General features: G+C 46.0%; 1 protein-coding gene, 1 long non-coding RNA gene and 15 other non-coding genes across 17 annotated transcripts; 6 read left to right on the top strand and 11 right to left on the bottom strand.

The window, feature by feature from the left end:
* Positions 1 to 36813: 36813 nt before the first annotated feature.
* trnag-ucc (transfer RNA glycine (anticodon UCC)) lies at positions 36814 to 36885 on the bottom strand. Its single transcript has one exon. It is a non-coding gene; the product is annotated as a tRNA-Gly (tRNA).
* A 537-nt stretch (positions 36886 to 37422) lies between these two features.
* Positions 37423 to 37809, top strand: LOC137318779 (histone H2A type 1-C-like). The gene is made up of 2 exons (XM_067981429.1): positions 37423 to 37551; positions 37594 to 37809. The coding sequence occupies exons 1-2, from the start codon at positions 37423 to 37425 to the stop codon at positions 37807 to 37809; spliced, it is 345 nt and encodes a 114-aa protein (XP_067837530.1).
* Positions 37810 to 55615: 17806 nt separating this feature from the next.
* trnag-gcc (transfer RNA glycine (anticodon GCC)) lies at positions 55616 to 55686 on the bottom strand. Its single transcript has one exon. It is a non-coding gene; the product is annotated as a tRNA-Gly (tRNA).
* Positions 55687 to 59141: 3455 nt separating this feature from the next.
* Positions 59142 to 59223, bottom strand: trnas-gcu (transfer RNA serine (anticodon GCU)). The gene has a single exon. It is a non-coding gene; the product is annotated as a tRNA-Ser (tRNA).
* Positions 59224 to 62698: 3475 nt separating this feature from the next.
* On the bottom strand, positions 62699 to 62772 carry trnat-ugu (transfer RNA threonine (anticodon UGU)). The gene has a single exon. It is a non-coding gene; the product is annotated as a tRNA-Thr (tRNA).
* A 13640-nt stretch (positions 62773 to 76412) lies between these two features.
* trnav-aac (transfer RNA valine (anticodon AAC)) lies at positions 76413 to 76485 on the bottom strand. Its single transcript has one exon. It is a non-coding gene; the product is annotated as a tRNA-Val (tRNA).
* A 7776-nt stretch (positions 76486 to 84261) lies between these two features.
* LOC137318787 (uncharacterized) lies at positions 84262 to 85747 on the top strand. Its single transcript, XR_010961983.1, has 4 exons — positions 84262 to 84387; positions 84544 to 84616; positions 85384 to 85497; positions 85572 to 85747. It is a non-coding gene; the product is annotated as an uncharacterized lncRNA (long non-coding RNA).
* Positions 85748 to 93574: 7827 nt separating this feature from the next.
* Positions 93575 to 93648, bottom strand: trnan-guu (transfer RNA asparagine (anticodon GUU)). Its single transcript has one exon. It is a non-coding gene; the product is annotated as a tRNA-Asn (tRNA).
* A 6116-nt stretch (positions 93649 to 99764) lies between these two features.
* trnas-uga (transfer RNA serine (anticodon UGA)) lies at positions 99765 to 99846 on the top strand. The gene has a single exon. It is a non-coding gene; the product is annotated as a tRNA-Ser (tRNA).
* A 4168-nt stretch (positions 99847 to 104014) lies between these two features.
* On the bottom strand, positions 104015 to 104088 carry trnat-agu (transfer RNA threonine (anticodon AGU)). Its single transcript has one exon. It is a non-coding gene; the product is annotated as a tRNA-Thr (tRNA).
* Positions 104089 to 108325: 4237 nt separating this feature from the next.
* On the top strand, positions 108326 to 108414 carry trnap-agg (transfer RNA proline (anticodon AGG)). The gene is given in 2 exon segments: positions 108326 to 108361; positions 108379 to 108414. It is a non-coding gene; the product is annotated as a tRNA-Pro (tRNA).
* Positions 108415 to 113420: 5006 nt separating this feature from the next.
* trnas-gcu (transfer RNA serine (anticodon GCU)) lies at positions 113421 to 113502 on the bottom strand. The gene has a single exon. It is a non-coding gene; the product is annotated as a tRNA-Ser (tRNA).
* Positions 113503 to 116852: 3350 nt separating this feature from the next.
* On the bottom strand, positions 116853 to 116926 carry trnat-ugu (transfer RNA threonine (anticodon UGU)). The gene has a single exon. It is a non-coding gene; the product is annotated as a tRNA-Thr (tRNA).
* Positions 116927 to 123126: 6200 nt separating this feature from the next.
* On the bottom strand, positions 123127 to 123199 carry trnav-aac (transfer RNA valine (anticodon AAC)). The gene has a single exon. It is a non-coding gene; the product is annotated as a tRNA-Val (tRNA).
* Positions 123200 to 129281: 6082 nt separating this feature from the next.
* trnan-guu (transfer RNA asparagine (anticodon GUU)) lies at positions 129282 to 129355 on the top strand. The gene has a single exon. It is a non-coding gene; the product is annotated as a tRNA-Asn (tRNA).
* A 6326-nt stretch (positions 129356 to 135681) lies between these two features.
* trnaf-aaa (transfer RNA phenylalanine (anticodon AAA)) lies at positions 135682 to 135755 on the bottom strand. The gene has a single exon. It is a non-coding gene; the product is annotated as a tRNA-Phe (tRNA).
* A 4656-nt stretch (positions 135756 to 140411) lies between these two features.
* On the top strand, positions 140412 to 140493 carry trnas-cga (transfer RNA serine (anticodon CGA)). The gene has a single exon. It is a non-coding gene; the product is annotated as a tRNA-Ser (tRNA).
* Positions 140494 to 144179: the final 3686 nt, after the last annotated feature.

The raw sequence follows: 144179 nt of genomic DNA, 5'->3' as shown, positions 1-144179 counted from the left end.
GTGAAAGGAACTTGGTGCTAATTAGGATACGGGCAGCAGAGTTTTGGATGAGTTCAAGTTTATGTAGGGTGAAAGATAGGAGGCCGGCCAGGAGAGCATTGGAATAATCGAGTCTGGACTGCGGGTCGGTGTGGACAACCGTGTCAAAGGCTGCAGACAGGTGGAGAAGGAGGAGGAGGGAGAGTTCACCACGGTCACAGTCACAGAGGATGTTATTTGGGATTTTTATTGTGGCCGTTTCAGGGTTGTGTTAGGGGCGGAAACCTGATTGGACAGGTTCAAACATGGAGTTTATATTGAAATTCCTCAATTTCTATTCTTTATACTTTTAATGACCAGTTTGATTTAAAATTTGTGCCTTTGTAATCGGTATTAAATATTTATATTATTGATTTCTATGATTTATTCTCCTCTTTCTTGGACTCTGGATTTCACCTGAAGAGAATTGAGAAAGGTTTCCATCTTTAAGATGTCCTGAAATCCTTGTTCTTTATTTACACATACAGACTGAGAATATTGTATATATTATAATTATATTTACACATTTCTCTCCAATATTTAGCTCAATGTATTTGGTTTTAAATTTAATTCCTATCTTTATATATTTGTATATTTAAATTATCGTTTACATTTATATCTTTGTTTCTATTTCAAATCGTCATTTATTGTTTATTTTTACATTCAGATCTTATATTTCTCTTTATTTATATTTGATATCAATATACTCAGTATTTATAGAGTATATTCGTTATAGAATTTATACAAAATATGGTTAAAATACGATTCATATTCAGTCTCCAATTTATTTATAGATTCAGTGTTGATATATTCAATTTGCATATATAATTATATAATTTTATATTTTTATTAATGAAGAACAGACAAGATTAGTCCTAATCTAATTTCACCTGAGGACTGAGTTACCCCATAATATCTCTCACTAACCATCGATTGTCCCTCAGCAACTACACTCAGTGTTCACCTGGAGACTGAGATACCTCATGATATCTCTCACTGTCCATCGAGTGTCTCTCACCATCTACACTGAGTGTTCACCTGGGGACTGAGATACCCCATGATATCTCTCACTGTCCATCGAGTGTCTCTCACCATCTACACTCAGTGTTCACCTGGGGACTGAGATACCCCATGATATCTCTCACTGACCATCGAGTATCCCTCACCATCTCCACTCAGTGTTCACCTGGGGACTGAGATACCCCATGATATCTCTCACCGACCATCGAGTCCCTAACCATCAACACTCAGTGTCCATCTGGGGACTGAGATACCCCATGATATCTCTCACTGACCATCGAGCGTCCCTCACCATCTACGCTCAGTTGTAGGTTAGAGAAGGAGGAAACTTTCCAGCTTTCATTTGAGAGGATTTTCACCCCGGGCGGAGAGTGAATCTGAGGTTATTGGTGCTTCGGGGTGGGGGGTGGGTATAAGCCGCTGCGTAACATTAACTGTACTTAATATTAACATTAAACATCTTTCTGTCACTCAGCCACAGACTCCGCGCTCTCTGACCCGTGTGAAGATCATACAGTCCTGGACCAGTCCTGGAGGAGCACGGATTGTGTTGAGACTCAATGCACCGGTCAGTTGCAGGGTGATGATAAACTTGTCCGAGGATGGTTCAGATTTAAAAGGTAACGTGAATGGGAAATTTCAGGTAAACCAGTCGATAAGGGAGGAGGAAATGTACAAAGGAGAACAGAGTGTGTGTGTTGGACTGAGAACTACAGGGAGAGCGGGGTCATCAGTCAGAGCAATGGGGCAGGGAGTGGATACAGGGAAAGGGGAACAAACGGACTCAACAGAGAGAAACAGGGGAATAAAGGGAGATACACAGCGTAGAAGGAATATAGAACGGGAACAGAGAGTAAAGGGAGATACCCGGGGTAGAGGGGGACATAGAATGGGGACAGAGTAAAGAATGTGCCCCAGTTTCCTATGCTTTTTCCCGGTTCCCGTCTCTCTCTCCGTTAATAAGTTCAATCAGTTCATGGTCTGACTCTGTGATTGTTTTTTTTCAGTTCTGGTGGATGGAAGATTCCGGAGACTGCTGTCCCATTCCGTCACTGCTCCACAAAGTCCCCAGGCTGGTTAAATGGTAATTTCAGACTTTCTAATCTCAGATTTACACTCACTGTCCAGCATTATTCAGATCGCTCACATTCATCAATATTTACAATCCTCATTTCAGATTCTCATCCCTCCGTGGGACAGGGAGAAGTAAAGAGGACAGTTTGTTTTCACTGGGATGGAAATACCTGCAGGTGGACCCACGAGGCAACAATTAAAAACTGTGCCAGTTACTTCGTTTATGAGTTGGGACCAACAGGCAAACACGTTGTTTATTGTACAGGTACATTGCTTTTTTTAATGTCCCAGGAGGGTGACTCTAAGAAGCCCCCGTATCATCATGTAGTGAGTGAGGGGAGTGGAATGTAGTGACTGAGGGGAGTGGGATGCAGTGACTGAGGGGAGTGGAATGCAGTGACTGTGGGGAGTGGAATGTAGTGACTGAGGAGAGTGGGATGTAGTGACTGAGGGGAGTGGGATGTAGTGACTGAGGGGAGTGGGATGTAGTGACTGAGGAGAGTGGGATGTAGTGACTGAGGGGAGTGGGATGTAGTGACTGAGGAGAGTGGGATGCAGTGGCTGAGGAGAGTGGGATGTAGTGACTGAGGGGAGTGGGATGTAGTGACTGAGGAGAGTGGGATGTAGTGGCTGAGAGGAGTGGGATGTAGTGACTCATGGGAGTGGGATGTAGTGTCTGAGGAGAGTGGGATGAAGTGATTGAGGGGAGTGCGATGTAGAGGCTGCGGGGAGTGGGATACAGTGGCAGAGGAATTGGTTGGAGTGAATGAGGGGAGTGGGATGTCGTGACGGAGGAGTGTGGGAAGTAGTGACTGAGGTGATTCGGAAGTAGTGACTAAGGGGAGTGGGATGTAGTGACAGAGGGGAGTGCGATGTATTAACTGGGGGAGTGGGATATAGAGCCTGAGGGGCATGGGATGTTGTGACTGACGGGAGTGGGATGAAGTGAATAAGGGGAGTGGAATATAGTGAGCTAAGGGAGTGAGATGTAGTGACAGAGTGGAGTTGGATGTTGTGACTGAGGGGAGTGGTATGAAGTGACTGAGGGGAGTGGGATGTAGTGAGTGAGGGGCGTTGAATGGAGTGACTGAGGGGAGTGGGATGGAGTGAGTGAGGGTAGTGGGATGTCGTGTCTGAGGGGAGTGGGATTGGAGTATTATGAGTTATATTAAGACCAGTTTCTGCCATTCTCCGGACTCCAGTACTAACCCGATGACCTTTTCTTCTGTTCTCCACTCCTGCACTCTCCCATGTTTCTGTCCCTTTATTACAGATCCAGAGACATCCACAAGTCAGGGACCCAAGGAACAAAAGACTCGAAAATCCACTGAGAGTCCGTCCTCTATCCCAACGGGGTCTGCAGACTCAGGTATCTGTCTTGTGGGTTCATTCAAACAGACTTATCACCCAATGTGACTCCTGAAATGCTCAATCCCTGAGACTCATCCAGTCTCGAACAGACGGGTGTGGGATGTAGTGAGTGAGGGGAGTGAGATGTTGTGACTGAGGGGAGTGCGATGTAGACACTCAGGGGAATGGGATGTATTGACTGAGGGGAGTGGGATCGGGAGAGTGAGGGGAGTACGATTCAGTGACTGAGATGAGTGGGATTTAGTCACTGAGTGGAATGGGATGGAGAGAATGGGGGGAGTGGGATGCCGTGACTGAGAGGAGTGGGATGCCGTGCCTGAGGGGAGTGGAATGCAATGACTGAGGGGAGTTGAATGGATTAACTGATGGGAGTGCGGTGTAGCTAATCAGGGGAGTGGGATCTAGTGACTGAGGGGACTGCGTTGTAGTGACTGATGAGAGTGCGATGTAGTGACTGGGGGGAAGTGTGATGTAGAGGCTGAGGGGATTGGGATGTAGTGACTAAGGGGAGTGGGATGTCGTGCCTGAGGGGAGTGGGATGTAGAGGCTGAGGGGATTGGGATGTAGTGACTAAGGGGAGTGGGATTTCGTGCCTGAGGGGAGTGGAATGTCGTGTTTGAGGGGAGTTGGATATAGTGACTGCGGGGAGTGGGATGTCGTGTCTGAGGGCAGTGGGATGTAATGACTGAGGGGAGTAGAATGTAGTGTCTGAGGGGAGTGGGATGGAGTGACTGAGTGGAGTGGGATTGGATGAGTATGGTTTATATTGAGACGGTATCTCCCATTCTCCGGACTCCAGTACCAGCCCGACGACCTGTGCGAGTGTTCTCTAGTCCTGCACTCTCCCATTTTTCTGTCCCTTTATTACAGATCCAGAGACATCCACAAGTCAGGGACCCGAGGACCAAACGACGCTTGAATCCTCTGAGAGACCGTCCACTATCCCAGCGGGGTCTGCAGACTCAGGTATCTGTCTTGTGGGTTCATTCAAACAGACTCTTCACCCAATGTGACTCCTGAAATGCTCAGTCCCTGAGAATCATCCAGTCTCTAACTGAAGGGAGTGGGATATAGTGACTGAGGAGAGTGGGGGGTAGTGAATAGGGGATTGGCGTGTAGTGACTGAGGGGAGTGTGCTATATTGCCTGAGGTGTTTGGGATGTCGTGATGAGGGGAGTGGGAACTGATGCCTGAGGGAAGATAAATTTAGAGACTGAGGGTGGTGGGATTTCGTGCCTGGGGGTATGGGAACTGTTGCCTGAGAGGAGTGGGATGAAGAGTCTGAGGGAGTGGGATCTATTGACTGAGGGGAGTGGGATGTAGTGACCGTAGGGAGTGGGTTGTCGTGACTGCAGGGAATGGGATGAACAGAATGAGGCGAGATGGATGTCGTGAATGAGGGGAGTGGAATGTAGTGACTGAGGTGAGTGGAATGCAGTGACTGAGGGAAGTGAGATGCAGTGCCTGAGCGGAGTGGTATGTAATGATTTTTCGAGCGGGATGTGGAGACTGAGGGGAGTGGGATACAATGATTGAGAGGAGTGGGATGTAGCGACTTAGAGGTGTGGGATGTATTGACTGAGGGGAGTGGGATGCACAGAGTGAGGTGTTTGGAATGTAGCGACTGAGGGGAGTAGGATGAAGTGATTGATGGGACTGGGATGCAATGACGGTGGGGAATGGAATGCAGTGACTGAGGGGAATGGGATGCAGTTTCTGAGGGGAGTGGGATGCAGTGACTGAAGGGAATGGGATGCAGTGATTGAGGTCAGTGCGATGTTGTGACTGAAGGACGTGGGATGTAGTGACTGAGGGGAGTGGAATGTAGTGAATGATGCGAGTGAGATGTAGTGACTGAGGAGAGTGGGATGTAGTGACTGAGGGGAGTGGGATGCAGTGACTGAAGGGAATGGGATGCAGTAATTTGATTCAGTGCGATGTTGTGACTGAAGGGCGTGGGATGTAGTGACTGAGGGGAGTGGAATGCAGTGAGTGAGGTTAATGTGATATTGTTACTGAGGGGCGTGGGATGTAGTGACTGCATGGAGTGGGATGTAGTGTCTGAGGGGAGTGAGATGTAGTGACTGAGAAGAGTGGGATGTAGTGACAGAGGGGATTGGAATGTAGTGACTGAGGGGAGTGGGATGTAAGGACTGAGGGTGTGATATATCGTGACTGAGGAGAGAGGGATGCAATGACTGAGGGGAGTGTTATGTAGTGACTGAGGGGAGTGCGATGTAGTAATTGAGTGGAGTACAATGTCGTGACTAAGGGGATTGCGATGGAGTGACTGAGGGGAGTGGGATGTAGCGACCGAGGGGATTGGGATGTTGTGACTGATGATGGTGGGCTGTAGTGAATGAGGTGAGTGGGTTATAGTGACTGAGGGGAGTGAGATGTAGTTACTGAGTGGAGTTGGAGGTCTTGACTGAGTGGAGTCGGATGTAGTGAATGAGGGGAATGAGATGTAGTGTCAGAGGGGATGGGGATGTAGTAACTGAGGGGAGTGGGATGTAGTGCCTGATGGGAGTGGGATGTAGTGACTGAGGGGAGTGGGATACAGTGACTGAGGGGAGTGGGATTGGATGAGTATGGGTTATATTAAGACCAGTGTCTCCCATTCTCCGGAATCCAGTACCAGTCCGATGACCTGTTCGTGTGTTTTCACTCCTGCACTCTCCCATGTTTCTGTCCCTTTATTACAGATCCAGAGACATCCACAAGTCAGGGACCCGAGGAACAAACGAATCTAGAATCCGCTGAGAGACCGTCCTCTATCCCTGCGGGGTCTGCAGACTCAGGTATCTGTCTTGTGGGTTCATTCAAACAGACTCTTCACCCAATGTGACTCCTGAAATGCTCAGTCCCTGAGAATCATCCAGTCTCGAACTTAGGGGAGTGGGATATAGAGTTGAGGTCAGTGGGGTGTTGTCACTGAGGGCAGTGGGATGTAATGCCTCAAGGGAGTGGGATGCATTGACTGAGGGGAGTGGGAAGTCGTGAATGAGGGGTTTAGGATGTTGTGACTGAGTGGAGCGAGATATTGTGACTGAGGGGAGTGGGATGTAGTGACTGAGTGGAGTGGGATGTATTGACTGATGGGAGTGGGATGTAGTGACTGTGGGGAGTGGGATGTTATGACTGAGGAGAGTGCGATTTGAAGATTATGGGTTATATTAAGACCGGTGTCTCCCATTCTCCGGACTCTTGTACCAGCTCAACGACCTGTACGAGTGTTCTCCGGTCCTGAACTCTCCCATGTTTCTGTCCCTTTATTACAGATCCAGAGGCATCCACAAATCAGGGACCCGAGGAACAAACGACTATAGAATCCGCTGAGAGACCATCCTCTATCCCAGCGGGGTCTGCAGACTCAGGTATCAGTCTTGTGGGTTCATTCAAACAGACTCTTCACCCAATGTGACTCCTGAAATGCTCAGTCTCCAAGGATCATTCAGTCTCGAACTGAAGGGAGAAGGATGTAGTGACTGAAGGAAGTGGGATGTACTGACTGAGGGGAGTGGGATGGAATGACTCTGGGGAGTGGGATGTAGTGACTGAGGGGATTGGGAAGCTGTCACTGTGGAGGGTGGAATGCAGTGAATGAGGAGATTGGGGTGTAATGCCTGAGGGGAGTGGGATAAGTTGACTGACGGTAGTGGGATGTAATGCCTGATGGGAGTGGGATGTAGTGACTGAGGGTAGTGGGATGTCGTCGCTGAGTGGAGTGGGATGTAGTGACTGGGAGAAGTGGGATTGGATGATTATGGGTTATATTAAGACCGGTGACTACCATTCTCCGGACTACAGTACCAGCCCGATGAGCTCTCCGTGAGTGCTCCACTCCTGCACTCTCCCATGTTTCTGTCCCTTTATAACAGATTCAGTGACATGCACAAGTCCGGGACCCGAGGAACAAGCTCAGTTATCAGTCTTGTGGTTTCTTTCAAACAGACTCTTCACCCAATGTGACTCCTGAAATGCTCAGTCCCTGAGAATCATCCAGTCGCTAACTGAAGGGAGTGGGATATAGTGACTGAGGGGAGTGGGGAGGAGTGAATTGGGGATTGGCGTGTAGTGACTGAGGGGAGTGAATGAGGTGAGTGTGATATAGTGACTGAGGGGAGTGGGATGTAGTTACTGAGTGGAGTAGGATGTAGTGACTGAGGGGTGTGGGTTGCAGTCACTGAGGTGAGTGTGTTTTAGTGATTGAGGGAAGTGGAAAGTAGTGACTGAGGGGAGTTGGATGTAGAATCTGAGTGGATTTGGATTTAGTGACTGAGGGGAGTGGGATGTAATGACAGAGGTGAGTGGGATATAGAAACTGAGGTGTGTGAGATGTCGTGACAGGGGGAGTGGGATGTAGTGAATGAGGGCAGTTGGATATAGTGACAGAGGACAGTGGGATGTAGTGACTGAGGGGAGTCAGACGCAGTGACAGAGGAGAGTGGGATGCAGTGACTGAAGGGTGAGGGTTGCAGTGAGAGCGGGGAATGGGATGTAGTGACTGAGGGGAGTGGGCTGTCGTGAGAGAGGGGCGTGGGATGTAGTGATGATGGGAGTGGAAAGGAGTGAAAGAGGGGAGTTGGATATTGTGACTGAGCGTAGTGGGTTGCAGTGAGAGAGTGGAGTGGGATGTAGTGGCTGAGGGGAGTGGGATGTAGTGAATGAGGGGAGTGGGATGTAGTGACCTCGGAGAGTGAGATATAGTGACTGTGGGAAGTGGGATGTGGTGACTGAGCGGATTGGGCTGTAGTGATTGAAGGGAGTGGGATGTGGTGTCTGAAGGGATTGGGAAGGAGTGACAGATTGGAGTTGGATGTAGTGACTGAGAGGAGTGGGATGCAGTGAGAGATTGGAGTGGGATGCAGTGTCTGAGGGGAGTGGGATGCAGTGCCTAAGTGGAGTGGGATGTCGTGACTGAGAGGAGTGGGATGTTGTGACTGAGTGGAGTGGAATATAGTGACTGAGGGGAGTGGGATGTCGTGACTGAGGGGAGTGGGATGTAGTGATTGAGGAAATTGGGTTGCAGTGACTGAGGAGATTGGAATGGAGTGACAGAGGGGAGGGGATGTAGTGACTGAGGGGAGTGGGATACCGTACCTGAGGTGAGTGACATGTAGTGAATGAGGTGAGTGGGATGTAGTGACTGAGGGGAGTAGGTTATAGTGGCTGAGGGGAGTGGGATGTAGTGAATGAGATGAATGGGATGTCGTGACTGAAGGGATTGGGATGCAGTGACTGAGTGGAGTGGGATGTAGTGAATGAGGTGAGTGCGATGTTATGACTGAGGGGAGTGTGATGTAGTGACTGAGGGGATTGGGATGTGGTGGATGAGGTGAGTGGGATGTCGTGACTGAGGGGATTGGGATGAAGTGACTGAGGGCGGTGGGATATCGTGTCTGAGACGATTGGTTGTTGTGACTGAGAGTTGATTGATGAAATGATTGAGTGAAGTGGTATGTAGTGACTGTGGGGTTTGAGCTTTGGTCACTGAGGCGAGTGGGAAATATTGAATGAGGGGAGTGGGATGTAGTGAATGAGGGGAGTGGGATGTCGTGACTGAGTGGAGTGGGATGCAGTGATTAAGGGGTGTGGGTTGCTGTGAATGAGGTGAGTGGGATGCAGTGACTGAGGGGAGTGGAATGTAGTGAGTGAGGGAAGTGGGATGCAGTGACTGAGGGGAGTGGGCTGTCGTGAGACAGGGGCGTGGGATTTAGTGACTGAGGGGAGTGGAAAGGAGTGACAGAGGGGAGTGGGATAGAGTTACTGAGTGGAGTAGGATGTAGTGACTGAGGGGAGTGGCATCTTGTGACTGAGGGAGTGGGTTATTGTGACTGAGGAGAGTGGGATGTAGCAACTGAGCGGAGTGGCATCTCGTGACTGAGGGGAGTGCACTATTATGTCTGATGGGAGTGGGATGCAGTGACTGAGGGGAGTGGCACGTAGTGACTGAGGGTAGTAGGATGTTGTGACTGAGTGGAGTGCGATGCAGTGATTAAGGGGTGTGGGTTGCTGTGAATGAGGTGAGTGGGATGCAGTGACTGAGGGGAGTGGGATGTCGTGAGTGAGGGGAGTGGAACGTAGAAACTGAGTGGAGTGGGATTTAGTGACAGAGGGGAGTGGGATGTAGTTGCTGAGTGGAGTAGGATGTAGTGACTGAGGGGAGTGGGTTGCAGTCACTGAGGTGAGTGTGTTTTAGTGATTGAGGGTAGTGGAAAGTAGTGAATGAGTGGAGTTGAATGTAGAAACTGAGTGGATTTGGATTTAGTGACTGAGGGGAGTGGGATGTAATGACAGAGGTGAGTGGGATATATAAACTGAGGTGTGTGAGATGTCGTGACAGGGGGAGTGGGATGTAGTGAATGAGGGCCATGGGATGTATTGACTGAGGACAGTGGGATGTGGTGACTGAAGGGTGAGGGTTGCATTGAGTGAGGGGATTAGGATGTAGTGACTGAGGGAAGTGGTTTGCAGTGAGAGAGTGGAGTGGGATGTAGTGACTGAGGGGAGTGGGATGTAGTGACTGAGGGGAGTGGGATGTAGTGGCTGAGGGGAGTGGGATGTAGTGGCTGAGGGGAGTGGGATGTAGTGACTGAGGGGAGTGGGATGTAGTGACTGAGGGGAGTGGGATGTCGTGATTGAGGGGAGTGGGATGCAGTGCCTAAGTGGAGTGGGATGTAGTGACTGAGGGGAGTGGGATGTAGTGACTGAGGGGAGTGGGATGTCGTGATTGAGGGGAGTGGGATGCAGTGCCTAAGTGGAGTGGGATGTAGTGACTGAGGGGAGTGGGATGTAGTGATTGAGGGGATTGGGATGCAGTGACTGAGGAGATTGGAATGTAGTGACTGAGGGGAGTGGGATGTAGTGATTGAGGGGAGTGGAATATAGTGACTGAGGGAAGTGGGATGTGGTGACTGAGGTGATTGGGCTTTGTGAGTGAGGGGTGTGGGATGTAGTGGCTGAGAGGAGTGGGAAGCAGTGAGAGAGTGGAGTGGGATGTAATGTCTGAGGGGAGTGGGATGTTGTGACCGAGTGGAGTGGAATGTAGTGACTGAGGAGAGTGGAATGTAGTGACTGAGGGGAGTGGGGTGTAGTGATTGAGGGGATTGTGATGTAGTGACTGAGGGGAGTGGGATGTAGTGACTGGGGGGAGTGGGATGTCGTGATTGAGGGGAGTGGGATGCAGTGCCTAAGTGGAGTGGGATGTAGTGACTGAGGGGAGTGGGACACCGTACCTGAGGTGAGTGCGATGTTGTGACTGAGGGGCGTGGGATGTAGTGGCTGAGGGGAGTGGGATGTCGTTGCTGAGCGGAGTGCAATGTCGTGACTGAGGGAATTGAGATGCAGTGACTGAGAGGATTCGGATGGAGTGACTGAGGGGACTAGGTTGTAGTGGCTGAGGGCAGTGGGATGTCGTGTATGAGGTGAGTGGGATATAGTGACAGAGGATAGTGGGATGTAGTGACTGAGGGAAGTGGGATGTGGTGACTGAGGGGAGTGGGATGTAATGTCTGTGGGGTGTGGGATGTAGTGAATGAGTGTAGTGGGATATAGTGACAGAGGATAGTGGGATGTAGTGACTGAGGGAAGTGGGATGTGGTGACTGAGGGGAGTGGGATGTAATGTCTGTGGGGTGTGGGATGTAGTGAATGAGTGTAGTGGGATATAGTGTCAGAGGATAGTGGGATGTAGTGACTGAGGGAAGTGGGATGTGGTGACTGAGGGGAGTGGCCTGTAGTGAGAGAGGGGAGTGGGATGTAGAGTCTGAGGGGATTGGGAAGGTGTGACAGAGGGGAGTTGGATCTAGCGACTGAGAGGAGTGGGAAGCAGTGAGAGAGTGGAGTGCGATGCAATGTCTGAGGGGTGTTGGGATGCAGTGCCAAAGTGGAGTGGGATGTCGTGACTGAGAGGAGTGGGATGTAGTGACTGAGGGGATTGTGATGCAGTGACAGAGGAGCTTGGAATCGAGTGACTGAGGGGAGTGGGATGTCGTGATTGAGGGTGTGGAATGCAGTGCCTAAGTGGAGTGGGATGTAGTGTATGAGGGGAGTGGGATGTAGTGATTGAGGGGATTGGGATGCAGTGACTGAGGAGATTGGAATGGAGTGACTGAGGGGAGTGGGATGTAGAGATTGAGGGGAGTGGGATGCAGTGCCTAAGTGGAGTGGGATGCAGTGACCGAGGGCTTGGGATGTCGTGACTGAGAGGAGTGGGATGTAGTGATTGAGGGGATTGGGATGCAGTGACTGAGGAGATTGGAATGGAGTGACTGAGGGGATTGGGATGTAGTGATTGAGGGGAGTGTGATGCAGTGCCTAAGTGGAGTGGGAGGCGTGACTAGGGGAGTGGGATACCGTACCTGAGGTGAGTGCGATGTTGTGACTGAGGGGAGTGGGATGTAGTGGCTGAGGGGAGTGGGATGTCGTAGCTGTGCGGAGTGCAATATAGTGACTGAGGGAATTGGGATGCAGTTACTGAAGGATTCGGATGCAGTGACTGAAGGGACTCGGTTGTAGTGGCTGAGGGCAGTGGGGTGTCGTGTATGAGGTGAGTGGGATGTCGTGACTGAGGGGAGTGGGATGTAGTGACTGAGGGGAGTGGTATGTTGTAGCTGAGGGGAGTGGGATGTAGTGAATGTGGTGAGTCGGAAGTAGTGACTCAGGGGAGTGGGATGTAGTGTCTGAGGGGAGTGGGATGTAGTGAATGAGGGGAGTGGGATATAGTGACAGAGGAGAGTGGGATGTGGTGACTGAGGGAAGTGGGATGTGGTGAAAGAGGGGAGTGAGCTGTAGTGAGAGAGGGGAGTGGGATTTCGTGTCTGAGTGGATTGGGAAGGAGTGACAGAGAGGAGTTGGATGTAGCGACTGAGAGGAGTGGGAAGCAGTGAGAGAGTGGAGTGGGATGTAGTGTCTGAGGCGAGTGGGATGCAGTGCCAAAGTGGAGTTGGGTGTAGTGACTGAGGGGAGTGGGATGTAGTGATTGAGGGGAGTGGGATGCAGGGATTGAGGGGATTGTGTTGCAGTGACTGAGGAGATTGGAATGTAGTGACTGAGAGTAGTGGGATGTAGTGTCTGAGGGGAGTGGGATGCAGTGCCTAAGTGGAGTTGGATGTAGTGACTGAGAGGAGTGGGATGTAGTGGCTGAGTGGAGTGGAATGTAGTGAATGAGGGTAGTGGGATTTAGTGACTGAGGTGAGTGGGATGTAGTGGCTGAGTGGAGTGGGATGTAGTGAATGAGGTGAGTGGGATGTAGTGACTTAGGGGAGTAAGATGTAGTGGCTGAGGGGAGTGGGATGTAGTGAATGAGGGTAGTGGGATATAGTGACAGAGGAGAGTCGTATGTAGTGATTGAGGGAAGTGGGTTGTGGTGACTGAGGGGAGTGGGCTGTAGTGAGAGAGGGGAGTGGGATGTACTGTCTGAGGGGGTTGGGGAGGAGCGAGTGAGGGGAGTTGGTTGTAATGACTGAGAGGAGTGGGAAGCGGTGAGAGAGTGGAGTGGGTTGTAGTGTCTGAGGGGATTGGGAAGGAGTGACAGAGGGGAGTTGGATGTAGTGACTGAGAGGAGTGGGAAGCAGTGAGAGAATGGAGTGGGTTGTAATGTATGAGGGATGTGGGATGCAGTGCCTCAGTGGAGTTGGATGTAGTGACTGAGAGGAGTGGGATGTTGTGACTGAGTGGAGTGGAATGTAGTGACTGAGGGGAGTGGAATGTAGTGACTGAGGGGAGTGGAATGCAGTGCCTAAGTGGAGTGGGATGTCGTGACTGAGGGGAGTGGGATGTAGTGATTGAGGGGATTGGGATGCAGTGACTGAGGAGCTTGGAATGGAGTGACTGAGGGGAGTGTGATGTAGTGATTGAGGGGAGTGGGAAGCAGTGCCTCAGTGGAGTGGGATGCACTGACTGAGGGGAGTGGGATAGTGTCCCTGAGGTGAGTGCGATGTTGTGACTGAGAGGCGTGGGATGTAGTGGTTGAGGGGAGTGGGATGTCGTGGCTGAGCGGAGTGCAATGTAGTGACTGAGGGAATTGGGATTCTGTGACTGAGAGGATTCGGATGCAGTGACTGAGCAGAGTGGCATGTGGTGAATGAGGGGAGTGGGTTGTCGTGACTTAGGGGATTGGGATGCAGCGACTGAGGCGGGGAGATGTCGTGTCTGAGACGATTGGTTGTTGTGACTGAGAGGTGAGGTATTTAATGACTGAATGAAGTGGTATGTAGTGACTGTGGGGTTTGAGTTTTGGTCACTGATGGGAGTGGGATATAGTGAATGAGGGGAATGGGATGTCGTGAATGAGAGGAGTGGGATGCAGTGCCTGAGAGCAGTGGGAAGTAGTGACTGAGGGGAGTGGCATCTCGTGACTGAGGGGAGTGTGATGTAGTGACTGAGGGGAAAGGGATTAAGCAACTGAGGGGACTGGGATGCAGTTACTGAGGCTAGTGGCATCTGGTGACTAATGGGATGGGTTATAGTCACTGAGGGGAGTCGGATGCCTTGAATGATGGGAGTGAGATGTATTGACTGAGCAGAGTGGGATGTAGCAACTGAGAGGACGAGGATGCAGTTCCTGAGCGGAGTGGCATCTCGTGACTGAGGGGAGTGCGATATTGTGTCTGATGGGAGTGGGATGTAGTGACTGACGGTAGTAGGATGTTGTGACTGAGTGGAGTGGGATGCAGTGATTAAGGGGTGTGGGTTGCTGTGAGTGGGATGCAGTGACTGAGGGGAGTGGGATGTAGTAAGTGAGGGGAGTGGAACGTAGAAACTGAGTGGAGGGGGATTTAGTGACAGGTGAGTGGGATATAGAAACTGAGGTGTGTGAGATGTAGTGAAAGGGGGAGTGCGATGTCGTGAACGAGGGGAGTGGGATCGAGTGACAGGTGAGATTGGGATGTCGTGACTGAGGGGAGTCGGACGCAGTGACAGAGGAGAGTGGGATGCAGTGACTGAGGTGTGTGGGTTTCAGTGAAAGAGGGGATTGTGATGTAGTGACTGAGGGAAGTGGGATGCAGTGACTGAGGGGAGTGGGCTGTCGTGAGAGAGGGGCGTGGGATGTAGTGACTGAGGGGAGTGGAAAGGAGTGACAGAGGGGAGTTGGATGTTGTGATTGAGTGGAGTGGGTTGCAATGAGAGAGGGGAGTGGGATGTAGTGATTGAGGGGAGTTGAATGCAGTGACAGAGGAGAGTGGGATGCAATGACTGAGGGGAGTGCGTTGCAGTGAGAGAAGGGAGTGGGATGTAGTGAATGAGGGGAGGGGGATGCAGTGCCTATGTGGAGTGGGATGTAGTGGCTGAGAGGAGTGGGATGTTGTGACTGAGTGGAGTGGAATGTACTGACTGAGGGGAGTGAGATGTAGTGACTGAGGGGAGTGGGATGTAGTGATTGAGGGAATTGGGATGCAGTGACCGTGGAGATTGGAATGGATTGACTGAGGGGAGCAGAATGAAGTGACTGAGGGGAGTCGGATGCAGTGACTGAGGGGAGTGTGATGCAGTAACTGAGGTGAGTGCGATTTTGTGACTGAGGGGCATGGGATGGAGTGGCTGAGGGGAGTGGGATGTAGTGACTGAGCGCAGTGCAATGCAGTGACTGAGGGGATTGTGAGACAGTGACTGACAGGATTGGGATGCAGTGACTGAGGGAAGTGGGATGTAGTGGCTGAGCGGAGTGGGATGCAGTGAATGAGGGGAGTGGGATGTACTGACTGAGGGGAGTGGGGTGTAGTGACTGAGGGCAGTGGTATATAGTGACTGTGGGGTTTGAGTTTTGTTCACTGAGGGGAGTGGGATTTCGTGAATGATGGGCGTGGAATGAAGTGACTGAGGAGAGTGGGATGTAGCAACTGAGAGGAGTGGCATCTCGTGACTGAGGGGCGTGCCATATAGTGACTGGTGTAGTGGGATGTAGTGACTGAGGGTAGTCGGATGTAGTGAGTGAGAGGAGTGGAACGTATAAACTGAGTGGAGTGGGATTTAGTGACAGAGGGGAGTGAGATGTAGTTACTGAGTAGAGTAGGATTGTAGTGACTGAGGGGAGTGGGTTGCAGTGACTTAGGTGAGTGTGCTTTAGTGACTGAGGGAGTGGAACGTCGTGACTGAGGGGAGTTGGATGTAGAAACTGAGTGGATTTGGATTTAGTGATTGAGGGGATTGGGAGGTAGTGACTGAGGAGATTGGAATGGAGTGACTGAAGGGAGGAGGATGAAGTGACTGAGCGGAATGGGATGCAGTGACTGAGGGGAATGGGATTTCGTTACTGAGGGGTGTGGGAATGTAGTGACTGAGGGGAGTGGGATGTAGTGACTGAGGGGAGTGGTATGTAGTGACTGATGGATTTCAGCTATATTGACTGTGGGGAGTCGGATTCAGTGATCGAGGGGAGTGGGATGCACAGACTGACGGGAGTGGGATGTGGTGACTGAGTGGAGTGGGATGTAGTGAATGTGGGGCGCGGGATATAGTGCCTGAACAGAGTGGGATGTAGGAATAGAGGGGAGTAGCATGAAGTGACTGAGGGGAGTGGGATGTATTGAGTGAGGGGAGCGGAATTTAGTGAGTGAGGGGTGTGTGATGCAGTGACTCAGGGGTGTGGGTTTGCAGCGACTGAGGTTAGTGTAATGTTGTGACTGAGGGGCATGGGCTGTAGTGACTGAGGTGAGTGGGATGTAGTGACTAAGAGGAGTGGGATGCAGTGTCTGAGGGGAGTGGGATATAGTGACTGAGGGGAGTGGGTAGCAGTGACTGAGATCAGTGGGATGTAGTGACTGAGCGGAGTGGGATTTAGTGACGGAGAGGAGTGGGATGTTGTGACTGAGGTGAGTGGGATGTTGTGACTGAGAGGAGTGGGATGTAGTGTCTGAGCAGAGTGGGGTGTAGGAATAGAGGGGAGTGGGATGAAGTGACTGAGGGGAGTGTTGGGGTGCCGAATTTAGTGAGTGAGGGGTGTATGATGCAGTGACTCAGGGGTGTGGGTTTGCAGTGACTGAGGTTAGTGTAATGTTGTGACCGAGGGGCATGGGCTGTAGTGACTGAGGGGAGTGGGATGTAGTGACTGAGGGGAGTGGGATGTGGTGATTGAAGGGATTGGGATGTAGTGACTGAGGAGATTGGAATGGAGTTACTGAAGGGAGGAGGATGAAGTGACTGAGGGGATTTGGATGCAGTGACTGAGGGGAATGGGATGTAGTTACTGAGGTGAGGGGGAATGTAGTGACTGAAGTGAGTGGTGTGCAGTGATTGATGCGTGTCGGCTATATTGACTGTGGGCAATGATGGAGGGGAGTGGGATTTCGTGACTGAGAGGAGTGGGATGCAGTGTCTGAGGGGAGAGGGATGTAGTGACTGAGGTGAGTGGGATGCAATGACTGAGAGGAGTTGGATGTAGTCACTGAGAGGAGAGGGATGTATTGACTGAGGTGAGTTCGATGCACAGACTGACGGGAGTGGGTTGTAGATCGTGGGTGAAGTGGGATGTAGTTAATGAGGGGAGAGGTTTGTAGTGTCTGAGGAGAGTGGGATGTAATGACAGAGGGAGTAGGAAGAAGTGACTGGGGGGAGTGGGATGTTGTGAGCGAGGGGAGTGGAATGTAGTGACTGAGGGGAGTGGTTTGCAGCGGCTGAGGTGATTGTAATGTCGTGACTGAGGGGATTAGGATGTAATGACTGAGATGAGTGGGATGTAGTGACTGAGTGCATTGGAATGTAGTGACTGAGGGGAGTGGGATGTAATGAATGAGGTGAGTGTGATGTAGTGACGGAGGGGATAATGTTGTAATGACTGAGGTGAGTGGGATGTGGTGACTGAGGGGAGTGCCATGTAGTGACAGAGCGGATTGGGATGTAGTGACTGAGAGGATTGGGATGCACTGATTGAGGGGAGTGGGATGTAATAACTGAGGGGATTGACATCTCGTGACGGAGGTGAGTGGGATATAGTGACTGAGTGGAGTGTGATATAGTGACTGAATGGAGTCGGATACACTGAATGAGGGGAGTGGGATGTAGTGACTGACAGGAGTGGGATGCAGTGACTGAGGGGAGAGGGATATAGTGACTGAGGGGAGTGGGTAGCAGTGACTGAGGTCAGTAGGATGTAGTGACTGAGCGGAGTGGGATTTAGTGACGGAGAGGAGTGGGAAATTGTGACTGAGGTGAGTGGGATGTAGTGACTGAGGGGAATGGGATGTAGTGTCTGAGCAGAGTGGGGTGTAGGAATTGAGGGGAGTGGGATGAAGTGACTGAGGGGAGTGTGATGTATTGAGTGTTGGGGAGCGGAATTTAGTGAGTGAGGGGTGTGTGATGCAGTGACTCAGGGTTGTGGGTTTGCAGTGACTGAGGTTAGAGTAATGTCGTGACTGAGGGGCATGGTCTGTAGTTACTGAGGGGAGGGGGAATGTAGTGACTGAGGAGAGTGGGATGTAGTGACTGAAGTGAGTGGTGTGCAGTGATTGATGGGTGTCGGCTATATTGACTGTGGGGAGTCGGTTGCAGTGATGGAGGGAAGTGGGATGTAGTGACAGAGGGGAGTGGGACTTTGTGACTGAAAGGAGTGGGATGCAGTGTCTGAGGGGAGAGGGATGTAGTGACTGAGGGGAGAGGGATGCAATGACTGAGAGGAGTTGGATGTAGTCACTGAGAGGAGAGGGATGTATTGACTGAGGTGAGTTCGATGCACAGACTGACGGGAGTGGGATGTAGATCGTGGCTGAAGTGGGATGTAGTTAATGAGGGGAGAGGTTTGTAGTGTCTGAGGAGAGTGGGATGTAATTACAGAGGGAGTAGGAAGAAGTGACTGGGGGGAGTGGGATGTTGTGAGTGAGGGGAGTGGAATGTAGTGACTGAGGGGAGTGGTTTGCAGCGGCTGAGGTGATTGTGATGACGTGACTGAGGGGATTCGGATGTAATGACTGAGGTGAGTGGGATGTAGTGACTGAGTGCAGTGGAATGTAGTGACTGAGGGGATTGGGATGCAGTGACAGAGGGGAGTGGGGTGTAGTCACTGAGGGGAGTGGGATGTAGTGAATGAGGTGAGTGGGATGTAGTGAATGAGGTGAGTGTGATGTAGTGACTGAGGGGATTAGGATGTAATGACTGAGGTGAGTGTGATGTAGTGACTGAGGGGATAAGCGTGTAATGACTGAGGTGAGTGGGATGTTGTGACTGAGTGCAGTGGGATGTAGTGACTTAGGAGAGTGGGATGTGATGACTGAGGGGAGTGCCATGTAGTGACAGAGCGGAGTGGGATGTAGTGACTGAGAGGAGTGGGGTGTAGTTGCTGAGATGAGTGGGACGAAGTGACTGAGAGGATTGGGATGCACTGATTGGGGGAAGTGGGATGTAGTCACTGAGGGGAGTGAAATCTCGTGACGGAGGTGAGTGGGATATAGTGACTGAGTGGAGTGTGATATAGTGACTGAAGGGAGTCGGATACACTGAATGAGGGGAGTGGGATGTAGTGACTGAGAGGAGTGGGATGCAGTGACTGAGGGGAGTGGGATATAGTGACTGAGGGGAGTGGGTAGCAGAGACTGAGATCAGTGGGATGTAGTGACTGAGCGGAGTGGGATTTAGTGACGGAGAGGAGTGGGATATTGTGACTGAGTGGAGTGGGATGTAGTGACTGAGGGGAATGGGATGTAGTGATTGAGTGGAGTGGGATTGGATGATTTTGGATTATATTAAGACTGGTGTCTACCATTCTCCGGACTCCAGTACCAGCCCGATGACCTGTCCGTGTGTTCTCCACTCCTGCACTCTCCCATGTTTCTGTCATCCACAAGTCAGGGACCCGAGGAACGACTCTCGAATCCGCTCAGATACCGTCCTCTATCCCAGCGGGGTCTGCAGACTCAGGTATTATTCTGGTGGGTTCATTGAAACAGACTCTTCACCCAATGTGACTCCTGACATGCTCAGTCCTTGAGAATCATCCAGTCTCGAACTGAAATGATTGGGATGTAGTGACTGAGGGGAGTGGGATGCAGTGACCGAGGGGAGTGTGATGTAGTGACTGAGGAGAGTAGGATGCAGTTACTGAGGGGAGAGGGATGCAGTGAGTGAGAGGAGTGCGATGTTCTGACTGAGGGGAGTGGGATGTGATGATTGAGGTGAGTGGGATGTAGTGACTGAATGTCGTGGGATTTTGTGACTGAGGAGAGTGGGATGTAGTGACTGAGGGGAGTGTCATATAGTGTCTTTTGGAGTGGTATGTAGTGAATGAGGCGATTGGGTTTTAATCACTGAGGGGAGTGGGATTTAGTGACTGAGATGCGTGTCATGTAGTGACCGAGGGGAGTGGGATTTTGTGACTGAGTGGAGTGGGATGTAGTGACTGTGAAAAGTGGGATGCAGTGACGGAGGGGATTGGAATGTATTGACTGAGTGGCGTGGAATGTAGTGACAAAGGGGAATGTCATCTAGTGACTGATGGGTGTGGGATTTAGTGACTGAGGGGAGTGGGATGCAGTGCCTTAGTTGAGTGGGATGTAGTGACTGAGGGGAGTGGGATGCAGTGCCTGAGGCGAGTGCAGTTCCTAGTGATATAAAGACCCTTGACCGTGAGCTATTTCTCCTCCCTCCAATTCCCATGTGACTCTTCTTGCGTTACAGTTTCGGAGAGGAAGACAAGTCCGAGAGCCGCTGATCAGTTGACATCAGACCGTCATTTGAATCCAACAGAGAAGGTCCATTTCAAACCAGGTATCTGTCATCTTCTGGTCGGCACGATCCAATCAGCCCCATTCCAGGGTCCGAGCCCCGAAGCATTCAGTCCCCGACACCATCCCCCAACATTTAGTGATTGCACCTCCCAAATCTCCTGGTTTATAATCTGACATCTCAGTCCATGTGATCAGTGCAAGTCTCTCCGAAAATGAACCTGGAAACCACACCCCCTCCCTTTTACTGTGTTTTGGTTGTCGCGCGGTGGGGTGGGTGGGTGGTCCTCATTTATTGCCCCCGCCCCCGTTGCCCTTTGAAAGTGGAGGTGTGGGGTGAGGGATAGTGAAAGCAGTGACCCTCGTTGCCTCATTCCGCTTCCAGGGCAGAAGACCTCGGGTTGGCTTGGCGCTCCGAGATTGCCCCCTCCTCTCCTCCCCTCCCCTCTCCTGTACCCGCTTGGTGTTTTGACCTCTAACTCTGCTCAGGGGTGGGTGGTGCGGCTGAAAACATATCCTCTCCATGTTCCAGGGGCGCTGGTCCTGTCGGACGAGGCGTGTGAGCAGGTCAGTGCCGAGGTCCAAGTAATGTACTTCGGGAAAACCAAACTGGACACCGCCGAGAAAAAGGAAGCCCATCTCCGTCAGGTGAGGGATTGATTCTTCGTTCATTCTCGGGGTGTGGGCCTCGCTGGACAAGGCTGGCATTGATTGACCATCTCTAATTAGCATTGAATGAGCATCTGTCATTGGCATTGATGGGGAGGGGATTCCCCTGGAGTTAAGGGTAGGGGATTCTCCTGGTGCTATGGGGAGGTGATTCTCCTGGTGCAATGGGGAGGGGATTCCCCTCGTGTTATGGGGAGGGGATTCTCCTGGTGTTATGGGGAGGAGATTCCCCTGGTGCTATGGGAGGGGTTTCTCCTGGTGTTATGGGGAGGAGATTCCCCTGGTGTTATGGGGAGGAGATTCCCCTGGTGTTATGGGGAGGAGATTTTCCTGGTGTTATGGGGAGGGGATTCCCCTGGTGTTATGGGGAGGAGATTTTCCTGGTGTTATGGGGAGGGGATTCCCCTGGTGTTATGGGGAGGAGATTCCCCTGGTGTTATGGGAGGGGTTTCTTCTGGTGCTATGGGGATGGGATTCCCCTCGTGTTATGGGGAGGAGATTCCCCTGGTGTTGGGAGGGGATTCTCCTGGTGCTATGGGGAGAGGATTCCCCTCCTGTTATGGCGAGGAGATTCCCCTGGTGTTGGGAGGGGTTTCTCCTGGTGTTATGGGGAGGAGATTTTCCTGGTGTTATGGGGAGGGGTTTCTCCTGGTGCTATGGGGAGGGGATTCCCCTGGTGTTATGGGGAGGAGATTCCCCTGGTGTTATGGGGAGGAGATTCCCCTGCTGTTATGGGAGGAGATTCCCCTGGTGCTATGGGGAGGAGATTTTCCTGGTGTTATGGGGAGGGGATTCCCCTGGTGCTATGTGGAGGAGATTCCCCTGGTGATATGGGAGGGGTTTCTCCTGGTTTTATGGGGAGGAGATTCCCCTGGTGCTATGGGGAGGAGATTCCCCTGGTGTTATGGGAGGGGTTTCTCCTGGTGCTATGGGAGGGGATTCCCCTGGTGTTATGGGAGGGGTTTATCCTGGTGCTATGGGGATGGGATTCCCCTGGTGTTATGGGGAGGAGATTCCCCTGGTGTTATGGGAGGGGTTTGTCCTGGTGCTATGGGAGGAGATTCCCCTGGTGTTATGGGAGGGGTTTATCCTGGTGCTATGGGGAGGAGATTCCCCTCGTGTTATGGGGAGGAGATTTTCCTGGTGTTATGGGGTGGGGATTCCCCTGGTGTTATGGGAGGGGTTTCTGCTGGTGTTATGGAGAGGGGATTCCCCTGGTGCTATGAGGAGGTGAATCCCCTCGTGTTAAGGGGATTCCCCTGGTGTTATGGGGAGGGGAGATGTTTCCTGAGACCCCCTGGTAATGTGCGGTATAACTGTGATCCCTCTATCGTACCTGACTCCTCACCGGGTAATTCTCACCCGTTCCCAGATACAAGAGATGTTGAAAGACCATCTACCCTGCAAGAAATACACGCTGAAGGTTAACGGTGAAGAGGAGGATGTGAATGGGAAGAAGTAACAGATCGGAACCAAGAGATCAGGGAATGTCAGTGGGTGGGTTTCAACCCGACTCTGGGCCAATGTGTTTAAAAAGGGTGTTTAAAGGGTGTTTAAAAGGGGTGTTGAAATGGTGTTTAAAAGGGGTGTATAAAGTATGTTTCAAGGGTGTTTAAAAGGGGTGTTTAAAAGAGGAATTTAAAGTATGTTTAAACGGTGTTTAAAAGGGGAGTTTAAAGTGTGTTTAAAATGGTGTTTATTAAGGTGATTAATAAAGAGGTTTTTGATAAGAAAGGGTTAATCAATCAGTCTTGAAATGGGCGAAAGTAACACTGGCGATGGGTTTCTCTTTAAACTGTAGTAATGTCAGTTTTTAGCCTTTGTTTGTTCCGTCGGGAAGGAAGATTCTGAAATTCTAAGCTCTTCACATAGTGGGAATTATACAGAAATGTGAAGGCCGTAACCACCTGTTTGATGGGAGAAGTTAATCAGAGACTCGGGTAAGACGGGATTCAGCTCAGGCACAGGACGGGCAGAAAGGTTCCTTTGTGAGGGAGAGAAAGATTCCATTCATTAGAAGGGAGGACATGAAGCCTTTCATGCAACGAGAAGAAGGTGAATTTATATAGTGCCTTTAACGTAGTAAATCGTCCCAAGGGGCTTCACAGGAGCGATTATCAAACACAATTTGACACCGAGCCATATAAGTAGATATGAGGACAGGTGACCAAAAGCTTGGTCAAAGAGGTAGGTTTTAAGGAGAGTCGTAAAGGAGGAGAGATGTAAAGAGTCAGATAGGTTTAGGGAGGTAATTTCAGAGCTTAGGGCCGAGGCAGCTGAAGGCACGGCCGCCAATGGTGGAGCGATGGGAATCGGGGGATGAGCAAGAGGCCAGAATTGGAGGAGGTTACAGAGAGAGGGAGGGGGATGAGGTCCATGCAGAGATCTCGTAAGGTTGTAGCGGCTGGAGGAGGTAACAGAGATAGGGAGGGGGGAGGGCAATGCAGAGATCTCGTAGGGTTGTAGGGGCTGGAGGAGGTTACAGAGATAGGGAGAGAGGGGAGGGCCATGCAGAGATCTGGGAGTGTTTCGGGGCTGTAGGAGGTTACAGAGATAGGAAGTGGGGGGGGGGGTGCGAGGGCCATGCACAGATCTCGGAGGGCAAAGGCCTGGAGGAGGTTATAAAGATAGGGAGGGTGGTGAGGGCCAATCAGAGATCTCGGAGGGTTTAGGAGCTGGAGGAGGTTATCGAGATAGGAAGGGGATCGAGAGCCATGGAGGGATTTTAACACGAGGATGAGAATTTTAAAATCGAGGCGTTGCCGGACCGGGGGCCAATGTAGATGATAAGAACATAAGAACATAATAAATAGGAGCAGGAGTAGGCCAATCGGCCCCTCGAGCCTGCTCCGCCATTCAATAAGACCATGGCTGATCTGATCCGAACCTCAAATCTAAATTCATGTCCAATTTCCTGCCCGCTCCCCGTAACCCCTAATTCCCTTTACTTCTAGGAAACTGTCTATTTCACAGGCTCTTTCTCAGGCTGGTGCTTATCATCATTAATAGGTCAAAGTCAGCATGGCTTTACGAAGGGGAAGTCATGTATGACAAATTTGCTTGAGTTCTTTGAGGACATAACGTACAGTGTGGATAAAGGGGAACCAGTGGACGTAGTGTATTTAGACTTCCAGAAGGCATTCGACAAGGTGCCACATAAAAGATTATTGCTCAAAATAAAGAATCACTGGATTGGGGGTAATATTCTGGCATGGGTGGAGGATTGGTTATCTAACAGGAAGCAGAGAGTTGGGATAAATGGTTCATTCTTGGATTGGCAACCAGTAGCCAGTGGTGTTCCGCAGGGGTCGGTGCTGGGTCCCCAACTCTTTACAATCTATATTAACGATTTGGAGGAGGGGATCGATTGTAACATATCAAAGTTTGCAGATGATACAAAGATGGGAGGGAAAGTAATGAGTGAGGAAGACATAAGAAACCTACAAGGGGATAAAGACAGGCTGGGTGAGTGGGCAGAGATTTGGCAGATGCAATACAATATTGGAAAATGTGAGATTATGCACTTTGGCAGGAAAAATCAGAGAGCAAGTTATTATTTTAATGGCAAGAAACTGGAAAGTACTGCAGTACAAAGGGATCTGGGGGTCCCAGTTCAAGAAAATCAAAAAGTTAGTTTGCAGGTGCAGCAGGTGATCAAGAAGGCCAACGGAATGTTGGCGCTTATTGCTAGGGGGATAGAATATAAAAACAGGGAGATATTGCTGCAGTTATATAAGGTATTGGTGAGACCGCACCTGGAATACTGCATACAGTTTTGGTCTCCATACTTAAGAAAAGACATATTTGCTCTTGAGGCAGTACAAAGAAGGTTCACTCGGTTAATCCCGGGGATGAGGGGGTGGACATATGAGGAGAGGTTGAGTAGATTGGGACTCTACTCATTGGAGTTCAGAAGAATGAGAGGCGATCTTATTGAAACATATAAGATTGTGAAGGGGCTTGATCGGGTGGATGCGGTAAGGATGTTCCCAAGGATGGGTGAAACTAGAACTATCGGGCATAATCTTAGAATAAGGGGCTGCTCTTTCAAAACTGAGATGAGGAGAAACTTCTTCACTCAGAGGGTAGTAGGTCTGTGGAATTTGCTGCCCCAGGAAGTTGTGGAAGCTACATCATTGAATAAATTTAAAACTGAAATGGACAGTTTCCTGGAAGTAAAGGGAATTAGTGGTTACGGGGAGCGGGCAGGAAATTGGACATGAATTTCGATTTGAGGTTAGGATCAGATCAGCCATGATCCTATTGAATGTCGGAGCAGGCTCGAGGGGCCGATTGGCCTCCTCCTTCTCCTATTTCTTATGTTCTTATGTTCTTAGCCGTAACCTCATGGCCCGGCATATTCCTCACTCTACCATTACCAACAAGCGAGGGGATCAACCCTGGTTCAATGAGAAGTGAGGAAGAGCATGCCAGGAGCAGCACCAGGCGATCCTAAAAATGAGGTGCCAACCTGGTGAAGCTACAACTCAGGACTACATGCATGCTGAACAGCGGAAGCCACATGCTATAGACAGAGCTAAGCGATTCCTCAACCAACAGATCAGATCAAAGTTCTGCAGTGCTGCCACATCCACTCGTGAATGGTGGTGGACAATTAAACAACTAACGGGAGGAGGAGGCTCTGTGAACATTCCCATCCTCAACGATCGCGGAGTCCAGCACCTGAGTGCAAAAGACAAGGCTGAAGTGTTTGCAACCATCTTCAGCCAGAAGTGCCGAGTGGATGATCCATTTCGGCCTCCTCCCAATATCCCCACCACCACTGAAGACAGTCTTCAGCCAATTCGATTCACTCCACGTAATGTATAGAAACAGCTGAGTGCACGAGATACAGCAAAGCTTATGAGTCCCGACAAAAACCCGGCTGTAGTGCTGAAGTCTTGTGCTCCAGAACTAGCCCTGCCTCCAGCCAAGCTGTTCCAGTACAGCTACAACACTGGCATCTACCCCACAATGTGGAAAATTGCCCAGGTATGTCCTGTCCAAAAAAGGACATATCCAATTCGGCCAATTACTTGCCCATCAGCCTACTCTCACTCATCAGCAAAGTGTTGGAAGGTGTCGTTGACAGTGCTATCAAGCGGCACTCACTCACCAATAACCTGCTCACCGATGCTCAGTTTGGGTTCCTCCAGGACCACTCTGCTCCAGACCTCATTACAGCCTTGGTCCAAACATGGACAAAACAGCTGAATTCCAGAGGTGAGGTAAGAGTGAGTGCCCTTGACATTAAGGCAGCATTTGACTGAGTGTGGCACCAAGGAGCCCGAGTAAAATTTAAGTCAATGGGAATCAGGGCGAAAACTCTCCGGTGGCTGGATTCATTCCTCGCAAAAGGAAGATTGTAGTGGTTCTTTGAGGCCAATCATCTCAGCCCCAGGGCATTGCTGCAGGAGTTCCTCAGGGCAGTGTCTTAGGCCGAACCATCTTCAGCTCCTTCATCAATGACCTTCTCTCCATCATAAGGTCAGAAATGGGGATGTTAGCTGATGATTGCACATTGTTCATTTGCATTCGCAACCCCTCAAATAATGAAGAATTCCGTGCCCGCATGCAGCAAGACCTGGACAACATCCAGGCTTGGGCTGGTAAGTAGCAAGTAACATTCGCGACAGACAAGTGATAGGCAATGACCATCTCCAACAAGAGAGATACTAACCATCTGCCCTTGAGATTTAATGGCATTACCATCGACGAATCCCACACCATCAACAGCCTGGAGGTCACCATTGACCAGAAACTTAACTGTACCAGCCACATAAATACAGTGGCTACAAGAGCAGGTCAGAGGCTGGGTATTCTGCAGTGAGTGACTCACCTCCTGACTCCCCAAAGCCTTTCCACCATCTACAAGGCACAAGTCAGGAGTGTGATGGAATACTCTCCACTTGCTTGGATGAGCGCAGCTCCAACAACACTCAAGGAGCTCGACACAATCCAGGACTAAGCAGCCCACTTGATTGTCACCCCATACACCACCATAAACATCTACTCCATTCACCACCGGCGCATTGTGGCTGCTGTGTATACCATCCACAGGATGCACTGCAGCAACTCGCCATGGCTTCTTCGACAGCACCTCCCAAACCCGCGACTTGAACCACCTAGAAGGACAAGAGTGGCAGGCACATGGGAACAACACCACCTGCACGTTCCCCTCCAAGTCACACACCATCCCGACTTGGAAATATATCGCCGTTCCTTCATCGTCGCTGGGTCAAAATTCTGTAATTCCCTTCCAAACAGCACTGTGGGAGAACCTTCACCACACGGACTGCAGCGGTTCAAGAGGGCGGCTCACCACCACCTTCTCAAGGGCAATTAGAGATGGGCAATAAATGCTGGCCTCGCCAGCGACGCCCACATCCCATGAACGAATAAAAAAAAAAGATGCATTACAACATGGATATATGTGAAGTTATCCACTTCAGAAGGAGAAACAGAAAGGCAGAGTATTACTTAAATGGTGATAGATTGGGTAATGTTGATGTACAAGGGACCTGGGTGTCCTTGTACACCAGTCACTGAAAGCAAACATGCAGATGCATCAAGCAGTTTGGAAGGGAAATGGTATGCTGGCCTTCATTGCAAGAGGACTTGAGTACAGGAGCAAGGATATCTTGCTGCAATTATAAAGGGCCTTAGTGAGACCAGACATGGAGTATTGTGTGCAGTTTTGTTCTCCTTACCTAAGAAAGGATATACTTGCCATAGAGGTAGTGCAGCGAAGGGTCACCAGACTGATTCCTGGGATGGCAGGACTGTTTTATGAAGAGGGATGAGATCGACTAGGCCTGTATTCACTGGAGTTTACAAGAATGATAGAGAATATCATTGAAACGTAGACAATTCATAAAGGGCTAGAAAGACTGGATGCAGGAAGGACGTCTCCCCTGGCTGGGGGTCTAGAACGAAGGCTCACAGTCTCAGGATTCAAAGTAGGACATTTCGGACTGAGAAGACGAGAAATTTCTTAACTCAGAGGGTGGTGAGCCTGTGGAATTCTCTACCACAGAAGGCTGTGGTGACCAAGTCACTGGATATATTTAAGAAAGAGCGAGATAGATTTCTGGACACAAAAGGCATCAAGTGGTATGGGGAGAAAGCAGGAATATGGAATTTAGACAGAGGATTAGCCATGATAACATTGAATGGCGGAGCAGACTCGAAGTGCCGAATGGCCTCCGCCTGATCCTATTTTCTATGTTTCTATGTTTCTCAGTCTCCGTTCATGTACAGCACACAGTGGGTAAAAGGGAACGATTCACTCCTGTCTGGTAATGTACCGCCCGTGTGTGTCCCAGTGTCAGCTCCCGTACATGTACAGCACACAGTGGGTAATGGGGAACGATTCACTCCTGTCTGGTACTGTATGGCCCGTGTGTGTCTCAGTATCAGCTCCTGTACATGTACAGTACACAGTGGGTAAAAGGGAACGATTCGCTCCTATCTGGTATAGCATGGCTCTTGTGTGTCTCAGTGTCAACTCCTGTACATGTACAGTACACAGTGGGTAAAAGGGAACGATTCACTCCTGTCTGGTACTGTACGGCCCGTGTGTGTCTCAGTGTCAACTCCTGTACATGTACAGTACACATTGGGTAAAAGGGATCGATTCACTCCTGTCTGGTACTGTACGGCCCGTGTGTGTCTCAGTGTCAACTCCTGTACATGTAGAGTACACAGTGGGTAAAAGGGAACGATTCACTCCTGTCTGGTACTGTACGGCTCGCGTGTGTCTCAGTGTCAGCTCCTGTACATGTACAGCACACAGTGGGTAAAAGGGAACGATTCACTCCTGTCTGGTACTGTACGGCCCGTGTGTGTCTCAGTGTCAGCTCCTGTACATGTACAGTACACAGTGGGTAAAAGGGAACGATTCACTCCTGTCTGGTACTGTACAGCCCGTGTGTGTCTCAGTGTCAGCTCCTGTACATGTACAGTACACAGTGGGTAAAAGGGAACGATTCACTCCTGTCTGGTACTGTACGGCCCATGTGTGTCTCAGTGTCTGCTCCGGTACATGTACAGCACACAGTGGGTAAAGGGGAATGATTCACTCCTGTCTGGTACTGTACGGCCCGTGCATGTCTCAATGTCAGCTCCTGTACATGTACAGTACACAGTGGGTAAAAGGGAATGATTGACCCCTGTCTGGTACTGTACGGCGCGTGTGTGTCTCAGTGTCAGCTCCTGTACATGTACAGAACACAGTGGGTAAAAGTGAACGATTCACTCATGTCTGGTACTGTACCGCCCGTGTGTGTCCCAGTGTCAGCTCCTGTACATGTACAGTACACAGTGGGTAATAGGGAACGATTCACTCCTGTCTGGTACTGTACGGCCCGTGTGTGTCCCTGTGTCAGCTCCCGTACATGCACAACACACAGTGGGTAATAGGGAACGATTCACTCCTGTCTGGTACTGTACGGCCCGTGTGTGTCTCAGTATCAGCTCCTGTACATGTACAGTACACAGTGGGTAAAAGGGAACGATTCACTTCTGTCTGGTACGGTACGACCCGTGTATATCTCAGTGTCAGCTCCTGTACATGTACAGTACACAGTGGTAAAAGAGAACGATTCACTCCTGTCTGTTACTGTACGGCCCGTGTGTGTCTCAGTGTCAGCTCCTGTACATGTACAGTACACAGTGGGTAAAAGGGAATGATTGACGCCTGTCTGGTACTGTACGGCCCGTGTGTGTCTCAGTGTCAGCTCCTGTACATGTACAGTACACAGTGGGTAAAAGGGAATGATTGACCCCTGTCTGGTACTGTACGGCGCGTGTGTGTCTCAGTGTCAGCTCCTGTACATGTACAGTACACAGTGGGTAAAGGGGAATGATTCGCTCCTGTCTGGTACTGTACGGCCCGTGTGTGTCTCAGTTTCAGCTCCTGTACATGTACAGCACACAGTGGGTAAAAGAGAAGGATTCACTCCTGTCTGGTGCTGTCCAGCCCGTGTGTGTCCCAGTGTCAGCCCCCGTACCTGTACAGCACACAGTGGATAAAAGAGAACGATTCACTCCTGTCTGGTACTGTACGGCCCGTGTGTGTCTCAGTGTCAGCTCCTGTACATGTCGAGTACACAGTGGGTAAAAGGGAACAATTCACTCCTGTCTGGTAATGTACCGCCCGTGTGTGTCCCAGTGTCAGCTCCTGTACATGTACAGCACACAATGTGTAATAGGGAACGATTCATTCCTGTCTGGTATTGTATGGCCCGTGTGTGTCTCAGTGTCAGCTCCTGTACATGTACAGTACACAGTGGGTAAAAGGGAACGATTCACTCCTGTCTGTTACTGTACGGCGCGTCTGTGTCTCAGTTTCAGCTCCTGCACATGTACAGCACACAGTGGGTAAAAGGGAATGATTCGCTCCTGTCTGGTACTGTACGGCCCGTGTGTGTCTCAGTATCAGCTCCTGTACATGTACAGTACACAGTGGGTAAATGGGAACGATTCACCCCTGTCTGGTACTGTACGGCCCGTGTGTGTCTCACTGTCAGCTCCTGCACATGTACAGTAGACAGTGGGTAAAAGGGAACGATTCACTCCTGTCTGGCACTGTACGGCCCGTGTGTGTCTCACTGTCAGCTCCTGCACATGTACAGTAGACAGTGGGTAAAAGGGAACGATTCACTCCTGTCAGGTACTTGTAAATCTCATCTATGTCTCAGTGTCAGCTCCTGTGATGGAGCTGTACATATCGGGTAAAAGGGTCTGGTAATGCCGAACCGTATGTGTTTACCGCAGAGGTTAGAAAGGCATTTCTGAGGATTTAAGTAGCAGATGGCAGGGCGGGTTTGATGTGCATTATTACGGACACGCAAGTAGTTGGCCTTTGCGATGGAGAGGAGAGTGGTTCAGACGCTCAACTCGGGGTTGATTTGGACATCGAAGTTCCGAACAGTCGGGATTCCCCTCAGACAAAAGCCCGGAATGGGAATGCAATCAGTGCAAGGATGTGAAGATTGTGAGAGCAAAGATCATGACTTTCGAATTCTAACTGGAGGAAATTATGTCTCATCTATAACAGAATGTCGGTCTGACAACACAACGACATTGGAAGGGTCAAGAGAGGCGCTGGTTTTATCAGCATGCAGCTGAAAGTTGGTCCATCTCTGCGGGCTATGTCACCAATGGGCAGCATGTAGATGAGGAAGAGGAGGGAGCCAAGGATTGAACCTTTAGAGACATCAGAGATAACGGTGATAGGGTGGGAAGAGAAGCTTCTCCTGGCCGTGATTAGATCGGTGAGTGAACGAAGTGAGGGTAGTCCCACCAAAAGAGGTCAGAGTCAGATGAATGAGGAGGTCACAGTTTACTGCAGGTGTACGGGGAAATCTGCAGGGCTATGGGGCAAGAGCAGGGGCATGCGACTAATTGGACAGCTCTGTCACAGGGCCGCCTCAGGTACGATGGGTCGAATGACCTTCTGTGCAGTATGGTTCTTTCATTTTATGTGTGGGTGTGTGTGTGTGGGAGGGTGCGGAATGGTGGGCCATGGAGGGATTTAAACCCAAGACTGAGAATTTCAACTGGAAAGCGATGTTGAACTGAAAGTCAGCGAAGTTCAGTGAGGCCGAACAGGACCTGGTCCGGGTCCAAAGGTCGAGGATGAGTGGCCGGCCAGGAGAAAACTGGAGGAATGGAGTCTGTAGGGGACAGAGGCATAGGTGAGGGTTTCACTGGCAATGGGCTGAGGAAGGAATGAAGGCGGGTGAGGGAAGCACTGGGACTTCATGACGGAGGTCAAATCGGATCATGAGCTGAGCTCAGTTGCAGGTGACAAATTTTACTAGAGCCATGTATCAAATGTAGAATAAACGGGTGAAGGTGTGCAGTAAAACAACGGAGAGAGGAATGGCAATGAAGCTCGTTCAATGTCCGATACCTAATATCACCCACAGTCATTTCTCGGTTCATATCCTGAACCTGTCGTTCTGTCAGAGACTCAAATTCATATTTGAACTGGGAAACTGCAGTACCAGAGTGAAACGGGTCTGTTTGTGTCCCTGGATTCAGTGTACACTGTGGAGAAATCCGGAAAAGTGATAAATGAATGGGCAGGAGTGAACATGGTCAATTCAATTCTATACAAACTGTAAATGAAGCCACTTATTATTGTTGGATCAGTCATGAACGAGCACAGCTCGTAACTCTATTCCTGTGAGAAACCTGATTAAGATAATGTCCTGGACGTTGAGATGTTTCTTTATATCCACGTCATTATTGTACATTGGAATCAAAGCTGTTGATGCAACGTGTTTGTTCAAGTTACTCTAATTAATGACAATGATCAGCGGTATAACCGTGTCAGGGGAGAATTATCCTCTGTATAAATCAGGGGTGGTTGGAATGAATCAGCTCACGGTGCCTGCTGGAGCAGTGGTTTCCAGGCCAACAGAAGTCAGTATCTCTCACAGAAATGGGATACACAGTAATCGATCAGATACAACTCATCTATTATTCTGTTCTTGCGGCCCTTGGAATTTCTGGTAAGTTGTTATCTCAACTGTTAATGGTGTAAATCGCTGTTAACTATGCTGCTCTACTTGGCAATTCATTTCTCCCATCATGTTTTACACTGCAACCTGTTCTGTTCTTTCAATTGATGGAATGTTTTGTCTCTGCTCTTTTGGTCTTGTCGGAATTACATTATATATGTAATGTACCTTGTATATCCAACCCTGGGATTGTTGCTGGATTATTGTCTGTGCTGAATGTATTTGAATCAGGTGTCTGGGCTAAGAGCTGTTGCCAGACCACCAGGAGCTGCTAACAGTTTGATATTGTGGAACAAACCTGTCCTGGAATATTTTTTCATCAATGTGTTTTCAGTGATTGATAATGAGACAGCTCACGGTCTCGGTGTTACAAGGAGGCAGCGCAATCTCCTCCCTCCACAATAATATGGTTCAGTTTAACTGGGATTTCAATGTATTTATTGGTTATGACTGTGATGTGTATCTGCTACAGCCCCAGAGGTCTGGTTACTGAATTGAATTTGCTGCTGATTCTTTCACATCTCATTCTCTGAGGCACTGTGGATGAATTCATTGTAAAATGCAATGTTTTGATGTTATGTTGTATCAGTTTGCACTGTTTCTGTTGGAATCATGAGCCCTTCTATTTATCTGCAGATTGTGAGCAGCAGCGGGGATGTTGGCGTTTTGTTAATTGAACAATGCCGCCATCTAACGGTGTACTTTATAGTTACAGGAGAAGTGATTTCAATTATTGCGAGGTGTGTGTAACAGGCTTTCGATTGTTTCTTCCTTGCATTGTAGATGAAGTGAACAGTGCAGGGAAACACGTGGAGACCTATATGATCTATAGAAACATTAAACTATTCAGAGAGGTTTCACCATTTAATAAACTGACACTGATAATAGAATCGTTGGAACACGGGGCAGGTGAACAGAAAACAGGCGCAGGATGTTAGGATTTAGTCGGATGTGAAACCGGGCATTGCTAAAGAGAGGAAAGACTGAGAGATAGAGAGGAGCGATAGAGAACGCGACTGAGAAGGAAAATGAGAGGGAGGGGAGAGAAGAAACGAGAGAAAGGAGAGAGAGAGAGAGCTGGAGAGGTCGAAACACACAGAGTGAAAGAGAGAGAGACACAGAAAGAGAGAGAGGGAGAGCAAAAAAGGAAACAGAGAGGAGAGAGACAGAGAGAGAGGCCGATGATCTTCAGGTGCTGGTGAATCGAGTGACGGTCAGATCTTGATGTGATGTTTGGTTTGAGTTTCCCGTCTGCAAATCCTCCCCTTATAATACCCTGTAAAAGTATGTAACAAAAGTCCTCACCTTGAATACAGGGAATACAGGATAGCAATTCAGAACAGGCAAATCTAGTTTCTATGGAAGATTCTTCCTGCTCATTCCCCCAGACTGTAAATCCCCGTCTCACACACTCACCCTTCTCTCTCTGCTGAAATCCAAACCCATCGCACCATCTCCAACATTGGGTTGGTTTGGAGGCATTGAATCTGAGTTGGGAAATACAATTGGAGAAAATTTATACAATTCAGAAACAAAACTATTTAAAATCAAATAACATGGATTGTTGTTTCGCGCCAAGTGGGAAACAAATTTTGTTTTGGCTGTGGGTGAGTGTTTGCGCCCGGTTACACAGCGAGTCCCCCCCTCTCTCTCTCTGCTTCATTATTGATTCAGGATTTTCAAAAGCAAAAGGATCTTTCACCTAACGCTTTTCCACCAAATTTTGAAATCCCTCTGCTGGGAAGTAGCGATCAAAATGTTCAGGCAGAGCAGCGAGATGTAACTGTATGACATATTCCATTTCATTCCCGTTATCTTCGTCGAGGCTGTTCTCTCCACCACAGAGGGTTGTGGATGCTCAGTCGTTTAGTGTATTCAAGATTGAGTTTGAAAGAGTTTTGGACAAGGCAATCATGGGATATGGGGATAGGGCAATAAAGTGGAGTTGAGGTGGAAGATCAGCTGTGATCTATTGAATGACGGAGCAGGCTCGAGGGCGGAACGAGAACCTCTAGTTCTTGACTCCACAGCCAGGGGAATCAACCTCTCAGCATCTACCCTGTCAAGCCGTCTAAGAAAGTTATACATTTCAATGAGATTCCGTCTCATTCTTCTAAACTCCACCGAATATAGGCCAATTTTACACAGTATTTCCTCATACTACAATTGCAGCAAGACCTCCTTACTCTGATATTCCAACACCGTTGCAATAAAGGCTAGCATATCATTTGCCTTCCTCACTCTCATTAGATACTTTGAGGCTCACTATTTCCAGCATGTTTTTCCTCTATTCCGTCTATAGGGAAAATAAATGAAGGTGGAAAACATTTTACTATAATTATACCCGTTTATGTTTTGGAAACAATGGACCCGATGTTAGCAGGGCTGCGGGTTCTCCCCGGGGGGGCTATCGGGCGCGTGGGTAACGCGCCCGGTGAAATTAGTCAGCTCCCCGCGCGATTGTAGCATCCAATCCACTAATTGGATCCACTTCCCTGCTCCTCCGGATTCCCCACTGCTGATCTGCGCGTCGGGCGGACTGCGCATGCACAGTAAGATCTGTCAGCTGGAGGAGCTCTATTTAAAGGGGCAGTCCTCCACTGACAGATGCTGCAACAAATAACAAAAATTACAGCATGGAGCAGCCCAGGGGGAAGGCTGCTCCCAGTTTAATGATGCCTCACTCCAGGTATCAATAAGTGAGGAGGAGGGGGAGGACAGAGATCTTCCTCCCGGCCTGCCTCTGCCACCAGGAAGGCCTGGCTCACCAGCGCAACCAACATATCGCCCACCTGCATACTGTGCAGGAGGCGCTCCAATTATGTCAGTAGGTCAGCCAAAGTGAGTACACGTAGTCTTTCCCCTACACTCCGTCTGCCACATCACTGCCCCCACCCCACATCTCCTTCAGCACTGCCAACACAACTCTGTCACATCACCCCTCATACCCACTCAAACCTCATCGTCATCTTACCTGCACCTACTCACCTCGCCAGTACTCATCCCGCCACTACCACTCAACCCAATCATCATACAATCTCATGGCTCTATCTCATAATCACCCTCTCGTGCATCTCTTTCACGGCCAGCCTCACTCAACCTGCCACTACCTGTGCTGCAGCCACAGGGCATGCATCACATATGTGCAGTAGGCAGCGTAAGGCAAACGTGTCGTGAGCATGAAGGGGATGCACAAGGGTGTTTGAGGGTTTGTCATGGGTGTTACTTACAATGAATTTCTGACAAGCTCACATTACATATTATATTGGCACCATTACTACCATGTCTTCGCGAATGCTGTCTGGTTTGTGCAATAATGCCCTCTCCTGAGGATCACTATGAGGACCCACAACTGATGCCACCCATTGTGTCACTGCAGAGTGGGTGTAGGTGTATTTGCAGGGCTCTTTTGCGCAGATGACTGAGAGACATCGGCGATGTCCCTGGTTGCACCCTGGAAGGATGCGGAGGAGAAGTTGTTGAGGGCAGTGGTGACTTTGACAGCGACAGGTAAGAAGATGGTGCTCGGGCCAGCCAGGAGCAGCTCGGCATGAAAGAGGCTGCAGATCTCCACGACTACATGTCGAGTGACTCTGAGCCTCCGTGTGCACTGCTGCTCAGAGAGGTCCAGGAGGCTGAGCCTCGGTCTGTGGACCCTGTGGCGAGGATAGTGCCCTCTGCGACGCATTTCTCTGCGGTAGCCCTCCCTCCTGCTGTACAGGTGGATGTGTCACAGCACTCTGTTGTGGAGCTCCACGTGTCAGAGGTGGACGGCGTGGATGGCGAGGCTAGTGAGGCTGGTGATGCTGTTCACCCTCCGAGGAGGTCAAGACTGCAGCTACGGCGGCCCCCATCCGTAAGATGTACATCTGAGGGGGTCCGCAATGTAGGTACATGTCTGCGGACCCCGGCGTAAGTGTGCGGGTTGGTGACTTCGACCATCAGGAGGAGGGTGGTGGAGGCCAAACTTTGTCCCAAGTGACAGAGTGGCCTCCTGCAATGGGTGAGGGTCTCCCACCACCACCTGTCAAATAGACCTTTGCAGCTGCCACAGGCTGACAGCTGCAACACGTCCATTTGACCTGGGAGTGTTTCCCCCAGTGTGGGAAACAGTCCCAGTTTGCTCTTGAATCCCACCCCTCCTCACATAATCCCTTAATCAGGTCAGTTAATGACCTGAAATACCTAAATAAATACTTTCAAGTGGCATCCCGCTGGCTTTAATTGCCTGCGGGATTCCCACCAGCGGGGGCTGCGCGCGCACGCCGGCGCGTCAGCGGGGAACCCGGAAGTGCGCGGGTTCGGGGCGGGCTCCGGTCACGCGCCGGGATTCTCCGATTTTCGGAACCCCCCCCCCGACCAGGAACGCACCCGATGGCGGGTGCTAAAATGACGCCCAATGTCCAACTGAACTGCATCAAATTCGATTGCAAACTTCCAGTTTCTGAAGGAAATAAACTCATAAGAACACTTAATTGCGATGGCCGGGAATCGAACCCGGGTCAACTGCTTGGAAGGCAGCTATGCTCACCACTATACCACCATCGCTGACAATTGAGCGCACTAAAATAGTTCCTAAACATCAGATCCTGAACAGACACTGTAGGCTGTTGCATTTTGTTCTTCATTTCAACTGGTTTCTGACCGATCCTTTCTCGCTCTTTTGCAGTTCCCGTTTTCGACCAGTAGATGTCGCCAACCCCCAATCAATGGAAACAACACAACAGCCAGTAATTCTTCACCTTATATCGGCCGCATTACCCATTCAGTGAGGTTAAATAATTACATTACATGATTACGGGGTCCTGACTACCAACTGGGCACGAATGGCAGCTTAATATTCAAGTCTATAAGATCTTTAGAAAGGACAAGGAAATAGGGAAAGGAGGAGGAGCAGCAATATTGCTAAAGGACAATATTACAACAGTTGAAAGATAGGTTATCAGTGAGGGTGAGCGGGCAGTGTAAACACTCTGAGAGAGACACATCACAAATGCCCCCACTGTATTCCCCCAGAAGGTATAAGTCGGGCGAGTGCTGGAGGATTTCTTTATTCTGTGTGAAAGTATTTGTGAGATTGTGGAAATGTCTGGAAGAGGAAAAACCGGCTGTAAAGCTCGGTCCAAGTCCAAGTCTCGTTCATCCCGGGCCGGACTGCAGTTCCCTGTGGGCCGTGTTCACAGGCTTCTGCGAAAGGGCAACTACGCTGAACGTGTGGGTGCCTGAGCCCCGGTCTATCTGGCTGCTGTGCTCGAGTATCTGACGGCTGAAATCCTCGAGCTGGCCGGCAACGCGGCCCGGGACAACAAGAAGACCCGAATCATCCGCAGACGCCTGCAGCTGGCCATCCGCAACGACGAGGAGCTCAACAAGCTGCTGGGACGGGTGACCATCGCTCAGGGCGGGGTGCTGCCTGATATCCAGGCCGTGCTGCTGCCGAAGAAAAGCGCTGGGAGTACCAAGAGCAAGTAAAGCGGCCAAGATTTAATCGACTAACAGGACAAAGGCAGGACCAATCTTATTAAATCCTTTGAATAATTAACAGAAAGTGCAAATGAGGGTAACCTGGTCGATGTAATACATTTGGATTTTCAGTAGGCCTTTTATAAGGTACCGCATTGTAGACTCATGGCAAAGTTCAGTGCACGTGGAGTCAGGGGACAGGTAGCGGAATAGACAGCAAGCTGGCGACAAAACAGAAAACAGAGAATACGGGTTACGGGTCGCTGCTTAGAGTGGCAAAAAGTGGGAATTGGTTTAACACAGGGATCAGTGCGGGGACCACTGCTGTTCACAATTAACATTAACGATTTGGATTCGGGAATTGGAAGTAACATTTCAAAATTTGACGATGACACAATATTGAGGGGTACAGTTAATACAAAGGAATAATGCATCAAAATGCAAGAGGACATTAATAAACTTGCAGATTGAAAAATAAGGAGCTCACATACTGCTTGGATAATAACAGAATAAATGGGATAGAGCAGCAAAGCGATCGAGGGATACAGATAGACAAATTACTAAAAGTAGTGAATAAAAGTAGCTTCGCCAGTGTTACCGTCTCACAAAGACACTTGCCCTGAATCTGTGAAAAGATAATGAGCATGAACTGGGACTGAAGCCGAACAAATCCCCAGTAACAGTGTGGCCCGGCCCGGACATCTCATTCTCTCTGTTTTATATCAGACAGTATCCCACCTTCATGTACAGCAATAGAGAGAGAGAGAGAGAGAGAGAGAGACAGTATCAGTCTTACACTTCCTATCTGTGTCCAAATCACGCTCAATAGCAGTATCCACCTTCATATACAGCACCAGAGAGAGAGAGGGAGGCAAACACGGTGAGAGAGACAGAGAGAGCGGTGAGACACAGTGCCAGACAGACGTTAACAGTATTAGTTCCACACTGACCGGTAAAGTTCCGTTTTATCCAGAAAGATCGCGTTGGAGAGACAGAACATGCAATCTCATCTCTCACTGATGTTGTACAAGGGACAGAAACACTAATAATCCCACACTCAGGGACAGTGCAGAAAGTGACAGAAACAATGGGTCACATTTAACCCTCTAATGCCTGTTCTACTATCTGCAGTTTTACAGCTCAGAGCTGTTCGATATTACTCTCAGTGATCGAGAGTTTCACTCCGATTGAAATAAATTGGGACTGTTGCTGCCTGATATTAATCCTACACGGTCCCAGCAAATACACCGACTCCTACTTTCCTCCGGCGTTTCTCCAGGATTGGTTTGAGAAATCCTCCCTCCAGTTTCGGAGTCACACATTATAGGGGCCATTAATGAACAGGATCCTTTGGCTCGTTCCACAACCGCCCAATTTATCTATGAAAGCCCCTTTACCATCAAAAGACACCGAGAGAAACAGCAGGGAAGGAAACATCCACTTTAATAGTTGGAGATTGTAAAGTCAGTCTGGATTCCAGCGTTGGGCACTGGTGGAATCCTATCTGTTTCCCATTCTGGTGCCTGTTCCTGCATTGCTTGTGGACCCCATTCCCTCTGACCTTTCCCCCAGACCCACTTCCTTTGCTCAGACTCGGAAAAATTCCAATTGGGGGAAGTTTCCATCGATTTTTGTCTTGGGAATTAAACCAGATATCTGCGCATGCGTGTCTCAGCCCCGCCCCCAGCGCTGGTTGCTGGTGAGCAGAAGAGCGCATGCGCGCTGCGCTCCCCCATCAAGGCCTGTGGGCGCCATTCCCTTAGTGAGCGGAAGAAGATGGTTTAAAACAGCCGGGAATGGAGAGATCACGGTCCCCGGGGCAAGGGAGCAAAGAGCAGCCTCGTTACAGCAGCTCATCGCTCCGGGACCGTGTCCGCAGATGGGCTCAGAGATCGGCAGTGATTCCGGGGGAAGGGCAAGGGGAGTCCGGGGGCTGTTTGTAAGAGGCGGAGTGGATCAGGAACTGGTCCCGGAACATGGAGTGAGAGGGGGGAAGGGAGAGGTCATTCTCGGGCTGTGTGTGTCCAGGGTGTGTCCAGGGGAAGGGAGAGAGAATGGGAAGAACCTGCTGTTAAAATCATTGCTGCTTTCTCTCCCCAAACCAATAGTGAATGGCCCTGGTTTAGTTCCAGTCTCACCCTTTTTATTGTTATTGGACAGTGAAGAGCCGGACAGTAAGGATGTGGGGAGTTATACAAAGAACACCTATTGCAGGCACCAGGTGAGAAGTGTGAAGGACACATTTTAAACAGCCGCTGTTATGTTTGGGTTGAACGGTTAGTCCCATGGGAGAGGGGATTAGAAACCTGACCTGGACAAAGGTCCCTGCCCCATCGGGTAGTCCCACTCATGGATCAGTGCAGGGGTTGGGTTGTGTCTGGATGTCACTAAATTGTTGTAAAACAGCCCAACACACCTGGTATGCAGAAGCTGAGTGCTGCAGTACTGCAGTGGAGTCAGACACTGACACTTTGTATCACTGGTTTTCATTTGTGGATATTCAAAATGATCATTAGCAGAGATATTAAACCGTTTCTTGAGTGACAACAGATCATTTTTCTTCCTACAGGCGAATACTTGAATGATCCAGAATGAATGTGATGTTTCCTCCACCCGAGGCACAAGGAACTATGCAGCCAGCTCCTTCTCACACACAGTAGGTACATTATCACCGACAGAGCACAGAGACACAGACAGGTCATCAGTTCCACAGTCTCAGACAGCAGAAGTAGTCAGTCCCACACTGATCCCAAGTTCCAGAGACACACTTTCAATCCAACATTCAAACAGAGCAGGTGAGGCAGACACTGTTCCATTTCCCCCGAACTCTGTCCCGCTGACAGGCAGATACAAAAATCCCAGTCCAAAATTACACTCTCAGAGTGAAAGGCACTTTGTCAATCTCACAATAGGGCAACATAGCTATGAATTAAATACCAGAGAGAAATCACACATCGTATCCGATTGAAAGAGACAGAATGAATCCCAATAATGTACCCGAGATTCCAATTGAATACTATCCCAGAACTCACACACATGATTTAATACATGCAATATCCATTCATAAAGTGCACCATTTGCTACAAATTGCATACAAATCCAAAACTCACGTAGAGTATCGATTGAGAAATACTGAAATATCGTAAACCTGAGAAACAAATTGGATTCCAGTTCAGAATGCACTCATAGTATGAGAGTTAAAGAAAGAGTATCAATACTATTAATGCAGTCCAAAAATCTCATACAATATTAGGCTGAAAGTTACAGAATTAATTCCATTTCTACAGACTGAGCTACACATTACATACCAATTCAAAAATGTCACCATATCAGTTTGAAAGATACATTACCATTCACAACATTACTCACAGAGATACAGATTTAATAGTTGTCCAAAAAGCACACAAATTATCTGATTAAAGCCTACAGCATCCAATCCTAAAGTGTATCCATATTTACCAATTAAATAATGAGAATAACTATTTAAACATTAAAATATAAAAGTTACAGTATTGAATGACATAATGTAAGCTGCGAATAATTACATACAGATAAGAATGAATCTCACACTCAGATAAAGTACCAGAGACACAGACACAGAATGAATCCAACACTCACAGATGCAGAGTGAATGCCAAACTCACATACAGTACTAGAGACTGTCAGATACAGAGTGAATCCCACACTCATGTATCATAACACAAATGACAGATACAGAATGAATCCCACACTCATGTATGGTACCAGAGTCTGAGAGATACAGAAAGAATCCCACACTAACATACAGTATGAGAAACTGTAAATTTAGAATGAATTCAACACCTACAGACAGTACTGGAGACTTTATATACAGAATCTATCCAACACTCACATCGAGTACCAGAGAGTGACAGATACAGAATGAATCCCACACTCAGAGAGGGACAGATAGAGAATGAATCCCACACTCAAACACAGTATGAGAGACTGAATATATAGAATTAATTCAACACCTACATACAGCACTGGACACTGACAGGCACAGATTAAATCCTAAACTCACACAGTATCAGAGACTTACCATATGGAGTGAATCGCAAACTCACACACACTACTGACAGATATAGAATGAATCCCACACTCACACACAGTATCAGAGACTGACAGATACAGAATTAATCTCACACTCACACACAGTACCAGAGAATGACAGATACACAATGAACCACACACTCACACACAATATCAGAGACTGACAGATACAGAATGAATCCCAAACTCACATACAGTACCAGAGACTGATAGATCCAAAATGAATCTCACAGTCACCTCCAGTAGTACAGGCTGAGTTACACATTACATACCAGTCCAAAAATCTCAGAGTTTCAGATTGAAAGTTACAGTATCAATTGCATTAGTGCAGACTGAGCTACACATTATATACCACTACAAAAAACTGATACAGATTCAGACTGAAATATACAATATTCCATTCATGCAGACTGACCTACACATCATATACAATTCAAAAATATCGCCATATCAGTTTGGAAGATACATTAATTCAAATTGTGTTCCCATCAATACAGATTTATCAGTAGTCCAAAAAGTGCACACATTCTCTGATTATAACCAATAGCATTACATTTTAAAATGTATCATTATCAGCAATTAAACACTGGGAAAATTATTTGTACATTATGGTATTAAGGATACAGTTTTGAACACCATACTGTAAACGGATATACAAATTACATAAAGATAAAGAATGAATCTCACACTCACACACAGTACCAGAGACTGACAGATACTGAATCAATCCCACACTCACACACAGTACCAGAGACTGACAGATACTGAATCAATCCCACACTCACCTACAGTAGCAGAGATTGACAGATACTGAATCAATCCCACACTCACATACAGTAGCTGAGATTGACCCATACTGAATCAATCCCACACTCACACACAGTACCAGAGACTGACAGATACTGAATCAATCCCACACTCACACACAGTACCAGAGACTGACAGATATGGAGTGAATGTCTCACTCACATACAGCACCAGAGACTGACAGAAACAGAATGAATCCCACACTCACACACAGTAACAGGGACTGACATATAGAATGAATCCCACACTTACACACAGTGCCAGAGGCTGACAGGAACCGAATGAATCCCACACACACACAGTTCCAGATTAACAGATTCTGAATGAATTCTACACGCACACAGTACCAGAGAATGACGGATACAGAATGAATCCCACACTCATACACAGTACCAGAGACTGACAGGTACAGAATGAATCCCACACTCATACACAGTACCAGAGACTGACAGATACAGAATGAATCACACACTCACACACAGTACCAGAGACTGACAGATACAGAATGAATCATACAGTCACATTACTGCAGACTGAGCTACACATTACATACCAGTCCAAAATCTCATCACGTCAGATTGAAAGATACAGTATCAATTCCATTGATACAGACTGAGCTACACATTACATACCAGCCCGAAAATCTCATAAATGATCAGACTGAAAGTTACAGTAACAATTGCATTAATGCAGACTAAGCCACACATTATATAGGAGTCCAACAATTTCATACAGTGCCAGACTCAATGATACAATATCAATTCTATTAGCACAGACTGAGTTACATGATACACACCAGTTCAAAAATTTCATAGAATCTCAGATTGAAAGATTCAGTATCACTTCCATTATTGCAGACTGAGTTACACATCACCTTCCAGTACAAAAATCTCACAGAGTGTCAGACTGATCGATACAGTATCAATTCCAATAGTGCAGGTTGAGCTACATATTACATACCAGTCCAAAAATCTCATACAATGTCAGACTGAAATGCAGAATGAATCCCATTCTTGCAGACTGAGCTACATATTACTTACCAGTCTAATAATTTCACCGTGAACAGATTGAAAGGTACATTACCATTCACAATAGATTTCAGAGATTAAGATGTAATACCACTACAAAACTCACACAAGTTGTTTGATTAAAGAAAATAGAAAAGTGTATCCATATTTACAAATTAAATACTCGGCAAAGAGCTCTATATAATTTAAAGTATTAAAGATACAGTTTCAAATCCGAGACTGTAAACTGAAATAAGAATACAGAATGAATCTCAGAGACCGAATTACAGAATGAATCCCACACTGAGATAAAGTAGCAGAAAATGGAGATACAGAATGAATTCCACACTCACAGACAGCACCAGAGACTGACAGATATAGAATGAATCCCACACTCACAGACAGCACCAGAGACTGAGAGTTACAGAATGAATCCCACACTCACAGACAGCACCAGAGACTGAGAGTTACAGAGTTAATTCCACACCCACAGACAGCACCAGAGACTGAGAGTTACAGAGTTAATTCCACACTCACAGACAGCACCAGAGACTGAGAGTTACAGAGTTAATTCCACACTCACACATAGCACCAGAGACAGGCAGAAACAGAATAAATCCCTCACTCACATACAGTACCAGAGACTGACAGATACAGAATAAACCCCATGGACATGAATTCAGATTTGAGGTTAGGATCAGATCAGCCATAATCTAATTTAATGGCGGAGCAGGCTCGAGGGGCCAATTGGCCTACTCCTGCTCCTATTTCTTATGTTTTTATGTTCTTATGTTCTAGATGTTCTCACTGCCCCAGGCACATTTTCTCCAGTCGCATCTCCCACCAATCTTGCATACGTTGCTTCGCTCTGAAATTGTGCATTTTTTTCACACTGGGGTTTAATTTGAAAAAAACATTGCTGTGATCAGCTAGTGTTGTTAAGGAGACGGAGCACAAGAAGATACATAAAAGTCCAATGATAACAGTGACTGTTAAGACACTGTGAGCTAAAGTTGAAGGTCGGCAACATTTAAAGTGTCAGGTCGCAGATCTTTTCCAAATCTTGACACAAATGGCAAGAAAATTCAACGCAGACTTTGATCAATGTCACGACTTTCAAATAGCGGACATTTTATACAAGGCAAGAAAGATTTACAAGGATGTTGCCTGGACTGTAGAATTTTAGCTAAGAGGAAAGATTGGATAGGCTGGGGATGTTTTCTTTGGAACAGAGGAGACTGAAGGCAGATTTAATTGAGGTGTACAAAATTATGAGGGGCCCAGATAGTGTGGATTGGAAGGACCCATTTCCCTTCACAGAGAGGATAGTAACCAGGGGCATAGATTTAAAGAGATTGGTAGGAGGATTAGTGGGGAACTGAGGAGAAATTATTTCTCCCAAGGGTTGTGGGGGTCTGGAACTCACTGCCTGAAAGGATGGTAGAGACGGACAGTCTCATTGCATTTAAAGAGTACGTGGGTACGTTATTGAAGTGCCGTAAACTATAAGGCTACAGACCAAGAGCTGGAAAGTGGGATTAAGCTGGATAGCTCTTTTTCGGCCGGCACAGACACGATGGGCCGAATGGCCTCTTTCTGTGCCGTACATTTCTTTGATTCTATGATTCCAATTAAGAATAAGCAGGGTAGTTCATGGGTCATGAGAACGTTACTGAAGAAAAATAACTGCTGGGAACCAAGCAATGTGTCCTTTTCAACCACAGACTGGGGAAGTTCCAGCTCGAGTGACAGAGATGGGTCACTGCAGGGTATAAAAGTGAGAGGATACTGATGTAAGGGGCAGTCAGGACTGGAGACACCGGAGATCAAGCTCAGGGCGCCTGAGGTTCCATCCAGTGGGATCATCTAGTGTACAGGGGGAACTTGCATGTTTACTCTGATACGGTACAGGAAAGAGAATTTGCTCAAATATTTCTTACTAAGATATTAAAGTTGCTGACTCTCAGACTTGTAATCAATAAGACAATGCATCAGTTAGAACCTTCCACCCCTAAGTCTCTCCGCTCCTCTGCTATAAAATTTAGACCATTTAGTTTACATTTCATCTCATTTTTCTTCATCTCAAAATGTATCACGTCACATTTCTCTCCATTAAACTTCACCTGTCTGTTTCCGAACCTGTGGACGTCACAATGAAGTCACTGACTCCTCTTCACAGTTCCCCACGCTGCCAATTTTGGCGGCATCGAGAGATTTTCACCGTGTGTCTCACATACCCAAGCTCAGATCATTCTCTGTATTGAGAAGAGCAATGGTCACAACACTGACCCTGGGGGACACCACCTTTTACATCCCTCCAGTCTGAAGAACATCCATTAACCACTACTCTCTGTTTTCTGCCCTTTACACAACTTCCGATCCACACTGCCTCATTCATTTTAATACTGTGAGTATTAATTTTATCAACAAGCCTCCTGTCCGGCATCTTATCAAACACCTTTTCACAATCCATCTACACAACATTTACTCCATTCCCTTTATCAGTAGACTCGAGTTATCTCAAATAATCAATGTTGGCTATTCTTAATTTATGTGTTTTTCCAACAAATGTTGAAATGTTTGCTCCACCTCATCTGGTTTCATCTGTTTCAAGCCACAACAGAAAGGTCGGGTTTGCTCCTGGAGCTTAAGATAAGTTATTTTTTTACGATGATGCTTCAGACAATGGGGACATCTGGGCTTAGACACGCCCATTCGGTGCCGCAACTCACGCCCCTCACACACTCCGATTGGTTGGAGGACCAAATGTTCTCTCATCCCTCCAGTCAATTTACCATAAAACCATAAGATCATAAGAGATAGGAGCAGGAGTAGGCCATTCGGCCCCTCAAGCCTGCTCCGCCATTTAATGAGATCACGGCTGATCTGATTTTTACCTCAACTCCACTTACCCGCCCTTTCCCCATATCCTTTGACTCCCTTGCGAATCAAAAATTTGTCGAACTCAGCCTTGAATGTATTCAATGACTCAGCCTCCACAGCTTTTTGGGGTAAAGAATTCCAAAGATTCACGATCCTCTGGGAGAAGAAATTCCTCCTCATTTCCGTCTTAAACGGGCGACCACTTATTCTGAGACTATGCCTCCTAGTTTTAGATTCCCCCATGAGGGGTAACAACCTCTCAGTATCTACCCTGTCGAGTCCCCTCAGAATCTTGTCTGTTTCAATAAGATCTCCTCTCATTCTTCTCAATTCCAATGATTATAGACCCAACCTGATCAATCTTTCCTCATAAGACAACCCTTCCATACCCGGAATCAACCGAGTGAACCTTCTCTGAACTGCCTCCAATGCAAGTATGCCCTTTCTTAAATAAGGTCACCAGAACTGTACGCAGTACTCCAGATGTGGTCTCACCAGCACCCTGTACAGTTGTAGCATGACTTCCCTGCTTTAACACTCCAACCCCCTCGAAATAATGGCCAATATTCCGTTTGCCTTCCGGATTACCTGCTGCACTTATATGTTGACTTTTTATGTTTCATGTACGAGGACACCCAGATCCTTCTGTACCGCAGCATTTTGTAGTATTGCTCCATTCAAATAATATTTTGCTTTTTTATTTTTCCTCCCAAAGTGCATGACCTCATATTTCCCACATTATATTCCATCTACCAAATTTTTGCCCATCCGCTTAACCTGTCAATATCTTTTTACAGTCACTTTTTGTCCTTATCGCAACTTGCTTTTCCACCTATCTTTGCATCATCAACAAATTTGGCCACAACACACTCTGTTCCTTCATCCAAGCCATTATTATATACTGTAAAAAGTTGAGGCCCCAGCACTGATCGCTGCGGCACCCCACTCGTTACAGGAAATTCCGATAAATTCCTGCTGCTCCTTTTGGTCCGGATATCTCGTTAATCACCAGGGCGGGATTAATAGAGAAACTGGCGGTCCTGAGGTGCAGTTGGAAAATAAACACTAATTGAACCCGTCAGTTGCAACAATTAATAAAACGAAATTAATACAAGTTACCGAAAAAAATATTTTCCGGAGTTCACCAAAGTGGGGGGAGGGGGCTTCTATGCTGTGTGTTTGTGCCGGTTAAAATGGCACGAAGGGCTGGGCTTTCAGTTTATTTCATTATCCTTGATCCAAACGCGCTCTCCCTGCTTCAAATGTTTTTTTCTTTTCGTCCAGATATTAAGGTAAGCAATGGCGGCTGTACCACTCAGCATGCAGTGCGGTACAGATTGTGCCCTATCTAAATCAGTGGAGCACAGTGCGCAGGCGCGGTAGTGACTCATTATCGGGCAGTGTGTCCTGAGCATGCGCGGTCAGTCGAGGCTGCGGGAGGAGCGCGTTCGGTGCAGATCAGAGGATCGGAGCAAGAGGATCAATAAACCCCGGGGCCCGGGTCCGGGCTCAGGCCCAGGCTCAGGCTTCACAAACCCCGAGTGCGGCCCCAGACCCGAATATAAAACAGTGAACATTATCCCCCCCTCACTACCCGCCGGTTTCCGGTTTCTCCCGTTTCGCTCCGGACCAACTCTCAACAAAAGGCCGCGGCCCCGCGCATGCGCGGTGTAAACTGGGACTTCTCAGGGAGACAGGGAACGTCTGGAAATGAAGGAGAAATGGAGATCGGTCAGGGAGCGTCTGTAAATATAGGAGAAATGGTGATCGGTCAGGGAGCGTCTGTAAATAAAGGAGAAACGATGATCTGTCAGGGAGCGTTTGGAAATAAAGGAGAAATGGTGATCGGTCAGGGAGCGTCTGTAAATGAAGATGGAATGGTGATCGGCCAGGGAGCGTCTGTAAATGAAGTAGAAATGCTGATCCGTTAGGGAGTGTCTATAAATGAAGGAGAAATGATGGTGGGTCAGGGAGCGTCTGTAAATGAAGGAGAAATGGTGATCGGTCAAGGAGCGTCTAAAAATGAAGGAGAAATCGTGATCGGTCAGGGAGCGTCTAAAAATGAAGGATAAATAGTGATCGGTCAGGGAGTGTCTGCAAATGAAGGAGAAATGTTGATCGGTCAGGGAGCGTCTGTAAATGAAGTAGAAATGCTGATCCGTTAGGGAGTGTCTATAAATGAAGGAGAAATGATGGTGGGTCAGGGAGCGTCTGTAAATGAAGGAGAAATGGTGATCGGTCAAGGAGCGTCTAAAAATGAAGGAGAAATAGTGATCGGTCAGGGAGCGTCTAAAAATGAAGGATAAATAGTGATCGGTCAGGGAGTGTCTGCAAATGAAGGAGAAATGTTGATCGGTCAGGGAGCGTCTGTAAATGAGTGAGAAATAACGATCTCTACACCTTTAGTCATCCAGGGATCTCGAGCTTTGGAGGCCGTTCCTTTCCTCCTCGTGGGAATCTGTCCACTCTGTCCTCAAACCAACTCCTCCTTGAAGGCCTCCCATTGTTCAATTACTGTTCTGCCTGCCAATTTGTGATTCCAATCCACCTGGACAAGATCACTTTTTAACTCACTAAAATTAGCCCTCCTCCAGTTAGGAATTTTCACATTTGACTGTCCCTTTTCCTTTTCCATAACTGTTCTAAACCCAATGAGATTATGATCATTGCTGCCCCACTGAAACATGATCCACAGGCCCCACTTCATTCTCCACACCGAGCTCACTGCTGTTCTCACATTCACTCTCTCACGATCACTCTCACATTCACTCTTTCACACTCTCACAGTCACTCTCTCACATTCACTCTCTCACATTCACTCTCATATTCACGCTCTCACCCTTTCACTCATGGTTTAGGGCCACTGAAAGATGATGCGATGGGTTTGGATTTCAGCTCAGGGAGGAGGGAGAGTGTGTGGGATGGGGATTTACAGCTTTGAGGAACAAGAGAGGAAAGAATGTTCCATAGAAACTAGAATTGTCTGTTCTAAATTTGTTTCCTGTACTTACAGTGATAACTTTTATAAACTCCTTTTACAGGGTATTTGAAGGGGTGGATTTGCAGACAGGAAACTCAAACCAAAGACCACGTCAAGATCTGACAGAGTCACACGATTCATCAGGACCTGAATATCATCGGCCTTTGAATGTGGAAGGAGAAATGTTTGTCTGTTCTGTCTTTGGGAAAAGATTTGAAACATCAGTGTGAGTGGAAAAGCACCAAGACACACACACCCGAGTGAGAGTGTTCCAGTGCACTGACTGTGGAAAGAGCTTTAACCAGTTCCAAAGCCTGAAAAAACATTGCACCATTCAAAGCAGGGAGACACCGTACACGTGTTCTGTGTGTGGACGAGGCTTCGACTGATCGTCCAACCTGGAGAGACACAAGGTCACCCGGACCACGGAGAAACCGTGGAAATGTGGGGACGGTGGGAAGGGATTCAATTACCCGTCACAGCTGGAAATTCATCGACGCAGACACACCGGGGAGAGGCCGTTCATCTGCTCCGTGTGTAAGAAGAGATTCACCGAGTCATCCAACCTGCTGACACACCAGCGAGTTCACTCTGATGAGATACCTTTTACATGCTCTGACTGTGGGAAGAGCTTTAAAAGCAGAAACAAACTTCTGAGATATCAGCACAGTGACACTGGGGAGAGGCCGTTCATCTGCTCTGTGTGTAAGAAGATATTTACTCGTTCGTCCACCCTGCTGAGACACCAGCGAATTCACACTGGGGAGAGGCCATTCTCCTGTTCCGTGTGTAAGAAGAGATTCACTGAGTCCTCCAACCTGCTGAGACACCAGCGACTTCACACTGATGAGAAACCATTGAAATGCTCTGACTGTGGGAAGAGATATAAAATCAAAAGGAATCTGCTGACACACCAACGTACTCACACTGGGGAGAGACTTTGTAAATGTTCTGAATGTGAGAAGGGCTTTAAAAGCACAAATGATCTGCTGAAACACCAACACACTCACACTGGGGAGAGACTGTTCACCTGCTCCGTGTGTGGGAAGAGATTCACTAATTCATCCCACCTTCTGAGACATCAACTTGTTCACACTATTGAGTGACCTTTAAACTCAGTGACTGTGAGAAGAGCTTCAAAAGCAGAAATGAACTGCTGACACATCAACTGACTCCTATTGGAGAGAGACTGTTCACCTGCTCCGTGTGTGGGAAGGGATTCACTCAGTCATCACACGTGCTGAGACACCAGCGAGTTCACATATGACTGCAGGGGTTGGATTCTGCTGTTAATCCCATCCTGGACTGAACCATGTTCATTCTGACAGTTGGGGTTTGTTTCTGCTGATATCAATAACCCCTATAACTGGGCTGGAGTTTAATATTCTGGATATCTGTTAAATCAATTAGCTTTGTTTTAAACACTTTATTGTTGATTTTGATCTTTCCCACCTGAGTGTTTAGCATCACCTGGCTGGATCCCAGTAAGGACAATCTGGGGGGAGGATCGTCCGGTGAGAACTGAACTTCAGCCTGGACACAGTCCTTCAGGGCCACACTGAGAGGGGCAAACGGCACTTTGGTCTTTCTCGTCTCTCTTCACTGACAGTAAAGTCGCCGTGCGGGTTTATCTTGCGTGTAAGAAATGTGTCCCAGCCGCTCTCTTTCATGGTTCAGATCTCCAAGGAATGGAACAGAAGTGTCCTTTCCAATGGAGTCAAGAAGGACAATGGTGAATGCTGGAAAAGTGCTGTCAAATAAGAGATTGGTGTAAAACTGAGATCGATTCGTGACTGGAAGTGAAACGGCAGGTTTAAGTCTCCAGTCTTAAAATAACTGGTAATTATTCGATGAAGATTTAAATTGTTTGTGTGACAGTCCTGAGTCCACCAATTAAGGCAGGCGAAAATGAACCCATTTAAAATCAGTGGGTTGAAGCGTGCAATAAAATAGCAGAAGAGGTAATTCACATGAGCCTGTTAACTGCTGGTACAATTATACAACAGGCATTTGATCTGTAGGTAAAGAAGGATCTGCAGTGTGTTTCCAGAATTCCCTGTTTTATTGATGTCTTTGTGTTAGACACCAGGATAACGAAAGATACTCGACCCGGACCATCCACAGGGTGGGGGCGATCCCGACAGTTACTCTGGGATCACTCCTGCTGCGGAACTCTACCACTGACCCTGCTGAAGGTTGCAGGCTCAGGGAGTGGGGCCTCCAGGAGTGGACTGTAAGAAAGCTGGGTTTCAGTATCCTGACAAATATATGCCGAGGAAACAGAGGAATCCTTACTAAGGAACCGTCTGGGGTTTTACCTGTCAGTGGAGGTCTTGTGGTGAATGATTCCTGACTCCCTGAACTGTCTTACATTTAACTCAGGTCAGGCCAGGATGAATTCAGTTCACAGGAGAATTGGGACAAATATCACCCACAATCAAGGGAGACAAAAGCAGCCATTAGAGAAGCTCAGAGATCTTTGGAAAAGAAGATGGTGCACAATTTTAATAATAGTAAAAGCTTTTCCAGCTGCGTCAGGAGTCAGAAGACCATTAAAGATGGTTTAGGGCCACTGAAAGACAGTTCAGGACAGATTCCCGGGCTATGGCAGAGCTGTTAAATGACTATTTCTCATCAGCCTACACTCCTGTGGATGATGCTCAGATTCCAGCTGTGGGATGTGCTGTCGACAATAGCATCATAAATATTAAAATAGAAAGGAATGTGATCTTGGATAAAATATGAAATCTCAAAATACTTTGTGCTCCAGGTCCAGATGATATCCACCCCCGGGTCTTTAAAGAGATGGGACGGGTGCTCTGTGAGCCCCTTGCCTGTATCTTCAACTGCTCAATAGAGTGAGGGATTGTTCCCTGAGATTGGAAGGTAGCTCACGTAGTTCCCATTTTCATTAACGGGGACAAATCATAGCCACGGAATGACAGGCCCATCAGTGTGACCTCGATCAGAGGGAAGATGCTTGAAGGGATCCTAAGAGATGCTATTTATTATCACGGGGGAAAAGAAGGAGCCATTAGAGATACTCAACACGGCTTCCGGGAAAGAAGGTCGTGTCTCAAAAACTTGCTTGAGTTTTTTGAAGAAGTTACCGGATTAGTGGATGAGGGTAATCCGGTTCACATTGTCTATCTCAGGGGTGCGAAACTCATTTTCTATGGTGGGCCTGATCCGATATCCTGGCACTTGGCCTGGGCCACATTCAACAAAAGTTGTAAACTAGAAATAGATGAAGATGGACTATATTGGTGCTTACTTGCATTTGGGTTTCATTTACTGCTACTGCGGCTCCCGATACCTGGCACCTCTCAGCTTGAACCATTGCATCAACATTTGGAGTAAATGACTGGGCTGAGGCCTGTCTTGGATAAAAACATGAGGACCACTTGTCATTACAGTACTTTGTGCCCCAAACACTAACCGTGGAAGTGAATTTCACAGTCTCACAACTCCCTACGTAAAGAAGTTGCTCTTGATCACTGCTCTATAACAGATAGCAGGGGTTAAGGGTCGCTACTCAGACTGTATAAGGTGGAATGAGGTGTTCCACAAGGATCGGTTCTGGGACACTGTTCACAATTTACATAAACGATTTGGACTCGGGAATCGGAAGTACAATTTCAAAATTTACGGATGACACCAGATTAGCGGGGCGGGGGGCTGTGGGTGGGTGGGGTGGGGTATAGATAATATTGATGAAGATTGCGACCAAATACAAGAAAACATTAATAAACTGGCAAAATGGGTGTATAATTAGCAAATGAATCTAAATGCAGATGCGGGTGAAGTGGAGCATTTTGGTAGAAAGAACAAGGAGGCCGCATGCTACTTGGACAATAAGAGTCTAAATGTCCTTGGTTCCAAAGAAAACAATCCCAGCCTATCCAATCTTTCATCATAGCTAAAATTCTCAACTCCTGGCAACATCGTCGTAAATCTCCTCTGTACCCTTTAATATTCTCTCTCTCTCTCTCTCTGCCATTTGGGTCTCTTTCTCTCTGTCTGTGTAATTGACACAATGTTTATTCAGTGTACTGGGACGTACTGTTCTCCGTGACTGGCCTGTTTGAACAACAACGACACCTTTTGATTGGTGTGATGCTGTCCCAGCCTAATATAAGATATGCAATTTGAGAACCTTTCACTCATTCACCTGACGAAGGGGATAATCTCCGAAAGCTTGTGATTTTAAATTAAAGTTGTTGGACTATAACCTGGTGTTGTAAGATTCCTTACATTTGTCCACCCCAGTCCATCACCGGCATCTCCACATCATGGCCCTCTCTCGAGCAATCACATCTTTCCCCGAATGTGGTGACCAGAACTGTACGCAGTACTCGAGCTGTGGCCTTACTAGTGTTTTATGTAGTTGTCAGATCACCTCCCTGCTATTATATCCTATGCCTAGGCTAATAAAGGAAAGTATCCCGAATGTCTTCTTAACCACCTTATCTACCTGTCCTGCTACCTTCAGTGATCTGTGGACATGCACTCCAAGTTCCCGCTGTTCGTCTCCACCTCTCAGTATCCTCCCAAGCAATGTGGTTTCAGAGCAACTAATTCTGGAACGTCTCACTTGATAATACAAGTCATCAGTCGAAACCAATTTGGTGAAGGGAGACCAATATTGGTGACTGGAAATAGTTAGTGTACAACTTGATATTGCTGCACACCGGAATAGAAAACGAGATTGGATGGACAGAAGAGGTCTGACAGGATGGCCGAGCGGTTGTCGGAGGCAGTGAACGTTTACACTGGCTGCACAGTGAGAGCGGCTCGTTGGTCTCGGGATATGATTCTCGCTTCGGGGGTTTTATTGATTGATATGCGAGAGATCCTGGGTTCAAATCGCGGACGAGCCCTTCTGTCTCGCTGCTTTTAATGAAAAGTCTCCAATTGGATTCTGACATCTTTCCAGTGTTGCTGTTGGTAGAATTGAATTACATCCAGAGCATGTTTGAGCTCCAGAGGACAGAGTTCGGAAGTTTCCATGTCACAACACACGTGAAGTAAATAAAATGTCTCAAGATGATGAGGAGATTGAAGCTGACTGTGAATTTATCTCAATTCAGACAGTCTCATTGATATTGGATGATGGGATAGAGAGCCACATATCCAAGTTTGCTGATGACACCAAGATGGGCAGCATTGTAAGCAGAGTAGATAGAGGCATAAAATTACAGAGAGACAGTAATATAATAAATGAATGGGCAAAACTGTCGCAAATGGATTTGAATTGACGCAAGTGTGAGGTCATCCACTTTGGACCTAAAAAGGATAGATCAGAATACGTTCTACATAGAGAAAAACTTGAAACTGTGGAGTTCCAAAGGGACATAGGGTCCATGTACATAGATCATTAAATATCATAGACAGGTACAGAAAATAATCGAAAAGGCTAATGGAATGCTGGCCTTTATATCTAGAGGACTAGACGACAAGGGGATAGACATTATGCTACAGCGATACAAACCTCTTGTTAGACCACACCTGGAGTACTGTGTTCAGTTCTGAGCACCGCATCTTAGGAAGGATATATTGGCCGTGAATGGAGTGCAGCGTAGATTTACTAGAATGATACCTGGACTCCAATGGTTAAATTACGAGGAGAGATTACACAAACTAGGGCTATATTCCCCGAAATTTAGTAGATTAAGGGCTGATTTGATCGAAGTTTTCAAGATATTAATGAGAACTGATGGGGTTGATGGTGAGAAACCATTTCCGCTGGTTGGGGAGTCCAGGATGGGGGGACACGGCCGAAACATTGGAGTCAGGACTTTCAGGACTGAAGTTAGGAAATACTTCTATCAGCAAAAGGAGGTGCAAGTTTGAAAATCTTTTTCGCAAACGGCAGTTGATGCGAGCTCAATTGTTGATTTTAAAGCTGAGATTGAAATATTTTTGTTCACCAAAGGTATTAAGGGCCAGATATGGAGTTACGTCACAGATCAGCCGTGATCTCATTGAATTGTGGAACAGGCTCGAGGTGCTCAAATGACCCACTCCTGTTCCCAAGTTCCGCATGGTCCAGAATGCAAAAACTTCCTGCATTGGCCGGGAATCGAACCCGGGTCTCCCGCGTGGCAGGCGAGAATTCTACCCCTGAACCACCAATGCTCATAAAGGATGCCTTGCTTGTTTCCATTTGAAATGATCTCTGAACGAACATGCCGTCTGCTGTTGGGATGGCCGAGTGATTGAAGCGTTGGTCTCAAAATTCCAATGGTGTTTTTCTCCCTCGATTTGAATTCTGCTCGCAGCGTCACTGTTTAAAGATCTCTTCAATGCTGAAATAGAAAAATTGGAGTTAGTTGACCGCATTTATTTCTCGCTCAGCATGACAGATATTTCAGCGTGGCCGGTGCTTTTGATTGGGTGCCCAAACTTCTCTTGAAAGATTTCAAGACCCGAGAAGGAATCTCTCCCAATCTGTAACTTAAATTCTGCTAGTTTACAAGACCTGACATTTTTACTCTTTATTTTCTTTTCGTGCATCTCTCTATCTCCCCCTGTCTCTGACTCTTGTCTCTCTGTGTTGTCCCCGATGTAATTCTGAGGCTTCCTTGAACAGCGAAGGCCGATCTGAACTGCAAAACCAGCAGAGAAGGGTAAAGAATAAAAAGATTGAGGCGGTTGGATAAGTAAAGGTGGAACCCAGCTGATAAATTCGGAGCTAATGTACCCACATTTATGTCTCTTCGCCCTCATAGTGAATGGAAGCAGCAATTTGAGTGAAGTATACTTATGGTAGAGTGTAAACTATGACGATGCCGAGACAGACGACAATGTCGTTTCGGAGCAATTCGTTCTGTAAATTGTTACTTGAAAATACAAGTCGTTCATTCAAAACAAATTTGATAAAGAGAGGCTAATATTGTCGATGTGAAATAATTCGTGTACAACCTGATGTTGCTCTACATCGTACATCGTACAAGAAAGCGAGATTGGAGGGACAGAGCGTTCTGAAAGGATGGTGGATCGGCTTCAAGGCAGCGAAATTTTACAGTGGCTGCACGGCTCTGTTGCCAGTTGGTCTTTGGGTCTGATTCTCGCTCAGGGAGTTTCACTGGTTCAAGTGCCGGATCAGCCCCGTTGTGTCCCCATTTTTGGTCAAAAATCACCAATTGGCTTCTCACAGCTTTTCAGCGGTTTTGACTTATCTCCAGCAGAGAATGTTTGAGCGCCAGAGGACAGAATGCAGAGGGTTTGTCCACGCAACACACTGAGACGAAATGAAGACAAGTTTTCTAGAAGTTGTACTGACTGAAGCCGGCAAATTAATTTATCCCAACTCAGGCGATCTCACGGGTACAGAATACAAAAGGTAAAGGATGCTGAATTGGACTGGAACCAAATCCCTGATTTCCCACCGGCAGGCGAAGATACTAACACTGAAATACTAATGCACACACAACTGCAGGCTGCACGTGTAGCGTTGGGTACATGTCCAGAACATGCGGTCTGGCAGAGTTCCCGTGATAACCCTACGCAGTCTGCTCCACTGCCGTGCAGTTCCAGTGGGTTACGTAAGGAGTGGGTCAAACATAGCCGTGTAATTCAATGGGGGCTTGAAACCACCTCACATCGCCACTGTGAAATGCTCAAATAAATAAGAGCTGTAGTTACCAGGCAGTGTTTACTCCCTCAGAGCATAAAGGATAATCCAGCCCATTGTTTACCTATAAGATTTCACGACATGAGACTGAATTTATTTTAACCTGTACTTTAAATTCTGCTCAATCACAGAATTTGGAGATTTATCCTATTTTTCTTTGCATGCATCTCTCTATCTCTGTCTGTGTTTCTTCTTTCTCTCTATTTCCCCTGATGGACTTATCAGGCTTCCTTGAACGGCCAGGTCTGGAAACCCGGGATGGGACAAGGCTGTCGGATCTTCAGTCCAGTTGCTTTATTTCGACGGGATGAGCTTTGCTATTTTTCGTCTCCGCTTTCGGAAAATATAAACCCAGATGGAAATTCCCCTCCTCGGGTCCCGTCACCTCCCGGTAAAGGAAATGAACCCGATCTATCACTCGGTCTTAATATCTGTATTCTCATTGCTTAAGAAAAAAATTACGGGGCTACAGCTATTCTCAGGACACATTTTAGAAATTAACACATAATAGACTTATTCGGAAACGTGGGATTAAAGGGCAGGTGATAACCTGGGCACATAATTGGCTAAAGGGAAGGAGGCAGAGAGTAGTGGTGAACGGATGTGTTTCTGACTGGAGAGAAATATGCAGTGTGATCCCCCAGGGGTCGGTATTAGGACTATTGCTTTTCTTGTTTTTATAAATGACTTGGATGTAGGAATAGGGAGTACGATTTCGAAGTTTGCGGATGATACAAAACTTGGCAACGTAGCAAATAGTGAGGAAGATAGTAGCAGATTTCAGGAGGACATGGACAGACGAGTGAAACGGGAAGTCACGTGACAGATTTAACGAGATCAGTTTGAAGTGATGCACTTTTGGAAGAAGAACAATTTATGGCTGATTGCAAGAGCAGAGGGACCTGGGGTGCATATTCACAAAACAGGGCAAGTTGATAAGGCGGTTAAGCAAGCGAATGGGGTACTTCGCTTTGTAAATAGGACATTGAATATAGAAACAAGGAAGTCATACTAAACCATTACAAATCATTGGTTAGGCTCAGCTGGAATATATTGTACGGTTCTGGGCACCACACTTTAGAATGAAAAGGCATTGAAGAGGATTCAGAGCAGGTTGACCTGGATAATACCAGGGTTGAGGAACTTCAGTTATGTGGAGAGATTGGAGAAGCTGGAATTATTCCACTTACAGCAGAGAAGGTTAAGGAGTGAATCTAATGGATGTATTCAAAGTAATGAGGGGTTTTGAAAGATCAAGTAGGTAGGAATTGCTTCCTCTGGCAAGTGGGTCAGTAACCAGAGGTCATAGATTTAAAATAATTGGCAAAAGAACTAGAGGGGAGTTGAGGAGAATTTTAACCGTGAAATTCGGCTTTTCTATTCCCTTGTGAATATCGCAGATTATAATGTTCAGGCGGAGTGGGACTGAATGGGGGATAGAGTGCGGAGATTGGAATGGAAGCTCATCAGAATGAACTTGGTCTCATCAGTTTTTGTTATTTTTCCTACCAGTTGCCCGAAGCAGGCGGTGAACCTTCTTCTCGAGAGAGGATCGTCATTTCAGTTCAGAAGGAAAAAGGTATCAAGAAAATCGGGTGACACAGACACGGAATGATCCGAGACTGACAGCAATTCCCATTTAAACTGACACAGACACGGAATGATCCGGGACTTACAGCACATCCCTTTTAAACAGACACAGGCACGGAATGATCCGGACATAAATCATCATTATGGTACATATGTTTTTCTTACGTTGACCATAAGATTTGCTCCTTTTTGCAATGACTCCGCTTTTCTCTTTGACACTTCGCGGCCATTCTCATTTCAACACGTTCGTGGAAGGAACTTTTGCTGATTTCAGCAAACAACGCAAAAACCTCTGCCCGTCATTTCGAGAAGGATGGGACTTTAACCAGACCTGCTGAATGAGGGAAAGAAGACTTAAACACAATAACGACGAGGGTGGGATTCGTACCCACGCGTGCAGAGCACAATGGATTAGCAGTCCATCGCCTTAACCTCTCGGCCACCTTGTCACATGAGGAAACCTGCGAAATCCCTTTTATTCAAAATGAAAATACTGGTTATGTTGCCAATCTGAAATAAAAACAGTCAATGTGGATATCCTCAGCTGGTCAGGCAGAATCTTTAGATATAGAAACAGAGTTGACGTTTCAGGTCGATGACCATCACATGAGTATTACATCACACTCCTGACTTGCGCCTTGCAGATCGTAGAACAGCTTTGGAGAGTCACGAGGTGAGTCACTCACCGCAGAACATCCAGCCTCTGACCTGCTCTTCCAGCCACAGTGTCGATGTGGCTGGCCCAGTTAAGTTTCTGGTCAATGGTGATCCTCAGGATGTTACTCGGGGGGATTCGGCGATGGTAATGGTAATCTCCCACAGAAGAAATTTACTGGAAAGATTCCAGGGATGAGGGTCTTTCGTTACATGGATAGATTGGAGAAGCTGAGGTTGTTCTCCTTCGAACAGAGAAGGTTGCGAGGAGATTTGATAGAAGTATACAAAATCATGAAGAGTGTAGATAGAGAGAAACTGATCCCGTTGGCGGAAGGGTGAAGGACCAGAGCACATAGATCTCAGGTCTTTGGCAAAAGAACCAAAGTTGAAGGAAAAACTTTTTTTACACAGCGAGTGGTTATGATGTGGAATGCACCGCCCGAGGGGGTCTTGGAGGCAGATTCAATCATGGCCTTCAAAAGGGAACTGGATAAGTATTTGAAAGGAAAAAAATACAGGACTACGGGGAAAGGGTGGGGGAGTGGGTCTTGCTGAATTGCTCTTGCAGAGAGCCGGCAAGGACTCAATGTGCCGAATGGCCTCTTTCCGTGCTGTAACATTTCTATGCTTCTATTCTATTTGTAGGAGGCGATGCAAAACGACCGGAGCGTGACGTCAATCGACCTGCTCATGTCCATTCCCTGATAATGAATCCTCGAGTGAGGGAAAGAAGAAATACATAATTATTGTACATATTTTTTATCTTATGCTGACCATAAGAGATACTTGATTTACCAGGGGGCCATTGTGCACTTTGATTGATAATTCACCTAGATCACACCTGACAGTCCCAACACCTCCGTGCAAGAAACAGTTTTGGTGCTAATTTGACTTTGCTGATTTGAGCAAACAGATGTTCGCCAGCAATGCGGAAAGGCACTTCTTAGAAAAGAAGGATTTTTGGTGAAGAGAACAAACTGAACAGCGCCAGCAAATTCTTACAGCGGTGGAATTCGAAACCTTGTAATTCAGAGATCAAATCTAACATTTTCGAAAACGAAGCCACTGTCCCACATGGCAATCGATTCGTTGCGGCTGAAAGATGTCATGGAGCTGAAACGTTACATCTGGCTCTTTCTCCACAGGTTCTGCCTGACCTGCTGAGTGTGTTCAGCATTTTCTGGTTTCATTTTTATGATTTCAGAATGGCTGTTTTCCTGAAAACACCCAATTTGACCCAAGGACGCAGCTCGCACTTCACTTTCCCAACGCGCTTTAAAGTCTGTCGTTTCCAAACAAAATCCCTTCCACGCCGGACATTCAAAGGATCTTTCGCTCACTGCCAACCTCCTGTAATCGACACTTTTTCACCACTGCCGCTCTTTGCATTTCTCCTCATTCCTTTTCAATCGGACATTTCCACAGACCTGTTAAAATTAAGTGGAACATTTTCGACCTGACTGCAACGCCCAGATTGCCAAAAGTGCACATTTCAGCCGTCATTCGCAGCGATGTCGCGCCGCCCGTCTCTCCCGCACATCACCTGCTCGGGGAAAAGCGCCAACGACCATGGAAACAAAACCCAGTTCTTCAGTTAACATCCCCCGTGTCACAAGATACCCCATGGAAATTTCACGAGAAGTATGCCTCTGTCCTTCCGATTGCCAGCCCTGCTTTATTCGTTCTTGTCTCTGGAGCAGTCTCGCAGGTGGGAATGTTTCAAGGCAAAAATGAACATTGGTGCGAACGGGACATGTGTCCCCGAGTAACAGCGGTCGATGTGGAGCAAACTTAAAGACATAAGAATGTGAAAGTGAGTGTTAGAGTCGGTAAGGCCGCAGTAAAGTCTAAATGAAATGGACCATGATTGTGGAAGGAAAAAAATCTGGAAGAAGCGGCGGGTCTGAATTTTGGATCTTTCAGCAGAGACACATGAGAGAACAAAGACAGGATACAGACAAAGGTGTTGGAGGCAGAAAGAAAAAGAACGAATTAAGAGGAATGAAAAGAGAGTGAAAGAAAGGATGGGATAGAAGGCGATGAAAGAAAGAAAGAAAGAAAGAGGGGAGAGAGAAAGACAACCGTGCAATACTCACCCGGCAAACGGGCGCTGCTCCCAATCGGCTGCACTTCGCCCCACTGACCCTCGTCCCATTCATAACATCCTACAATACACTATCAATGCTGTGCAGTGAAACAGAGAATTTCAAGGTACAAAGACACTCACACCGTCCTACAATACACTTTCAATACCTGTGCAGTGAGACAGCGAGTTTCAAGGTATAGAGACATTCACACACCGTCCTACGATACACTTTCAATACCTGTGCAGTGAGACAGCGAGTTTCAAGGTATAGAGACACTCACACACCGTCCTACGATACACTTTCAATACATGTGTCGTGAGACAGCGAGTTTCAAGGTATAGAGACACTCACACACCGTCCTACGATACACTTTCAATACCTGTGCAGAGAGACAAAGAGTTTAAAGGTACAGAGACACTCACACACCGTCCTACGATACACTTTCAATACATGTGAAGTGAGACAGCGAGTTTAAAGGTATAGAGACACTCACCTTTTTGTTCAAAAGTAGCACATCCCAGGAATAAGAGAGACCGAGGGTCAGTTTCCCCCTCCTGATGTAGCTGAGGCTTGTCAGTCAAGAGTCCCCTCCTCCCAGTATTGGCTGTGGAGGAAGTACAGTGTAGATTTAATGGAATACCTTCAGCCTGACCGAGGTTATTCTGACTGGCCAGTTATTACTCGATCTATCCCTTTCTCCCTTTTTAAACAACGGTACATCTTTAGCAGTCCTCCAATCCTCCGGCATCACACCTGTAACCAGAGATGATTGGAAAATGATGGTCAGAGCATCCGTTATTTCCTTTCTTGCTTCTATTAACAACCTGGGATATATTTCATCCGGGCCTGGGGATTCAGGCGGAATGATTTGGGTACTTTCTATTTTCTGTTTGCAAAAGTTTGCACCGCAGGTCAAGATCACAAGTCTCGGTCAAAATTAGGACAACTTCCGGGTTTAAACCTCAAATCGTGAATTATACCACAACTCCAACGAGCCCAAAAACAAATAAATTAACGTGTTACAGACACATTCTATGAGAGGTCTGTCTGTACAATGAAAGGGCGTTTTTGATCAGTCATTCTGATATCCGTTTCCTCCTGAAACTTGAACAAATGCAAATTCCACACTCTTATTTTGTCGTTTAATTCCACAAATTAGGTGAAAACAATGAATTACGAAAGGCACTGCTGGGAGTTGAACCCAGGATCTCCTATTTACAAGACAGATGCTTTAACCAACTAAGCCACAGCGCCACTTGACACCATTGATCGCCCACCTCCTCTCACTAATATCTATCAGTGACACGTTACTGTCTGTTTGGGGTTCAGACCGTTTTATCTTTGTCTATTTCGCTTGTCCGTTTACCTGTGCATCCCAATTTCGCTTGCATTTCTCTCTGTTCAACTTTGTGTATCCCTCAGTGCGTTGATACACGGATGATTATGTGTGCTTGTGTTTGTTACATTAAATAAATTAGGGGTTCAGACAATTCTCGCTCTGACATTGGACAACTGTTGACCCAAACTTTACAGCGAAGTGTTGTTTATTATGGTGCCGAAACTAAAAAATCGTAAGAGGTCCAAAAAGGGAAAAAGAGATAAACTTGTGAGGGAAAATATTGACAACAATCAAGGTTTTTACACGTATATTAAGAGAAAGAAGGGTGACTAAGAGTAACGTGGGCCCCCTAAAGACAGATGGAGGTGATATTGTAATTGAAAATCAGGAAATGCCAGAGTTGCTAAATATTTACTTTTCATCGGTCTTCACAGAAATGGATGGGGCTAACATACCAGAGACACGAGGAAAACTGAAAATAAATCAAGGGGATTCGAATAAGTAAAATAATGCTAATGGAGAAAATAATGAGATGAAAGATAGACAAATCTCCAGGACCTGATGGTTACCATCCCAGGGGACTAAGAGGAATAGGCGAGGAAATTGTACATGTTTTAGTCATGATCGTTCAAAAGTCTCTTGATTCGGGAATTGTTCCTTTGATTGAAACATTGTCACTCTCACTCCATTATTTAGGATGCGTAGGAGAGATAAAGTTAGAAATTAAAGACCCATTAGTCTGAAGTCTGTTGTGGGGGAGTTACCAGTATCTGTTATTAGGGAAATAATGACTGAACACTTGGATAAATATGAAGTCATCAGCGAGAGCCAGCATGGATTTGTAAAGGGTAAGTCAAGTCTAACAAAACTAGTTGAACTTTTTGAAGGTGTATCTAACGTGGTAGATAATGGAGTTTCCTTGGGTGTTATATAATATTCACATCCAGATGCATTCGATAAGGTACCACATAAGAAGCTGTGAACAACAATGAGAGTGCGTAGAATTTAAGGCAACCAAATGAAATGGGTTCGGAGTTGGTTAGAAGGTGGGAGACAGAGAGCCAGAATAATAAGGTATGTGCTCAAATTGGCAGGATGTGATCAGTGCTGGGGCATTAGCTTTTGACTATATGTATAAATGACGTAGGTGAAGGAATAGGAAGCCGTATCGCCACGTTTGTCGCTAACATCAAATTAGATATCACAGTGAGTAGCGTTTCTGGGTGTATAAGGTTGTGGTGCAATCGGTCAGCCTGCGGTAATTAGAGGACTCTAGAAATACCCAGGTTATGAATTCGAGTCGCACCTTGGATAGACAAACCTTCCAATCCGAGCATTTTGACCGGAGTTCAAGGTGCAACTGGCATGTTCCATAACGCATCTACTTCTTAGTGTTCCTATGTCGGCACTTGTGGGGACTTGAGTTCCTCTGGCCGACCGTCTTGCAATAGCAGGTGCGAGTTTACTTGTTTATAAGGGAAGAGGGGGCGATTAGCGACAGCTGATAAAGCAAAGCGGCCGACACGAAGTCCTTAAATCGAAAGAACCAAACACACAATTCTTCTTTTCGTTGAGTGGATATTCGTCGATTGGAAGTTTCGTGTGAGGAAAATTTGGAAGGGAAATCTGCTGCCTGGTGTCACTGTGTAACGGGTGAAACTATTCAGTTTACAGATGTTAATACGCTGAAAGGTCGAGAGGCCTTTTCCAGCTCCCGTGTGGGACAAGTTTAGCTTTTGAGCCATTATATAAAGTGTTATTTTTATTGGTGCTAACGATTGACAAGACATTTGGCACAAACAAACAGAATTGTAAACTCACGAGTTCACTGTCCATGTTTCTCACATCATGTTCAACAGAAACAAGGATTCTCCTCAACACGTCACTGAGAATTTTCAAAAAGGGATCCTCATCATGGTTCGACGTCAACGAGAGATAATTCCGAGCACAGGAATCTGCATAATGGAAACTTTTCTAATCGCGAGTCCGGGTAGCTCAATCGGAAGAACATCGGACTTTAAAAACCGATAATGATCTGAAGGTTCAAAGTCTGGTTCAGGCTGTAAATTTTGAAACAGCTGGCAAGTTCTGTCTTTGCAGCGGAGCAACAACTGCGGGACAGACGATGCCTGCGATGTGCTGTCAAAGCTTCGGTGGTATCCTGTTTCCCAGGGATGGACAGAAATGCGCTTTCTTCGGCGGCATTCGCTTCTTTCCGCCAGCAACGTGTGATTGGAGAGAGCGGGGCCGGACAGGCGGCCTGAATGTTGTTGCTGTCGTGGCTTCACTCAATCCGGGAGCTGGGGAACATCGAAATCGAAAAACTGATGGATGCAGTGCTGTTTAGAACTGCAGTTATTAACCGAGGCAGCGCTGCAGGATTCTTGAATGATCTCTCACAAATCAACTGAAAACAGTCGCAATGTGCAGCTTTGAGAGGGGCTTTCTGCACCGTTAGGGCAGGAAACGGGAGTGAGGGAGAGACACTGTCGGTAACTCTGTAATGCTTGAGTTTGTGCAGAACTGTACAGAGCTTCGATGAGGTGTTGTGTTTTTTTCATATTTAACTACAGAGTGAATTCTTGCTTCATTTATATTCACTAATTGTTGGTGGGTAACGTTTTCAAAATGTTTCCGCTCGGTTTCGATCCGGAGTTATTTAGTGTGTTCGGCGTGCGTGATAATTACTGCACGACGAAAAGTTCACTGTGTAAATGCATATTGGCATAACTCAGATGATAGCTGCCGTCTACAAATGCTCTCAGTGCGAGAGCCGGGTCAGATTCCCGTTCAGGGAATTAAGTTTTACAAAATAGTTTATTGTATTAATTTCGCAAAACTCATTAAACTCTGTAAAAAAGACGAATACTCGTTCTAATCGCCATTAATCAACCAGCAACATTCTGTTTCAGACTGAAGGAAATCCTAACATTTTTTTAATCATTCATGGGATGTCGGCGTCGGTGGAAAGGCCAGCACTTATTGCCCAATCCTAATTGCCCTTGAGAAGATGGAGGTGATCCGTCTTCTTGAACCGCTGCAGTGCGTGTGGTGAAGGTTCTCCCACGGTGCTGTTAGGAAGGGAGTTCCAGGATTTTGACCCAGCGACGATGAAGGAACGGCGATATATTTCCAAGTAACGATGGTGTGTGACTTGGAGGGGGCGTGCAGGTTGCGGTGTTCATATGTGCCTTCTGCCCTTGTCCTTCCAGGTGGTAGAGGTCGCGGGTTTGGGAGGTGCATCTTGTGGATGGTACACACTGCAGCCACGGTGCGCTGGTGGTGGAGGGAGTGAATGTTTAAGGTGGTGGATGATGTGCCAATCAAGTGGGCTGCTTTTTCCTGGGTTGTGTCGAGCCTCTTGAGTGTTGTTGGAGCTGCACACATCCAGGCAAGTGGAGAGTATTCCATCACACTCCTGACTTATGCCTTGTAGATGTTAGAAAGGTTTTGGGGAGTCACGAGTCTCCAGTGCAATCACACGTTTCCTGTAATGTGATGACCACAACTGCACGCAGTACTCAAGTTGTGGCCTAACTAATGTTTTATACAGTTCAAGCATAACCTCACTGCTATTACAGTCTATGCCTCGGCTAATTAAGGAAAGTATCCGGTATGCCTTTTAACCACCTTATCTACCTGTCCATCTACCTTCAGCGATCTGTGGACATGCACTTCAAACGTCCCTGTGTTGATCTACACCTCTCAGTATCCTCCCAAGCAAGGTAGTTTCAGAGCAACTAAATCTGAAACGTCTTACTTGATAATACAGGTCGTACAGTCAAAACCATTTGGTAAAGGGAGACTAATATTAGTGACTGAAAATAGTTAGTGCACAAGTTGATATTGCTGTACACCAGAATAGAAAACGAGATGGGATGGACAGAAACGGTCTGAAAGATGGCTGATCGACTGTGGGAGGCAGCGTACATTTATACTGGCTGCACTCCAGCCAGTGGTTTGTTTTTCTCGGGGTATGATTCTCACTTGGGGGATTTTATTGATTAATGATACGAATGGTCCCGGGTTCGAATCCACGACGATCCTGACAACGAGAAGGCTTTTTGTGAAAAGTCACCAATTGGCTTCTGATACCTTTTCAGTGTTGCTGTTGGTCGAATTGAATTATATATAAAGCATTTTTAAGATCCAGAGGCGAGAGTGCGGAGCTTTCCAAGGCGAAACACATGTGAAGTAAATAAATGTCTCAAACTGATGAGGAGATTGAAGCTCGATGTGAATTTACCTTCAGGCGGCCTCATTGATATTAGATGACAGGATAGAACGCCACATATCCAAATTAGCCGATAACACCAAGATGGGCAACATTGTCGGCAGTGCAGATGGATGAACAATATTACAGAGAGGCATTAACATAATAAATGAATGGGCAAAACTGTGACAAATGGATTTCAATTTCGTCCAGTGTGAGATCATCCACTTTGGACCTAAATAGGATATTTCAGAATACTTTCTAAATGATGAAATGCTCGACGCTGTGGAGGTCCAAAGGGACTTAGCGGTCCAGCTACATAGTCATTAGAATGTCATGGACAGGTGCAGAAAATAATCAAAAAGTTTAATGTAATGCTGGCCTTTATATTTAGAGGAATAGAATACTAGAGAATAGACATTATGCTACAGCTATTCAAATATCTGGTTAGACCACACTTGTAGTACTGTGTTCAGTTCTGGGCACCGCACCTGCGGAAGGATAAATTGGCTGTGGAGGGAGTGCAGTGTAGATTTACTACAATGATAACTGGACTCCAAGGGTTAAATTCCGACGAGAGATTACACAAACGAGGTTTGTATACCCTGGAATTTGGTAGGTTAAGGGCTGATTTCATCGAAGTTTTCAAGATATTAAGGGGAATTGTTGGGGTAGATGGAGAGAAACTATTTCTGCTCGTTGGGTGCCTGGGACGAGGAGACATCGCATAAACATTCGAGTCAGCAATTTCAGGAGTGAAGTTGGGAAACACTTCCACACGCAAAGGGAGGTAGAAGTTTGGAACTCTTTCGCAAACAGCAGTTGATGCAAGCTTAATTGTTAATTTTAAACCTGAGATTGATAGGTTTTTGTGAACCAGAGGAATTAAGGTTTCTGATGCTCAGTCGGTGATATGGATGTTGGTCACAGATCAGCCATAATCTCATTCAATTGCAGAACACTCTCGAGGGGCAAAATGGCCGACTCCAGTTCCCAAGTTGCTCATTGGTGCAGAATGCTAAACGATCCTGCAAATGTCCACTTACGTCTCTTCGCTCTCATAGTGAATGAAAGCAGCAATTTGAGTAAAGTTTACTTGTGTTCGAGTGCATCTTGTGACGACACCGAGACAGACGACAATGTCGTTTCAGCGCAGTTAATTCTGTAAAGTGTTACTTGATATTACAAGTCGTACATTCAAAACAAATTTGATAAAGAGAGACTAATATTCTTGATTTGAAATAATTGGTGCAGAACCTGATATTGCTCTGCATCGTACATGGTACAAGAAGCGAGATTGGATGGACAGAGCGTTCTGAAAGGATGGCGGATCGGGTATATGGGAGTGGAATTTTACCCTCGCTGAACGTCTCCGTTGCATTTGGGTCTGATTTTTGCTCAGGGAGTTTCATTGGTTCAAACCGGATGAGCCCCGTTGTGTCCCCATTTTTAATCCAAAGTCACCAATTGGTTTCTCACATCTTTTCAGCGGTGCAGAAGGCAGGTTTGACTTATCTCCAGCAGAGCATGTTTGAGCACCAGAGGACAGAATGCAGAGGGTTTGTCCACGTAACACACGTAGACGAAATGAAGATAATCTTTCAGGAAGTTTTACAGATTGAAGCCGGCACGTGAATTTATCACAATTCAGGCGATCTCATGTGTTCAGAATGAAAAGGTAAAGGATGCTGCATTGGCCTGGAACCAAACCCCTGGTTTCCCACCGGCAGACGAGGGTTCCACCACTGAACCGCTAATGTACACACAGCTGCAGGTTGCACGTGTAGCGTTGGACATATGTCTTGAATATACAGTCTGCAAAGCTCCTGGGCAGCCTGTTTCACAGCCGCGCGGTACCTGTGGGTTAACGAGCGAATTATGCAAGGCATGGACTTTGAAATTCACTGGGCGTTCAAAACCAACTCACACTCATAGTGCGAAATGCTCAAATAAATATGAGCTGTAATTACCAGGCAGTACTTCTCTCAGTGATAAAGAGATAATCCAGCCAAATGTTTACCTATAAGATTTCACGATATGGGGTTTAATTTAAGCTGCACCTTAAATTCAGCTTAATCATCGAATGTGGAGATTTATGCTATTATTTTCTTTGCGTGCTTCTCTCTACCTCTGTCTGCATTTCTTCTCTCTCCATGTGTTTTCCCCTGATGGACTTATCAGGCTTCCTTGAACGGCTAGGTCCGGATGGAACATGGCTGTCGGATCTTCAGTCAAATGTTGTATTTCGACGGGATGATCTTTGCGATGTTCCGTCTCCGTTTTCGGAAAACGGAGACGGAACATCTGAAGGCCCAGATGGGCCTTCCCCTCCTCAGGTCCCGTCACCTCCGGGTAATGGGAATGCACCTGATCTATCACTCGGCCTTAATATCTGTATTCTCATTGCTTAAGAATAAGATAACGGGGTTACAGCTATTCTCAGGTCACATTTTAGAAATTAATACGTAACAGATTTATTCGAAAACTAGAAGCACGTGGGGTTAAAGGACCAGTGGTAATGCGGGCACGTAATTGGCTAAGGGATAGGAGGCAGAGAGTAGTGGTGAACGGATGTTTTTCTGACTGGAGGGAAACATGCAGTGGGATCCCCCAGGGGTCGGTACCAGGACTATTGCTTTTCTTGTTATATATAAATGACTTGGATGTGGGAATAGGGAGTACAATTTCGAAGTTTGCGGATATTGCAAAAGTTGAAAAAGTTGTAAATAGTGAGGAAGATAGTAGCAGATTTCAGGAGGACATGGACAGAATGGTGAAATGGGCAGTCACGTGTCAGATTTAATGCAGATCGGTGTGAAGTGATGCACTTTTGGAAGAAGAACATGGAGAGTTAGTATAATCTAAATGGAACAATTTATGCAAGAGCAGAGGAACCTGGAGGTGGATATTCACAAAACACGGCAAGTTGTTAAGGCGGTTTAGAAAGCATAAGGGATACTTTGCTTTGTAAATAGGGGCATTGAATACAAAAAAAAGGAAGTCATACTAATCCTTACAAATCAGTGGTTAGGCCTCAGCTGGACGATATGTACAGTTCTGGACACCACACTTAAGGATGAAAAGGCATTGAAGAGGATTCAGAGCAGGTTGACCTGGATGATACCAGTGATGAGGGACTTCAGTTACATGGAGAGATTGGAGAAGCTGGGATTATTCTCCTTGCAGCAGAGATGGTTAACTGGAGACCTAATAGAGATATTCAAAATAATGAGGGGTTTTGAAAGAGCAAGTAGGGAGTAACTGTTTCCTCTGGGAAGTGGGTCGGTAACCAGAGGTCATAGATTTAAAATAATTGGGAAAAGAACTAGAGGGGAATTGAGGAGAATTGTTTCACACTGAGGGTTTGTTAAGATCAGGAACGCACTTCCTGAAAGGATGGTGGAAGCAGATTCCATAGGATCATTCAAACGGCAATTGGACATATTGAAGAGGACGAATTTGCAGGGTTATGGGGAAAAATCTGGGGTGTGGGTCGAAATGGAAAGGTCTTCGAAAGAGCCAGCACAGGTACGACGGCCGAATGGCCTCCTTCTGTGCTGTAGGATTCCATGATTACCTTCTGAATCATTACAATTGATGCTATTCAGTGTTGACGAAACAAGAAAATTATAATCGTGATATTCGGCTTCGCCATTCCCTTATGAATATCGCAGCTTATAATATCTGGGGGAGGGGGCGATGAATGGGGGATAGAGTGCGGAGGTTGGAATGGAAGCCCAGCAGAATGAACTTGGTCTCATCAGTTTTTGTTATTTTTCCTACCAGTTGCCCGATGCAGGCGGTGAACCTTCTCCTCGAGAGAGAGAAACGTCATTTCAGTTCGGAAGGAAAAAAGGTATCAAGAAAATCGGGTGAAATGCACACGGAATGATCCGGGACTTACAGCACAGCTTTTTAAACAGACACAGAAAAGGAATAATCTGGGCCTTACGGCACATCCCTTTTCAACAGACAGAGACACGGAATAATCTGGGATTTACGGCACATCAGTTTTAAACAGACACAGACACGGAATGATACAGGACTGACAGCACATCCCTTTTAAACAGACACAGACACGGAATGATACAGGACTTACAGCACATCCCTTTTAAACAGACACAGACACGGAATGATCCAGGACTTACCGCAAATCCTTTTAAACAGACACAGACACGGAATGATCCGGGACTTACAGCGCATCCCTTTTAAACAGACACAGACACGGAATGATCCGGGACTTACAGCACATCCCTTTTCAACAGACACAGACACGGAATGATCCGGGACTTACAGCACATCCCTTTTAAACAGACACAGACACGGAATGATCCGGGACTTGCAGCACATCCCTTTTGAACAGACACAGACACGGAATGATCCAGGATATAAATCACAATTATGGTCGATTAGTTTCTCTGACGTTGACCATAAGATCGACTCTTTTTACCAGGACACCGCTGTACGTTTGATACGTCGCGATCTCACAATCTCAACACCTTCGTGGAAGGAACTGTTGCTGATTGCAGCAAACAACGCAAAAAGCTCCGTCTGCCGTTTCGAGAAGCTTGGGACGAACAGCCACACCTTCTGGATGGAGTGAATGAGAGGAACAAGACTTCAACACAATACCGACGAGGATGGGATTCGAACCCACGCGTGCAGAGCAAAATACATTAACAATCGATTGACTTAACCGCTCGGCCACCGCGTCACATAAGCAGAAACTGGAAAGCCCTTTTATTCAAAATGAAAATACTGGCTATGTTGCCAATCTGAAATAATAACAGTCGATGCTGGAAATCGTCAGCATTTCAGACAGAATCTTTAGATATAGAAGTAGAGTTAATGTTTCAGGTCGATGACCTTTCGTCTGAGCTGAGTCAGAATAAAAGCGCTTTTATTTTCTTTTTTTGAATGCAAAGCCCTGGATTCTGAGGACAAGAAAGTCTGACCATACAATATGACCTGCCCATGCACCCAAATCGAGAATGTTGAAAATATCCAGTCAGCAGAAAACTTCGGTGGAAGAACAGATTTTTTCACTGCATGCAGCATGCTGGAAGGACCAAAGACTAATGGTGAGCGTGGGGAATTGCCAGGATACCAAGCATTAGGATTCACTCGATATTTTGGCAGAGAGACCGTTGATGAATTTCAGATGGAACAGCAACATGTTGAAATCCAGTCGGTGTGTGAAAGAAAGCGAGTGCTGATGGAAGGGGCTGGGAGTTCAGCAGTGTGGAACCGTGTGCCCAAACACAGCAGTTAAATCCGATTCCCAATTAGTGAACCCATCCAAAAGGTCTGTTTCTTTGGTTGAGGGTTTTTTTATTCGTTCATGGGATGTGGGCGTCGCTGGCGAGGCTGGCATTTATTGCCTATCACTAATTGCCCTTGAAAAGATGGTGGTGAGCCGCCTTCTCGAACAGATGCAGTCCGTGTGGTGAAGGTTCTCCCACACTGCTGTTCGGTCGTGAGTTCCAGGATTTTGAACCAACGACTTGGAGGTGAACGTGCAGGTGGTATTACATAAGAACATAAGAAATTGGAGCAGGAGTAGGCCAATCGGCCCCTCGAGCCTGCTCCGCCATTCAATAAGATCATGGCTGATCTGATCCCAACCACAAATCTAAAGAACACAAGAAGTCGGAGCAGGACCCGGCCACATAGCCCCTGGGCCCTCTCCGCCACCCACAGGGCATTGACCGATCCGAACTCAGCTTCATGTCCAATTTCCTGCCTGCTCCCCATAACCCCTAATTCCCTTTACTTCTAGGAAACTGTCTATTTCTGTTTTAAATTTATCTAATGATGTAGCTTTCACAGCTTCCTGGGGCAGCAAATTCCACAGTCCTACCACCCTCTGAGTGAAGAAGTTTCTCCTCATCTCAGTTTTGAAAGAGCAGCCCCTTATTCTAAGATTATGCCCCCTAGTTCTAGTTTCACCCATCTTTGGGAACATCCTTACTGCATCCACCCGATCAAGACCCTTCACAATCTTATATGTTTCAATAAGATCGCCTCTCATTCTTCTGAACTCCAATGAGTAGAGTCCCAATCTACTCAACCTCTCCTCATATGTCCGCCCCCTCATCCCCGGGATTAACCGAGTGAACCTTCTTTGTACTGCCTCGAGAGCAAGTATGTCTTTTCTTAAGTATGGAGACCAAAACTGTATGCAGTATTCCAGGTGCGGTCTCACCAATACCTTATATAACTGCAGCAATACCTCCTTGTTTTTATATTCTATCCCCCTAGCAATAAAAGCCAACATTCCGTTGGCTTTCTTGATCACCTGCTGCACCTGCATACCAACTTTTTGATTTTCTTGCACTAGGACCCCCAGATCCCTTTGTACTGCAGTACTTTCCAGTCTCTCGCCATTAAGAAAATAACTTGCTCTCTGATTTTTCCTGCCAAAGTGCATAACCTCACATTTTCCAATATTATATTGCATCTGCCAAATCTCCGCCCACTCACCCAGCCTGTCTATATCCCCTTGCAGGTTTTTTATGTCCTCCTCACTCTCTACTTTCCCTCCCATCTTTGTATCATCTGCAAATTTTGATATGTTGCACTCGGTCCCCTCCTCCAAATCGTTAATATAGATTGTAAAGAGTTGGGGACCCAGCACCGACCCCTGTGGAACACCACTGGTTACTGGTTGCCAGTCCGAAAATGAACCATTTATCCCAACTCTCTGCTTCCTGTTCGATAACCAATCCTCCACCCATGCCAGAATATTACCCCCAATCCCGTATTGTTCCCATCTGCCTGCTGTCCTTGTCCTGCTAGCTGGTAGAGATCGTGGGTTTGGGAGGTGCTGTCGAAGAAGCCTTGGCGAGTTGCTGCAGTGCATCCTATGGATGGTACACACTGCAACCACTGTGCGCCGGTGGTGAAGGGAGTGAATGTTTAGGGTGGTGGATGGGGTGCCAATCAAGCGGGCTGCTTTGTTCTGGGTGTTGTCGAGCTTCTTGAGTGTTGTTGGAGCTGCACTCATCCAGGCAAGTAGAGAATATTCCATCACACTCCTCACTAGTGCCTTGTAGATGGTGGAAATGTTTTGGGGAGTCAGGAGAATATCCAGCGTCTGACCTGCTCTTGCAGCCACTGTATTTATGTGGCTGGTCCAGTGTCGTTTCTGGTCAATGTGACCCCAAGGATGTTGATGGTTGGGGATTCGGCGATGGTAATGCCGTTGAATGTCAAGTGGACATGGTGAGACTCTTTCTTGTTGGAGACAGCCATTGCCTGGCACTTTTCTGGCGCGAATGTTACTTGGCACTCATCAGCCCAAGCCTGGATGTTGTCCAGGTCTTGCTGCATGCGGGCACGGACTGCTTCTTTATCTGAGTGGTTGCGAATGGAACTGAACACCGTGCAATCATCAGCGAACATCCCCATTTCTGACTTTATGATGGAGGGAAGGTCATTGATGAAGCAGCTGAAGATGGTTGGGCCTAGGGCACTGCCCTGTACTGTACATTACTTTTTAATATTACAGCTAAGCAGAGCACTTGAGCAGTCGCAGCTGTGACTTTGACTTTTCTCCCTCTCCTCTAGATCTCCCCGGCAACTGCCACTAACCAACTGCAATCTTCTGTCTCACTTCTCCACGAGAAAGTTCCGTGCCTCCGTTTTCAAATGAAATAACTTCCATCTCTTCAGTCACGGACAGCCCAGAGAGAGTTTCTGAGTCTCAGATCCCACTTTGCCTCAATCCTCCATGAAGTACCATGCAAAAATGTCCTTCAGTTAATAATAATATAAATAAAAGTTCTTATCTTTTGGAGTTTTGTTCAGATTCCACGGCTTTTAAAGATCATTGCGGATATTTGACGAAGCGCCTCTTGATTGACGGCTTCTCTTTGATTAAGATTCCGAAGCGACCATTGAGAGGCCGAAAATCAAGCTGTTTGTCAGAAACACTGTTATTTCGGTACTGATGAAAGCAGTATGGGCTCTGGAAGTGCTCAGGTTGTGAGTTTCAGTCTCACCTTCAACAATCCAACATTTCACTCCGAGCATTTTGACCGGAGTTCAAAGTGCAACTGGTATGTTCCATGACGCATCTACTTCTTAGTGTTCCCATGTGGGCACTTGGGTTCCTCTGGCCTTCCGTCTTGCTTGAGCAGATGCGAGTTTCGTTGTTTTCGAGGGAGAGGGGGATCTCTGCGTCAGCTGATATGGCAAAGGGGCCGGGATGAGGTCTTTAAATCGAAGGAACCAAACATACGATTATTCTTTTCGTTAAGCGGATATTCATCGGTTGGGAGTTTCGTGTGGGGAAAATTTGGAAGGGAAATCTGCTGCCTGGTGTCACTGTGAAACGGGTGAAATTATTCAGCTTACAGATGTTAATACGCTGAAAGGTCGAGAGGCCTTTTCCAGCTCCCGTGTGGGACAAGTTCAGCTTTTGGGCCAATGGGTAAAGTGTTATTTTAATTGGTGCCAACGAATGACAAGTCATTTGGCACAAACACGAAGGATTTTAATCTCACGAGTTCACTGTCCATGTTTCTTCGATCATGTTCAATAAAATCAAGGATTCCCCTCAACACGTGACTGAGAATTTTATAACAGGGACCCTCCCCCCTGTTCGACGTCTTCGAGGGATAATTCAGAGTCCTCTTATGAATATTTAAGATGGGAACTTAACGACTAGCGAACCTGGGTAGCTCGTTCGTTTAAGCATCAAACTTTTGAAGCGGGTAGTGATATCAGAGTCCAATGTTCAAGGTATACATTTTGAAACAGCTGGTAAGTTCTGCCTTTGTTGCGGAGCAACAGCTCCGGGACAGATGATGCCTGCGATGTGTCGTCAAAGCTTCGGTGGTGTCTTGTTTCCCAGGGATGGGCAGTAATGCGCTGTCTGTAGCGGGAATTCCAGCTTCCCGCCAGCAACGTGTGATTGGAGAGAGCGGGGCCGAAAGAGGGGCTTAATGTTGTTTCTGTCGTGGCCTCAATCAATCCGGGAGCTGGGGAACATCAAACATCGAAAAACTGATGTGTGTTGCCGCGGCCGCAATGCTGTCTATAACTGTGGTTATCAACCGAAGCTGCACTGCAGGAGCCTTCAATGATCTCTCACAAATCAGCTTAAATTATTCGCAATGTGCAGCTTTGAGAGGGGCTTTCTGCACCGTCAGTGCAGGAAACGTGAGTGAGTGTGAAACACTGTCTGTATATGTGTAGAGTTTGAGTTTGTATTGAACTATACAGAAAATGGAAAATATATCGTTTCTGTGAGGTGTGGTATTTTATTCACATTTAACCACAGACTGAATTCTTGCTTTTTTCACACTTATTGATTTTTAGTGGGTAACGTTTTCAAAATGTTTCTGCCCGGTTTTGAACCGGGGACTTTTCGCGTGTTAGGCGAACGTGATAACCACTACACTACAGAAACGCTGTTACACAGGATCGTATAGGAAGCCCTCAGAAGATAGCTGCCGTCTGCAAATGCTCTCAGTGTGGGAGACGGGTCCCTTTCCCGTTCAGAGGATTAACTTCTGCAAAATAGTTCACTGTATTAATTTCGCAATACTCATTAAACTCTGAAAAAAGACGAATAGTTGTTCAAATCGCCATTAATCAACTAATAACTTTTTGTTTCAGGCTGACGGAAATCCTAACTTTTTTTTAATGTATTCATTCACCAGGCAGAATACAGAAAGTTCAGAGGGGATGTGAAAGAGGAAATAAGAGGGTCAAAGAGAGAGTATAAGAATAGACTGGAGGCCAACATAAAAGGGAATCCAAAAGACTTCCACGGGCATGTAAACATTAAACGGGTAGTAAGAGCGCTACTCTGATGAGGGACCATAAATGAGATCTGCACATGGAGGCAGAGGGGTTGGCACTAAATGAATACTCTGCATATGTCTTTACCAAGGATGAAGATGCTGCCTGAGTCTCAGTTTAGGAAGATATAGTTGAGATACCAGATGGGCTAAACATTGATAAAGAAGAGGTACTTGAAAGGCTATCTGCACTTCTAGGAGATACGTCACCCGATCCAGATGGGATGCATCTTAGGTTGCTGATATAAGTAAGAGGGGAAATTGCAGAGGTACTGGCCATAATCATCCAAATATCCAAAGATACGGCGGTGGTGCAGAGGAGCGGAGAATTGCAAATGTTACACCCTTGTTCAAGAAAGAGTGCAAGGGTGAACCCAGCAACAAGAGGCCAGTCAGGTAACCTCAGTGTTGGGGAAACTTTTAGAAACGATAATCCGGGACAGAATTAACAGTCACTTGCACGAGTGTGGATTGATTAGGGAAAGCCAGCGCGGATTAGTTAAAGGCAAAACGAGTTTAACTAACCTGATGGAATATTTTGATGAGATAACAGAGAGGGTAGATGAAGGCAATACAGTTGATACGGTGTATATGGACTTTGAAAAGGCATTTAATAAAGTGCCCCACTGTAGGCTTATCAGTAAGATTGCGGCCCATGGATAAAGGGGGCAATAGAAACATGGATACAGAATTGGCTAAGGGACAGGAAACAGAAAGTAGTGGTGAGCGGTTGTTTTGTGGACTGGAGGGAGGTTTACAGTGTTGTTCCCCAGGGGTTAGTGATGGGACCACTGCTTTTCTTCATATATATTAATGACTTGGACTTGGGTGTACTGGGCACAACTTCAAAATTTGCAGATGACACAAAATTTGGAATGGCGGTAAACACTGTGAAGGATAGTGATACACCTCAAGAGGTGATAGACAGACTGGCTGCATGGCGGACAAATGGCAGATGAAATTTAACGCAGAAACATGCATAGTGATACATTTCGGTAGGAAGAACGAGGAGAGGCAATATAAACTAGAGGGCACAAATCTAAAAGGGGCACAGGTTCAGAGAGTTCTGGGGGTTTATGTGCACAAATCTTTGAAGGTGGCAGAGCAGGTTGAGAAAGCCGTTAAAAATCATACGGGATCCTGGGCTTTATAAATAGAGGCATAGAGTAAAAAAGCATGGACGTTATGATGAACCTTTATCAAACACTGATTCGGCCACAACTGGAGTATTGTGTCCAGTTCTGTGCACCGCACTTTAGGAAAAATGTGAAGGCCTTCGAGAGGGTGCAGAAGAGATTTACTGGAATTATTCCAGGGATGAGGGACTTCAGTTACTTGGATAGACTGGAGAAGTTGCGTTGTTCTCCTTGGAACAGAGACGGTTGCGAGGAGAATTAATCAAGGTATTCAAAATGATGATGGGTCCAGACAGAATAGATGGAGAGAAACTGTTCTCATTGGCAGAAGAGTCAAGAAACAGAGGACATAGATTTCAGGTGACTGGCAAAAGAACCAAAGGTGAAATGAGGAAAAACTTCTTTACACAGCGAATGGTTAGGACCTGGAATGCACTGCCCGAGGGGGTGGTGGAGGCAGATTCAATCATGGCCTTCAAAAGGGAATTGGATAATTACTTGAAAGGAAAAGAATTGCACGGCTTCGGGGAAACGGTGGGGGAGTGGGACGAGCTGGATTGCTGTTATATGGAGCCGAATGGCCTCCTTCCGTGCTGCAACCTTTCTCCGAAATCTATGATTTCATGGGATTTGACCGTCGCTGACAATGCCAGCATTTATTGTGTATCCCTAATTTGCCTTGAGAAGGTGGCGGTGAGCCGCCTTCATGAACCGCTGAAGCCCGTGTGCTGAAGGTTCTCACACAGTGCTGTTCGGCAGGGAGTTCTAGGATTTTGACCCAGCGTCACGTGAGCATGGTGTGTGACTTGGAGGGGAACGTGCAGGTGGTGTTGTTCCCATGCGCCTGCTGCCATTGTCATTCTTGGTGGAAAAGGTCGTAGGTTTGGGAGGTGCTGTCGAAGAAGCCTTGGCGAATTGCTGCAGTGCATCCCAAAGATTGTACACACTGCAGCCACTGTGGGTCGGTGGTGAAGGGAGTGAATGTTTACGGTGGTGGATGGGGTGCCAATCAAGCGGGCGGCTTTGTCCTGGATCGTGTCGAGCTTCTTGAGTGTTGTTGGAGCTCCACTCATGCAGGCCAGTGGACAGTATTCCATCACACTCCTGACTTGTGCCTTGTATATGGGGAAAGGCTTTGGGAGTCAGGAGGTGAGTCGCTCGCCGCAGAATACTCAGCCTCTGACCTGCTCTTGTAGCCGCACTATTTATATGGATGGTCCAGTTAAGTTTCTGATCAATGGTGAACCCAGGATGTTGATGATGGGGGATTCGGCGATGGTAATGCCGTTTAATGTCAAGGGGAGGTGGTTCGATTCTCGCTTGTTGGAGATGGTCATTGCCTGGCACTTGTCTGGCGCCAATGTTACTTGGCACTTATCAGCCTAAGCCTGGATGTTGTCGAGGTCTTGCTGAATGCGGGCTCGGACTGCTTCATTATTTGAGGGATTGCGAATGGAACTGAACACTGCGCAATCATCAGCGAACGTCACCATTTCTGACCTTATGATGGAGGGAAGGTCATTGATGAAGCAGCTGAAGGTGGTTGGACCTTGTGCACTGCCCTGAGGAACTCCTGCAACAATGTCTTGGGGGTGAGATGATTGGCCTCCAACAACCACTACCATCTTCCTTTGTGCTAGGTATAAATCCAGCCACTCGAGAGTTTTCCCCCGATTCCCATTGACTTCAATTTTACTAGGGTTCCTTGGTGCCACACTCGGTCAAATGCTGCCTTGATATCAAGGGTCTGTAACTCTCACCTCACCTCTGGAATTCAGCTCTTTTGTCCATGTTTGGAACAAGGCTGTAATGAGTTCTGGAGCTGAGTGGTCCTGGCGGAACCCAAACGAGCATCGGTGAGCAGTTTATTGGTGAGTAAGTGCCGCTTGATAGCATTGTCGACGACACCTTCCAACACTTTGCTGATGATCGAGAGTAGACTAATGGGGCGGTAATCGGCCGGATTGGATTTGTCCTGCTTTTTTGGATAGGACATACCTGGGCAATTTTCCACATTGTCGGGTAGATGCCAGTCTTGTAGCTGTACTGGAACAGCTTGGCGAGAGGGGCGGCTCGTTATGGAGCACAAGACTTCAGCACAACAGCCGGGATGTTGTCCGGGCCCATCGCCTTTGCTGTATCCAGTGCACTCCAGCCGTTCCTTGATATCACGTGGAGTGAATCGAGTTGGCTGAAGATTGGCTTCTGTGATTTTGGGGATATCGGAAGGAGGCCCAGATGTATCATCAACACGGCACTTCTGGCCGAAGATGGTTGCAACCGCTTCAGCCTTGTCTTTTGCACTCACGTGCTGGGCTCTGCCATCATTGAGGATCGGGAGGTTTACAGGGCCTCCTCCTCCCATGACTTGTTTAATTATCCACCACCATTCACGACTGGATGTGGCAGGATTGCAGAGCTTTGATCTGATCCGTTGGTTGTGGAATCGCTTAGCTCTGTCTATAGCATGTTGCTTCCGCTGTTTAGCATGCATGTAGTCCTGAGTTGTAGCTTCACCAGGTTCACACCTCATTATTTGGACGCCTGGTGTTGCTCCTGGCATGCTCTTCTACACTCCTCATTGAACCAGGGTTGATCCACTGGCTTGTTGGTAATGGTAGAGTGAGGGATATGCTGATCCATGAGATAACAGATTGTGCTGCTGCTGATGGCCCACAGCAACTCATGGATGCCCAGTTTTGAGCTGCTCGATCTGTTCTGCATCTTCCCCATTTAGCACAATGGTAGTGTCACACAACACGTTGGATGGTATCCTCAGTGCGAAGACGGGACTTCGTCTCCATGAGGACTGTGCAGTGGTGTCATGGAACAGATGCATTTGCGGCAGGTAGATTGGTGAGGACGAGGTCAAGTCAGTTTATCCCTCGTGTTGGTTCGCTCAACACCTAATGCAGGCCCAGTCTCGCAGCTATATTCTTCAGGACTCGACCAGCTCGGTCAGTAGTGGACATTGAAGTCTCCCACCCAGAGTACAGTCTGTGCCCTTGCTATCCTCAGTGCTTCCTCCAAGTGGTGCTCAACATGGAGGAAGACTGATATCATCAGCTGAGGGAGGACGGTAGCTGGTAATCAGCAGGAGGTTTCCTTGCCCATGTTTGACCTTATGCCATGAGTTTTCATGGGGTCCAGATTCAATGTTGATGACCACCCAGGGCCACTCCCTCCTGACTGTATATCACTGTACCGCCACCTCTGGTCGGATCTGTCCTGCCGGTGGGACAGGACATCACCAGGGATGGTGATGGAAGAGTCTGGGACGTTGGCTGAAAAGCATGATTCTGTGAGCATGGCTCTGTCAGGCTGTTGCTTGACTCGTCTGTGGGACAGCTCCCCCAATTTTGGCACAAGTCTCCAGATGTTCGTGAGGAGGACTTTGCGGGGTCAACTGGGCTTGTTTTGACCTTTGTCGTGTCCCGTGCCGAGTGGTCCGTCCGGTTTTATTCTTATTATGACTTTTTTTAAAGCGAGATTTATACAGCTGAGTTGCTTGCTCGGCCATTTCAGAGGGCAATTAAGAATCAATCACATTGCTGTGGGTCTGGAGTCACATTTCGGCCAGACCGGGTCAGGACGGCAGGTTTCCTTCTTTGAAGGATATTCGTGAACCAGATGTGTTTTCACGACAATCCGGTAGTTTCATGGCAAGCCATGACTGATACCAGTATTTTAATTCCAAATTTTATTTAATTAATTGAAATTAAATTCCTCAGCTGCCGTGGCGGGATTTGAACTTATGACTTGGAGATTATTCAGCCAGGACTGTGAGATTACTATTTCAGTAACATAACCACTCTGCTACCGTACCGTATCTGGACAACAACATATTGATTTCACTCTGTTTATTAATTAGTATTAAAAAAACCCGCATTCCCACCAGTCACACGGAGATGGGGCCTATTTTTAATAAACTATTAAAGGTGACGTTGGGTCTAAAGAATAAAGGTGACTAAAAAAGCAAAAAAACCCCAAATAATGCGATTTGGTTCCAGTTTGGTTGTGATGAAGAAATAAACGTGTCGTTGGACCCAGTCTCACCTTTATTTTTTTTATATAGTTCACATCATAATTTTACTGTGATTAATTTCAGTTGGTGTTAGACATTTACATGGTACAAGTTGTAAATCAAATTCAGCACCAACAATGGAAGAGTTAATGTCACGTGTGTACCAAGTAATTCTGTCTCACCTTTATTCTGCCATTAAAAACAGGCCCATCCGTGTGAGCCGTGCGAATGCGGGTTGATGTTCGGGAGCCCGTGGGCCACGGACTCTGCCTCAGGCTGATTGGGACATTCCGTTACTGCGGGTTGAACAGCGCTGCTATAAAAAGGGGAAGTCGGTTTTTCATTATCACTTACTTAGGAGAGTTCGCTTGTTATAATGGAGGGGTTGGGGATTCTTGGTTTGTTATTTGTTGTAATCTGTTCAGCTCAGCCGCCCTCTCTTCTTTTCCCCGCCGATAAATGTTGGTTGTCTCCTAAAAACCGCAAAGACTGCGGATTTCCGGGAATTGAAGCTAGTGAGTGTGTGCAGAGAGGCTGCTGCTTCGATGCGGTGAACCGGGATGCGCCGCCGTGTTTCTATTCACTGGACAATCTGCCAGGTGGGTGTATTCTTGGTCTGTCCATATTCTGGGCCAGGACTTTCCAGGGTCACCCGCCATCAAGCTGCACGCGGTTTCCCTGGACAGTTTAATCTCTTTCCTTCCTGTCCTACAACGCCAGTTGGAGATTCAAACTTTTCCAGTCCGGAGAGTGGAACCGCTGGTGGGATTGAGCTTCCAATCCCGCAGAGTAGATTTGATGGTGGGATTGGGGGTGCTGTTAATCAGATACAGAAAGGGCAATAGTTAATCGCCCTTTTCACCCAGCATCTGCAGTTCGAATCATTCTACTGTTCGGTGACTTGGGAGTCGCACTGAGTAAGGGCAGAGTGAATGAGCCCCGGCCCCTGCTGCCACTGACTATTTGGATTTGATATTTAATTTCTATCGGAGATACAAGCAATTTAAATCCAACCATCGTGGTGATGAGCTCTGGTTGGTCCACTCGTCTTCATTGACAGATAATGGGACGGGATAGAAACTGAAATATGGATGGGGTTTGTCCCCCTCCCGGTAACAGTTCCCTTGACCCTCCCCGTGGGGCAACTAACCGCCTTTCATTGCCTCTCTTGCAGTCTGCACCAAGGATGGGCGGGTCCTGATCGCCATCTCCAAGGATTTGACGCTGCCTCCTGTAAACCTAACAACCCTCCATCTGAATGATGGAGACGGAGCTGAGTGCAATCCGACCGTGGCCTCTGCAGACACTGTGCTCTTTCAGTTCGCAGTCACTGAATGTGGTGCTACTCAGCGGGTAGGTATTGCGGGCTGGGAGTCCCATCAATTGCTCAGTTCGGGACTGATGGTCTTTTCTCTTGTAGCTGGACGGGGTGAACATTCTGTATGAAACGGATGTGTTGGGTGAGTTTGAGATCTTGGATGGAGCTTTGGGATCGGTGACCCGGGACAGCCCTTTCAGGTGAGAATCGGAGCACATTCAGCGGGTAGAGACGCTGAGGAGCTGAATTCTCCAGCTGTGTCCGTTCTCTTGCAGGCTCCATGTCCAGTGCAGTTACAAAGGAAGCCAGGAGTCTGATCTGCAGGTGAAGCCCAGAGTTTACACCCTTTCTCCACCACTGCCTGCCACTGAGGCCGGGATCCTGCTTCTGGAGCTGAGAATAGCGAGAGGTAACGAGTGCTCGCTGATGGCTAGTGTCCAACTTTAGGCTCTCTCCAAATAGTGCCCGCCCTTCATCTTTCTCTTTCCACATGGTGGCTACCGGAGCTGGTACGTGGCCAGTGACTACCCGATCCTGAGTGTGCTCCGGGACCCCGTGTTTGTGGAGGTTCGTGTTCTGAACCGGAACGATCCGTCCCTTGTGCTGGTGCTCAATGACTGCTGGGCGACCCCCACCCCCGAGCCGTATTCGGGGCTCCGATGGGACCTCCTGGTGGACAGGTAAGGGAGCGAGGGAGCTTGGGGCAGTGTGGGGATTGGGGAGGGGGCGACATCGGCGGGGATTAATACAGAAATCGTTACTGGAGTCCGAGTTAATGACGGGGGGAAATAGTCCTTCGAAGTTGATATTGTGTTCCAGACGCTGGTATAATAGGTTTGATGTAAACCTGTAACCGTGTGACTCCCCCTCTCTCTGTTCCAGGTGCCCCTTTGCTGGTGATAACTACAAAACCCGCCTCCTCCCGGTAACCGCTGCTTCCCATTTGCTGTTCCCAACTCACCATAATCGTTTTGTAGTCAGCACGTTCGCTTTCTGGGACCGAGTTTTGGGCCGGGCTCTGACCGGGGAGGTGAGTTTCCTTCAGTGCTTCTTTCCCGGTCACTTGGTATCACGTGTTCCCTGGCTCTTAATAAGTGAGTAGGCCCCCTGTTGGTCGGTTGACTAGAAGCATTAATCTCCTGACTGGTAACTGTGTGACTGACCGGACCGCACTGTCCCTTTGCAGGTTTATTTCCATTGCAGTGCTGAGGTTTGCTACCCTTCCACCCGAGAGAACTGCACTGCTCCCTGCAGCTCCAGTAAGTACCTGTGATCTGACCAGAAATTAATTCCTGATGGGGAGGGGTGGGTGTGGGACATCTGGACACGGAGCTCCCTCAGCAAGAGGCCGAACACTGGGAACAGGAGGAGTGTCCTGAATCTGGCGGTTCTGGGAACTTGCCCAGTTGCATTCGGTGCAGGTTTCCATTTAGAATGTCAATATAGGGCAGCGGGTCTGAGCGCATCTTGCACCAGGTCAGTAATTGTGAAGGATGCTCTGATCCTTGAGCTGGGGTGAATGAAGTATTTTTGGCTCTTGCTACTTGCCCGGATGCTGAGCTGCCCTACTTGCCGACCGCTGAAGAGCAGAATCCTCCCATTGTTGGCACGGGTGTGTTCCGCATCCGGTTCGGAACAGTCCACCCTTGGCATTGGAGAACGTTTAACGAGCATCTAATTGTCCTCTTTCTGACACTGGGAATTCAGGGTGCAACTGAGGATGTCCCGGGGCCGGACACCTGGCCAATTGCGGGTCAAAGTAATGCATCAAACAGTGTCTACTTCACCAGGAGACCAGACTGGCCATTGTAGCGGCAGCAATTGCAAACTCTGCTCAGTTGGTGCGTCCTTCTGAGAATCGGTTTGGTGAGAACCAGATGCAATTATAGCCGGAATTCTAAACTCTGTCCGGTACCCAGGGCCCTGATGGTTTTTTGCATGAGGCCATCTGATTCAGGATTTGCAGACAACTGAAGATTTAATTATTCACCATCAACTCTTGTCTCTTGTTCTCCTTCGCCCCCAGAGAGGCGAAGAAGCGCCGATAGCCGGTCTGGGGCCTTGGTGACCGCTGATGGACCCATCCTTTTCCTGGAAGGTGAGGAGAGATTGGCTGCTCGGATCCACCAGGATGAGAAAGGTAAACAGGGAGCTTCCACCTGTCTATCGTGATGGAGTAACTGGTGTCCATCTAACCCTGGCTTCTCCCCACAGATACTGCTGTTGATTCCCCTCCCGTGTTCCTGGATTAGCGGTTGGGGTAGCGCTGCTCTCCGTGGCCCTGTTGGTCGGGACTGTTGCTATGTGGAAAATGGAGCAGGGCCGCAGGGTGGGCTCCGAGTGCAGCTCCATGGAACTGTAGATGTGTCTGTTGGATAATAAACTCCTGTTATAGACGATTGCTGGTCTCGTTATCTTTCAAATGCTCGCTGGATTGTACTGTTTGCAGTGAGATAATTTGGTATCTGGTTTGAGAATTGTTTTTGCAGCATCCCACGGCTGCAGCAAACAATCCCCCCCCAACGATTCGCATTGAGATCCAGGGCAAAGCTGTGGTGGGTTTGTAGCAAAATGGTGTCGGTCAGGAATGACTGGTTCACTTGCCTCTAACACTGGTCCTGGGCACATGTCGCCGGAATTGACTCTTCCCTGACGGCATCGATTGACCAATTTGCCAAGCCTGGCGAGTGTTGGGCTCTCCTCGCATGACCACTGGCTGCTGGTCTCTCGGGCTATCGGAACAGGAGAATAGACCAGATGAATGTGTGGCTGCAGGGATTGTGTCGGAGGGAGGGATTTAAATTCATGGGACATTGGGACCGTTCTGCAGAAGGTGGGACCTGTACAAGTGGGATGGGTTACACCGGAGCCGGACCAGGACCGATGTCCTCGCAGGGGAGTTTGCTCGTGCTGTTGGGGAAGGTTTAAACTGGAATGGCAGGGGGATGGGAACGTGAGCAGGGAGACAGGAGGGGAAAACAAGGATAGAAACAAGACAAAGGGAGGAAGCAATAGTGGCAGGCGGAGAAAACAAGAGCAAAAAACAAATAGGGCCATAGTGCAAAAAAAATACTAGATAACTAGCAATCTTCAAGACCAGTCTGAAGGCATTGTCTTAATGTGTGGAGCATTTGCAATAAGGTCGATGAATTAACAGCAAAGAGATTAATGGGTATGAACAAGTTATCATTGTGGAGACATGGCTGTAGGGTGACCAAGGATAGGAACTGAACATCCAGGGGTAGTCAATATTTAGGAAGGACAGGCAAAAAGTGAAATGATGTGAGGTAGCGTTGTTAGTAAAGGAGGAAATCAACGCAATAGTGAGGAAGGATATTGGCTCAGAAAATCACGATGTGGAATCTGTATGGGTGGAGCTAAAATACCAAGGGGCAGAAAACGGTGGGGGTTGTCTATTGCCCCCCAAACAGTAGTGATGTAGGAGAGGGCATTAAACAGGAAATAGGAGACGCATGCAAGTAGGGTACAACTGTAATCACGCTGACTTAATTTAACATGTAGTTTGGTCAAACCAAATTAGCAATAATACTGTGGGGAAGGAATTCCTGGAGTGCACATGATTGATTTCTAGACCAATACTTTGAGGAACCAACTAGAGAACAGGCGATCCTAGATTGGGTACTGTGCGATGCGAAAGGATTGATTAACAATCTTTTGCGGGCTCCCTTAGAGAAGAGCGAACATAACATGATAGAATTCCTTATTTCAGATGGAGAGTGAAGCAGTTGAATCCGAAACTGGGGTCCTGGATCTAAATGAAGGAAATTATGAAAGTGTGAGTTGGCTAGGATGGATTGGGGAACTTCACAAAGGGATGACGGTGGATAGGCAATGGCTAATATTTAAAGAACATATGCAGGAATTACAACAATTATTGATTCCTGTCTGGCACAAAAATAAAACAGGAATGGTGGCTTACAAAAGAAATTAGGGATAGTATTGATCCAAAGAGGAGACATATAAAATTGCTCGAAAAAACAACAAGCCTGAGGATTGGAAGCAGTTTAAAATTCAGCAAAGGAGGACAGAGATTGACTAAGAGGGAAAAATTAGAGTATGAGAGTAAACAAGCAGGAACATAAAAACTGACTGTAAAAGTTTCTCTAAATGTCAAGAGAAAAAGATTAGTGAAGACAATTAAAAACATACTTTGGTTCTGTTCTCAAAGTAGGACACAAACAACCTTCCAGAAATGTGAGGAACAAAGTTTCTACTGAAGGAAACTAGTATTACTTTTAAAGAAAAAATGCTTGGGAAATTAATGGAGTTAAAGGCTGACAAATCCCCAGGGCCTGATAATCTACATCCCAGAGTACCAAACGAAGTGGCCCTGGAAAGATTGCATGCATTGGTGATGATCTTCCAAAATTCTATACTCTGGCACAATTCCTACAGATTGGAGGGTTGCAAATGTAACCTCACTTTCTTTTTTAAAAAAAAGGAGGGGGAGAAAAAACAGGGATTAAAGACCAGTTAGCCTCATCAGTAGTGGGGAAAATGCTCGAGTCTATTTTAAAAGATGTGATAACAGAACAATTAGAAGGCATTAATGGGATTTGATAAAGTCAGCATAGGTTTATGAAAGGGAAATCATGCTTAACAAATCTACTGGAGTTTTTTGAGGATGTAACTAGTAGATTAGATAGGTGAGAACCAGTGGATGTTGTATACATGGATTTTCAGAAGGCCTTTGATATGGTCCCACAGAAGAGGACCGTGTGCAAAATTAAAGCACATGGGATTCGGGGAATAGACTGGCCTGGATTGAGAATTGGTTGACAGACTGGAAAGAGTCGGAATAAACTGGTCTTTTCCCGGGTGGCAGGCAGTGACTAATGGGGAACGGCAGGGATCAGTGCTTGGGACCCCAGCTATTCAAAATATATGTCAATGATTTGGATGAGGGAACGGAACGGAATGTAACATTTCCAAGTTTGCAGACGACGCAAAGCTGGGGTGGAATGCGAGCTGTGAGGAGGATGCAAAGAGGGTCCAATGTGATTTCGACAAGTTGGGTGAGTGGGCAAGAACATGGCAGATGCAGTATAACGTGGATAAATGTGAGGTTATCTACTTTTTTTGTCAAAACAGAAAGGCAGTTTATTATCTGAATGGTGACAGATTGGGAAAATGGGGAGGTGCATCGAGACCTGGGTGTCCTTGTACACCAGTCGCTGAAAGCGAGCATTCAGATGCAGCAAGCAGTTAGGAAGGCGAATGGTATGTTGGCGTTCAATGCAAGAGGATTTGAGTACAGGAACAGGGAACGTCTTACTGCAGTTGTACGGGGCCTTGGTGAGACCCCATCTGGAGTATTGTGTGCAGTTTTGGTCTCCTTATCTGAGGAAAGATGTCATTGCCATGGAGGGAGTGCAACGAAGGTTTTGCAGACTTGTTCCGAGGATGGCAGGACTGACGTATGAGGAGAGATTGGGTCGACCAGGCCTATATTCGCTCGAGTTTAGAAGAATGAGGGGTGATCTCATCGAAACATATAAAATTCGAACAGGACGAGACAGACTAGATGCAGGGAGGATGTTCCCGGTGGCTGGGGAGTCCAGAACCAGGGGTCACAGTCTCAGGATACGGGGTATGTCATTTAGAACCGAGATGAGGAGAAATTTATTCACTCAGTGGGTGGTGAACCTGTGGAATTTACTACCACAGAAGGCAGTGGAGGCCAAGTCATTAGACTTATTCAATAAGCAGATAGATATATTTCTTAATGCTCAAGGGATATGGGGAAAAAGCGGGAACAGGGTACTGAATTAGACGATCAGCCACGATCATTTTGAATGGCAGAGCAGAATGATCGACTCTTGCTTTTATTTTCGATGAAATTGACAAAGATAAAACAGTCTGAACCCCCAACAGAATGTGTCGACTGATATTAATGAGGAAGTGAGAAGCGTGCCCGTGAATTGGCTCCGTGGCTTAGTTGCTTAAAGAACTCCGGTCACAGATTCAACTCCCCGTGCTGCTTTTGTGGAATTTATGATGTTTAGTGAATTTGACCAGCAAAAGCATCGTGCGGTGTTTGTACTTTGTTCGGGGTCCAATACGGAACTGCTCAGAATATCTCTTCAAAATGCCCTTTTATTTTGCAGACAGACCCCTCAGAGAATGTGAGCGTAACATCTTAATATAAGGACACGTTCTTGTTTCTGGGCTCGTTGAGGTCGGGGTATAATTCTCGATTCGAGGTCCATATCCCGTAGAATCCCCAATTTAGCCCTTGACTATTTATCTTTAGTGGCGGTTCAGACTTTTGCAAAGAGGGAAAAGAAATCCCCAAATCACTCCACCTCAATCTCAAACGCTTTCAGAAGAAGTTCATTTCAAACAATCAGGACCTTAAAGGCACCTCAATGACTTCCACTTTCATGGAACGAGCTTTGCTTGCAATTGCATTCGACCTTGAAACCGCTCTGGGCTTTCATCTCACTGAAGCAGAGTCTGGCCGCTTTGTATCTGTGAGCATGTCACTGACGAGGTTCGCTTTAACATTGGTCTCTATCAATTTTTAAAATTTCACCAAGCCTCAAGGAAAAGAAACAGAGAATCGAACTGTCCCTGTAAGTGATGAATTGAAGGGATTGGTGCTCCAAGCAGATCTGAAAAGTGCGCAGTGCAGGCGCTCAGGCATTCCAAATCCACCCTCTCGCCACTCGGCGATCTCATTGACTGAGCTTTACACTGGTCTTGTGTCACCGCGCTGAAATCGAACACGTTTCTCTGAACTTCACAGTTGCTGTTTCCGGAGTGAAGACCAGCTCGTTGGTTGAAGCTTGCAGGAGTAAAAATCCAGTCATTTTGGAGAAGTAAACTGACAGTAGACAACTGTTATATTGGTGGCTGCAATCTCATAGTTTCGCTCAGTGAATTGCTGGTTGAGCAGGTGACCTCTTTGTATGTTTCGGTGGTGCTCTCATTTAGCGAGAAAGTTTGATGGTTCGAACCCTTATTTATTTTTTCTCTAAGGATTCATCGCCTCAAAGTTCCAGGGTTTCAATCTGTGTTTGGTTTGCAAGAAAATGTACCGTGATCATAGCCGGCTGAGCAGTGCTGATATTCCACCATTTACCCTGCGGTCGGAAATCAGGCACATCAATCATACAAAGGAATGGAACATTGGCTTCACGGATATCACAACTGATAACCCATTTCTTTTAAGCGGGTTCACTTTAAATCAGTTAACGCCTGCTTTAAATGGTAGACTCAGGACTGTCAAACAAAGATAGAATAATTACCACAGTCATTTTTAGACTGGACGCCGCACGGTGACTTTGCTGTCAGTGAAGTGCGACGGGAAAGACCAAAGTGCCGTTTGCCCCTCTCACTGTGGCCGTGAAGGACTGTGTCCAGGCTGAAGTTCTGTTCCCACCGGACGATCCTCCCCGCAGATTGTGCTTTCTGAGCTCCAGTCAGGTGATGCTAAACACTCAGGTGGGAAAGACCAAAATCTACAACAAGGTGTTTAAAACATAGCTGATTTATTTAACATATCCAGAATCTTAAACTCCAGCCCAGTTATAGCGGTTATTAACATCAGCAGAAACAAACCCCAAATGTCAGAATGAATATGGTTCAGTCCTGGATGGGATTAACAGCAGAATCCAACCCCTGCAGTCACTTGTGAACTCGCTGGTGTCTCAGCACGTGTGATGACTGAACGAGTCCCTTCACAGACATAGAATCATAGAAAGTTACAGAACAGAAGGAAGCCATTCGGCCTATCGTGTCTATGACGGCCGAAAAAGAGCTATCCAACTTAATCGCACTTTCCAACACTTGGTCATAGCCCTGTAGGTTACGGCACTTCAAATGCACATCTAAGTACTTTTTAAATGATTTGAGGTTTTCCGCCTCGACCACCCTTTCAGACAGTGAGTTCCAGACCCCAAACATCCTGTCCGCTTCTGTGTATCCTGTTACTTTTTCACTGCTGTCCAGAAGTCTATGAACAACTCCCACAAAAGTCTTGCATTCTATTCTGTTACTCATTTCCACGCAAAGCCTTTCTACTGCGTGCTCACCTTTACTGATATGTCTTCTTTCTCATGCAGTAATAGTATCCATCCTCAATATCGCTACTCCACCGCCTTTGCCAATGTCACTATCCTTTCTAAACGGCTTATAACTTGAAATATTTATCTCCCAGTCATGCCCAGTTTGCAGCCAGGTCTCAGTGATGAGCACTAAGTCATGCACTATAAGCTCAATTTACGCTTCTAATTCCCTTGTTTTATTTCTTATGCTACGGACATTAGTGTATAGAAGATTTAATTGGGCATTAGAACTTGTCCTACCCTTATGCCCTGATGTTGTGTTTAACATACTTGGTAAATAAGGTTGGTGAGCTGCAGACACAAGTGGTAACATGGGATTATGTTATAGTGTCAACAATGGAGACCTGGCTCAAACAAGCGGAGGAGTGGCCACTTACATATTCCTGGCTACAACGTATTCAGGAAAGGCAGGGGATAAAAGTTGGGGGGGGGGGTGTGGGCCAGGCACTATTGATCAAAAATACTGTTACAGCGGTAGAAAGGGTCGCCATGCTTAAGGGTTCAAAGGCAGAATCTATTTGTTTAGAATTAAGGAACAATTGAGGAGCTATTACGCTGCTGGATGCAGACTATAGGGGGCCAACTAGTGGGAAGGAGATGGAGGAGCAAATTGGCAGCAAATTGCAGAAAGATGCAATAATTTTAGAGCATTGATAAAAGGGAACTTCATTTATCCGAATATAGACTGGGAAAGAGCAGTGCAAAATTCAAAGAGGGCGAGCAATTCCTGAAATGTGTCCAAGAGAACTTTCTTAATCTGTATGTTTTCAGCCCAACGAGGAAGGAAGCAGTGCTGGATTTATTTAGGGGAAAGAAGTGGGGCAAGTGGAGCATGATTCAGTGGGGGAGCATTTGCAGCAGGTTTAGTATAGTTATGGAAAATGCAAGGAAATATCAAGCATGAAAATACTGAACTGGGAAGAGCGAATTTCAGCGAGTTGAAAAGTGATCGGGTCCAGGTGCATTGGAATCAAAGATTGGCAGGCAAAACATTAAATGAGCAATGGGAGGCTTTGAGTGAGGAGATAGTTCGGGTGCAGACTGGACACATTCTTACTCGGGGAAAGGTTGGGCATGCAAAACTAGAGCTCCCTGGATGACAACAGAATATTTGAGACAGCATTTTGTACATTCTGAATACCAATGTCCGGACAGGTGTGCCCGCGGTTATCAACCACAACCTCGTCACCTCCACGCTGACAGATAAAAAGCGGCCACATTCTGCTTCAGTGAGATGAAATCCGAGAGCGGTTTCAAGGTCAATTGCAATTGCAAGTAGAATGCATTCAGAGGACGTGAGATCATTGAGATACCTCCAAACACCCTGCCAGTTTGAACAGCAGCTCAAGATCAAAAGTCGGGGTGGAAAAAATGAGGGCTTGTCCGGGATTTCTCACATATTTCAAACAACAAACCCGAAGCGAGAATCATACCCCTCGACCAACGAGCCCGCTGAGCAAAAAAAACAAGCAGTAGTTTCTGAGTATCAGCGGCCACTTTCCCCAAATCTCCTTCAAAGTTCCGTTAATAAAAATGTGTCCGTGCATTAGTGAAGAATCATAAAGCCAATTTCTTCACTGTTGGGTTTTGTTTCGGGCTCCTGACGCTGATAAAGATGATTGGGGACAGTTGATGAGTTAATGGTTGTAAGGGCGCAGATACTCCGGTGCAACGGTGCAGATACTCCAGTGTGAGGGTGCAGATACTCTGCTGCAAAAGTGCAGATACTCCGATTTAAGGGTGCAGAAACTCGGATGTGAGGATTTGTTGCCGCGACTGAAATGCGGCTTAGAACTGTTGTTATTATCCAAGGCAGCGCTGCAGGATCCTTTCATGATCTCTCACAAATCAACTGAAACCGTTCGGAATGTGAATACAATTTTGCGTTTCCAAAATAAAAGGGAGTGACATTCATTGTGGAAACAGTCTGGTGTCGGTCACTGCAGAAATATCGATGTCAGACCTTGTCTGTCAAGAAGAATTCAGATTTCGGCGAAGCCAATCACAGGTGAAATGATGGAAGATCGGACGCACTCAGCTGTCCATCGAAAGCGGGCATTTGTTTTGCAGCCAAAACAAACATCAGAACCAGGAAATGCGAGACCATGAAGATAAAAGTTTCCCCACCGTCCCTGGGTGGGATCGAACCACCAGCCTTTCGGTTAACAGCCGAACGCGCTAACCGATTGCGCCACAGAGACAACACACGTTTGCTGTTGAACTATTGATTCAACGAACTAAAAATTCAGGTTGCAGCGATCAAAATAAATTCTCTCTGCTATCAGTTTACTTTTCCAAAATAAAGTGTGTGAAGTTTGCACGACCGAAAATCTGTGCTCTATTATTCCTGAACATTAAACTCACTTTGCCATTGAACACCTGGATGTTGGAAGACTCAGTCCCCTCGTGGTCGAGAGGATTGATTTCTCGAGCTGTGATTCGCCATTCTCTATTCCAGTAATATTCAGGTTTGCTGAAAATGAGATGAGATGAAATGAGCAGGTCCGACGAGCAGGTCTGTGACACGACTCGGTGTTTACAAAGTTGTCTCTTGCACTGACAGTGAAGCGGACAGCAGTTTTCACTCTTAAACCAGTAACCATGATGTTCAGAAAAAGTGTGGCCGAGAAATACTCGATTTCAGCGCGGTGACACTGGGTCAGAGTAAAGTTCAGTTCATGCGATTGCCGAGTGGCGAGAAGGTGGATTTGGAACTCCTGTGCGGCTGCACCGCGAGTTGTCCAGATCTGCTTGGAGCGATATTCACTTCAATTCATCACTGACAGGGACAATTTGATTCCAAGTTTCTTTTTCTCTGCTGCTTGGTGAGATTTCAAAAGTTGTAAACGACCCATACCGACCCCAAACTCGTCACTGACACTCTGACAGATGTAACGCGGTCACACTCTTCACTTCAGTGAGATGAAAGCCGGGAGCGATTTCACGGTCGAATACAATGGCGAACAAAACTCATTCAATGAAAGTGCAGGTCATTGAGCTGCCTTTAAATTCCTGATTGTTTGCACTGAACTTCTTCCCAAAGCGTTTGAGATTCACGTGGAGCGATTTGGGGACTTCTTTTCCCTCTTTGCAAAAGTTTCAACCGCAGGTCAAAATCAAAAGTCGAGGGCGGAATGAGACGCCCTCCTGAAATTTGAGAGCCAGGGAAGCAGATTTTAGAGCAAGGTTCTGTTTATTGAGAAAAAGCAGATAAAATATTCTTTCCGGAACGATCCAGAATCTGATCAGCTCGAAAAGTAACGGTTACCCCGTGATTTGAACACGCAGCCTTCTGGTGACGCAATAATTCATGAAGATTGAAGCAGGAAGTTGAAAAGTGGGAATTGATTGATTCAGTGAGTGGGCAAAACTGCGGCAAATGTAGTTCAATGTGGGGGAGAGGGAGGTCATCCACTTTAAATCTAAGAAAGGTAAATCAGAATGTTTTCTAAATGGTGGGAAACTGGGAACTGTGGAGGAGCAGAGAGATTTAGGGGTCCAAAGTGCAGAAAGCGCTGCCAACTAGCATATAGGTACAGAAATTAATTAAAATGTCTAATGGACCGTCAGTGTGGCCGGTTAACTCAATTGCTTAGAGTGTATTGTAACGCCTTAATCACGGATTCGATTCTTATAATTTACTTTATTTATTTCGGCTTTTGATAACTTTAAAAATCGAAGCTTTACAAAAAAATAAGTAAAGACAGATTCGCGGGGACAATTTTTTGAATAACATCCATTGTCACTTTGCCCCTGGACCGGAGAAACACGTCTTTCTTTAAATTCGGGTTTTTTCGTAACTGACCCTGTGACGCAATGGCGAGTGTGTTGGACTTCTATTTGTTTTGTTTGATAAGCCATTCAAAGGTTGTGGATTCGAGTTGCAACGGCGTTGGATTTTAGTTCGGGAGCTGGGAAGTGAAATTTTGCAGCAAAACCGCAACAGGATCATTAATGTCCGTCAGGGATGTGAAACTGCCCCCGACACTTTATCTTACACAAGTGGCTCCAGTCACATCCGAATTTATGATTCTTAAACCACTCTGAGCTGGATTGGCGAAACTCTCTCAAGAAGGAGACTCAACACCTGCTCAGACCGAAAGTCAATCTGCTGGACTTCCGGCTCTCTCAGACTGCATGTTCCTTCAGACACGTTTCTAACTGGACACATTCATCCTGCTGCCGTGGCAGCATTGGTGCTTCAGGGGTAGAATTCTTGCTTGCAGTAATTCTATTCCTGTAAAACTAGCTCCCGAAGTGTAAGATGGAAAGTATCCTGGCTGAGCGGCCTCTGGCGCTGGTTTAAAGCTCCAGTTAAATCCCACGATTTGAAGATGGATCAAAATCATAGTTTGTTTCTACAAAACTGCAGCCTCCCTCCTGTAAACAAGTAATACTAAACATCTCATCTGCTATTGCAACAATGGACCGGAGGAACCACATGGCAATTCAGATAATTAAATGAATTTTGGAACACACCAATTGTGCCTTCAACTCCGGTCGAAATGTTCACAAGTAAAAGGATTGTTTGATCTCGGTGAGACTCGAATTAAAAAACCTCGGCATTTCCCGAGCCTGTATCTCATATAAGGACCGATTGCGCCGCTAGAGCCCGGTCACTCTGATCACCTGTCCCACTCTGCTGGAAAGAATCTTAAGTTGAGAGGTCCTTACCTGTGGAAACGTGACCTGTCCCCGTGATGAAAATAATATCTGCACTTCCACGTTCAGCTTCTTTCGCATCCTCTGCTCCATCGCACTGTAATCGGGTTTTCTGTGAACAGGTCAAAATGGATATTTGCAGAAATTCTGTCAATGGTAAAATTCGAATCGAGAAAAGCCCCAGACATTGAAACGAGCGATTTAAACCACCAGCTCACACTGCCACAAAACAGGGCCAGTCTTTAAAGGTCTGTTTAATGATCAAACAAATTAATTCAAGCTGATTGACCGCATTTGCCTCGTGCTGGGGTTGTTCCCCTTCGAGCAGAGAAGGTTCAGAGGAGATTTGATAGAAGTGTTCAAAGTCATGAAGGGTTTAGACAAAGTAAATAAAGAGAAGCTGTTTTAATTGGCGGAATGGTCGGGAACCAGAGGACGCAGATTTGAGGTGATTGCAAAAGAACCAAAGGCGATATGAGGAAAAACTTAATGACGCAGCGAGAAGTTCTGATCTGGAACGCGCTGCTTGAAAGGGTGGTGGAAGCAGATTCAATCGTGACTTAAAAAAGGAATTTGAAGGGGAAAAATACAGAGCACCGGGAAAGGGGACTAATTGGATTGCTCTTGTATGAAGCCGCCACGGGCTCGATGAGCCGAACAGCCTCCTTCTGTGCTGTAACCATTCTATGATTCGATGGACAGAAGCGGTCTGAATGAATGGGCGATCGGTTGTGGGTCGCAGGGATATTTTAACTGGTTGTCCGGTTGTGTTACTGACGGCTCCTTGTTCTCGGAATATGGTTTTTATTTTGGGCGTTTCAATGTTTGATATGCGAGAGGTCCCCAGTTCAAATCCCAGAACCCTCCTGTTTCACTATTTCCAGTGAAGATTCACTCATTTCTTTCTCACATCTTTTCAGCGTTGCAGAAAGCAGGATTGATTTAATCCTCGAGCATGTTTGAGGTCCAGTGGCCAAAATGCAGCCGGCTTGTCGACGCAACACACACGGAGAGAGTAAAATGCCTCACGGCGGTGTGCAGATTGAAATTGAAGGTGAATTTATCCCAATTCAGGCGATCTCAGAGGTGCAGAATAAAAATGCGCCTGAATTGGTCGGGAATACGAACCCTGTTCCCTCGCGTGGTAACTGCAAATTCTACCAGTGAAACAGCAACGTTTTCATGGCATCGGGCTCTCTGTGTCCAGTTGGAAACCTGTTTGAAACAACATATAATTTCACAAATCTCCTCTGAGTACCTTGCGCATTCTGATTTACAGCCGTGCATTACTAGCACTCACTGCTTGTGATGGCCGAGTGGTTAAGCCGTTACATCTAAAACTCGACAGGGTCTTTCGGTGAATCATTGGAATCCTGCTCACGGCGCCATTTTTTACAGTTTTGTTCAATGCTCAAATAAATATGAACTGGAGATAACGGGCCGCATTTCCTTCTCTCAGACAGATCCTCCACCGCGGCAGAGCCTTTTAATTGGGAGCCCAGTGGTCTCTTGCAAAACTTCAAGGTGCGTGAAGGAAACTTCACAATAATCCACAACTGGAGAATTGTGTCCAATTCTGGGAACCGCACTTTAGGAAGGATGTGAAGGCCTGAGAGGTGGCGCAGAAAAGATTTACTGGAATGGTTTCAGGGATGAGGGACTTCAGTTACGTGGATAGACTGGAGAAGCTGGGCTTATTCTCCTTTGGGCAGGAAGGTTGAGAGGAGATTTGATAGAAGTGTTCAAAATCATGACGGGTTCAGATAAAGTAAATAAAGAGAAACTGCTCCCGTTGGCGGAATGGTCGAGAACTAGAGGGCACAGATTTACGGTGGTTGACAAAAGAACCAAAGGCGATATGATGAAAAACGTTTTAAATCAGCGAGTAGTTATAATCTGGAATGCATCGCCTGAAAGGGTGGTGGAAGCAGATTTAATCGTGACTCTCTAAAAGGAATTGGATAAGTATTTGAAGGAAAATATTAGCGGGTCTACAGGGAAAGAACGGGGAATGGGACGAACTGGATTGCTCTTAAAGAGAGCCGGGGAAGGCTCAATGGGCCGAATGGCCTCCTTCTGTGCAGTAACGATTCTATGAATGTGTGATTCCATCTCGCTCAAGCTTCGTTTCAAATTCTGCTAACTTGATAATCAAGCTTTTTTTCTATACTTAGATCTCTCTATCTCTCCCTGTCTCTGTCCCTCTCTGTTTTCCCCTGATGGACTTCTCAGGCTTCGTTGAACGGCCAAAGCTCATCGAACCTGCGACACCAGCAGAGAACGGTAAAGATCGAAAGACTGAGATGGTCGGAAAAGTAAAGGACCAACCCAGATGATGAATTCGTAGCCAATGTCCACATATTGATGTCTCTTCGTCCTCATAGTGAAAACATCAGTACTTTTAGCCCAGTATAAAAACAAAGTCTTGTATTTACAAAGCGCTTTTCACGACCTCAAGACCTCCCAAAGCGCTTCACAGCCAATGAAGTATTTTTGAAGTGTGGTCACTGTTATACTTGTGGGAGAGTGGATAATCTGCGGATGCCGAGACAGACAACAATGTAGCTTTAGAGCAATTAATTCTGCAGTCTCACTTGATAATACAACTCGCACATTCGAAACGAATGTGGTAAAGAGATTCTAATATTGTTGATATGAAATAGTTAATGTACGTCTTCACATTGCCGTACATCGGAATAGAAAAAGTGGTAGGATGGACAGAATGGTGGCCGATCGGCTGTGGGTGGCACAGAATTCTGCATTGGTTGCACCCCTCTGTTATCAGTGGCTCGTTGGTCTTCGGGTATGATATCTCGCTTTGGGGATTTGCTGATTGTAATGTGAGAGGTCCCGGACGAGCCCTGCGGTGTGAACATTTTTAGTTCAAAATCACGAATTGGCTTCTCACGTCTTGTCAGCTGTGCAGTCGGCAGGATTGTCTTAATTCCAGTGCATGGAGGACAGAATGCAGAGGTTCTGTCGATGACAACACACATGGAGAAAGGAAAATGTCACAAGATGGTGTTCAAATTGCAGTTTAATGGAAACGTATCCCAATTCACAGGACCACATGAATGAAGAATGAAAAATGCTCCTCGATTGAGCGGTGGTCGAACTCGGGCCTCCCGCGCAGAAAGCAAGAATTTGATCACTGAAATAACAAAGTCCGCACAGCAGCCGGTGGTATGCGCTCAGTTCGAAACCTGTCTAAAAGAACATACAGTCTCAGAATTCTCCTGTCATAACCTTCTTCATTCTCTTCTGCAGCCGTGTCGGATTTGTCGCTTGCAGCAGCGATGACCCAATGATTGAGGCGTTAGACTTGCAATGTGATTTTCCCACCCAGCTTCGACGCAACACACGTGGAGAATGGAAAATGTCTCGAAATGGTGCGCAGATTTAAGCTGAGGGCGAATGTCGCACAATTCACGCGATCTTATGAATGGAGAATGAAAATAATCCTAAACGAACCGGAAATCGAACCCCGGTTTCTCACGTGATAAATGAGAATTCTATCACCGAGACAGCAAAGTCAGCACATTAACAAGCTGCAAGTTTCCAGTTGAAAACCTGTCTGAGAGAACAAAGTGTCACAGATCTCGTGTGATATCCCTACGCATTCTGATTTATAGCTGTGCATTTATGAATGTTCGCAGCTGTGATGGCCGAGTGGTTAAGGCGTTGGACTTGAAATCCGATGGGGTTTCTCTGCACAGGTTCGAATCCTGTTCGCAGCGCCACTTTTTAATGTTTGTTCAGTGTTCACATTAATATGAACTTGAACGAACGGACCTTGTTCGCTCCCTCAGAGAGGTGCTCCATCGCCAACGACGCTTTTAACTCGGAGCCCAATGATCTCTCGCAAAATTGCAAGACACGTGAAGGAATCTCTCCCAAGCTCCATTCTAAATTCTGCTCGTTCGCAGAACTTGACATTTATACAATTTATTTCTATGTTTTAATCTCTCCCTGTCTCTGTCTCTTGACTTTGCCTGTTTTCTCCTGATGGACTTCTCAGGCATCGTGAACAGCGAAGAATGATGGAACCTGCAACACCAGCAGAGAAGGATAAAGATGGAAAGACTGAGACGGTAGGAAAAGAAAAGGTGCAACCCAGCTGATGAATTCGTAATTAATGTCCACACATTTATGTTTCTTCCCCTCACAATGAAAAAATCAGCAATTTGAGTACAGAACACTTATGATAGAGTGTATAATATGCGGATGTTGAGACCGACAATCGAACCTTTGCCGTGGTGATGAAAGCGCCGAATCCGAAACACTAAACCCCAAGGAAACGCTGAAAATTCTTTGCTGCGAACAAGCAGAGCAACGCGGCCTTTCCTACTTGGTCCTTTGTAATTCAGGTCATTTTCCTGCCAGACAAACTGCTCGCACAAAATGGCATTTTCTGTTCGAAATAATATCGCGACAGAGGTGATGTTCAGGCAATCACATCACCAAGTGCAAGTAGGCATGTACATGAAATGGAAAGTGAGGTGAAATACCACCACAAGCTGCTGATGGACATGTTTCCATTTCCAAAATTCACGCACTGAATACAGCTCCTTGGAAAGCTGCAAGGTCACGCAGGTCCATCATGAATCGTTTGAAGCAACTGGCAGTTTAAAGTGGCATCTCCTGCTGCATCTGTGGGGAGTGAGAGAGAGGCACTGTCGGTATTTGCGTGCAGTTTGATTTTGCACAGAACTGCACAGAGAAACAGCAAATATACCGGGGCTGTGAGATGTTCTATATTATTCATATTTAGCCACAGGAATGTCCGCAGTCAGAAGCTGAAAAGAAGGAGATAAGAGGCCTGAGAATAAACACAGAGCTGAATGAATCATGAAAGAGCGAAAGAAAAAATAATGTCATCAGTTCCACTTTGTCTCGTGCGCAATCTTGGGAGCTCCCCAATGGCCTGGTGGTGAGAATTCGGTACTCTCACCGCCGCGAGGTTCGATTCCCAGTCAGGGAATTAACTTTAAAAAGAGTTATGAATTTATTAAATTAATTACATGAAGCTAATTGAATCCTGTTCGTAGTTGAATCCCTGTTTTAATCACCATGAATCAATCGATAACTTTCGACTTCAGACTGAAGGCGATGTTGACGTGGTTACCGAGAGACAGTCAAAACTTTAATAAGATTTTTATGCTTTGAATGTGATGATTTTTTTTCATTTTATGGACTGCATCTTAAGAGTGGGATCAAAAATGCAGTGGAGTCGTTGTTAAATTTAACATTAACTGGCAATTGTCGCTGTTTATCACAGGAGCGCCCGAACTGGTTCTCCGATCAAGATGAAAGTAACGCAACGAGGAACATCTGATACAACACGAAAGGCATCGGGCTATGACAAAAATCCCCACCGTTTTGCTTTTCCAAAATAAAGGGTGTGAAATTTATTCTCTGAACAAAGGAACAGTCTGGTCTCGCTCACGACAGAAATCTCCATGTCACAGTGAACCAGCTCTCCTGCTGCGAATGCGGCCTCCCTTCGGGCCTTTCGGGGGCTTGTCTGTCAAGGAGAATTGTAATTACCGTGAAGCCAATGTTCCATTCCTTTATATGATTCATGTGCCTGATTTCCGACCGCAGGGTAAATGGTAGAATATCAGCCCTGCTCAGCTGGCAATGATTCCGGTACATTTTCTTGATTCCAAAACATGCGTTGAAACCCTGGAACTTTGAGGCGATGAATCCTGAGGAAAAATAAAATAAGGACTCGACCAATCAAACTTTCACGCGAACGGATAACACCGCCGAGAACAGGTGAAGAGATCACCTGCTAAACCAATAATTCACTGAGCTAAACTTTGAGTTTGCAGCGACCAATATAACAACTGTCCACAGTCAGTGAAAAATGAATGATTAACGCTTGTAGGAGTTAAAATCCAACCAGCCAGTCTTCACTCTTAAACCAGCAACTATGAAGTTAAACATGCCGGAGAAATACTCGATTTCAGTGCGGCGACACTGGGCCAGAGTAAAGTTCATTCAATATAATTGCCGAGTAGCTGGAGGGTGGATTTAGAACTCCTGACCGATTGCACCACGCATTTTCCAGATCTGCTTGGATCACCAATCCCTTCAGTTCATCACTTAGAGGGACAATTCGATTCTCGGTTTCTTTTCCCTGACGATTGATGAATTTTACAAATTGGAAGCGATCAATATCAAAGCTAACACGTCACCGACATGCTCACAGATACAAAGCGGCCACACTCTGCTTCAGTGAGATGAAAGTCAAGAGCGATTTCACGGTCGAATGTAATGGCTAACAAAATTAATTCAACGGAAGTTCAGGTCGTTGAGGTGCCTTTAAAGTCCTGATTGTTTCTATTAAACTTCTTCCCAAAGCGTTTGAGATTCACGTGGGACGACTTGGGGAGGTTATTTCTTTTTATGCAAAAGTTTCAACTGCAGTTCAAGATCAAAATTCGTGGGACCACAGCTGTTCACAAATTGTCGGCGCTGGGACCACTGTTGTTCACAATTTATCGGTTCTGGGACCACTGTTGTTTACAATTTATCGGTTCTGGGACCACTGTTGTTCACAATTTATCGGTTCTGGGACCACTGTTGTTCAAAATTTACATTCATGATTTGGACACGGGAATCGGAAGTACAATTCCAAAATTAGGGATGACACCTAATTGCGAGCTGTAGTTAATACAAAGGAAAAATGAGAAAAATAAGGACGACATTAACAACTTTGCAGAATGGGCGTGTAAATGGCAAATTAATAACAATATTTGTTGTGCACTCCTTTGACTTTTTGCCCCCCCACAACTCACTCACACTTCTTCAGATTGAATTGTATTTGCCACTTTTCTATCCACCGTTCCGCTCTATCTATATCTTCCTGCAGTCGACAGCTTTCCTCCTCACTATCAACCACAGGACCAATTTTTGTATCATCTGCACATTTCTTAATCATGCCCCCTGCATTTAATTCCAAATCGATGATCTGTACCACGAAAAGCAGGGACCTATTACGAAGCCGCATGGAACCCCACTCGAAACAGCCTTCCAGTCACAAAAGCACCCGTCGATCACAACCGCTTGCTTCCTGCCACTCAGCCAATTTTGGATTTAACTTGCCAATGTCCCTTGGATGCAATGGGCATTTACATTTTTGACCAATCTGCCCTGTAGAACTTTGTCAAAAGCCTCGCTAAAACCCATGTAGACTTCATCAATCGCGCTACCCTCATCGATCCTCCTTGATATCTCCTCAAGTAATTCAATTCAAACGACCTTCCCTTAACAAATCCACGCTGACTGTCCTTGATTAATCCGTGCCTTTCGAAATGACGATTAATACTGTCCCTCAGAATTGTGCGAAATAATTTACCCACCATCGAGTTTAGGCTGACTGGCCTGTATTTACTCGATCTATCCCTTTCTCCCTTTTTAAACAATGGTACAACGTTAGCAATCCTCCAATCCTCCAGCACGACAACTTTTGCCAGGGTGGATTGGAAAATGATGGTCAGAGCCTCCGCTATTTCCTTCCTTGCTTCTGTTAACATCCTGGGATATATTTCATCCGGGTCTGGAGATTCAGGTGGAGCGATTTGAAGACTTATTTTTCCTATATGCAAACGTTTGCACCGCAGGTCAAGATCACAAGTCTTGGTCCAAATTTGTACGAGTTCCGACTTTGAACCTCAAATCGTGAATTAACCCCGACCCCAACGAGCCCAGAAACAAGAACGTGTCCTTAAATTAACCTGTGACAAACACATTCCATGAGAGGTCTGTCTGTGGAATGAAAGGGCGTTTTTGAACAGTCATCTTGCTATCCGTTTCCTCCTGAAACCTGAACAAAGACAAATACCACAGTGTTATTTTGTCGCTTAATTCCACAAATTAGGTAAAATAATGAGCTGCACAAGGCACTGCTGGGAGTTTAACCCAAGATCTCCTGTTTACTAAACAGATGCTTTAACCAATTAAGCCACAGCGCCAATTGATGATGCAACAGCCCCACCTCGTCTCACTAACATCTATCAGCGACACTTCACTATTGGGGGTTCAGGCCGTTTTCTCTCTGTCCATTTCGCTTGTCCGTTTACCTGTGCATTCCGACACTGACTGGATTTCTCGCTGTGTTTATCTTTGTGCATCCATCAGTGCGTTGATACATGGATGATTATGTGTGATTGTATTTGTTACGTTAAATAAATTAGGGCTTCAGACAATTCTCGCTCTGACATTGGAGAACTATTGAGCCGAACTTTACAGCGAAGTGTTGTTTCCTGTGGTGCTGAAACTAAAAAATCCCAAGAGAAGCAAAAAGGGAAAAGGAGAAAAACTTGTGAGGGAAAATGAGGACAACTCTCAAGGTTTTTACAAGTATATTAAGAGAAAGAAGGGAGGCTTAGTGTAACGTGGGCCGCTTGAAGACAGATGGAGGTGATATTGTAATTGAAAATCAGGAAATGGCAGAGTTGCTAAATTTTTAATTTGCATCGGTCGTCACAGAAATGGATGAGGCTAACATACCAGAGACACGAGGAAAACTGTTAATAAATCAAGGGGATTCGTGTAAGTAAAATAATGGCAATGGAGAAAATAATTAGGCTGAAGATAGACAAATCTCCAGGACCTGATGGTCACCATTCCAGGTGATTAAAAGGAACAGGTGAGGAAATTTAGTCATGATCGATCAAAACTCTCTTGATTTAGGAATTGTTATTTAACGAAGCGCATCTTGATTGGAAGCTTCTGTTTGAGAAAGATCTCGAAGTGATAATTGAGAGACCGAAAATGAAGCTGTTTGGCAGGAGCGCTGATGCCGTCCGTTGTTCGCTGCTCTCGTATTGTACAATTGTTAAGCGTGCGTTACTTATTTATAGCATTATGGGCTCCAGAAATGACCAGGTTGTGAGTTCGAGCGTCTTCTAAAATAACCAAACCTTTTACACCGAACATTTTGATCGGAGTTCAAGGTACAAATGGTATCTTCCATAACGCATCTTGTTAACAACCAGTCGTTTTTACAATACGCTCTTGTGGGACAAACGTATGGAGGTCAACAATCGACTTCTTAGTTTTCCCATGTGGGCATTTGCGTTCCTCTGGCCTACCGTCTTGTAATAGCAGGTGCCAGTTTAGTTGTTCATAGCGGGAGAGGGGGCTTTTAGCGGCAGCTCATATGGCAAAGGGGCCGGTACGAGATCTTTAAATCTAAAGAACCAAACAAACAATTCTTCTTTTCTTTAAGCCGATATTCATCGGTTGGAATTTTCGTGTGGGGAAAATTTGGAAGAGAAATATGCTGCCTGGTTTCACTGTGTCACGGGTGAAATTATTCAGCTTACAGATCTTAATACGCTGAAAAGTCGAGAGGCCTTTTCCAACTCCCGTGTGAGACAAGTTCAGCTTTTGAGCCGCTGGGTAAAGTGCTATTTTAATTGCTGCTAACGAATGACAAGACATTTGGCACAAACAAGAAGAATTGTAAACTCACGAGTTCACTGTTCATGTTTCTTACATCATGTTCAACAGAAACAAGGATTCTCCTCAACACGTTGCTGAGAATTTTATCAAACGGACCTCACGCTCGTTCGACGGCTGCAGGGATAATTCAGAGATCTCCCATGAATATGTACGATGGGAGCTTATGTAGTATCGAGCCTGGGTAGCTCAGTCGGTAGAGTATCAGACTTTTAAAGTGGGCAGTGAGCTGAAGGTCCAACGTTTAACTCCCTGTCCAGGCTCCAGACTTCGGAACAGCTGGCAAGCTGTGACTTTGTAGGGGGATCTGAGATGTGTTGTCAAAGTTTCGATCGTATCTTGTTTCCCAGGGATGGGCAGTAATGCGCTGTCTGAGGCGGTTCCCGATCAGGAATATTAGTTCACTGTATTAATTTCGCAAAACTCATTAAGCTCTGTAAAAAAGACGAATACTTGTTCAAATCGCCATTGATCAACCAGTAACTTTCTGTTTCCGGCTGAAAGAAATGTGAACTTTTTTATGCGTTAATTTAGGGAGTTCAGAGGGGAAGGAAAAAGGAAATGAGAGGCACAGAGAAATATGACTATTGACTGACGGCCAACATAAAAGGGAATCCAAAAGACTTCGACAGGCATGCATACAGTAAACGGGTAGTCAGAGGAGGGGTGAGGCCGATTAGGCACGATAAAGGAGATCTACTCATGGAGGCAGAGGGGATGGCCTTGGTACCAAATGAGTACTTTGCATCTATCTTTACCAAGAAGACAGAGTATCAGCAAAGGAAGTTATCGTTGAGATACTGGATGGTCTAAAAATTGATAAAGAAGAGGCACTTGAACGGCTGGCTGTACTTAAAGTAGATAAACCACCACGTCCGGATGGAATGCATGCTCGGTTGCTGAGGGAAGTTAGGGTGGATATTGCGGAGATACTGACCATAATCTACCAACATCCTTAGATATGTGGGTGGTGCCAGAGGACTGGAGAATTGCAAAGTTTACACCCTTGTTCAAAAAAGGGTGTACGGATAAACCCAGCAACTATCGGTCAGTCAGTTTAACCTCAGTGGTGGGGAAACGTTTAGAAACGATATCCCGGGACAGAATTAACAGTCACTTGGACGAGGGTGGATTGATTCGGGAAAGGCAGCACGGATTTGTTAAAGGTAAATCGTGCTTAACTGACCTGTTAGAGTTTTTTGATGAGGTAACAGAGAGGACAGATGAGGGCAATTGAGTTGATGTGGTGTATAAGGACTTTCAAAAGGTGTTTGATAAAGTGCCGCATGGTCGGCTTATCATCAAGATTGCGGCCCATGGAATAAAGGGGGCAGTAACAACATAAATGCAGAATTGACCAACAGCAGGAAACAGATTACTGGTGAACTGTTGTTTTTCCAACTGGCGAGAGGTGTACAGTGGTGTTCCCCAGGGATCAGTGCTGGAACCACTGCTTTTCCTGATATATATTAATGACTTGGACTCGAGTGCACAGAGCACAATTTCAAAATTTGCAGATGAAACAAACCTTGGAAGGGTAGTAAACAATGATAAGGATAGTGATGAACTTCAAAGGATATAGACAGGCTGGTGGCATGGGCGGAGACGGGGCAGATGAAATTTAACGCAAAAAAATGCGAAGTGATACATTTCGGTCGGAAAAACGAGGAGAGGCAAAATAAACTCCAGGGCACAAATGTAACAGCGGTAGAGGAACAAAGAGGGGTTTATGTGTACAAATCGTTGAATGTGGCAGGGCAGGTTGAGAAAGCGGTTAAAAAGCATACGGGATCTTGGGCTTTAGAAATAGATGTATAGAGTGCAAAAGTACAAAAGTATAGAAGTCAGGATGAAACTTTACAACACACTGGTTCGAACACAACTGAAGTATTGTGTCCGGTTCGGGACACCGCACTTCAGGAAAGATGTGAAGGCCTTCGAGGGGGTGCAGAAAAAAATACTATCATAATTCCAGGGATAAGGGACTTTACTCACGTGGATAGACCGGAGAATCTGAGGTTGTTCTCCTTGGAACAGAGACGGTTTTGTAGAGATTTGATAGAGGTATTCAAAATCATGAAGGATCTGGACATGGAAGATGGAGAGAAACTGTTCCCATTGGCGGAAGGGTCAAGAACCAGAGGACAGAGATTATAGTGATTGGCAAAATAACCAAAGGTGACATGAGGAAAAACTTTTTTACACAGCGAGAGGTTCGGATCTCGAATGCACTGCCCGAGGGTATAATGGAGGCAGATTCAATCATGGCCTTCAAAGGGGAGCTGGATCAGTACTTGAAAGGAAAAAAATGCAGGGCTTCGGGGAAAGGCGGGGGAGTGGTTCTAGCTGGATTGCTCTTGCAGAGATCTCGCACGGACTCGATGGCGCGAATGGCCTCTTTCCGTGCTATCAGCTTTCTATGATTCAATTCTATGTGTTGTTTGCAATGCAAAGGGAACAGAGCGTGCCATAAATCGGCACGACTCTGAGTATCCTCACAAGCAATGTATTTTAAGAGCAACTAATTCTGAAACGTCTTACTTGATAACTCAAGTCGTGCACTCGAAAGCAATTTGGTCAAGGGAGACTAATATTGGTGATTGGAGATAGTTGGTGCACAACTTGATATTGCTGTCCACCCGAACAGAAAACGAGATTGGATGGATCGAAGTGGTCTGAAAGGATGGTCGATCGGCTGTGAGACGCAACCAACTTTTACACTGGCTGCACAACTAAAGTAATAGCGGCTCGTTGGTCTAGGGGTATGATTCTCGCTTAGGAAGTTTCATTGAGTGATATGCGAGAGGTCCCGGGTTCAAATCCCGGACGAGCCCTCATGTGTTTCTCCTTTTAGTGAAAAGTCACCAATTGTCTTCTCACATCTTTTCAGTTTTGCTGTTGGTGGAACTGAATTCTGTCCGGATGATGTTTGAGCTCCAGTGGACTGAATGCCGAAGTTTCGTCGACCCAATACACATGAAGCAAATAAAATGTCTCAAGATGATGAGGAGATTGAAACTGAATTTGGATTTTTTCCAATTCAGGCGGATATTCGATGACGGGATAGAAAGCCACATATCCAAGTTTGCCGATGACACCAAGATGGGCAGCATTGTAAGCAGTGCAGATGAAAGCATAAAATTACAGAGAGGCATTAATATAAAAAATGAACGTGCAAAATTGTGGCAAATCGATATGAATTTCGTCAAGTGTGAGGTCATCCACTTTGGACCTAAAAGGATGAATCAGAGTACTTTCTAAATGGTGAAAAGCTCGAAACAGTGGAGGTCCAAAAAGACTTAGGGGTCCATGAACATACATCATTAAAATGTCATGGACAGGTACAAAAAATAATCAAAAAGGTTAATGGAATGTTGATCTTTATATCCAGAGGACTAGATTCAAGGGGATAGGCATTATTATACAGTTATACAAAGCTCTGGTTAGACCAGACCTGGAGTATTGCCTTCAGTTCTGGGAAACGCACCTTAGGAAGGATATATTGGCTATGAAGGGAGTGCAGCGTCTATTTACTAGAATGTTACCTGGACTCCACAGTTTAAATTACGCGGAGAGATTACATAAACTCGGGTTTGCCTCGAATTCAGTCGATTAAGTGCTGATTTGATCGAACATTTCAAAATATTAAGGGGAACTGATGGGGTAAATAGAAACAAAAAGATTTCCGCCCGTTAGCGTGTCTAGGACTCGGGGAAGCAGCCGAAACATTAGGGTCAGGACTTTCAGGAGTGAAGTTGTGAAACACCTCTGCAAGCAAAGGGAGGGAGAAGTTTGGAATTCTCTTCCGCAAACGGCAGTTGATGCGAACTGAATTGTTAATTATAAAACTGAAATTGATAGATTTTTGTTAACCAAAGGCATTAAGGGACATGGGGCTAAGGCGATAATGTGCAGTTAGGTTACATATCAACCAGGATCTCACTGAATTGCGCATAAGGCTCGAGGGGCGAAATGGTATACTTTTGCTCTTCAGCTCCTCATTGTTACAGAATGATCCGGCATTGTATCGGGAATCGAACCAAGGTCTCCAGCGTAACAAGTAAGAATTCGACCCCAAGCACCATCAATGCGCGCGTTTGTAACAGCAGCAAGTGTCCATTTGGAATCCGATCTGAATGAACATGCCGTTTACAGCTGCGGTGGCCGAGTGTTTAAAGCGTTGGACTCAAAATTCAATTGAGGTTTTCCTGCCCAGGTTTGAATTCTGCTCGCAGAGCAACTGTTTAAAGATCCCATCAGTGCTGAAATAGATTAATTGGAGTTAATTGACCGCATTTATCTCTCTCCCAGTATGAGAGATTCTCCAGCGAGGCCGGTGCTTTTAACTTGTGTCTAATCTTCTCTTGCAAGATTTCAAGACCCAAGAAGGAATCTCTCCCAATCTGTAACATAAATTCTGCTAGTTTGCAAAACCTGACATTTATACTCTTTATTTTCTTTGCATGCATCTCTCTATCTCTCCATGTCTCCGTCTCTTGTCTCTCTGTATTGTCCACAATGGACTTCTCAGGCTTCCTTGAACGGCGATGGCTGATCTAACCTGCAACAATAGCAGAGAAGGGTAAAGAAAAAAAAGACTGAGGAAGTAGGAAAAGGAAAGGTGCAACCCAGCTGATAAATTCGTAGCTAATGTTTCCACATTCGTGGCTCTTGGTTCTCATGGTGAATGAAAGCAGCAATTTGAGTAAAGTGTATTTATGGTGGAGTGTAAACTGTGACGATGCCGAGACAGACGACAATGTCGTTTCAGAGTAATTCATTCTGTAAAGTGTTACTTGATAATACAAGTCGGACATTCAAAACAAATTTGATAAAGAGAGACTAATATTGTTGATCTGAAATAATTAGTTTAGAACCTGATATTACTCTACACCGTATATCGTACAAGAAAGCGAGTTTGGATGGCCATGGTGTTCTGAAAGGATGGCGGATCGGCTGCGTGGCAGCGAAATTTTATCGTGGCTGCACGGCTCTGTTACCAGTTGGACTTTGGATCTGATTCTCGCTCAGGGAGTTTCAATGGTTCAAATCCCGTTATGAGCCCCCTTGCGTCCCCATTTTTCGACAAAAACCACCAATTGGCTTCTCACATCTTTGAAGCAAGTGCAGAAGGCAGGTTTGACTTATCTCCAGCCGAGCATGTTTGAACACCAGAGGACAGAATGCAGACGGTATGTCCACGAAAGACACGTAGACGAAATGAAGATAATCTTTCAAGAAGTTGTACAGATTGAAGCCGGCACATGAATTTATCCCAATTCAGGCGATCTCATGGGTACAGATACAAAAGGTAAAGGAAGCTGCATTGGCCTGGAACCAAACCCCTGGTTTCCCGTCGGCAGGCGAGGGTTCTACACTCAACCACCAATCCACACACGGCTGCAGGCTGCACGTGGAGCGTTGGATACAAGTCTGGAACATGCAGTCTGGCAGAGTTCCTGTGATGAGCCTGCGCAGTCTACAACCGCGTGCTACCTGTGGGTGACCAAACGAGTGGGTCAAGCATGGTCTTGAAATTCACTGAGATTCGAAATCACTTCACACCGCCACTGTAAAATGGTTAAATAAATAAGAGCTGTAGTTACCAGGCAGTGTTTACTTTTTTCAGAAATAATGTAAGATTCCAGCCCGATGTACACGTCTAAGATTTCACGGCATGCGAAGAATTTCCTTTCAGCTGCCACCTAAATTCTGCTCAATCACAGAATTGGAGATTTATACTATTTTTCTTTGCATGTATCTCTCTATCTCTGTCTGCATTTCTTCACTTTCGTTGTTGATCCCTAATGGACTTATCAGGCTTCCTTCAACAGCCAGGTCTGCAAACCCGGGATGGGAAAAGGCTGTCGGTTCTTCGTCCAATTGTTGGATTTCGACGGGTTGAGTTTTGCTATTTTCCGTCTCCGTTTTCGGAAAATATAAACCGAGATGGGATTTCCCCTGCTCGGGTCCCGTCACCTGCGGATAATGGGAATGAACCCGATCTATCATCCGGTCCTAATATCTGTATTCTCATTGTTTAACAATAAAATTACGGGGTTACAGTTATTTTCAGGACACATTTTAGAAATTCAGACTTATTCGAAAACTAGAAGCACGTGGGATTAAAGGGCCGGTGGTAACGTGGGCAAGTAATAAGCTGGGGGATAGGAGGCAGAGAGTAGTGGTGAACGGATATTTTTCTGACTGGGGAGAAATATGCAGTGGAATCCCCCAAGGGTCGGTATTAGGACTATTGCTTTTCTTGTTATATATAAATGTCTTGGATGTGGGAATAGGGAATACAATTTCGAAGTTTGCGGATGATACAGAACTTGGCAACGTAGTAAATAGTGTGCATGATAATAGCAGACTTCAGGAGGACACAGACAGACTGGTGAAATGGGCGGTCACGTGACAGATTTAACGCCGATCAGTGTGAAGTGATGCACTTTTGGATGAAGAACATGGAGAGGCAGTATAATCTAAATGGAACAATTTATGGGGGGTTCCAAGAGCAGAGGAACCTGGGGGTTCATATTCAGAAAACAGGGCAAGTTGATAAGGCGGTTAAGAAAGCATAAGGGATACTTTGCTTTGCAAATAGGGGCATTGAGTACAAAAAAAGGAAGTCATACGAATCCTTACAAATCAGTGTTTAGGTCTCATCTGGAGTATATTGTACAGATCTGGGCACCACACTTTAGGATGAAAAGGGATTGAAGAGGATTCAGAGCAGGTCGACCTGGATGATACCAGGGATGAGGGACTTCAGTTATTTGGAGAGATTGGAGAAGCTGGGATTGTTCTCCTTACAGCAGAGATGGTTAACGGGAGACCTAATAGAGGTATTCAAAATAATGAGGGGTTTTGAAAGAGCAAGTAGGGAGATACTGTTTCCTCTGGCATGTGGGTTGGTAACCAGAGATCATAGATTTAAAATAATTGGGAAAAGAACTAGAGGGGAATTGAGGAGAATTTTTTTCACACAGAGGGTTGTTAAGATCAGGAACGCACTTCCTGAAAGGGTGGTGGAAGCCGATTCCATGGGATCATTCAAAAGGCAATTGGACATAATTGAAGAGGTCTAATTTGCATGATTATTGGGAAAAATCTGGGGTGTGGGTCTAATTTGGACAGGTCTTCGAAAAAGCCGACACTGGCACGACGGCCGAATGGCCTCCTTCTGTGCTGTAAGATTCTATGATCCTATGATTACCTTCTGAATCATTACAATTGAAGCTATTCAGTGTTGAACAACGAAGAAAATTATAACCGTGATATTCTGCTTCTCCATTCCCTTATGAATATCGCAGATTATACTGTCCAGGCGGGGCTGGGTCTGAATGGGGGATAGAGTGCGGAGCTTGGAATGGAAGCCCAGCAGAATGAACTTGGTCTCATCAGTTTTTGTTATTTTTCCGACCAGTTGCCCGAAGCAGGCGGTGAACCTTTTTCTCGAGAGAGGATCGTCATTTCAGTTCAGAAGGAAAAAGGTATCAAGAAAATCGCTTAAAACGCACACAGAATGATCCGGGACTTACAGCACATCCCTTTTAAACAGACACAGACACGAAATGATCCGGACATAAATCATAATTATGGGACGTAAGTTTCTCTTACGTTGACCATAAGATTTACTCATTTTACAATGACACCAATGTACACTCTGATATTTCGCGATCTCACATTCTCACAATCTCAACACCTTCCTGGAAGGAACTGTTGCTGATTTCAGCAAACAATGCAAAACCCTCCGTCTGCCGTTTCGAGAAGGATGGGACTTTCACCAGACCTTCTGGGTGGACTGAATGGGAGAAACAAAACTTAAACGCAATAACGACGAGGATGGGATTCGAACCCACGCGTGCACAGCACAATGGATTAGCAGTCCATCGCCTTAACCTCTCGGCCACCTCGTCGCATGCAGAAATATGCGAAACCCCCTTTATTCAAAATTAAAATTCTGGCTATGTTGCCAATCTGAAATAAAAACTGTAAATGTGCATATCCTCAGCAGGTCAGGCAGAATCTTTCGACATAGAAACAGAGTTAACGTTTCAGGTCCATGACCATCACATGAGTATTCCAACTCACTCAACTTGCGCCTTGTAAATGGTTGAACGGCTTTAGGGAATTAGAAGGTGAGTCACTCGGCGCAGAATATCCAGCCTCTGACCTGCTCTTGTAACCACAGTATGTATGTGGCTGGTCCAGTTAAATTTCTGGTTAATGATGACCACTAGTATGTTGATGGTGGGGGATTCGGCGATGTTAATAACGAATCCCCACAGAAGAGATTTACTGTAATGATTCCAGGGATGAGGGGTATAAGTTTCATGAATAGATTGGAGAAGCTGGGGTTGTTCTGCTTGGAACAGAGACGGTTACGAGGAGATTTGATAGAGGTATTCAAAATCATGAAGAATCTAGACAGAGGAGATAGCGAGAAACTGTTCCAATTGGCGGAAGGTTCAAGGACCAGAGAACATAGATTTAAGGTGTTTGGCAAAAGAACCAAAGGTGACATGAGGAAAAACTTTTCGACACAGCGAGTGTTTCGGGTCTGGAACACACCGCCCGAGGGGGTGGTGGAGGCAGATTCAATCATGGTGTTCAATAAAGAACTGGATAAGTATTTGAAACGAAAGAGAATACAGGTCTACAGGGATAGGGTGGGGGAGTGGGTCTGTCTGGATTGCACTTGCAGAGAGCCGGCACGGACTCAATGTGCCGAATGGCCTCTTTTCGTGCTGTGACCTTTCTATGATTCTATTCTATTTGTGGGAGGCGACCGGAGCGTGACGTAAATCGACCTGCTCATGTACATTCCCTGATAATAAATCCAAGTGTGATGTAAAGAAGAAATTCATAATTATGGTGCATATTTTTTATATTATACTGACTATAAGAGGTACTCGGTTCACCAGGGCGCCATTGTGCACATTGATTGATGCTTCACCTCGATCACACCTTACAGTCCCAACACCTCCGTCCAAGAAACAGTTGGGTGGCAATCCAGACTTAGCTGAATTGTGCAAACAGGTGTAAATCAGCAATGCGGAAAAGCACTTCCGATCAAAGAAGGGTTTTTGGTGAGGCGGCGAAAATGAAAGGGTCGACAAATTCTGGCAGCAGTGAGATTCGAACCCTCATAATTCAGAGATGGAAGCTCGCATCTGAGACAGCACAGTTCCTCACGCACATGGTTAGCCATTAAGATCGGATGACAAAGCTCATACAGCTGAAACGTTTCATCTGGTTCTTTCACCACAGGTGCTGCCTGACCTGCTCAGCGTTTTCAGCATTTTCTGTTTTCATTTTTGTGATTTCACAATGGCTGTTTTCCTGAAAACACCCAATTTGACCCAAGGACGCAGCTCGCACTTTACTTTCCTCACGCGCTTAAAGTCTGCCGTTTCCGAACAAAATTCCCCTCTTCGCCGAGCTTTCAAAGGACCTTTCGCTCACGGCCAATCTCCTGTAATCGAAACCTTTTCACCATTGCCGCTCTTTTCATTTCTCCTCATTCTTTTTCAATCGGACATTTCCACAGACCTATTAAGATCAAGAGGAACATTTCCGACTTTCCTGCACCGCCCAGATTGCCAAAAATGCACATTTCTGCCGTCTTTCGCAGCTATGGAGCGCCGCCCGTCTCTCCCGCACATCAACTGCTCGGGGAAAAGCGCCAACGACCATGAAAACAAAACCCAGTTCTTCAGTTAACATCCCCCGTGTCACAAGATACCCCATGGAAATTTCACGGAAAAGTATGCGCTGTCCTTCCGAATGCCAGCCCTGCTTTCTTAGAGCTTGTCTCTGGAGCAGATCGAAATGTATCGATTGGTTTCAAGGCACAAATGAACATTGATGCGAACGGGACATGTGCCCCCGAGAAACAGCGGTCGATGGAGAGCAAACTTAAAGCCGGAAGAATGTGAAAGTGAATGTTAGATTCGGCAAGGCCGCAGGAAAGTCTCAATGAAATAGACCATGATCGTAGAAGGAAGGAAAAGCTGGAAGAAGCGGCAGGTCTGAATTGTGGATCATCCAGCAGAGACACATGGAGAACAAAAACAGGATAAAGACAAAGGTGATGGGGCAGAAAGAAAAAGCACGAAATAAGAGGAATGAAAAGAGAGTGAAAGAAAGAATGGGAGAGAGGGAGGTGAAAGAAAGAAAGAGAGAAAGAAAGATAGAAGGGAGAGAGAAAATCAAGCGTGCAATACTCACCCCGCAAACGGGCGCTGCTCCCAATCGGCTACACTTCGCCCCACAGACCCTCATCCCATTCACACCATCCTTCAATACACTGTCAATGTTGTGCAGTGAAACAGAGAGTTTAAAGGCATAAAGACACACACACCATCCTACAATACACTTTCAATACCTGTGCAGAGAGACAGAGAGTTTAAAGATACAGAGATACTTACATACTATCCTACAGTACACATTAAACATCCGTGCAGTGAGTCAGAGAGTTTACAGGTACAGAGACACTCACAGCGTCCCACAATACACTTTAAATCATGTGCAGTGAGACAGAGCGTTTAAAGATATCGAGAAATTCACCTTCTTTTTTCAAAAGTGGTACATCCCAGAAGAAAGAGAGAGCGTGGGTCAGTCTCCCTCTCCTGATAGATCTGAGGCTTGTCAGTCAAGAGTCCCCTCCTCCGTGTATTGGCCGTGGAGGAAGTGCAGAGTAGATTTAATAGAATACCTTCAGCCTGACCGAGGTTCGGCTGACTGGCCTGTAATTACTTGATCTATCCTTTTCTCCCTGTTTATACAACAGTACAACTTTAGCAGTCCTCCAATCCTTCGGCATATCACCTGTAACCAGAGAGGATTGGAAAATGATGACCAGAGCCTCCGTTATTTCCTTCCTTGCTTCTGTTAACAGCCTGGGATATATTTCATCGGGGTCGGGAGATTCAGGTGGAGTGGTCTGCGGACTTCATTTTCCTCTTTGCAAAGATTTTCACCGCAGGTCAAGATCACAAGTCTCGGTCCAAATTAGGACTACTTCCGGGTTTGAACCTCAAATCGTGAATTATACGCTGACCTCAACGAGCCCAAAAACGAGAACGTGTCTTTAAGTTAACCCGTTGCTGACACATTCTATGAGAGGTCTGACTGGACAACGAAAGGGCGTTTTAGAAGAGTCAATCTGATATCCGTTTCCTCCTCAAACCTGAACAAATACCAATTCCAAAGTGCCATTTTGTCGCTTAATTCCACAAATTAGGTAAAAATAAGTAGTTGCACAAGGCACTGCTGGGAGTTGAACCCAGAATCTCCTGTTTACAAGACAGATGCTTTAACCAACTAAGCCACAGCGCCCATTCATGATAGCTCAGCCCCACCTCCTCTTGACGAACCGGATTCTTTCCCCTCAGTCTGGTTCAGTAATAACTGAGGTCGAATACATTTTAAAGTTCAACACAACTTTAATAGCAGGGTTCTTAGTCTGCAGCATTGATTTGGACTCCTGATAGAGTCCCTCTATGCTGGCAGAGCAAGAACAAGAAACATACAGAAATCCACACGTTTTTATACAAATCAATAGGGTTGGAACATACTTAACGAGGGTCAACACCAATCATAAGCCGGGCATAGGTTGCCATGCGAGGTTATATTATTTCCGGCCAATCATAAATCGTCCATGTGCTGATCATGCTGCTGTTAGACATCAAAGGGGATACTTCCTCACCTTCCAACTTGGAATGTTCTTCCCTGTTCCTTCTGTTTCTTATCTCCCAACCTGGAATGTCTTTCAACTTTGGCTAAGCTCGTTACCTATATTGATCTGCCATAAACATGGAGACATTCAGACCAGTCCTTGAATCACATCAAAGACTCGACATTGATAAGACCATGCAAACCTGCTGACGACGCAAACATATGGCCCAGCAGGAGGCCAGGCCACCTGAACCAATCTCAGTTACGAACTAATTAACCCTTTCTAACCATTTTGCATTCTGCTTCTTTGCCATGTAGACATCTTAATATTTTACCGAAAACTGACCACGTAGGGATTCTCACTCTCACTAATATCTATCAGCGATACGTCACTGTCGGTTTGGGGTTCAGACCGTTTCATCTTTGTCTGTTTGGTTTGTCCGTTCACCTGTGCATCCCGATGCTGCCGACATATCTCGTTTTGTTTATCTTTGTGTCTCCATCAATGCGTTGATATACGGATGAGTATGTGTACTTATGTTTGTTACATTAGATAAATTACCCGTTCAGACAATTCTCGCTCTGAAAGTGAAGAACTATTGAGACGCACTTTACAGCAAAGTATTGTTTATTTTGGTGCTGAAAATAAAAAACCGTAAGAGGTCCAAACAGGGAAAAGGAGATAAACCTGTTAGGGAAAATGAGGACAACAGTCAAGATTTTTACCAGTATATTAAGTGAAAGAAGGGAGGCTTAGAGTAATGTAGGCCGCTTAAAGACAGATGGAGGTGATATTGTAATTGAAAATCATGAAATGTCGAGTTGCTAAATATTTACTTTGCTTCGTTCGTCACAGAAATAAATGAGGCTAACATATCAGAGATATGAGGAAAACTGTAAATAAATCAACGGGTTTCAGTGTAAGTAAAATAATGGCAATGGAGAAAATAATTAGATTAAAGATAGACAAATCTCCAGGACCTGATGGTTACCATCCCAGGGGACTGAGAGGACTAGGTGAGGAAATTGTACATGCTTTCGTCATGATCGTTCAAAATCTCTTGATTCAGGAATTGTTCCTTTGATGGAAACAATTTCAATGTCACTCCATTATTTGGGATGGGTAGCAGAGATGATGTTGGAAATTATAGACCCATTAGTCTGACATCCGTTGTGGGGAAGTTGCCAGTATCCGTTATTAGGGAAAGAAAGATTGAGCACTTGGATAAACATGAATTGATCAGAGAGAGCAAGCATGGATTTGTAAAGGTAAGTCAAGTCTAACAAAACTAGTTGAACTTTATGAAGATGTAACTAACGTGGTATATAATGGAGTATCCATGGTTGTTAAATGATATTGACTTCCAGAGGTATTGGATAAGGTACCATATAAGAGACTGTTAACAACAATGAGAGTGCGTCGAATTTGAGGCAATCTAATGAAATTGGTAGGGAGTTGGTTAGAAGGTGGGAGACAGAGTCCCGCTATATAAATGACATAGACGAAGGAAGAGAGAGCCGTGTATCCACGTGTGTCGCTGACACCAAGATAGGTGTCGCAGTGAGTCGTGTAGATGGAAGCATAAAGTTACAAAGGGAAATTGATAAATTAAGAGAGTTGGCAAAACTGTGGCAGATGGAGCAACATAGAATTACATGGAAAGTACATCGCGGAAACAGGCAATTCGGCCCAACTAGACAATGCCGGTGTTTATGCTGCAAACAAGCCTCCGCCATCCCCATTTAATCTAACCCTATGAGCAAACCCTTAGATTCCTTTCTCCTCCATTTGTTTTTCTAGCTTCGCTGTAAACGAATCCATGCTATTCGCCTAAACTGCTCCTTGTGGGAGCGAATTGAACATTCTAACCACTCTCTGGGTGAATGTGTTCCTCTTGAATGCCATATTGAATTAAATAGTGACTACCTTATATTCATTGCCTCAATGATTTGGAGTCCCCATCTCCACAAATGCAAACACCTTATCTCCGTCTAACCTATCAAACCCTTGCATAATCTTAAAGTCCTATATCAGGTCACCCCTCAGCCTTCTCTTTTCTATACAGAAGAGTTCCAGTCTGTTCAAACTTTCAATATGGAGAAGTGTGAGTTCATCTACTTTGGACTGAAGCAAGATAGATCAGAGTATTTTCTGAAAGGTGAGAAGCTAGGAACTGTGGAGGAGCAGAGAGATTTAGGGGTCCAAGTACAGAAATCGCTAAAAGCCAGTGGAATGGTCGAAAAATTTATTTAAATGTCTCATGGGATGTTGGCCTTTATCTCAAAGAAGCTGGTATTCAAAGGGGGAGAATGTTACAGATAGAAATATCTGCTGAGACCCCATTTAAAGTACTGCATTCAGCTCCGGGCACCAAACATCAGGAAGGAAATATTGGCCTTGGAGGGGCTGCAGCGCAGATTCACCAGAATGATACCGGGGCTAAAATGGTTAAATTATGAGGACAGGTTATGCGGAGGTCGGTCCTCATTTTTCTCTTATGGATCCGGCCCCATCCGTTTACTGTGGACGGGAGCGCGTCTGATACTAAGTCAGTCAGAATCGGATGCAAATCACATAACCGGCACAGCGGCTCTGGAACTGGCGACTGGTTTTACATTGAGTCTTTTTTAAGGGATAGGCTGTACATTGTTTGTATAATAATAATAAGTTTGATACAATGAAGGTTTTTTCAGTTATTTCCCATTTCCACCCACACCAGTTTTACATAGCAAAAGGTAACAATATTTAAGGGATGTGATGTACAGTGTTGGTGGAATCAATGTAATTTAACTTGATATATTGTAGAATCTCTTGTCCATCCCAGGCTCTTACCTCAGGCTTAGATCCTCACCTAGTTTAAAACCAGTCACTCACTGATATAAATAAACCAGTAACAACCCCGAAACCTCAGCGGGTATATTTGTTCCGATACTAAGTGACGGTCCCAATTTCCACTGAAATTCTCGATCAGCAAATACCAGAGGCTGTTTTGGGTTTGACAAACTGTGAAACAGATTGTTCTAAAAGCCGGAAAGAGGGAAAAACTGGTGGTTGATATTAAGTGTTTTACATTAACGCTTTCTGTTTCAGATTTACAATTTATCTTTGTGTGTGACTGACAGGAGCGACTATAACGGAGCCCAGTGACTGGGTAACGAGCTGCACTGAATCATTGTCCTGTGTTACAGACCGGCTCGTTAGACCTGTTCATTCCGTCTCATCTCATTGTCAGCAAACAGGAAATTACTAAAGTTAAGGCTGGTGAATAACAGCTCGAAATATCAATCCTCTCCACCATTGGGGACAGAGTCTTCCGAAAAACAGGGATTTTCACTCGTGCAAATTTCATCCACATTTTCTGCTCTACATTTCTCAGATCTATTTGATGCGGCTTTCCCTTCAATTCACGACCTACAGGAAAAACCCGATTTTATCCTCGATTTTCGGGTCAAGAGGTATTGTGAGATTTCAAATAATTGAAATCGACCCTGATCAACCCCAATATCGTCACCTACACGTTTGACAAATGCAAAGCGGCTTCACTCACGGTTTTGCTGCACAACTCGTTCAAAGATACTGTCGGTAATTGGAGGGTCTTTGAAGTGATGACACGAACATAACAGTTCGCGCTGCCGTTTTTCTCAAGACGCTTCAGATTCATGTGGAATGATTTCGGTCTGGCGGTTAAATCCGCTCCCTCTTCACAAATCCGCCTTTGAACCCGTATCCTTTCGTATTTTTGATAACCGATACCAAATCGGTTTGCCCTGTCCTGAACATTACGTTTTTAAATACTACAGATAAGCAGAGCACTTGAGCTGTCACAGCTGTGACTTTGACTTTTCTCCCTCTGCTCTCGATCTCCCCGGTAACTGCCACTAACCACAATCTTCTGTCACACTTCTCCATCAGAAAGTTCCGAGCCTCGGTTTTCAAATGAAATAACGCCCATCTCTTCAATCACCGACAGCCCAGAGAGAGATTCTCAGTTTCATTTCACACTTTATCCAAATCCTCCTTAAAGCACCATCAAAAGTTGTCCTTTAGTTAATAATAAGATCAATAAAAGTTCTTATCTTCTGGGGTTTTGTTTCAGATTCCAGGGCTTTTAAAGTTCACTGCGGATATTTATCGAAGCGCATCTTGATTGGAGGCTTCTTGGAGAAATCGGAGAAAGATCACAAAGCGATAATTCAGAGACGGAAAATGAAGCTGTTTGACGGGAGCACTGATCGAACCGATTGTGCGCTGCTCTTGTGGCGCAAGCGCTCAGCGTGCGGTACTTTTATGAACTCCAGAAATGCCCAGGTTGTGAGCTTGAGCCTCATCTGGAACAATCGAACATTTTGAGTTCAAGGTACAACTGGTATGGTCCATAACGCATCTACTTCTTCGTGTTCCCATGTGAGCACTTGGGTTCCTCTGGCCTACCGTCTTGCAATAGTAGGTGTGAATTTACTTGTTTATAGAGGGAGAGGGAGCTATTCGCGGCAGCTGATATGGCAAAGGGGCCGGTACGAGATCTTTCAATCTGAAGAACTAAACATACAATTCTTCTTTTCGTTTAGCGGATATTCATCAGTTGGAAGTTTCGTGTTGGGAAAATCTGGATGGGAAATATTCTCCCTGGTGTCACTGTGTAACGGGTGAAATTATTCAGCTTACAGATGTTAATACGCTGAAAGGTCGAGAGGCCTTTTCCAACTCCCGTGTGGGACAAGTTCAGCTTTTGAGCCACTGGGTGAAGTGTTATTTTAATTGCTGCTAACGAATGACAAGATATTGTTAAATAATAGCTACATCATGAAATAAATTTAAAACAGAAATAGATAGTTTCCTAGAATTAAAGGGAATTCGGGGTTACGGGGAGCGGGCAGGAAATTGGACATGAATTTAGATTTGAGGTTAGGATCAGATCAGCCATGATCTTATTGAATGGCGGAGCAGGCTCGAGGGGCCGATTGGCCGACTCCTGCTCCTATTTCTTATGTTCTTATGTTCTTATTTGGCACAAACACGAAGAACTGTAAACTCACGAGTTCACTGTCCATGTTTCTTACATCATGTTCAACAGAAACAAGGATTGTCCTCAACACGTTGCTGACAATTTTATAACAGGGACCCTCACCCAATTTCGACATCTACGATGGATAATTCAGAGTCCTACAATGAATATGTACGATAAGAACTTAACAAATAGCGAGCCTGCGTAGCTCAGTAGATAGAGCAACAGACTTTTAAAACGGATAGTGATCTGAGGATCCAGTGTTCTGGTTGTAAATTTTGAAACAGCTGGCAAGTTCTGTCTTCGCAGCGGAGCAACAACTACGGGACAGACGATGCCTGCGATGTGTTGTCAAAGCTTTGGTGTTATCTTGTTTCCCAGGGATGGGCAGTAATGCGCTGCCTGAAGCGGCAATTGCAGCTTCCCGCCAGCAAAGTGTGATCGGACAGGCGGCCTGAATGTTGTTGCTCTCGTGGCCTCACTCAATGCTGGAGCTGGGGAACATCGAACATCGAAAAACTGATCTGTTTGTTGCCGCGGCTGCATTGCTGTTTATAACTGTATTTATAAACCGAGGCAGCGCTGCAGGATCCTTTAATGACCTCTCACAAATCAACTGAAAACAATCGCAATGTGCAGCTTTGAGAGGGGCTTCCTGCACAGTCGGGGCATGAAACGTGAATGAGGGCGAGACACTGTCTGTATATGTGTAGTGTTTGAATGTGTATTGAACTATACAGAGAATGGAAAACATATAGGTTCTGTGAGGTGTGGTATTTTATTCACATTTCACCACAGAATGAATTCTTGCTTTTTTTCAGACGTATTGATTTTTAGTGGGGAACTTTTTCAAAATGTTTCTGCTCGGTTTCGAACCGGGGACCTTTCGCGTGTTAGGCGAATGTGATAACCACTACACTACAGAAACGCTGCTATACAGTTCACTATAGGAAACCCTCAGAAGATCGCTGCCGACTGCAAATGCTCTCAGTGTGGGAGACGGGTCCCTGTCCCGTTCAGGGAATTAAATTCTCCAAAATAGTTGACTGTATTAATTTCGCAATACTCATTAAACTCTGAAAAAAGAATAGTTGTTCAAATCGCCATTAGTCAACTAATAACTTTTTGTTTCAAGCTGACGGAAATACTGATTTTTTAAAAAATTATTCACCAGGCAGATTACAGAAAGTTCAGAGGGGAACTGAAAGTGGAAATAAGAGGGGCAAAGAGAGGGTTTGAGAATAGACTGGGGGCCAACATAAAAGGCAATCCAAAAGTCTTCCACAGGCATGTAAATATTAAACGGGTCGTAAGAACCCGACTGTGATTGGGGAGCATGAAGGAGATTTGACTCATGGAGGCAGCCCAAAATTTTTTTTGCCTGGTTTTGAACCGGGGACTTTTCGCGTTTGTAGTGGACGTGATAACCACTACACTACAGAAACTCTGCTGCGCACGTTATTTTAGGAAACCCTCAGAAGACAGCTGCCGTCTGCCAATGCTCTCAGTGTGGGAGGGGGGTCTCGTTCCCGTTCAGGGAATTAACTCAGGCAAAATAGTTTACTGTATTAATTTCGCAATACTCATTAAACTCTAAAAAAAAAGACGAATAGTTGTTCAAATCGCCATTAATCAACTAATAACTTTCTGTTTCAGACTGACGGAAATCCTAACTTTTTTTTATTCATTCACCAGGCAGAATATAGAAAGTTCAGAGGGGAACTGAAAAGGGAAATAAGAGGGGCAAAGAGAGGGTATGAGAATTGACTGGCGGCCAAAAGTCTTCCACAGGCATGTAAACATAAAACGGGTCGTGAGAACCCGACTATGATTCGGGACCATGAAGGAGATCGACTCATGGAGGCAGAGGGGGTGGCCCAAAAATGTTTTTGTACGGTTTTGAACGTGCTGCACACGTTGTTTTAGGAAACCCTCAGAAGATAGCTGCCGTCTGCAAATGCTCTCAGTGTGGGAGACGGGTCCCTTTGTCGTTCAGGGAATTAACTTCTACAAAATAGTTTACTGTATTAATTTCGCAATACTCATTGAACTCTGAAAAAAGACGAATAGTTGTTCAAATCGCCAATAATCAACTAATAACTTCCTGTTTCAGGCTGACGGAAATCCTAACTTTTTTAAAATTCAATCACCAGGCAGAATATGGAAAGTTCAGAGGGGAACTGAAAGGGGAAATAAGAGGGGCAAGGAAAAGGTATGAGAATAGACTGGCGGCCAACATAAAAGGCAATCCAAAAGTCTTCCACAGGAATGTAAACATTAAACGGGTAGTAAGAACCCGACACTAATTTGGAAGCATCAAGGAGATCGACTCATGGAAGCAGAGGGGGTGGCCCAAAAGACTGTGGGCCAAACTCTGGAAAGTGGGTTGAGGCTCGATACCTCTTTTTCGGACGGCTCAGACACGAAGGGCCGAATAGCCTCCTTCTGTGGGGTAACTTTCTATGATTGTATGATTCCATGATATTATTGCCGTCTGTCTCGGAATGGTGTTAATATACAAACTACTATAAGTATACTTTAATCAAATTAGTGCCTCTGTTTCACTGTGAGAGCGAAGAGGCATTAAATGTGTGGACATTGGCTGCAGCAGCTGAATTGCCCCTTTACTTTTCCTCCTGTCCCAATCTTTCTTTAACCTCCTCTGCTGGTGTTGCAGGTTAGATCAGCCATCGCCGTGCAAGGAAGCCTGAGAAGTCCATCAGGGGATAACACAAGAGACAGAGACAGGGATAGATAGAGAAATGCATGCAATGAAAATAAACTGTATAAATAGAATTATACAGTCATTATTTTTTGAGTTCGTTCATGGGATGTGGGCGTCGCTGGCGAGGCCAGCATTTATTGCCCATCCCTCATTGCCCTTGAGGTATGGTTACAGTACAGAAGGAAGTTATTCAGCCAATCGAGCCCGTGCAGGCTCATCGTAAGAGCAATCCAGTTAGTCCCATTCCCCCGCTCCTTTCCGGTAGCCCTGCACTTTTTCCCTTCAAGTACTTATCAAATTTCTTTTTGAAAGCCACGATTGAATCTGCTTCCACTATCCTTTCAGGCTGCGCGTTCCAGATTACAACTACTCGTTGGTAAAAAAGTGTTTCCCCATGTCGCCTTTGGATCTTTTGCCAATCACCTTAAATCTGTGTCCTCTGCTTCACGACCCTTCCGCCAATGGGAACAGTTTCAATTTATTTACTTTATCTAAACCCTACATTATTTTGAACACTTCGATCAAATCTCCTCTAAATGTTCTCTGCTCCAAGGAGAACAACCCCAGCACGGGGTAAATGCGGTCAATTAGCTTCAATTCATTTATTTGAGCATTTAAGCAGCTCTTTAAACATTACTGTGACGTTATGGTAGCGTGCCCTCGCGGTCTCAGGTGTTCCATCAAATTTCTACGGAGGCGTGGGTTTGAATCCCACTGCTGTTAGAATTTCCGGCAATTTTCATTTTGCCTGTTCGCAGAAAACCCGATTGTCGTGCGATAGAGCAAAGGATGTGAAAGAAGCTGAATGTGAAAGTGCAGATATTATTTTCATCGCAATGACTGGACACGTTTCCACAGGTTAGGGCATCTCACCTTAAGGTTCTTTCCAGCAGAGTGGGACAGGTGATCAAAGTGACTGGGCTCCAGCGGCGCAACCAGTCAGTGCGCGGTCCTTATATGACAGTCCAGGGCCGGGAAATGGCGAGGTTGTTAGTCGAGGCCCACCGAAACCAACCAATCCTTTTCATTGTGAAAATTTCGGCCGGAGTTGAAGGTACAATTGGTGTGTTCCAAAATGCATCTACTTATTTGCATCGCCGTGTGGTTCCTCCGGCGTATGCTGTTGCAATAGCAGATGGGAACATTTCGGACTGAGATGAGGAGAAATTTCTTCACTCAGAGGGTGGTGAACCTATGGAATTCTCTACCACAGAAGACTGTGGAGGCCAAGTCAATGAATATATGTAAGAAGGAGCTGGATAGATTTCTGGACACAAAAGGCATCAAGGGGTATGGGGAGAGAGCGGGAATATGGTATTGAGGTCCAGGATCAGCCATGATCATATTGAATGGTGGAGCAGGCTCAAACGGCCGAATGTCCTCCTCCTGCTCCTATTTTCTAAGTTTCTATTTACAATTGGCGTGTTCGGTAATGCATCGAGTTATTTGTTCAGCCATGTGGTTCCTCCGGCCTACTCTGTCGCAATCGCAGATGAGATGTTTAGTCTTCTTAGTTTACAGAGGGAGGCTTCGGAATTGGAGCCACAAACTATGATTTTGATCCATCTACAAATTATGGGATTTAGCTTGAGCTTTAAACCAGCGCGTTGGGCAGCTCAGCCACGATACTTTCCATCTTGCGATCTTCAGGAGCTACTTTTACAGGAATAGAATTACTGCAAGCAAGAATTCTACCCCTCAAGCACCAATGCTCCCACCGCAGCAGGATGAATGTGTCCAGTTAGAAACCTGTCTGAAGGAACATCCCGTCTGACAGTGCTGGAAGTCCAGCAGATTGACTTTCGCCGTGAGCAGATGATGAGCCTCCTTCTTGAGAGTGTTTCGCCAATCCAGCTCAGAGTGGATGAAGCATTATAAATTCGGGTGGGTCTGGAGCCACTAGTATAAGAGAAAGTGGATGGGGGCTGTTTCCCTTCCTTGACAGATATTAATGATCCTGTTCCGGTTTTGCTGCAACATTTCACTTCCCAGCTCCGAAATCAACGAACTAAAATTTAACGGTGGTGCGATGCGAACACACAATTTCTGAGCGAAAAGTCCGATGTGCTACCCATTGCGCGACTAAACCGGTTATGAATTATATGATTTCACATTACCCATATGCTGCTTATGAACTTTTGATGCGGTAGAGCAAGTGGTTCGAAAGCTCAGTGGGGTTTCAAATGAACTCATGAGAAAGTTTGTCCAATGCATAATGCTCTCTCTCCCTCTTTCTTTTGCTCTCTCTCGCTTTCTCTCTTGAGCTCTCACTCTCCCCGTTTATCTATAGAGGGTTCGAATGCAAAGAGGTGGAAGTTTTGTTACAGCTGCACAGAGCTCTGGTGAGACGCCATCTGGAGGACTGCATTCAGTTCTGGGCACCCCACCTCAGGAAGGATGTATTAAACTAGAGGCTCGAGGGGCTGAATGGCCTATTCCTGTTCCTATTTTGCAATGAATGAAACAATAATTCAAGAATCGAGACGCTAAAGTATCAGGATGAGTGAGTGATGAATGTTTTCTGTTTGAAGTACTGATTTCATTAATTGAATATCCTCAGTGACTCAGCTCAGTGCAGTCCAGTCCAAACACCTGCTCGCACAAAGTGGCATTTTCTTTGAGAACACAAAAGACGTGTTCAGGACATGACAGTACCGAGTGCGGGTCGGCCTGTGCGTGAAATGGAAAATTGAGGTGAAATACTCCCACAAGCAGCGGAAGTCTCTGTTTCCATTTCCAAAATGCACGCACGCACGGGCCGAATCGATGCAGCTCCTGGGAAATCTGCGAGGCGAGGCAGGGCTGCCGTGGATCATTTGAAGCAACTTACACACACACGATTCGGCCCGTTTCACGTGGCATCTCCTGTTTCTAACTTTTCTTCCCCTCCCGCTTCCTCTACTCTTCCAGCTGCCAGGTGAATTAGATGCTTGGTGAAAACACAGGGGAATTCATGAATCCCATCCTGACCTGGACAGCAGGGAGAGAGAGGGAAAGAACAGTGCTGCCCATTGAGAAGGGATGGATTTTGCGCATGCCGGGAAAAATAGGCACAAAGATCTCATCTCCCTGCTTCTTTGGAATGTGGGATACCTTAATGCTCAGGTGATGATCTCACTGCCCCCCCGGCCCATGATCTCCACTCGCATGCTCCGTCCAATCTCGCACACCTTTGCTTGGGTTTGAAATCGTGTAAGTTTTCACACTGGGATTCAATTTGAAGAAAGCGATGCTGTGATAACCTGGGGCTATTGAGGAGTTGCAGTGCAAGAAGGCTAATGATAACAGTGACAGTTCTGACACTATGAGCGACAGTTAAAGGTGGACAACATTTAAAGTCTCATGCAGCAGGTCTGGGTCCAAATCTTTCACGTGACATCTCCTTCTGCTTCTGTCACTCATTTTCCTCCACGGAGAGTTCATTTGGAATTCCTGTGCGTCTGCAATGCGCATTTTCCAGATCTGCTTCGAAAAATCGGGACTTTAAAGGCATTGCAATGACCTGCACTTTCTTTAAATGAGTTTTGTTCGCATTGCGTTCGACTGTGAAATCGCTCTCGGTTTTCATCTCAATGAAGCAGACTGTGACCGCATTGTATCTGTCAGCGTGTAAGTGGTGAGTTTGGGGTCAGCACGGGTGGTTTTCAACTTTTGAAATCTCACCAATTACAAGAGAAAAGAGACATTGAATCAAATTGTCCCTGTCAGTGATGAATTGAATGAATATCGCTCCAAGCAGACCTGGACAATGCGCAGTGCAGCCGCACATGAGTTCCAAATCCACCCTCTCGCTACTCGGCAATCGCATGAACTGAACTTTGCTCTGACCCAGTGTCACCGCGCTGAAATCGAATGTTTGTCGGCCACATTTTTTCTTAACACCATAGTTACTGGTTTAATGGTGAAAACTGCCGTCCGCTGCACTGTAAGTGCAAGAGACAACTTTGTAGACACCGTGTAGTGCCACAGACCTGCTCGTTGGACCTGCTCGTTTCATCTCCTCTCATTTTCACCACACCTGAAAATTACTGGAGCAGAGAATGGAGAATCACAGCTCGAAAAATCAATCCTCTCTGCCACGATGGGACTAAGGCTTCCAACATACAGATGTTTAATGGCAAGGTGAGTTTAATGTTCAGAAATAATACAGCACAGATTTTCACTCATGCAAGCTTCACACCCTTTATTTTGGAAAAGTAAACTGATGGTGGAGAGATGTTATATTGATCGCTGCAACCTGAATTTTTAGCTCGTTGAATCAATGGTTCAATAGCAAACATATTGTGTCTCTGTGGCGCAATCGGTTAGCGCGTTCGGCTGTTAACTGAAAAGTTGGTGGTTCAAGCCCACCCAGGGACGGTAGGTAAACTTTTACCTTAAGATTCATGGTCTCGTATTTCCTGGTTTCAAATATATGTTTTGTCTTCAAAAAAATGCACGGTTTCGATGGCCAGCTGAGCACGGCCGATCTTCCACCATATAACCTGAGATTGCCTTCACGGAAATAAGAATTCTTCTTGACAGACAAGGTCTAAAGATTGCAGGAGAGCCGCTTCACTCTGACATGGATGTTTCTGCAGTGAGCGACACCAGACTGTTTCCACAATAAATGTCAGTCCTTTTATTTTGGAAACGCAAAATTGTTTTCGAATTCCGAAGGGTTTCAGTTCATTTGTGAACTCCACCACTGACACTGCTGAAGGTTGTAGGCTCAGGGAGTGGGGCCTCCAGGAGTGGACTGTAAGAAAGCTGGGTTTCGGCATCCTGACAAATATCTGCCGAGGAACCATAGGAAACCGAACGAAGGAACCGTCTGGGGTTTTACCTGTTGGTTTAGGTCTCGGGGTGAATGATTCCTGACTCCCCGAACTGTCTTACATTTAACTCAGGTCAGATCAGGATTAATTCAGTTTACAGGAGGATAGTGTCAAATATCACCCACAATCGAGGGAGACAAAAGCAGCCATTAGAGAAGCTACGAGATCATTGGAAAAGAAGATGGTGCAGAATTGTGGGAATAAAAGCAAACGCCTTTTCAGCTCCGTCAGGATTCAGAAGACCATTAAAGATAGTTTAGGTCCACTGAAAGGCAGTTCAGGACAGATTCCCGGACTATGGCAGAGCTGTTAAATGATTATTTCTCATCAGCCTACACTCCCGTGGATGATGCTCAGATGCCAGCTGTGGGATGTGCTGTCGACAATAACATTTACCTGACGAAGGAGGAAGCCTCCGAAAGCTTGTGAATTTAAAATAAAATTGCTGGACTATAACTTGGTGTTGTAAAATTGTTTACAATCGACAATAACATCATAAATATTAAAATAGAAAGGGATGTCATCTTGGATAAAATACGAAATTTCAAAATAGATTGTGCTCCAGGTCCAGATGATATTCACCCACGGGTGTTTAAAGAGATGGCACGGGTGCTCTTGTGAGCCCCTTGCCTGTATCTTCAACTGCTCAATGGAGTCAAGGATTGTCGCCTCAGATTGTAAGGTAGCTCACGTCGTTCCCATTTTCATTAAAGGGGACAAATCAGAGCCAAGCGATGACGGGCCCATCAGTGTGAAATCGATCAGAGGGAAGATGCTTGGAGGGATCCTAAGCGATGCTGTTTATGATCACGGGGAAAGAGAAGGGGCCATTAGAGATACTCAACGCGGTTTCCGGAAAACAAGGTCGTGTCTTAAAAACTTGCTTGAGTTTTTTGAAGAAGTTGCTGGGTTAGTGGATGAGCGTAATCCGCTTCACATTTTCTATCTCAGGCTTGTCAAACTCATTTTCGATGAAGAGCCTGATCCGATATCATGGCACTTGGCCTGGGCCACATTCAGCAAAAGTTATTAAACTAGAAATACATGAAGATGAACTATATTGGTACTGACTTACATTTAGATTTTATTGACTTCTACTGCTGCTCCCGATACCTGGCACCTCTTAGCTTGAACCATTGCATCAATATTTGGAGTAAATGACTGGGCTGTGCGATGTCTTGGATAAAAACATGAGGCCACTTGTCATTACAGAACTTTGGAAGTGATTTCCACAGTTTCACATTCCCTGTGTAAAGAAGTTTCTCTTGATCACTGCATTAAAGCAGAAAGTAGGGGTTAAGGGTCGCTACTCAGACTGGTAAAAGGTGGAAAGTGGTGTTCCACAAGGATCGGTGCTGGGTCCACTGTTCACAATTTGTATAAACGATTTGGACTCGGGAATTGGATGTACAATATAAAATTTACGGATTACATCAGTTTGGGGCGGGGTATAGCTGAGACTGATGAAGACTACAAGAATATACAAGAAGACATTAATAAACTTGCAGAATGGGGGTGTAATTGGCAAATTAATTTGAATAAAGATGAGGATGAAGTGGAGCATTTTGGTTGCAAGAACAAGAAGGCCACATAATGCTTGGACAATAAGAGTCTATATGGGGTAGAGGAGTAGAGGGATCTAGGGACACAGATACACAAATCACTAAAATTAGTGATGCAGGTTAAAAAGGCCATAAAAAAGCAAACCAAGCACTAGGGTTCATTTCTAGAGAGAAAGAATTGGAAAGATATGTTAAAATTGTATAGAACCATGATTAGACTACACTTGGAGTACTGCGAACAGTTCTGGTCTCCATATTATATGAAGGACAAAGAGATACTGGAGAAGGTGCAAAAAGGATGTCACCATATAAGTGGTCGCTGGATTTGGTGTCTCTGTGTAACTGATCCCTGTATTTGGTGTCCCAATGTAAATGATCCCTGGACTTGACGTCTCAGTGCAAGTGGTCCCTGGATTTGGTGTCTCTGTGTAAGTGGTCTCTATATTTCGTATCCCTGTGTACGTGTCCTTGGATTTGATGTCTCAGTATAAGTGTTTCCTGGATTTGATGTCCAAGTGTAAGTGGTCCCTGGATTTGGTGTCTCAGTGTAATTTGTTCCCGGATTTGGTGTCCCGTGTAAGTAGCACTCGATTTGGTGTCACAGTGTACGTGGTCCCTTGTGTATTGAGGCATCGCTCGTGGAATTTTTCTCCTCTTTCCACTTTTGCAAAAATTGCTGCCAGCTTATTAAAGCCATTAACTGGCTCTCGGGTAGGGCACAGAAAAAATGAGACCTCGTCAATTTCCCTGATAATGACAGGTCTGAATTCGAGTTAGAGAACATTTCGCAATTGAACCAGACTGGGCGTGTCGGGCCTGAGTTGCGACTTACGAACGGAAAAGTAGCGGCCAGTTTACCTCGCACCATGGGGAAGGGCTGAGCACTCGGGTTTTTGTATAATTTATTTATTATGTTTGTTGCCTCCCTGGCACCAACCTCGACGGGATGACAATGATTAATTTTCTGTTCGGCAATTCCGGCTTTCAATGGCGGGGCATTTCCCCACAATCCCCCGCGCCTCAGAATGTGCCCTATCAATGACTACAGGAGAACCGTGCGCAGTGGCAGGACCGGGCTGTGCTCTGAGCATGAGCAGTGCGAGTGGTGGCGAAGGACTGAGGAGGAAGAGGCGAGTCGGAGGCCGGGAGAAGACGGGGGAGGAATGGGACCTGTGGGTAGGCGGAGAAGGTTCACAAGCACCTGATCACATCTTGAGGCCACAAATACGAGTCCACAGGCCCAGTGTTTGCACCACAGTGACAGGCCCGACCAGCAGCCGTCCGAAAAGCAGTGTGACGGGCCGCCATCTTGCGAGCGGAAGTCATGGTAGAATCTTGGCGCATGCGCGGCCATCTTGGCACAGGAACAAAGAGTGGGCGGGGCTTCTGGGTCCCAGTGACCGGTCACAAAGAGTGGGCGGGGCTTCAGGGTCCCAGTGACCGGTAACAAAGAGTGGGCGGGGCTACAGGGTCCCAGTGACAGGAACAAAGAGTGGGCGGGGCTTCAGGGTCCCAGTGACAGGAACAAAGAGTGGGCGGGGCTTCAGGGTCCCAGTGACAGGAACAAAGAGTGGGCGGGGCTTCAGGGTCCCAGTGACCGTGAACAAAGAGTGGGCGGGGTTTCAGGGTCCCAGTGACAGGAACAAAGAGTGGGCGGGGCTTCAGGGTCCCAGTGACTGGGAGAGAAAATCATTGCCTCAGTTATTTTATTATCACTCTGCCCACAGCGGGTGTAGAACTGAACCCAATCAGAGGAGAGGGAGGGAGAAAACTGGGAGTGGAGGGAAGAAATATTGGAGATGGTGGGATGGGTTTGGATTTCAGCACAGGGAGGAGGGAGAGTGTGTGGGACGGGGATTTACGGCTTTGGCGGAAAAGAGAGGATGGAAAGTTCCATAGAAACTAGAATTGTCTGTTCCAAATTTCGATCCTTTATTTAGAGTGATGACTTTTGTGAACTTTTACAGGGTATCAGAAGGGGAGGATTTGCAGACGGGAAATTCAAACCAAGTATCATATCAAGATCTGACAGAGTCACTCGATTCACCAGGACCTGAATATCATCGACCTTTGAATGTGGAAGGAGAAATGTTTGTCTTTTCTGTCTGTGGGACAAGAATTCAAACATCAGTGTGACTGGAAAAGCACCGAGACACACACCCGAGTGAGAGCGTTCCAGTGCACTGACTGTGCAAAGAGCTTTCACCAGTCACACAGTCTGAAAAAACATCACACCATTCACAGCGGGGAGAAACCGAACACGTGTCCTGTGTGTGGACGAGGCTGCAACTGATCGTCCAACCTGGAGAGACACAAGGACACCCGGACCACGGAGAAACCATGGAAATGTGGGGACTGTGGGAAGGAATTCAATTTCCCATCAGAGCTGGAAACTCATCGACGCAGTCACACTGGGCAGAGGCAGTTCATCTGCTCCAAACAAAACAGGAAAAGCACAGTTTCCGTTCTGGGGTGCGTTTCCTGATCTCACCGGAGTGGCACTGAGCCCCACAGAGCAGGAATATCCCAGGCCTGTGCTGAGTTTTCTATTGTCAGGCTCGTGGTTTCGAGCCCCACTTCGGGTGGTTTGTGTTTTTATCTTTCGGCTGATTTCACAAGCGATCCTCAGTTCCAAATTCCCCCGGCAGAGAGTTCAAGGAGTATTTGATATAAATTAGATTCAAGGGCAGTATCAGAAATGTCCTCCTTGATTCTGGACCTTGATCTCTCTCCAACCGCTCGCTGCTACTGATTGAAATTTATTTCAATTCACCTGCAGCTCGGGATCAGTGCGGATCAGAGTGTCTGCGGGCCCATCTCTCCCTTCAGAGCCCATCAGTGCCGGGAAAAGAATGGAAATTTTACAGACATTACGTGTTCTGTAACTTCCCATGAAAACTAAAGTGTTTTTCACTCCGTGTCCAAAACTGTGTGGTCTCCCCTGGTGTGTCCACTTTCTGTGTTTATAAACACTTTGGTGTATTTCGTTCCGTGTCCATAACTGTGAAGTCTCCCCTGGTGTATTACCATTTTGTGTTTATAAAGAGTGTAAATTATTGACTGGGGGTTTGTGTGTTGGGGGTTTGAGGGTGAGCTCTGATTCCCGCGACCTGATTGATTCAATGGATGAAAGAATGAATGAGAGAGAGGCGCGATGTGAGAGACGGGATGATAGAAGAATGTGTCCACGAACCTGGTTAAAAGTGGCCCAAACACAAGATAATATTAAGATATCATCAGCAGAACATTAACATAACCTGAGCTCCGGGATCTGGTCGGGTCCCATTCCCCCGAGGTAAGGAATGAGCGGGAGAGGCAATTCCACCCGGTTTATGTTTGTTTTTTCCAAAGCAACGCCATACACTCTAACTTGGGATGGAGTCGATATAGCTTAGTTGAGAATCCAAAAATTTGAAAGTCCCTGGTTGAATCCCGAATTTCACCAACATTTGGTTGTTTGGATCTCGTTCTTTGGGTCGAATCTCGCATTAATTTACACAGAAATTTTAACCGGCGCTGGAGGCTTGGGGAAGGAGCAGAGAAACATCAAGGATGAGAAATATTGATAGCATCTTTATTTCGCTTTATTTCTTTCTGCATTTTTCTCTGTTTTTTGCCTCTCTCAGCGCCGGCGAACATGTGATTTGAAGCATTTGATTCCTAAACTGATGCCTTTTCCTCATCTCCGCTCTGTCTGTTTCTAACTGCTTGTGATCATCAAAGGGAACAAGCCCCGAGTTAAACGTTTATCAGCAAACCGACAGAGAGATATCACAGAGGGAATAAAACTCGTTGCTTCATATTGTTAGATACTCAGTGACTCAGATTGTAATGTGTGTCAGTAAACATACCCTGATACTGAGTGACACGGATTGTAATGTGTGTCAGTAAACACACCCTGATACTGAGTGACACAGATTGTAATGTTTTTCAGTAAACATACCCGGATACTGCGTGACACGGATTGTAATGTGTGTCAGTAAACATACCCGGATACTGAGTGACACGGATTGTAATGTTTGTCAGAAAGCATACCTGGAAAAATGGTTCCGGAAATGGAAAGAAATGGAGAGATGGGAAAAGAGACAGACGGAAAGAGATGGAGACACGGAAAGGTGAGTGGGAAAAGAAGGATAAATGAAGAATGAACAGAAAGATTTTTTTTCTCCGTCCCAGGGGCAAAAATATATCAAACATTGCAATGAATGCTATTTCAAATACAATTTCCTCTGACTTTTTGCGTGAATCTCCGTGTTACTCAAGTCCGGATTTTCAAAGTCACTAAAGTAATATCATTAATTACTAATGGCCCATACGGGGATCGAACCCGCGACGTTGGCGTTTTTCGCACCACGCTCCAACCAACTGAGCTAACAGGCCATTTTTATTTTTTACGTCAATCGGTTTGGGGCACGTATTGGGTGGTCTGTGTTTCACTTCTCACACTGCGTAATACGGTTATTGCAGGAACATTGAACACACCACATCCCTTAAACATTGTTACTTGTTTCTGCATAAAACTGGCAAGGGTATAAATAGAAATTAACAGATAAGGAGCACTTTAATGCGACAAATTTAATTCTGGTGATAATTATGTCTGAACAGTGAAGGGCCCACCCCTGAAACACTGCTCCGCTGTTAAACCAGTGGGCAGGACCCTGAGGTACTGCCAAAATCGTGTGCTGAGGTTTCCGTCGTGTAGTGCTTATCATGTTCGCCTTTTACGTGAAAAAGCTCGATTTCAGTTCCCGCATAAAAACATAGTATTGAGGAACTTGCTTCGGATAAACCCCCAGGCGTCAACTTGTGCTTGGAGAAGGGACAATTCTTGTTCCTTCCTGTTAACTTTAACAACGGCTGTACCAAATTCCAGGCGTCGTAAACTATCAACATTTGAAACCAGACCCTTAAAATGCAGTCTGGAAAGTGGAAAACGGTGAAAGTGCATCACATACAAAGCACAAAAACTTATTTAAAGTTTCATTATCCATGTTAGTATTTCCGTGATTCTGCAGCATAAAGTTATCGGTTACAACAATTATTCAACTTTCACAGAATTTCATTAGTTTCATGAATTAATTTAATATCGTTCACTGGTTACTGCAACCACAAGCTTTCGCTCGGTGAAATATTAATGTTGTTAATCATGCGATGTGATGTTTTTCTCTGGTACAATCATTTAGCGCGTTCGGCTCTTAACCCAAAATTTGGTGGTCCGATGACCCCCAAGGGACGATACAATATCCCCGATTTCAATGCGTGTTTTCATTGTAAGAAAATGCACCATAAATGAATTTGATGAAACGTGACTAATATTGTTGACTTGAAATAGTTAGTGTGCAACTTGACATTGCACCACATCGGAATCCAAATTGAGATTCGGGGCCAGAAAAGCAGATGCATGCACGGAGGCAGAGGGCAAGGCTGAAGTATTAAATGAGTACTTTGCATCTGTCTTCACCAAAGAAGAAGAAGCTGCCAGAGTCAGTAAAAGCGGAGGTCGTGGAGATGCTGGATGGGATAAAAATTGATAAAGAAGAGGTACTAGAAAGGCTGGCTGTACTTAAAGTGGGTAAGTCACACGGTCCGGGGTGTGCCAGACGACTGGAAAATCTCAAATGTTACTCCCTTTTTAAAAACGTGTGCAAGGATAAACCCAGCAACTACAGGCCAGTCAGTTAAACCTCGGTGGGAGAGAAGCTTTAGGAAACGATAAATACGGGATAAAAATAACAGCCAGTTCGACAAGTGTAGATTAATAAAGGAAAGCCAACCCGAATTTGTTAAAGGCAAATCTTGTTTAACGAACTTGATTGAGTTTTTCGATGAAGTAAAGTGCCACATAATAGGCTTGTCAGCAAAATTGAAGCCCATGGAATAAAAGCATGGATATTAAATTGTATAAATGACAGGAAACAGACAGTCGTGGTGAAATGATTTTTTTCGGACTGGAGGAAGGTAGACAGTGTTGTTTTCCATGGGTCTGGACGAGGACCACTGCTTTTTGATATATATTAATGACTTGGCCTTGACCGTACAGGAACAATTTCAAAATTCACAGATAACACAACACTTGGAATTGTAGTAAACAGTGAAGAGGATAATAATAGTCTTCAAGAGTACACAGACGGGCTGGTGGAATGGGCGGACACATGGCAGATAAAATTTAATGCAGAGAAGTGCGAAGTGATATATTTTGGCAGGAAGAATGAGGAGAGGCAATATAAACTAAATGATACAAATGAGGTGCGGGAATAGAGAGTCCTGGGGGCATATGTGCACACATCTTTGAAGGTGGCAGGACAGGCTGAGAACGTGGTCATGGGCTTTATAAATAGAGGCATAGAATACAAACTCAAGAAAGTTATGTTGAACCTTTATAAACACTGGTTCGGCCACAACCAGAGCATTGTGTCCAATTCTGGGCACCGCATTTTAGGAAGGATGTGAAGGCCTTAGAGAGGGTGCAGAAAAGATTTACTCGAATGGCTCCAGGGATGAGGGACTTCAGTTATGTGGACAGACTGGAGAAGTTGGGATTGTTCTTATAGCAGAGTCGGTTGAAAGGAGATTTGATTGAAGTGTTCAAAATCATGAAGGGTTTAGAAAAAGTAAATAAAGAGAAGCTGTTCCCATTGGCAGAAAGGTCGGGAACCAGACGACATAGATTTAAGGTGATTGGCAAAGAAACCAAACGCGAAATGAGTAAAACTTTTTTTACGCAGAGTTGTTATGATCCAGATGTGCTGTCTCAGACGGTGGAAGCAGATTCAATCGTGGCTTTCAAAAAGGAATTGGATAAATATTTGAAGGGAAAAATTGCAGGGCCACGGGGCAACAGCGGGGGAATGAGACGAACTGGATTGCTCTTACAAAGAGATGGCACGGTCTGGATAGGCCGAATTGACTTCCTTCTGTGCTTTAACCATTCTCTGATTCGATGATTGGATGGACAGAGCGGTCTAAAAGGATAGGCGATCGGTTGTGGGTAGCAGGGAAACTTTGACTGGTTGCACGGCTGTGTTACTGACGGCTCGTTGGTCTCGGATTATGGTTTTCACTTTGGGCGTTTCACTAATTGATATGTGAGAGGTCCGGGGTTCAAATTCCAGGACGAGCACTCCTGTGTCACTATTTTCAGTGGAAATTCATTCATTTGTTTCCCACATCTTTCCAGCGTTGCAGAATATAGGATTGACTTAATTCTAGAGCATGTTTGACGTTCAGAGGCCAGAACGCAGAGGGTTTGTGGACGCAACACCACACAGGGAAAGGAAAATGTCTCAACGTCGTGTGCAGATTGAAGCTGAATGTGAATGTATCCTTTTTCAGGCGATCTCATCGGTGCAGAATGAAAATGCTCTTGAATCGGCCGGGAATCAATCCCCGTCTCCTCGGGTGGCAGGTGAGAATTTTACCAGTGAAACAGCAACGTCCGGACGGTAGCGGCTGCATGTGTCCAGTTGGAAACCTGTCTGAAAGAACATATAGTCTCACAAATCTCCTGTGACTACCCTGTGCATTCTGATTTACAGCCGTGCATCAAAGGCGTTCGCAGCTGCGGTAGTCGAGTGGTTAAGATGTTCGATCTGAAACCCAATGGGGTATTCCGGCAGAAGTTGGAATCGTGCTATCGGCGCTATTGTGTAAAGTTTTGTTCAATGCTCAAATAAATATGATCTGGAGATAACGGGCTGCAATTCCTTCCCTCAGAGAGATACACCACCGCGGCAGATCATTTTAACTGGGAGCCCAGTGGTCTCTTGCCAAATATCAAGATATGTGAAGGGAACTTCACAATATTCCACAACTGTCCAAAACTGGGCATCGCACTTTATAAAGGATTTGAAGGCCTCAGACAGGGTGCAGAAACATTAACTGGAATGGTTCCAGGGATGAGGTCTTCAGTTACGCGGGTAGACTGGAGAAGCTGAAGTTGTTCCCTTCGAGCAGAGAAGGTTGAGTGGAGATTTGATAGAAGTGTTCAAAATCATGACGGGTTTCGATAAAGTAAATAAAGAGAAACTGCTCCCGTTGGCGGAAGGGTCGAGAACCAGAAAACGCAGATTTACGGTGGTTGACAAAAGAACCAAAGGCGATATGAGGAAAAAAAATTTAAACTAGCGAGTAGATATAATCTGGAATGCATCGGCTGAAAGGGTGGTGGAAGCAGAATTAATCGTGGTTTCTAAAAGGAATTGGATAAGTATTTGAAGGGAAAATATTTGCAAGTATACGTGGAAAGAACGGGGGAATGGGACGATCTGGATTGCACTGAAAGAGAGCCGGCACAGGCTCGATGGTCCGAATGGCCTCCATCTGTGCAGAGACGCTTCTATGATTCCCAATCTCCATCTTAAATTCTGCTAACTTGATGTTAGGTTTTTTCTATACTTTTATCTCTCTATCTCTCTCTGTCTTTGTCTCTCTGTGTTTCCCCCTGATGGACTTCTCAGGCAGCCCTGAACGGCCATAGCTGATCGAACCTGCGACACCAGCAGAGAAGGGTGAAGATAGAATGACTGAGACGGTAGGAAAAGTAAAAATCTAACCCAGATGATGAATTCGCAGCTAATGTCTACACATTAATGTCTCTTCGTCCTCACAGTGAAAACATCAGTAATTTTATTCCACTATAAAAAGAAAGAAAGTCTTGTATTTATAAAGCGCTTTTCACGACCTCAAGACGTCCCAAAGTGCTTTACAACCAATGAAGTATTTTTGAAGTGTAGTCACTGTTAGACTTGTGGGAGAGTGGATAATCTGCGGATGCCGAGGGAGACAACAATGTAACTTTAGAGCAATTAATTCTGCAAAGTCTCACTTGGCATTACAAGTCGCACATTGAAAACGAATGTGGAAAGGAGAGGCTAATATTGTTGATATGAAATAGTTCGTGTACAACTTCACATTGCTGCACATCAGAAGAGAAAAAGTGATCGGATGGATTGTCGGATGGCCGATCGGCTGTGGGTGGCACCGAATTCTGCACTGGTTGCACCCTTTTGGTAGCAGTAGCTGTCAGATCATTTCACAGCTGCGATGGCCGAGTGGTTAATGCGTTGGACTCGAAATCCAATGGGGTTTTCCTACGCAGGTTCGAATCCTGCTCGTAGCGCTATTTCTTAAAGATTTGTTCAATGCTCAAATAAATATGAACTGGAGTTGACGGACCGTGTTCCCTCCCTCAGAGAGATGCTCCAGCGCGGCAAACGCTTCTAATTCGGAGCCCAATGGTCACTTGCAAAGTTGCACGGCACGTGAAAGAATCTCTCCCAATCCCCATCTTAAATTCTGCTCGTTCGCAGAGCTTGATATTTATACTATTTGTTTCTACACTTTAATCTCTCCCTGTCTCTGTCTCTTGACTCTCTGAGTTTTCCCCTGATGGACTTCTCAGGCTTTCTTGAACGGCCAAGGATGATCGAACCTGCAACACCAGCAGAGAAGGGTAAAGATGGAAAGACTGAGACGGGGGGAGAAGCAAAGGTGCAACCCAGCTGATGAATTTTTAGCTAATAGACACACATTTATGTCTCTTCGCCCTTACAGTGAAAACATCAGCAATTTGAGTACAGTGCACTTATAGTATAGTGTTCAAATGCGGATGTCGAGACAGACACCAATCGATCCGTTGCCATGGTGATGACCGAATCGAAACACTGGACCACAAGGAAACGCTGAAAATTCTTTGCTGTGAACAGGCAGACCAACGCGGCCTTTCCTACTTGCCCCTTCGTTATTCAGGTAATTTTCCTGCCAGACAAGCTGCTCGCACAAAATGGCATTTTCTGTTCAAACCACTATCGCGACAGAAGGTGATGTTCAGGCAATGACAGCACCAATTGCAAGTTGGCATGTACATAAAATGGAAAGTGAGGTAAAATATTACCACAAGCTGCTGATGGACATGTTTCCATTTCCAAAATTCACGCACCGAATGCAGCTCCTGGGAAAACTGCAAGGCCACGCAGGTCCATCATAAATCATTTGAAGCAACTGCCATTTTAAAGTGGCATCTCCTGCTGCTTTTGTCGGGGGTGAACCGTACAGTTTGCTTTTGCACAGAACTGTAAAGAGAAGGAGCACGTATACTGGGGCTGTGAGATATTCTATATTATTCATATTTAACCACAAGAATATCCACAGTCAGAAGCTGAAAAGAAGGGAGAGATCAGAGGCCTGAGAATAAACACAGAGTTGAATGAATCACGGGGGGTGCGCGCCCTTGGGAGCTTCCCGATGGACTGATGGTTAGAATTCAGTGTTCGCAACCACCTCATGAGTTCGATTCCAAGTCAAGGAATTAACTTCAGCAAGAGTTATGAAATTATTAAATTAATGACATGAAACTAATTAAACCCTGTTGGTAGATGAATGACTGTTTTATTCACCATTAATCAAACGATAACTTTCTATTTCATACTGAAGGATATGTTGACGTGGTTACCGAGAGACAGTCAAAACTTTAATCAGATTTTTATGCTTTGCAGATGATCAAATTTCATCATTTTACAGACTGTATCTTAAGGGTATGATTAAAAGCTCAGTGCAGCTGTTGTTAAATTTAAAATGAATAGGCAATTGTCGCCGTTGATCACAGGAACACCCGAACCGGTTCTCCGATCAAGATGAAAGTAACGCAACAAGGAACATCTGATACAAAAATCCCCACCGTTTTGCTTTTCCAACATAAAGGGTGCGCCATTTATTCTCTGAACATAGGAACAGTCTGGTCTCGCTCACGACAGAAATCTCCATGTCACAGCGAACCAGCTCTCCTGCAGCGAGTGCGGCCTCCCTTCTGGCCTTTCGGGGGCTTGTCTGCCAAGGAGAATTGTGATTTTCTTGCTTCCAAAACATACATTGAAACCCTGGAACTTTGAGGCGAAGAATCCTGAGGAAAAATCAAATAAGAGTTCGAACCATCAAACTTCCGTCCTAACCGAGAGCACCAACGAGACAGGCGAAGAGGTCACCTGCTGAACCAATAATTAATTGGGCTAAACTTTGAGTTTGCAGCGATCAATATAACAACTGTCTACAGTCAGTCCAAAATGAATGGTTGAAGCTTGTAGGAGTGAAAATCCAAACAGCCGGTCTTCACTCTCAAAGCAGCAACTATGAAGAAAAACATGCCGGAGAAATACTCGCTTTCAGTGCGGTGACAACGGACCAGAGTAAAACTCAGCTAATATGATTGGTGAGTGGCTGGAGGGTGGATTTGGAACTCCTGACCGACCGCACTGTGCATTTTCCAGATCTGCTTGGAGCACCAATCCCTTCAATTCATCACTTACAGGGACAATTCGATTCTTGGTTTCTTTTGGCTGACGCTTGGTGAAATTTTACAAATTGGAAGCGATCAGTGTCCAAGCTAAACACGTCACCGACATGCTCACAGATACAAAGCGGCCACACTCTGCTTCAGCAAGATGAAAGCCGAGCGATTTGACCTTCAAATATAATGGCGAACAAAACTTATTCAAAGAAAGTGCAGGTCGTTGAGTTGCCTTAAAAGTCCTGATTGTTTGCATTGAACTTCTTCCCAATGCGTTTGAGAGCCACGTGGGGCGATTCGGGGACTTAATTTCCTTTTATGCAAAAGTTTCAAATGCAGTTCAAGTCAAAAGTCCTGGGACCACTGTTGTTCACAATTTATCGGTGCTGGGACCACTGTTGTTCACAATTTATCGGTGCTGGGGCCGTTGTTGTTCAAAATTTATCGGTGCTGGGGCCACTGTTGTACACAATTTATCGGTGCTGGGACCACTGTTGTTCACAATTTATCGGTGCTGGGACCACTGTTGTTCACAATTTATCGGTTCTGGGACCACTGTTGTTCACAATTTATCGGTGCTGGGGCCGTTGTTGTTCAAAATTTATCGGTGCTGGGGCCACTGTTGTACACAATTTATCGGTGCTGGGACCACTGTTGTTCACAATTTATCGGTGCTGGGACCACTGTTGTTCACAATTTATCGGTTCTGGGACCACTGTTGTTCACAATTTATCGGTGCTGGGGCCACTGTTGTTCACAATTTATCGGTGATGGGATCACTGTTGTTCACAATTTATCGGTGCCGGAACCACTGTTGTTCACAATTTATCGGTGCTGGGACCACTGTTGTTCAAAATTTATCGGTGCTGGGGCCACTGTTGTTCACAATTTATCGGTGATGGGATCACTGTTGTTCACAATTTATCGGTGCTGGGACCACTGTTGTTCACAATTTATCGGTGCTGGGACCACTGTTGTTCACAATTTATCGGTGCTGGGACCATTGTTGTTCACAATTGAAAGATGCTGGGATCATTGTTGTTCTCAATTTATCGGTGCTGGGACCACTGTTGTTCACGATTTATCGGTGGTGGGACCCCTGTTGTTGACAATTTACATTAATGATTTGGTCACAGGAATCGGAAATACAAATTCGAAATTGACAGACAGCACATAATTGGGAGCTGTAGTTAATACAAAGGAAAAATGCGAAAAATACAGGAAGACATCAGTAAAGTTGCAAAATTGGCGTGTAAATGGCAAATTAGTTTCAATATTTATTGTGTATTCCCTTGCCTTGTTTGCCCTCCCTAAATACATTACCTCATTCCCCAGATTGAATTGCATTTGCCACTATTCTATCCACCTGTCCAGTCCACTGATATCTTGCTGCAGTCTACAGCTTCCCTCCTCACCATCAACCACACGACCAATTTTTGTATCTTCTGCAAACTTGTTAATAATACCCCGTACATTTAAATCCAAATCAATGAACTGTGCTACGAAAAGCAGCGACCTAGTAC

Source organism: Heptranchias perlo, unplaced genomic scaffold (genome assembly GCF_035084215.1).
Source record: "Heptranchias perlo isolate sHepPer1 unplaced genomic scaffold, sHepPer1.hap1 HAP1_SCAFFOLD_73, whole genome shotgun sequence".
Classification (NCBI taxonomy): Eukaryota; Metazoa; Chordata; class Chondrichthyes; order Hexanchiformes; family Hexanchidae; genus Heptranchias; species Heptranchias perlo.
The sequence above is the reverse complement of the archived record's forward strand: the minus strand, read 5'-3'. Positions and strand labels throughout refer to the sequence as shown.

Excerpts from the sequence above, each read along its gene's own strand:
- LOC137318779 (XM_067981429.1), top strand. The coding sequence starts at position 37,423 with ATGTCTGGAAGAGGAAAAACCGGCTGTAAAGCTCGGTCCAAGTCCAAG. Across the intron at positions 37,552-37,593 it reads AGGGCAACTACGCTGAACGT|TATCTGACGGCTGAAATCCT; the intron begins GTGGGTGCCTGA and ends GCTGTGCTCGAG.